At 42.0% G+C, this 101,082-nt stretch overlaps 5 protein-coding genes and 1 long non-coding RNA gene across 16 annotated transcripts; 2 read left to right on the top strand and 4 right to left on the bottom strand.

The window, feature by feature from the left end:
• Positions 1–5,086: 5,086 nt before the first annotated feature.
• Positions 5,087–15,056, bottom strand: LOC109632644 (glucoside xylosyltransferase 1-like). Its single transcript, XM_020092037.2, has 7 exons — positions 14,767–15,056; positions 13,291–13,501; positions 13,059–13,190; positions 12,416–12,667; positions 12,116–12,239; positions 11,832–12,004; positions 5,087–7,090 (listed from the first exon to the last, which is right to left on the bottom strand). The coding sequence occupies exons 1-7, from the start codon at positions 14,952–14,954 to the stop codon at positions 6,929–6,931; spliced, it is 1,242 nt and encodes a 413-aa protein (XP_019947596.2). The 5' UTR covers positions 14,955–15,056; the 3' UTR covers positions 5,087–6,928.
• A 1,274-nt stretch (positions 15,057–16,330) lies between these two features.
• Positions 16,331–17,660, top strand: LOC138406726 (uncharacterized). Its single transcript, XR_011240062.1, has 3 exons — positions 16,331–16,467; positions 17,017–17,072; positions 17,254–17,660. It is a non-coding gene; the product is annotated as an uncharacterized lncRNA (long non-coding RNA).
• A 1,832-nt stretch (positions 17,661–19,492) lies between these two features.
• On the bottom strand, positions 19,493–37,652 carry yaf2 (YY1 associated factor 2). The gene is made up of 4 exons (XM_020092461.2): positions 37,427–37,652; positions 36,979–37,101; positions 23,118–23,273; positions 19,493–22,998 (listed from the first exon to the last, which is right to left on the bottom strand). The coding sequence occupies exons 1-4, from the start codon at positions 37,450–37,452 to the stop codon at positions 22,743–22,745; spliced, it is 561 nt and encodes a 186-aa protein (XP_019948020.1). The 5' UTR covers positions 37,453–37,652; the 3' UTR covers positions 19,493–22,742.
• Positions 37,653–39,267: 1,615 nt separating this feature from the next.
• Positions 39,268–41,475, bottom strand: zcrb1 (zinc finger CCHC-type and RNA binding motif 1). The gene is made up of 8 exons (XM_020092251.2): positions 41,351–41,475; positions 41,065–41,167; positions 40,954–40,982; positions 40,719–40,830; positions 40,206–40,313; positions 39,944–40,053; positions 39,784–39,862; positions 39,268–39,556 (listed from the first exon to the last, which is right to left on the bottom strand). Exons 2-8 carry the CDS (start codon positions 41,146–41,148, stop codon positions 39,413–39,415), a joined length of 666 nt encoding a protein of 221 aa, XP_019947810.2. The 5' UTR covers positions 41,149–41,167; positions 41,351–41,475; the 3' UTR covers positions 39,268–39,412.
• On the top strand, positions 41,428–57,367 carry pphln1 (periphilin 1). Of its 10 annotated transcripts, none has more exons than XM_020092246.2 (12): positions 41,428–41,538; positions 42,111–42,149; positions 42,492–42,556; positions 42,897–43,112; positions 43,678–43,739; positions 44,662–44,778; positions 45,111–45,283; positions 45,460–45,546; positions 46,765–46,800; positions 47,550–47,605; positions 51,431–51,571; positions 56,603–57,367. In XM_020092246.2, coding segments are annotated over exons 2-12 (1,221 nt in total). In that variant the 5' UTR covers positions 41,428–41,538; positions 42,111–42,148; the 3' UTR covers positions 56,870–57,367. The 10 variants fall into 10 exon arrangements, with proteins under 10 accessions (XP_019947805.2, XP_019947802.2, XP_019947807.2 ...); XM_020092243.2 differs by having other exon boundaries at positions 45,111–45,289; XM_020092244.2 differs by having other exon boundaries at positions 41,490–41,590; positions 45,111–45,289.
• A 448-nt stretch (positions 57,368–57,815) lies between these two features.
• On the bottom strand, positions 57,816–85,664 carry LOC109632799 (prickle-like protein 1). Of its 2 annotated transcripts, none has more exons than XM_020092241.2 (8): positions 85,448–85,664; positions 65,511–65,708; positions 64,518–64,631; positions 63,310–63,447; positions 61,185–61,388; positions 60,891–61,077; positions 59,808–60,800; positions 57,816–59,711 (listed from the first exon to the last, which is right to left on the bottom strand). In XM_020092241.2, the coding sequence occupies exons 2-8, from the start codon at positions 65,694–65,696 to the stop codon at positions 58,759–58,761; spliced, it is 2,775 nt and encodes a 924-aa protein (XP_019947800.2). In that variant the 5' UTR covers positions 65,697–65,708; positions 85,448–85,664; the 3' UTR covers positions 57,816–58,758. The 2 variants fall into 2 exon arrangements, with proteins under 2 accessions (XP_019947800.2, XP_019947799.2); XM_020092240.2 differs by lacking the exon at positions 85,448–85,664 and adding an exon at positions 69,355–69,510.
• Positions 85,665–101,082: the final 15,418 nt, after the last annotated feature.

The raw sequence follows: 101,082 nt of genomic DNA, 5'->3' as shown, positions 1-101,082 counted from the left end.
TGTGTGTGTGTGTGTGTGTGTGTGTGTGTGTGTGTGTGTGTGTGTGTGTGTGTGTGTGTGTGTGTGTGTGTGTGTGTGTGTGTGTGTGTGTGTGTGTGTGTGTGTGTGTGTGTGTGTGTGGCATTTCAATGTGCAGCTTGTGTTCCCATCCAACATTCTCTGCAGAAATGTACCAGTAATATCTTAAAAATAATTCAGCAATTGATGCCGCTTATTACCTTGTTACCATTTCTGCAATGAGTTGTTACTGTTTTTATACTGGTATTAGCTTAACATGTTCCATCCACTTACATGGAGGAGGTGGGATTTATGACCTGCACAGCAGCCAGTGGCTTCACTTTTGGAGAGCTGTCATGTCAGCCAACAGTCTATGCATTTGATTAGCATCTCCTCCAAAACGCCACGTGTCATCTATCATATCTATCCAATTCATTCTAAAAAGCTAAGTGTAAAAGTTATATGCTGGATGTAGCCTAAACTGTAATTTCCCGACACATGAATGGTATTGTTTCATCTAGCTAGAAAAAGCTATGATGAGTCCAAAATTTAAAAAGCTACACCTTTCAGTTCCTGTAGAATTAGTGACCAATTAAAAATGTAAGTTTAACACATTTTTTTAAAAGGCTGCACTTTTGATAACAATTTGTATTTTGTGATAAAGCAAGTAGCAGTAGCTTCATAAATCCCAGCAAGAAAGTGCACAAATATCTTCCACAGTCTCTGTATTTGAAATAGAACTGACTATTCCCCTGTAGAGATTCATTGAGCAGCCACGTGCTTTTATATTTATCAAATCCAGCTACTCAAACCATTATAAACCCCCATGTACATCTCATTTTGTTGGCGACCTCATATGCTTGAAAAGACAGCATCTGCTTATTGTCCTTGGTTGTGTTCTTCTTACTGTAGCAGCCTTGTTTTTTGCTCATGTGCGCCTGCAGTCTCTCACAAAGGCAAGCGGCTCCTTATCCCCAAGGCTATAGCATTTCGAAGTACACACACTCACACAGGCGTTCTTGAAATGTTTGGAGGTGAGAACTTCTGCTACACAATCCGTCTTTGAAAACAGTCTGTTGCCGTTTCTTTTACAGTGGAAATAAAGGGATGCGCACGTTGGGTATTTTTGTATTCGCAGTGGGGGCTCGTCTTTGGAAGTTTGCGTGCCCTCTGACGGGTACAAGGGAAAAAAAACATCAGGAGAAAGTGGGTCACACACTGAGGTGGATTTCAAAGTTGGATTCTTGTTGAAATGTGACAAAATAGGAATTAAGAAAAAGGTATGAGGGGGTAAAATGGAATGCGATGAGGACAAAATCAAGGACGAGGACCACATTTGGCAGACGGTCTGACAATGGTGGTTTCACATTACTGAGTGCTGGCTCCGGCGGAAGCAGCGAGACTTCACAGAGAGTTGGACAGACATCCTTTGGCTTGGCTTTGTGGCATTTGCCATGTTGAATCTGACAAATACAGAAAATAAGCTGTGAAGTAAATAAACCAATCTGCTCAAATTTAATATCAACTCTGTCTCACTCTCTGTATTTGTATGTGGCATACCGAGTGAATCAGTGCAGCAAATTCAGTGTCAGTGTGAGCAAAGATGTCATAATCCATCTCACTGGGCATCAAACGCACCCTGGAGAAGCACACATGTAAATAAGAGGTGCCGAACATGACATTCTGTTTGTGGGGAACATTCAGGCCTGTGTGCCTCTCTCTTTCATCTCCTCCAGCAGTGATGTGTAGACCCTATTACAACATGTAAATGACCCCCCGCTGTGAATATGATATGACATACGTGCTCAAATGTGCAGAGCAGAAGTCATATATATGGTATTAAGAGTGTGTGTGGTGACAGTCCTCATACTTCCTCTGCTGGCTGTGGAGATGCGTTTCTTTGAGCGTGTTTTCATTATGGGGTTCACATGCTATATATGCGTTGGATTGAAGCTGTCAAAATTAGATGCTGCCTTGTCTAAACTGATCAAATCGTAATGGAAAAGTGTACTCAGTGTAAATGACAAATAAACACAAGCACAGACAAACGCAACCAGAGCCTATTTTTTGAAGAGCATGCTAAAGCGTACTTATAAAAGGTTTTTATGCCTCAGAGCAGATGACTGTCAGTGGCTGAAAGCATTGTTTTTGAGTCGTCTGTGATGGGCTGAAGGGAATTTCAGATTTGGTAGAAATATTCAGTTGGACTGAAGGATGAGCTGATTTTGGCAGTTAAAGGTTAAAGGTCAAGTTCAATGTGATGTATCAGGAACACATCATGTCATGGTGATACTTCTTGTGACCTCCAAAACTTTTTTTACATTGTGAACATGATATTTCAGGAATGCCTTCAGGGAATCCTTTCAGTTTTGGTAGAAATATTTAATAATGGATGAACTGATTAGAATATCTCAGGGAATTTCTTCATATTTGGTGCAAACGTTCACTTTGATTAAAGATTAACTGATTTGGTTTTGGTGGTCAAAGGTTGAAGGTCAATGTGACCCTCGTGTTCTTGTGAACATTGTATATCAGTATATCGATACTAATATTTTTATGTCAGCAATCGAATGGAGAACAACATGTATGTAGACAAAAACAGCACTTGGTTGGCATAGAAATACATCTGCAGGGTGGTATCTAGTTAATTTTACTAATACATAATTCAAGTTTAAAGAGTGATTTATTAATGCTTCACACTCTATTGACAAGTTGCAGAGCATCAGGAGCACAGTCCATTTTTAAAGCTGCACTGATCAATATATTTATATGAACATGAGTGCTATTACCTGAGTCTGCAGTTTCACTCAGGATATATGGATAGTTTTAGTGTCCTTAAGCTTATTTTGTTTTGGTTTTATGGAGCGCAACCTTACTGTTTTGGTTTCCTCTCACGACTCATTTACAGCCACCGCAGGTTGGTGTTAATGTACCTGTTCAGAGGCAAACAGCACACAATGCTAGTAAAAAGGTTGAGAAAACTGAAGCAATGAGCCGCTACAGAGCCAGATATAGGAGCTGTGGGAATAAACCAGATACAAGACCAAAACAGGGCTAAAAGCAGAGCACTGGTCCACAAATCCTCTGGTGGCAAAACGCATGACTTCAAATGTTGCTCCTTGTCTAAATATGTGAATGTGTTAACAGCACTGCCACCAAATTATGCAGGTTTAAGCGGAGCACTCCACACACCAAGGTCAGCTAACAGGTCTTGGAGAGTACAAGGCCTTTAGTGGCTCCTCATCTCTTCTAAAGGAGCATTCGAAAGCAGACACACTATCAGACCAGACTTTTTGTGAGCAGTCATGTTGTCCATCTTTATATACAGTAGATTTTTACAGTATAGATTTTTCTTGCTGCTCTTTAGGTTCTTCCAAAGCTTCTCTGTTGCATGTGAGTGTTTTGGTGCATCCAGCCCTTTCATATATTAATATGGACATTAGTCTTTTTATTCATCCACTGACGCACTGCATTTGATATGGTGCATATACCTGGAATATGCTTGTCTCTTTGGAAGCTTTTCTGTCCTCTTTCAGTAATGCAATTTTGAAGTCCAACTCTGTTTTCAGACTAGCAATATTGAAAAAGATGGAGCTCTGCAGCGGCAAAGTGCCCTAATTGCTATATTGGCTATGACAGCCATGTTTTCTTTCATCACTAACACACTCCAGCCTTTTCTCTGTCCTTGCACTCATCTCTCCTCTGCAACATTCTGTCCTGTTACAATGTGGAAGGAGAAGGGCCTCACCTGGATTATTTCTTTATTTGTCCTGTTGTCCTTCAAAAATACTGTCACTCACGTTGAAGTACATTTAATTATTTCTTCAATGTCCCCTATTTTCTCTCACCCTGACCCAGCTGTAAATGCTGGGGGTCACGTATTTATTTTAAATAGTTTCTCTTTGCAACAGAGATGACACAAAAGAAATAAAACCCTGGTTATTTACTACAACATAAAACATGTAGTTTCAGGAAAATGAAACCATGGTAGGATGGACGATATTGAATTTTTCAACGTGGTGCTCAATTCAAGCCATTGTCTCCCTCTCTCTCCCTGGGGACCTGCTCTGTTGCGTGTTGCATTTAAGCACACAGGTCAATAAAGGTAATTGATAAGCTCTCATAATGATATACAGTGATGAATGACGGACATTTCTGCTGCAATAAATCAAACTAGCTCCGGAACCATAAACAGATGGTTGTATCCCCCACCTAATGGGGATAAGCATAAACTCATTCCCCATAGTCAATGCCATGCAGTGTTATAGACGGACATCTATACGGCAGTGTTATTGGTCCATCACTTACACTTTATGAGCAGCTGGAGCAGGGATGGTGCGGCATCTCAGGCGGCCTGGTCATAGATTATTGGCAAGTCCATTGATCTGGCCAAGGAGCTGATAGAAACATGGCATCAATCTTCTTCAAGTTAGATCCTTGAGATTAAAATCATAAAAGATGCTTTATATCGTGGAAAAGAGAAAAAGAAAAAAATCATGTAATCATCCCCATAACTATGTCGTAAGGTAATAAAAGTGATGGCAGTAATATTAATTTCAAATTCATACATTTATTTTGCCATTACTTTCAAATGGATGTTTTATTATTTTCTGTATGTGATTAAATAGAAATATTAGTACTAAATACTCAAATCGAATGAGTATAAATCCTCTTTACTGCCACACTTGGCAGAATCTCCAACACTATAAGCACAATTTAAAGTGTCCTTGGAAATATGTTGGGCAATTTGAATCATGAATCCAACCAAAATGTATTTAATGAAATAAGACATTTATTTTTCTAAACTAAATAAATTTTCCAAAAGATTTACTTGTTTAAACAATGCTGTAATTGATAATTAGCTGTCTTTGATTTTAAATGGTGTTGTATTAATTTGCTTCTTGTCTTTGTAGCTGCTGTTTCGAAAGGTGCTATATCATTGAATGGATTATTATTATTGTTAATCTGAATTAGTTTTCTCTTGATGTTTTCCTTCTTGAGGAAAAATACTTTCCCTTCTTCAAAACAAATACTCATTTAAAAACTATGAAAAAATGCTACCCCCTGGTGGTGAAATATAACACAATGCTGTAGAAAAACAGAATAAATCTTTAATGTAAAAAAGACATTGCAATTCCAGCAGTGACGAATAAACAAAGTTAAGACACAAAGCATTTTCTCACTTTATACCAAACACCGAAAGTCATAACAGTTATTTACAACATTTAATCCCTTAGTGTACAAAATACATTCACCGGTGCAAAAAAAAGAATAACAGTAATAAAACAATAAAACTTTGGCGTCAGGAGGGAACTTGTAGCTTATTCACATGTTCAATAGTAGTTTTTCTGTATTGTGAATGTTAATGTATGGCAGCTAAACAGTCACCACGTTTACATGGAAACCAATATTAGTAGAGAATATTAATAGTCTGTATTAGATTCTGCCATGTAAACAGCTTTTTTTAAGGTCACACTCGTTAAGCAATAATCAAATTTAGACAGAATGAATATTCCAACCTTAGTGATGCAGACATGTACGTCCATTTATGAACAAACAAGTTACTTGACATGACCTTGGTGTAATCAAGAAGAAAAATAAGGAGTATAAGCTTTTGCAAAATTAGAAAGAAAACACTGAAAATGGTAAACTGTAACATCATACTACTTCAGGTGAGTGTTTTAAAATTGGCAGAATAACGGACGTGCATTGCATAGTGGACGTAATGATGGGAGTCAACATGTAAATTAGAATAATATCAGTAATATAATTGAAATAATGTCGGAAGGTCAACAGTCGGCATATTGGTGTCCATGTTAAAGTGGTCACTGTGTAGCACAATGAGTCTGGTTGACACAACAATAGTCTGAGGTGTCTAATGATTCAGCAGCAATGTTCATCATTCTTGTATAAAGCATGATGAAATGTATCTGCCTGCCATGTTAAGGTAACTTGTGTGAAATGTTTACTTGAGCAAACAGGTTTCAATAAAAGCAGAACAATTCCAGAAGGAGTGGTTTCTGAAGGTTGAAAGTGGTCCAGTGCATCTTCTCTCCAGTTCTCTTATGGTTTGTCTCTTTTAATAAGAGTGCTTCACAATGTTTAATAAATTCTCCAATATGGAAAGTCAAGAGCTGCTCTCGCACCTTCAGTCGAGAGCCAAAGGCACTGAGAGATGAGGATCTTCAGTTGTCAGTAAAATATAAAAACACATGCACACATTTGTATTAAAGTTTAGAGTGACTGCTAAATTTCGTATTTAGCTACAAACTGGCCTACACTACATTTACAGTAGATTTCAGGCATTTACATCACGCTCTTATCCAGAGGAACTTAGAGGTGAACAGTCTCAGACAGCATCAGCTACCTCTTTAGGTAGTTTCCATCCACTTTTTTTGTGGAAACAGAAAATATAAGGGGAGAAAAAACGTTCATGTTCAACTGAAACAAAGTGCATTGGAAACAAACTTTGCAGATAAATCAAGACATACATGGAGTATGTGGCTTAAACGTTCAATGATGTTTCTGCTGCACTGATGAGACAAAATATATTTGCCAGTAAACAAGAACATCAAATATTTAAGGAGACTAACATTCCTCCAATTGATTGATGAAAGAAATTACTGGAGAATTAGCGCCCCCAAGTGTTTATATGGATGAACCAACTCCTAATAATTGCATATTGGTAGATTTGTTGGAGATTTAGCTGTGGAGAAACTCTACTTGTTCCACAGAATCAAAGGTACATCCCTGATTTTTTGAACCAATGCCAGTTCAAGCTTTAGTGGTACATCATTTAAAAACCTGCTGTCTAAAGCAGGCAAGCTTCAATCAGTTTGGGAGAGTTCAACTTCCTCCCCAGGAACGTAAGGAAGGATGTTCAGCCACCATAAGACATTGTCCTTATCTTGGTGGCTGAGCTTGTTGTTTGTCATCGTCCACGTGGAGCCTTCCTGTTGGTGTTAGCCAGGCTGTGTGCCAGTCTCTTTGTGAAGAGTGCGTAGGATTTACCACAGTACGTGTGAGTCGTCTTCAGCAGTTCCTCTTCTAGAGGATCCAACAAATTTGTCACTGGGTCGGCGCCAAATGGAAACTGCAATGACAAAAACAATTCAGTGGTTAGGTAGAAGATTTGACCTTGTGTGGTGTTTTCAATAGCTGCAGTTTGTACGTTGGTTATCTTTTATAAACCTCCACATTCTAAATGCCCTTAGTTTTTTGTCGTCTTCTTTTTGCCAGATTCACAACAACCTTCTCTCTATTCTTTGGAAAGGTTCCTCATTGATATGAGCAGCCTCCAGTTTGCTGCAGTCCTTCTTTCTGGAGCTGACCGCCCACCTCTTATCAAAAGGCTTCTTTCATCTTGAAGCTCGTGCTTTTTCAGGACCTTTTTCTTTTTTGGATTGTCAGCTGTCCTCAAGTGTCTGCACAGCCTCCAGTGTTTTGGCCTCAGCCAACTCTTGCTGGGGTTTTCAAGCTTCTTCCATTTCACATTTATTGAGGCTACTCTGCTCATGGGATCACTAAAAACTTAATAAAATATAAGAAATGGTTTTATATCCTTACCCTGATTTATAGCCTGCTACAATCTTATTGCCGAGTTCTACAGAGAATTCCTTTGACTTCATGGCTTGGTTTTTGTACCGACGTGTGTGCCTTCCTAAAATCTGAGTCAATAAGTTATTTTTAACAAAACCTCAAGGACAAGTAAAGCGTAAACTGAAGGGGCCAGTACTGTAATTCCAAATAACTACATATTACTTTTACTAAAAGATACTGGACAATCCATAAAAAATTTAAAACAAAACAATCATGTAAAAGGAGATAATCTACAGTTAATGTGCTAAAAAACAGAGTTGTACTGATCTGAATATTAAAAAAAAGGACGATTTGTGTGCATCTATCTGGTCTCGTGATTCCAGGTAAGATGTGTCCTCCCCTGTCCCTTCCTGTTTCTTAGGAAAACTGGACAATATGATTGGTGGTAGCCTAAAGGTGGCAGTAGTAGTATTCTTGGAAACTTGGGGGACGCCTCTTGACCCCCTGCTGTTCTGGCAGAATCGATCAGATTCCCTGTGTAACTCAGCAAAGTGCAGCTCTGGGCAGCATTTGGCCTTGGAAGATGTCTTCCCGTGGATAAATTAAAGAATAAAACCTGCGAGGCCCGCTGGACTCGGACAGAGCTCCAAATCTAATCTGATCGGTCAGCCGGGTAAAACATAAAAAAGGCGTCCACATTGTTGTTGCAGTCAGTTTTATGCTATGGGCTTAACGTCCAGTTATAACCGGGGATTACAGGAGAAATTTGATGTCTTCCCAATAATGAAGGAGCCTTTACAATGCTCCGAGGAAATCAAAGAGGAATTACCATTTTTTTTATGCCAGCTCATTTGCTTGCAGTTTGGTCCCTGATATTGGGTCACAAAGAGAATGTTTTTATGGGAGTGGACACACACACACACGCATGCACCCGCCGGTCATAAAGTTGCATTTACAGTTGGTGTATTGATTTTGTGCGGCTGATGGGGGGCTGTTGATGTGCAGACTCCTGACTCTAGATGTACCATCGGCTGTAAAATTTAACTGCTGCTTCCCGGGCTCCGCTTTTTGCAGCGGAGGGAGGAGAAGTTACTTTTATGACGGACAGACTGCTGCGGTCTGTTTGAGACAGGCGGGCAGACAGACAGGGAGGAGCACCGCTGTTTGTGTTCCATTTCCTTTGTGTGCGGATGAAGAGCGTGGACAATGATTTCACATCAGTCTCTTAATTGAGGAGGAAATTGTCTGCTCGGCTAAATTAGCCTAATTTTGAAGCTACAATTGTATAATTTGCTTATTTACTTACTTATTGATGAACTATACATAAATGAGGCACAATAACAGCTGGTGAATTGATTTCTCATGAACTCCAGATAATGTCTGAAAAATGATGTCGTAAAAAAACAGGAAAGACTAAATACAATGATTAACTTCTTGAGATGAAACAAAATGTTGTATATCAAATTTTTGGTCACGGTGTCATCGCAGTAATCGTCATAGCAACACCTGTGCTGTTCCCAGGCCAATAACTGTCCTTTTGCCTGTGCTCTGTCACTCAGTGATGGTCACCTGACTGCACGCCTGCGCCACATCAGGATTCAGCCTCAGTAGAAATTAGCTTTCCAGGAAGTTTTCAACCATGTGCCAGATTTAGTCTTTGCTACTGCTTTTCACAAGTGCCTGATTTAAGCACACCTCCCTCCCTTCACCACTTTACTTTTGTCTGCTTTCCAAAGAAACATTTTTTAAACTTTGATATTAGACAAGCAGCAGTTTAAGAAAATTGAGCAAGAAAATCGACTTCTTTGCTCTTTAACTTCCGCTTGGCATTTAAATCCTCTTTCCCCAGCCAGTTTCTGAACTTTCCCTCTTTTACTGAGCTGCCGGAGTCTTCCCATCCTGTTCTTTATTCACTCCACAGATTCCCTGCACGCGCAAAATCTAAAACAGATGAAATTGTCCGACCCATGAGATTAAACACGCACAGAATCAATCCATACTCCTCCATCCTCCTGGCAAACCAGACTTAATCACATATCTATTAAAGTATCAACACCTACACATGCTCTTATGGGGGAAAACGTTTTCATGCATGCTATGGCCCTCTGTTGGGATTCTACGCTGATCGAGCCAGTGTTTTCAGTTCAGGTGCATGTGTGTCGAGTGTCGACTGCCATAATTGATCCTGATCGTATACAGTCTTAACTGCAGGCCATAGATAAGGTATGGATCAGCCATCGCCTTGATCTATGTCCAATATTTAGTTAATAGGAAAGCAATGAGATGGTGAACAGTGATGGCTTCATTAAGCAAATGCCACTCCTGTCGTCGATATCATTACGCTGCTGGTAAACAACACATAAACATCCTCACAGGGGAAATTAGTGCTCGCTGCGATCATCTGCCGGTGGAGGTATGAGGTAAGTGTAGGAGACTATCTGATGTCACCAGCACTTTAAAGGAGACCTGCTATGCTTGTTCAGTCTTTCCGGGTCCTCTCGTGGGTTGTATATATGTTTTGTGAACGTATACATGGCTCAAAATCCCAAAGTCTGCAGCAGAGGGACCGAAGGAGGAGCTGAATCTGGCTTTAAGTCTCCTGCTGCTGCAGCAATGAATAGAATAAAGAAACAAATGTGTTTTCTGAACATTGGAGCCTGTAAACCTTTTCAAGTAGTGCCCCCAAATTAAAAGGATGAACCCAAAAACAAGCATAATGGGTCTCCTTTAAAGTTCTTCAGGGTCAGCATCCAATCCAAAATCTCATTTCGTCCCTCGGAGGGGAAAGACAGGGAGCAGTGGAGGAGGGTAGGTGGGACGCCGGGGTCAGAAAAGGTCCTCTCCCATCAGATGTTGCTCTAAATGAAACCTCTGGCACTTTGAAAGGGCTCGACACGTCTTTTTTCACCTTCATACCTGAGAGACATTAACGGGCTGCAGGAGTTTCTTGCAGTCGCTGTTTTTAGTTGTTTTTAGAAAGAGAGGGATTGCAGGGAAAATATAAAGGAGGCCTATGCTCTTTAATCATGAGGAAAGGAATATTAAGATGCAAATAGATGTTTGGAGAGCGCATACCTCTGCCAAGGTCAACACCGTTCGTACAGAATCCAAAACTTTGATGGGTTCTTCCTTGTATCAAGTTCAGTAATTTTGTTAAACAGAGATGAAAACGAAGCTGCTCAGAGCGATCCGTTAGTTTTATCATATCACCCACATATCAGCCTTCGTTGCAGGCAGTCTTTTTGACCTGTCGTAGGCTATCGACCCTTCAAGTACAAAACTAGACCTGGTGCCATGTTTCCATCACTGCCGGTTGGAGCTGATTAAAACCAGTGTCTACTAATTTGAGGTGGGAGGGAATACAGACAAAAGCCAGATGTCAGCGAGTGTTAGTGGGTTTTTCAAACAGTGGAAAAGGGGCTATAGTTTTATGGTTGTAATAATTTTAACTTATTTTTGGGGCAAATGCAGACAAATGACTTGCATTGCAGAGCCCTGCTAATTGGTGGTGGTTCCCATTTGTTGCCATACATCAGCAAAAAGACTTCATCCCCCATCTATGATTTTTCATCAAATTATTCTCTGAGAAATCAAGGAAAATGTTAAAAAGTGCCCAAAACTGACACCAAAATTTAATGGAATCTTTAAATACTCTTTAAACACTGCATCCTTTCACTGAGTATCGTGGAAATCTGTCCGGTAGTTTTTGTGTAAACCTGCTGACAAATAAACTAGCACACACTGACCTTGGCAAAAAAAAGAGTCACATCCTCCAATCAAACAATATCCAGCTTCCTTTGCTCTTCCTCTTCAACCATCAATATCTGCCTGTGTAACTGCTGCAGGCTGTTAAAACATAAAACTCTGAGACAAAGCCTTTAAAAGCCATAAATACAGAGGAGCAGACAATAAAGACTTTTTTGTCCCCCATTAATATTTTAGATTATTGACATTTTTGGTTATTAAATTTGATCAGACGCGAGTTTCTTTATGTCTTCATTCAGTCCCAGTAATAAAAATAAATTTATCACCAAACCGCAGCGCGGACGTGCAAGAGCTATTTTTCACGAGGTGCGGATAAAATTTAGTTATTAACGGATTAATAGAAGGGTAGTTAATTTTACAACATCAAATAACATTAAAGGAGATGGATCTGCTTTTTTTTCCATCTTTCATGAGTTCTGTGTTTTACCGCTAACTTTTCTAGCACATAAATACAACAGTGTCTATTCTGTGCCTGCAGGCTTAAATATGGATCAAACGTCAATTACACAAACACGACAGGGTGTGCTCACTTTTCGTATGGCCTCGTAAACAGCTCGGAAGGCGGGCTGCTTGTGGTCGTGGTAAACCCCTCTGTTTCCGTGCAGTATGTAGATGCCATCCTCCTCTGCTGAAGCACAGTTGCTGCCATAGATGCAATGATCGGGACGATAATTCCACTGGCACGGAAACTCCAGCAACGTCTCTGCGAACGGAATGGAACACAAACATGGTAAAGGAACAGATATGATATGATAACATTAATGTGTACATCTTGGCGATATAGTTATATCTTTTTCAATTTCATGCTCCTCACCAGGGTTGTGGTGGAAAATGATATTGAGAAGGTCCTGGTCCCCCCAGGTTATGTTCAGCTTGTATTTCTGGAGCAGAGGCATCAGCAGCTCCTCCCAACGCAGCCCCACAGACGTCATGTCGTTCTGTCAACACACACGAGTCCCAACAACAGTCAAAACTTTGTAGATACTAGTGCGGAGCTTCAGTTTGCAACAGCATCAATGAATCCTTGGTGGACAAATGCAGCAGAAGGAGGACATCTAGTGGCCAATAATGGTGGTACACTAATACATTCTGGGCAAAGTTTCTCAGCCCCTACCTTAAAGAACGTGTTCCTCATCCTCGTCATGTTCATGAGCATGACCCCCGAGTTGATGCCCGTCCTGCCGTAGAAAGGGTGGCGGGCGAAGCGGTTGTACCAGGCGATGCGGGGCTCCTCGTGCTCGGGGGCCATGGCCGCCAACTGGGAGGAATTGAGGCGTGGCAGAAACGCCCACAGACGGTCTAAGGGCTGCAGGAAGAGGATGTCCGAGTCCACGTATACGATCGAGTCGATGTCCTTCAGGATCAGCTACATAAATGGAGAGTGACACAAACAGTCACTCAGAAGATGGAAATAGTGTGGATGCTCTGCAGTGTTTTGATTTGTGTATATATATATATATATATATATATATATATATATATATATATTGGTGAGTGCTGCTCAGGGGGATTTTCCTCTTATTTTATAACATTGAACTTCAGTGATTTGAAGACACCACATTTCACTATAGTGTTCCTGAATATATTAAGGAAAAGTGTAGCTTTTCATTTATTTAAAATTATAGCAAGTGTTATTCATGTCATAATTAACATTTTTGCAGGATTCACATTCTGAATCTTGATTTGTATGTTAAAAAAACCCAGAATTGAATAACTGAATCACATCAGAGATAAACTGAAGTCTATCTGAAACTCACGGGTAAGAAGAGCCTCTGAGAAGCGCAGGGTTTGAAGAGTTTCTTCCACTCGACTGCGTTGTCACTGGGGAAGCTGATGGAATAAACTGTGTATTTGAACCTGGAGCGAATGAATCCAGGCCACGACTCCAACTGTAACAAAGACAGAGGTGTTCAATGAAGACATGGTCAACACAAACTCTGGGTCACTAACTGTTTTCCAATTTAAAGACTCCAAATATCTCCCACTCACTGCTTCCATAAAGCTGGCGTGTAGCTGATCTTCAGCAAAGATGTGCAGGTGGAGAAGTCTGATGCTGAAAAGCACAGCAGACTTGATCATGGTGAGGGTCTCCTCCAGCCGCTCACCACAGGCCACCACAGCCAGGTGCATGGGGGGCTCGGGTTCACTCTGGACGCTGGTGCTGCCGGTCTCCACCTGACCCCGCTGACGAATGATGTACCTGAGTCACACAAAGATGTTGGGGATTATTATGGGTACATTTTTATTTGCTATAGAGATAATTCAAGCACAAGGCTCTTCTCTCATATAATAAGTGAAGTTTACTGACTTGCACTTTTTTTGATGGTGAATATACAAACACAGTCTTAACAAAAGGCTTCATCAGGGTGTCTGTCTATCTTATATCCCTTGAAACTAAAGGACACCATGTTAAACAATTTTTAAAAAAGCTATAGAACTTCAAAACTCCCACTCTAGTTTTCTTTTTTGGGGAGAAAAACATGAACTTAATGTCAAGCTACCAGAGGACTCTACAGAGTGCCACCTGCATTTCCCTGCACATACAGAGAAATAAAAGGATGAGACACATCCTTGAGTCTGTTAAGCACCAAAACCTAATCTAGGCTAAACATTTTATTGTGTAATTCATTTCCAGGTACATTTTCTTCTGCCTTAAATGTCTCCAATTATTGTTTGTCTGGATAACACCTTGTCATTTTTAAGAACAAATAACATCATACTCTGGTCCTATATATAACCAGTTGTTGCGTTCCTCTATCTGATGCCATGATGTCCTGACCTATTATCTAATCAAGTAATTAATTGAGATTTAAATTAGCTCCTTTCCTAAAATCCTTAAATTGAGCAGAGACATAAACAAAACAGCATAATGCATAAACACACTGATTATATAATCTCATGTCTCGTGTCTAAACGTGGCTCTAGTTTGGTCTATGGGAGACATTACTATCTTATGACGTCTGTAAACTTTAATGACATATTACTGAAGGGCTTCACAAATGATTTGTGTTGTCTGATTCTTTGTTCGGTTTATTGGTGAGTAGCATCCAACTTCAAGGTGCATCTATAACATCTACCTGCCTACACCACCCATCGTCTGCTTGTTACTGTTGTTATTATAATTATTACAAAACAGCAAAGACAACAAGCAAATCAACACAAGAACACATACAGGCAACAAATATAACACAACCTTCTAGAAAGGAAACACAGTTACAGCTAAAGAGAAATCAAGTAAAAGCCAAAGTAAGTTTGGAGAGATTTCAAAACATGACTTGTCTGCAGCCATAGAAACGTTGTGGCTGAATGACGTCACCTCGAATGCAGCCGCAGCAGCGTCACATTCCTGCACATAATCAGCACCGTGCACAGTTTACACGAGCACGTGTCTCCACTAGAATCAAGTGTGACGTAGAGGTGTAGATTTCCGCCGGAGAGCTTCACACGCAGACACACAAACTTTACCAGTGAAGGTTTCGGGGCCCAGTTTTGTCCGCGGCCCCTCGTCCGGCTCCGGGCACCGGGATGAAGCCCCTCTTCGGCCCGGTTCCTCCCGCAGACGCGCCCGTGTCCTGCAGCTTGTTGTAAACGTACAGACCCGAGAAGACGGCGAACACCGTGCACAGCGTCAGTGCGCGACCGTAGCGACGCATGATGGAGTTTAAAGACAAAACTCCGTGCGACGGTCATGACACAGACACTGAGGAGCCATAATAAACCAGCGAGCCACTTCCGGTTAGGGTTTGGAAAATAAGAGTCGTGTTCAGGATCATCAGGTGGAGAAACTACACCCTCTGGTGGTTGCGCAAGGATTATTTTTTTTAAAGGGATAGTTCACCCAAAAATGACAATTCACTTATTATCTCCTCACCACTAAGTGTCTGAGTCCAATAGAGACGTCTGGAGTTTCAGGAGTGAACACTGTTGCAGTCAAATCCAATACAACTGAAGTATCTGGAGACCACTTCTTCAAATGTAGATTATTTATAATGTGCACAACAGTTACATAGAACTGGTGATGGAAGACTTTGGTCCCTTATAGCCATGCTCACAAAATTGCAAAACCAAATAAAATAAAGTATCTTACAGAGCAGAATGAATGAATGTAAAGGAAGTGTAAATATTGCAAGGTGCTGAACGCAGCTACAGAAGAGGATAGCAGTGGACATGAATATTTGGGTGAACGAGGTGCTTGTAAAAAAATATTTTGAAGTTTTCATTTACCTGTCTTCTGTTTGTAGTCCACCTTTTTCTGTATGCTATGCTATAATGCTACCATGTTACAATTTACAGTAACAATTTAAACACAATAACATGGGGTGGTTAAAAAAAATGGAGAAAAAACACAAAACAATATTGCACTTGCATCAGATTTTCATTGTATCTGAACTTTAGTTTATTACGCATTAGTATTTACTGTTGTTGTTGTTATAGTTTTGATTCTTCACACTTTACACCGGATAGTGTAACAGGTACTTTTTCTGTCCAGAAGGAATGTACTAGTGTGAAGAGTCAGTGGCTCAAGAGCTAAAACCATTTGGGGAATTTCAGTTCAAAACCAGTAATTGAATGGGGGGAAATTATTAATTCACAGCCAACATGGTGCCACTTATTAATTTTGCAATTACAATCCAAACCTAACATTGAAATGAACTCTTCACTTTTTATAAACAACTTTGTAGCAGTCCAAAATGACCATTTGTGTCTTTGAGCACTTTTCCCTTTCTCTCCACTTTCCATGCTTTTATTCTGAAGGCCACAGCAGACTTCAGACAGTTTCACTTGACTCTCTTCATGCAGCAGAAGCAGGAGGTCGAGACCATAGACTGTATATAAAGATGGACGTAGTGTCCGTGACGTCACCCGTTGGTTTCTGAAGAGTGAAAATGAGGCTCGTAGTGGGCGTTTCACCCGGCGCCATCTTGCCGGGGCCTGACTCCTCCTAGTTCCGGGCTAACCCATAAATGGGCAAAAAGGCGGCGCGCGAGTGGACGCTAGGCGGGCCGAGTGAAGACTGACAACCGAGCCACGCCCACAGAGCTTATCGTTTCCTGGTTAGCTCAGGCTAAGGAGCTAGGCTAAATGCTACCCGCGACTGCTAACCGGCTAGCGCTGCGGTGTTGTTGCTCCGGGATGGTCGCGGTCGTAACATCGAACCGAGCAGAGGTAAGTTACCCTGAAACTTTACAACAACAAAACCTAATGATTTATTTATTATTATAATCATACCACATATACTTACAAGCCTCAAGTGGTTTTTGATGTTATTGAGGTAATTTACTGTTTATTTAACACGTCTAATGAAGTTTGAAGCAAGTTAACTAGCTTTAGTAAAGAGTTGTGTTTTGTCATTTGATTGTAATTTTAATAAGTTAATATTAATAAGCTGCATGTGATACAGACTTGTATAACCGCCATTACTATTACAACCTCTTTTTTTAGCCTGTTATGAATTCACAGTGAATTAGACTCAGTGCAGATGTGTAATTATATGACAGTTTAGATGTGATTATAATCTCCACACACCACTGTTGTAAACAGTGCTCATATTTATTATATATGTATATATATTATATATCTGTTTTAACACTGTGAGAAGTTGAGGGACTTGAAGTGGACTGTTATCAACAGCACTGTGAGAGATTATCACCCTTGAATATTACAGATGTGGTAGAAAGACATTTTATATATTTATACAATGTTTATTTCTTTTAGTACATCAATTTGGCTGAAATCTGTGGTGCTTCCACCTGCTGAACACAGAATAAACTGTAAGTACCCGTCTTGGCTGCTTAACACAGCTGATATTACATGTGTCAAAATTATTGTAATGATTGTCTTCTACAGTATCTGTAAATAATCGTGTTTCTCCTCTGTTCCTTAATATCTACAGATGTGACAATGATTTCAGCATAAAACATCCTTTAACATGACTTTTTTCATTTCATGAAGCACTGCAACACCTGATGTCCTCAGAATCAACTGTGGCAGCAGCAACATGGTGGATATCGGCAGCTTCAGGCTGGTCAACATGATAATAATATTGAGTCAATTTCTATATCCATTATGGTTGGTAAAATTAACACTATCACAACAATGTTCATCTTTTACTTTCTGATTTGATAAACCTTAGATAAAAAGTGTTGTCTTTTCTTTTTTGCCATAAGAGACAGAACACGGTCAGCACAGCTGTGTTCCTCAGGTTCCTCCGTCCCTAATAAAATGACAGGAAACATAAAAGTATGGCATTATTGCAGAGATACGTGTTACTTTCAAACAAAGTCTGTGTCCTTATATTCTGTGAATATTTAAGTATGTATCTGAATATGGTTTGGGATTAAACAGTGTACTACAATGAATGTGCAGTATGGAGTTATTTTGCATATATAATGTAATGCATCATGTGCAATAATTTGCTTTAATTGTTAGTAAGTTATGAAAACAGGTCTATACCTGGTAGGTAAACTGTTCATTCATAAATAAAGTTCAGCTTAATAAGTTTCACACTGCAGCAGCTGCACTAAATTTATTTCTGAAACAATAATCTAATAAAACATTATTACTGAAGTTACTCACAGTAACGTAGTCAAATAGGTTGGGGAGCTGAACAACTTTACATAACGTTAGATATCTAACTTGATGATATTCACTAAACACACAGTCGCCTTTAGTTTAAAAGATTTATCACCATGAACTCTAACGCTCCTCTCTCCGCTGTGTGGACGCTTCATGTCGGGTTAATAACTCCCGTCCCTCCCGTTAGCATCGCCGTTACTGCTGGTATCTTGCCTGGAGGTTAGCGGAGCTAAGCTAACCAGCCAGGTAACAATGATACCTGCTCATCACTACTGACACGTAAATCAAAGACAGTACTTTACTCACCACAGACACTGCAGCACAGACGTCTTCCACTTCTCCGTCAGGACATCAGCCGAACAACAAACGATAATGTTCATCCGACATGTGAGTGAAAACTCCTCCACAGACTCCGCTCGTGCTCTGTGACGGGGATTAGCCTGTTAGCTCAGGTGAAGCCGAGCAGACCGCAGGCTAACAGCCAGAGTGAAGAGCTAACGGTGACGTCACGTGTCAATCAAGTGATAATTATTCATAATTTCAAACCTCTATATTATCGAAACGAGCGAGTTAGAAAAAAATTCACCCCCCCCAGAGTTGTCATGGAGGAAGAACTTACTGATTGAGACTAAAACCGTTTTTTGAACCAGGCTGTAAACACGTTTAATCCTGCTCTAAAGTCGGGCTTTTTAACATGGGAGTCAATGGGAATTGACTCCCTCTTGGAGCCAGCCTCAAGTGGCCACCCAGTGAACTGCAGTTATTTGCACTTCCGTATTGGCCTCAGCGCTCAGCCCGGGATGTTGCCGCTTGGTCGAGACCCTCACGTGGGGGAAGGGTGGGAGCGATAAGCGGTGTTGACCCTCGCCCCTCCCCCCCAAACACTAACCCCCTCACCCCCCAACCTCCAGTCTGTGTCTGCAGCAGCTCTGAATTGGTTTCACCTCCTGAAAAGACCCATTCAGCCTGGCTTTAAGGGACTAGTCTTTATTGAGGAGGCTGCATTGGACAAACAGAGCTGCACGTCAATTGCATTTGCATGTAGTGTAGGAAAATGAGACTATTGACTGATGCAGTGGTTAATTAATTAGTGTGAAAACCACACCTTAACATCTCGATGCTTATATACAAGTATGCCATGAAGATCCCTGATCTAACTACTGCATGGTTAAACACGAACTTCAAATGAATCGTTTTGCACGATGAGCCCTCTCTGTTAAGTAAACTCTGAACCTGCATGTACTACTTAAGATCTGTCTGAACGTGATCCGAGGAGGCAAATGTTAAACAAGTGTATCGTCATGAAAGAATTGGAAAGATGGCAAGAATCAGGAGCTTTTGATGGTGAGGGCTGACGTCTGTGTCAACTGGCTGTAAACAAAAACAGTGGAATTTATCCGCCTGCATGCTCGACCCAGCAGTCACCCCTAATGTTTTGGTCAATGTCCTGCTGCGTTCTTCAGTTGTGAAAGAAAAATATTCAGACCCAGTTCTCCCGGACATTTCTCCCCCTGAGTTCCCGTCCGAATGGCTTTAGAGAAGTCAATTCACAAGCTGTTTTTGCGCTACTCTAATTTATTGGTAATGTTAAACAAATGATAAAATTGCAGGCTAATTAAATTGAGCAGACGATAATGATTTAATGTCTGAAAACAGCTTGTGTGTGTGAAAGAAGATGTGTGCATCAGAGGAGGACATTTTTGTTTCGACTTTTCTTATTCAGACATGTAATAAACAAGTTCACACGTTGAGCATGACAAAGCAAAACAAACAGAAAAAATATCAACAAGTGACACCAACACATTTTTAAGTGTCTTCCATTTTTGTAACAACCAAATAACAAACGTCTGTCCGAACAATTCCCACAAGTCCACCCACCTAGTCCCAGCTAGTGTAGTGAACCTACGAGAGTACATCTCTGACAATCAAAACGATACTAACGAACTAAGAGACGACCTGTCCCACAATATACCGAGACCGTAATATTATCATGCTGTGACAGTTCTCAGAATGTGTGCTAAAATTTTTAAAAGTAAAAATATTGACAATAACACTGATATGATGGATAATAAAGCCACGTCAAGACATTGTAGTACAATATTTTTTTTAGAAATATCCATTTTTATCTGTGTACTTATTCTACAGGTTTTTATAAGTTAATGTGTAGTTAGCTTGATCTATAATTGTTCTGCTTGGAGTTTAGTATACTCTATAAAGTTTCTCCACTTTGTCTCGTCAAAATGGAGGATTCAAGCAGTTTCTTGAGTCCCATCTCACCGCAGGAAAGCTCCAATACAGCTCATAAATATGTCCAGAAGTCAAAACTCCCCTGTGTCAGTCCTGCTGTGTCCAAGCTGTGTCCCGTATGGCAGCAGAACAGTGTGAGCACCCACTGGTTTTCCACTCGGACCCTGAACAGGTGCAGCAGAGATTAAAAGGAGAATACCGGCGTCATTTACAGCCAAAGTGCCTTTTGTCATCTTCCAGTTTGCTGATGATTGTTTTTTTGTTTTTACTCTTATAAACCTGGCTTTAAATTGTCTCTTGTTAAAGAAAATAAAAGCACAAATGAGATCAGTGATGCTTCAAAAATTGTTATCGTGTTTGCCTCGACACATAACTTTCTGTGGGAAGTCATGTAATTGACAGTGACCATGGTGTACCATTTAAAATTTAGGGTTGGTAACACGCTTTTAGGAAATGATATATATTCAATGTCACAGGATAAAAATATGACCTAAAAGTAATATTTGCAGGTCTCACATAGCAGCCATCTTGGCAATGCCCAAGGGCAATTATTCCAGGCTAACAAGACCAGGCCCCCTAGCTGAATGAATGAAAGACGGCCATAACTGCACTTTCAACGGACCCTGGGGCATAAAAACCTGCATGTTTAGAATATATTGACTTTGCCTGGATATAATTAAGTTTAAAGCACGTTCTGTGACGCAATCGCAAGGTTTACAATACACCAACTTGTTTTATGGGTCAATACACAGTGCCTTATATTCCACTTTTATTCTTACTCCAACCGACTGCACCTGCTGTAACATCAGTTTAAACTGTTGCAGACCCAAACTGTGGGCTGAGGATATGAGAATATGTTTCCATGCTCAGATGTAAGAAATCAGACTACCGACCTTTATGTATCTAACTGCCATATTTGCAGTTACAGACCTATTCTGGATTCTGAAGTGGTTAGTTTCTCTCTTGAACGTCACGTCTGATTGTAAAAGCTGCAGTGGGTTTGTTTTTTGACAGCTAGAGGGCAGAAAAGACATGGAACACATGGAACACAGCCCTGAGATATTATGGACTTAAGCTGTTAAGTTTTTTTTTCACCTGCTCTCATCTGTCAGACAGCTATTTACATTAGTAACACTTAAATTGGAGGTTTCTGGCTTCTACATCAACTTCAGTCCTATATTAACCTGACTCTTAGTTTGTATGTAGCGAGTTAGCAACTTTCTTTACAAGCTTCTAGCTAACTTCAAACTTATACTGTTTTATTCTAGCTAGGGAGCATAACAACAGCTTTTCTTAAATATGTTTCAGTGGTTGGTCTATGTGAGATGCAGAAAACCAAGACAAGGATTGAAAGGCTACATCACCAGAGAGTTTTCTATATTCAATGTTTCAAATTTCTTACAAAATTACAAGTATTTTCGATCTGTGTCATATCAAAATTATCACTTAGAGCTGGAGCATACTTGCTTACAGAAAAAGCCGTCTTTTACATTCAAGCCCCTGCTAAACAAGTTAACTGCAAGCTGATTAATTCTACCAGCGCCGGGTAAATCTCACAGTACACCAGAGAATGCTAGCAATGATTGGGTTTGCCCAAGATTAAGAGGCGCATAACGGTAGCTATGGAGTTGGCTACAACAAGTAGGAGTATAGCGTGAATCTATTGAGTTTCTGATAGTCTGGGTAAAAAAAGAAACTCTGAGCAAAGAATTCAGAGAAAGAAACTGTTGGTGTTTTTAGGACATACATTATGTTTGCATCATTACTCACACTGCCAGAAGGGGGAGATTTAAGTTCTGCACTGTAAGTTTAATGCAGGTTTATTTGTAGGTGTTAATATACTGAATAAAAAACTGTCAAACTGACTCGGGCACAAATTCAAAAAACTAAATAACACCGGTATTACCCTTTTGAAATCATGTGCTGTACAAGGTGCCATTACAAGGACATGTCGAGCATTACTGAACGAAACAACCTTGCTCCGAGCATTATGGAAATCAACAAACAGTTCCACAAGTGTGGCCACTATGCTGTTTCAAAAGTCACTCTTCAGCAGACGCAGTCCTGAAGTAAAAGCTCGGAGTATCAAGATCAGGAGCAAAGGTTCGCTGTCATATTGAATGTTCAGTGTAAGGACACTGAGAAAAAGTGTGAGCTAGATGGTTCAGGTTTATGACAAGGTAGGTAAAGAATCCAGGCAGTGGCTGAGAATTCCACATGGGGGAAGAATAGGTCACTCTGCCGGCCACTGAGCACAATACCAAGGTTGAGGCTGCACATTTTGTTCAGTAAAAATATTGGAAATCTTGATAGGCAGGTGCATCTGAAGGGAACCATAGAGGATCAAAACTGAAAAGGTCCAATGCATTTTTGTGACGTAAACTACTGCAACTTCCAAGTTGCGCTAAGGGTTTCTATGTTGCTTTCTAAATGTGGAGAATTTGCCAAATCTGAGGGGTTGGCACCTTGCCCTGACAAATACTGTGAGTCACAAATCCAGAAGAATGGTAACAATAAACTGTGCAGCTCTAAAGTAAAAGTAGGATTCCCTTCCAGTGACTTGCAGATGAGATGTGGCTGGGGGTGGATGAGGATTTGAGGGGGGTGGGGGGTGTGACTCAGTGGGACTCTCCGTTGACTGAGCTCCCCTCTCCCCTGGGTGAGGAGGAGCGGGAAAGCCCCTTCTCTGTGTTTTCTGAGCTGGAGCCGTTCTGGCTGTGGTGGTCGACCACCGACGACGCGGCGCTGGAGGACGTGGCTGAGGTGGACGAGGGCTTGACCTTCTCCTTAAAGTCTGTTATGATGACCGTCAGGTCCCCAACCGTCACCTCCAGGTGCTGGGCGCTGCTCCTGTCGATGTTTTTCAATCTCGGCCTAATGGTCAGGAGAAGGATTTGAGAAAGAGATGGAAAAATAAGCATCTATGAATTCTAGTGTTCATGAATGCATCCTTAAATCATCAGATTCCTGCTCCCTGGTGCCGGTTTGTTTACCTCATCTTCTTGTGACTGTTCTTCTTGAGCGCCGGCTCTCTGTCGCTCTTCTCCCTCTCTACCCTCTCCTTCTTTTCCTTTTTGGGCTGCGAGGGTAACACGAACTGCTGCGTTACCTGCTGCTGTGAGACGAGCTGAGAGACGGGACGAGGCTTCCTGATCCAGGGGGAAGAGGGGGAGATAAAGAGAGAGACATAAAGAAGGGAAGAGAGGGGGGGAGACAATGTGGGAGATTAATGAGAGGGAAAATCACAGTGAACACCTGGCTCCCTGCTAACGTACCACCATAATCAAGAGCCAATAATCACTGCCAGTGCTGGTTAGTAATGGAGCCGCTGAAGTGTTCTTAACACTGGCAGCAAGTGGCAACACACACACACACACACACACTGCGTGCATTCAGAATAAAACCCAGGATTCAGCCATCTGTGAGATATGCAGAATACCTGCACAGGCTTGTGTTGGCACCCACCCACAGGGATACACACTGACAAGATGAGATGTGTTTGGCTGAAAACAAAAGATGTGAAAGGAATTTGAAGCGTGAAAAAGACAGTTTTCAGAATGCATGTGTATGTATGGTTTTTCAGGAGGAAACTTAAAACTGCGAATGATACGATGCTGTCATGAAAAGGAGCTCAGCCATAACTGCAAGTACAAAGCCACATTTTTATTGAAGGTCACACCCAAGGTGTTTTCACCCTTTCTTCCCAAATGAAACACATTAATGTCTCTTACACTACAGTTCTTGTCTCATAACTCCAGGGGTGGGTGTTTCCCATTAATTACTTAGACTGTGGCAGCCTGCCATAGTTCCATAATGGACCAATGTCTTTTTTACACTTCTCATAATAAACATGACACATCTAACTTTGTGTTTTGTGCCGTTTTTCATATGGCAGAACTGTGAGCTGCTCTCCCTCTCCATCGGCTGCACCAGTAGAAATCCTGTGACAATGGGCCATCCATCAAGGTTTTACGTCCTCGCAAGCAGTCTTCATCATAGCTGTGTGCATGTGTTCTCAGCAGGCAGGGGGACTGCAGTCTTACTTGTCACTCAGTCTCTGTATGTGGACACTCTAAGCCCCTTGCACAGCTACTTCCACAGTTTGATCTAATTCACTGGGAATTAAGTGGGGTCTCCTGCCACTTCTTCTCCATAAGCACCAGTCTTGACTGCCTCTACAAGGCCACAATCCCTCACCAGCTTCCCACTTTCTCCACAATCAGCTGTGTAAGGGGCTTTTGTCCAAGTATAATAATGCTTTTTTTAGACTTCACAAAATGTTGAACATGGATCTGATGTCAAATAATCACACAGTGTAACATGCTTCACCAAATGTTCCTCTTCAGTCACATTTTTATCCTCTGAGTATCAGCGGTCTAAAAATTGATGCATTATGCAATTGATCTTGTAACAGTTTGCATGCATGAGGACTGATCACATTTCTCTTTGTGCATGTTGAGTGTTCTGAGTCCGTCAGTGTTGAAAATGCTGTTGCGTCTCCACATGTCTGCATCCACACACAAATAGGCACTTGTGCACATCACAGCCTGCAGATACTGAACCTAAAGTCAAATTTATGGATAAATTGAAAATGAAAGGCATGCAATCAACAGACAACACTTTTAGACCCATGACTCTACACATGAATGAATGCAAACACACACACAGAGCAGTGAGCGAACGATGTATCAGGGCATGATGAGAAGAGCAGAGGAGCACAGCATGTCGGTTTTCTGAGCTCTGTCGAGCAGTTGCGCTTGAAACAGCATCTGTTCGCACCAATTTCATATTTCACGAGCCAGTTCAAACGTTTAAGATTCCTAATATATTTACCCAAATCACCATACCCTGTGATATTTGAAAATAAACCTACTGCTCAGAAAACATAAAATATCTTCCTGAGAATTTAGAAACATTACAACTCCCACAGTCCTGGAAAGGAAACCGGCTTCACTCGAGTGTACTAACCTGAGTATGAACCCTTTGGAAAAAGTACTGAAATGACAAAAAATGCTTCAAGGTGCTGCAAGAAAAGAAATGTCCTTCTTGCCTCATGTAATACTAAGGGTGCAGAGTACAGAGTGAACCAATGTACTGGATTTGAAACAGAATCCATCCATGGAATTAGTGTGAGCACCGAGTCAAGCAGTTTCAGAGCTATGCGACACAGTTTTGCCCCCCCCACTAAAAAAAAAAACGCGCCTTTGGGGCTTTTATTTCATTTTCTACGAGGAAATGGTGAATATAAGCCGAGGCTGCTGTCGTGTTCTGTGGCAAAGCTGTTGTTTAACAGTTCTGGGATGACCTAAATTGGGGCCCAGCTTCAAAGCGTCTCTCCTTTTTATTTTTTCTGAGTTACTACTGCCCTCACAGAACATGCAGCGATGCTAGTGAGCCTTGAGTGGAAATGCAAATGGGTCTCTTGGCCAACATAACTGTCTGATAGGTAGGAGATGTAGAGATCCTCTAATATGTCTGTCTTGTCAGCACAACGTTACAGAAGTGCTGACACCTTTTTTTGGAAAATAAAAAGGCAGAAGCATCTCAAAGTCCTCTTGTTTCCAGCTCGAGCAATTCGCGGCTCTCTCCCGTTAACCCAGCGCTCCTCCTGCAGCAACAAAGGCGGTGTCTGGTGCTCTTGAATTTACTGGAGCTTGCAAACAAAGCAGCGGCTGTCACTAACACAATCGAGCGTCCTGCACCCGGGACAAATGTTAGCAGCTTCCCGAAATATAAAAAAACACAAGACTACATTTGCTTCCTTCATAACCATCTTTTTGGTTAGTTTTTTTCTGAATTCAGTTTGATTTACAACCTATTAATGCAGCAAATTAACACCTTTTAGCAGTTTTTAGGCATAAACTGTAGTGGGGTTGTGTTTTTGAGTACAACACACATATATCTTCTACGTGTATGACACCTCTACTTCATCCTGAAATACTTTTCAGTTTCCTGTTGTTGGTGTCTTAAAAAAATCAACACATTCACTCGCTCCAGTGAATATCCCTGGCATTTTCATGCTGTACACTTGGACATTTTACTTGGGGGCTGCCAGGAAATGTTACGTAAAATGTCTGGCAAAACTAACATTTGTGTTCTCACATACAGCCCCTCCAGAAAATTTCAGGAAAATGTGTGGACTTCTGAACATGTCTGAAAGCAGCTTTAGTGTTGCTCAATGAGGGGAGGAAACAGTAATCTGAGCCTAATAATCTTTTCTTAAAGACTCAAAGACTGTCTGTGCCCAAGAGCGATGAGGTGCTAGCTATAAACATGTTTTCTTTTTCTTGTTTTCCTCACGCATTACAATGAAATTGATTGTCACCAATAGAGCCAGCTCAATAACCTGGAGGTGAAAGAGGAGACAACCTCATACCACGGTGAGGCAAAGCAGCCGGCCTAAACAGAGCTGCCTCTGTTAACCCAATCAAATGGTTATTATCTTAGCACTTAGGCCTCAGAGGCTGTGTGCGCGTTTTTGTGTGAGTGTGTCTATTGATTCCAACAAGAATTTCTGGGCCTAATGTAACGGCCTATTCTTTCTGACATTAATACTGCGTGTTGGAACTGTTGTTGCAATCGATGCTCTACTCATGCTCTTCTACAGCAGCTAATGGAGTCCCACACTGGGAAATTAGGACGTTACGGAGACAGATTAAACACACAAACCCAACTGTGTTTTCCTTGAAAAGAGGAGAGTGAAGACAACAATGGACATAAGTCACAACTGTTTTGTTTTAGGCTTCTAATTCGCAAAATGTGATCAGGAGAACAGTCTATCAATGAGGATAATGAGGAGGAATTACTCTCACACTCCAAAGCCGTTTTCAGACATGCAATGACTTTGTCTTTCACGTATGAAGAATTCAGCAGGAGATTTTCCACTTCAGATGCGTTCATAACAACAGGAAAATATCTAGAACCTGGTCAAACCATGCAGAAGGCAGGACGTGGTGTATAAATTCCACCACAAAAATCATGCGCAGTTGTTGACAGACCGGCATCTGCCTTTAACACCAAAAGGTCTTACACATTTGTCGACGTCCTCGCACCTCTTTTTCATCCTGAGAAATTTATTTTCAGTTTAGCATCCGACGCTGTGAATTTTCTGGACATTTTCCTCCTGTATTCTCACACAGTCATTTGCGTTCTCACCCCGTTTTTCAGTGCATGTTTGAAATCTGCTCAACTCTCCTATTAAGTATTGAAAGCTTCGCGTGCCTGCTTTTTCTTACGCACCCTTGTAAAGATGAACTTGTCTCGTCCTGTGAGCTGGAAAGTGCAAATGCCGTCACTGTTCCCTCAGTGCTTCATGGACAGGGGGGACTGGCCGCCCCCCCTTCTCAAATATGTCATCCGCACGCATGCACCCACACGTCATCTATCATTATCGCTATCTCACTCGCCTCTGTCCTTTAGCACTTTTCTCCCTCCTCCACATGCACCCACTGACCTCACACTCCTCTAACTCTGGCCTGTGCTCGAGAACAGAGGAGAAATAAATAAAGAATAAATAATTAAAGTCCTTCATGAACCAACACAACAGGAAATTAACGCCTCTGGTTCTTATCCTGTCACAGTTGGAAAATGTTTCTACATGACCGATTCAGTGGGCGGTCACATTATGAGACGGTTATGTTTCTGCCACAGTGGACAAACAGGTCAACACCACTGCTTGTTGTGATTCAGCAATTGGAACAGATGGTGTGTTAGTGTATGAGCCAGAATCTTTTTAATAGACAAATGTGGTAATAACAGACTTTATAATAAAAATGACTTTATAAACTCCTGGTATATATTTGATTTGATCCCATTGCCAAAGTACATCTGCCGACGGTTTTATTGAGTTTTACTACATGTCGGGGTGAACAGTAAAAATAAATCTGAACACGTGCTATAATAAATCCACATCAGAGGGTGAAATGTCTGTACAAGGACATACAGGTCTTACATAAGAGGAGCACAGATGGAAAAGGTTAAGAAGTAAGATCAAGTTGGAGCAGTCTTTAGAGGAAACCTTAAAGGTTTCAGACTTAACTTTAATAATTTGAAATAAAAATATAAGAGACAAAGTGTCTGTTGACAAATTTATATGGCACCCAAAGCAGTTTTTAGGACAAGTCACATTCACCCATTCATGCAGAAATGATCACAGCATTTCTATATACAGAACATTTTCCATCACCCACCATTCATTCACTGTCAGCAGCCGTCTGGGACAATTTGGGGCTCAGTATTTTGCCCAAGGACACTTGGGAATGCAGACTAGAGGAGCCAGGGATCAAACCACTGACCTCCTGAGTCACAACCGACTTCAAGGGGGCCCTTGTTTGGGTGGGAAGACTTATCAGGTCCATTTATCAGACAACTTTGCCTCTTTTATAATATTGTGTATTGTACTGTGCTTTTCTCATTCAATATTCATTCCGTATAACAAGCCATATTGCAGTACAGTCGTTCTATTATATAATATATCTCAACACTTCACCACAACTGTATACGCTATACATATCCAATTCAATGTTACACTGGACTACGTCACATACTGTATATAATATATTGTCGATTGTTTAGTTCTGTGTCAAATTGTGTGATATAGGTCTGTTATTTTAGTTTTACTCAATTGTTGTAACACGTTTTTATTCAAACTTTGGCTGCTGTAATATTCAAATTGTTCCCAATGGCGATGAATAAAGGATTATGTTAACCCTCTTATCTTGTATTTTGAAATGCCTCTTTGAGATGGCACTACTGTACAAAGCAAAAGATAAATAAAGTGAATATTAATTCGTTCATTAGGCCGGTCTGTGTTGTTTATGTTGAAATTCAAATATTCTGCTTATATCTGTCAAACAGTGAAGAAGACAATCTGCTGTCTACTCGGCAGAATACAACCTCTCCTCTGAGCGTGCACACACACATATTCATACAGAGCATGTGGGGGTGGGTAGGTACAGGAAGATGTGAACGTTTCTCAATCATCACGCTCACATTGTTTTATAGCAGAGGTGGTAAAATATACATCCACAGCAAATCACAATTTATAAGCAAACTGAACATAATAAAGAAGCTAGTAGGACTTGAAATGAGGAGTTGGCTGATTGGTCGGCACTTACAGAAAGTTCTGGTTACATCCCAAAGGCTGCAGCACAGGACTGCAGATGTTTGGACGGCTCGCTAACATTTGTCGAGTACAGAGTGTGATGAGCAAACAGCCCACACGACAGCTGATGGACTGCAAATAAGCGTGTGTGTGTGTACTTACACAGATACTTTTGTGAGGACCATTTCGAGTCTACAACCTGCACAGTGAGGACATTTTGGAAAAGTGGGGACATTTTGGCCGGTGCTCACGTTGTGACCCACATTTAATTGGCTGTTTGAGTGTTAAGACTTGGTTTTAGGGTTGGTTCAGGCATTTAATTTTGATGGTTAAGGTTAGGTTAATGGGCAACGGAATGCATCATGCCAAAGGGTGTACTCACTAAGATAAATGTACAAGTGTGTGTGTGTGCTGCTATAAACAAATCTCTCAGTTCTGGATAATGATTGTAAGATCATTGCGAAACAGCTTATTTTATGCCTTGTTGAACAGCCTCGGCTCAGGTGGAAGAGTGTGAGTGTGTGTGTCACGTTTTCTATCAGCAGGTTGTAGGCTGCTCCTGGGAGCTCCTCCAACCTAATGATTAATGTCTCTCCCTGCCTGTACTTGCTATCACCGTGCGTGTGTGAGAGAGAGAGAGAGAGAGACAGATGGCTCTCCACGTCCTGTGGTTTATGACACCATCTACAGCCTGCTAGCCACACTCTACCACATTCTCCTCACACACACACATCCACACAGAGCAGTATGTCATGAATCAGTGTCACCATAGTAATTACAGGCTTATCGTGTAGCCATAATCTTGAGCCACAGTGACGTGATAACAGCCAGCTTCATTGTCCCTGGTGTACGCTCGGTTTTGTAGCCTGTGCGAGCGCCAGCACCAGTAAACCCACACCACTGAGCCCACTGTGTGACTTATCGAGGATGTCATAATTCAGATCAGCTTATAAAACACTGATTGGTTTGGTTTACATGCATTATACCTGTTTATGGATGCAATCTGTGTTGTTATTTTACTTCCTCTATTTAATTGGTTGCAGTAATAATGGCAGTTTATCCCCGCTGCAGATTTGATGTGGCTCATAAAAGCATTGCTACACTCTCTCTCTTTCCTCTCACTTCCTGTCTGTTATCACGGACTCAAACGTGTTGATCTCTGCCAGTGACGTGTTTTTTTGCAGGAGTGGGGAAATGAACACAGCAGCCCTATAGGGATATGTTGAGGTGGAGTGTGGTAAATAAGCTTTTCCCCTAAAGGGCTGTAACATGAGTGGAAGAGGGCAGACCGAGAAGCTAAAGCCGTTTTCAGACATGAACAGAAACTTGAATATGGCCATTTTCCGGACTTTGTCTTTCAAATATGAAGGAAGCAGCAGGAAACTGTCCACGTCAGACATGTTCACAACAAAAGGAAAATGTCCAGAACATTCAGGTGAGGGGCGGGGCCTGGGTAGATCATGTAGGAGGCAGAACATGACATAAAATCCATTGTTTTTGTTTTCAGCAAGTTGACACTGCTGTCTCCAATTTACTTTCTGACATCTTTTGTGTCTTCTATGTGTATGGTACATCTTTTTCATCCTGACATATTTGTAAACTTCCGGTTCTGCGATGTTGCGAATAATAAATTTCATCAGCACGCCCATTATGATATGTAACTAAGGGGCTGGCAGGAATATGTCCACAGCAAATGACTCGGACATTTGCGTTTCATTTTTACATTAGAATTTGCATAATCTTAAAGCAAAGGAGAAGATTTTGCGGCCTGAAGCTTTCTGGTTTCTGTTTCAAGTTTGACTAATCACATTTGAGCAGACTTTGCCTGCAGATAATCATTCCTATACACATAGACAGAAAGGCATTGTCTATTTAATCTATCTGCATTCATACAGATATATAATAATAGAAATGAGCCAAAATGTTGTCTGGAACCAAAACATCTACAAACGTGTTGCTGTTCGTCTTCTGTGTGGAGAAATGTTCGACTCTGAGGCTTATTTGTCTTCAGTGAGTCCCCTCTGTTCTCATATGCAGCCCCACCGAAGATTTCAGGAAAATGAGAGAATTCAGTACATGTCTGAGAAACGGCCTAATAATATGACAGAGATGTAAAGATGGAGTAACTGATTTGACATTTTCATTCAAGTATTCATGTTGTGTTAGTATAAACATGTACACGGGCATAATATTTAAATACAGAAAACTTGTAGTTCATACTATGAATTTCAATTTTACATATTTATCTCCAGGCAGCATTTAATGTATGCACAATTGCACATACAGCATTATACGGTGTATTACTATTCCACAGAAGAAGCACTTATTTTTCCAAATGCAGCTAATCTGAGAGAAAAGAAAAAGACAGATAATTAATTTTGTACTTTTTGCAATTGAAGTGATTCTAACCCAACTTTGAGAATCAGCTCTCCGCTTCAGTTCCGGTTTCCATTTCCCATGAATCTAGACGACTCCAGCGGGCTGATGATTATCTCTTGTTTATGATGGATATCTGCTGAAACCAATCACTGGCTGGCTTCATGAGAAAAGGCTTTGAAGCGGCAACAGTTTTATTGTTGGTATCTGCATCGGAGCGTTGTGATTCTCGTGGTGTGCTCCTTTTTTTTGATTTGTGATCACATTTCATTTTAGTTATCTCGTTTACATGCTGTGGGTAACGCTTTTATGTTGAGCTGAAATTATTCGACGAGGGACAGAAAATTGCTGTACAGCTAGATTGATAATCAGCTGATCTTTTCAATCGTGTTTCAGATGAAACTGTTCAGTATTCACTTTGGCTTTGGAATTGAGGACTGTTAAAGAGACAAAACAAGACATTCGACCTTATCCTGGTTTTAAGGAGACTATAAAAAATGTTCCTCTCCACACCTAATTTCACAAATAAATATAATTTCCCTATATATGCCCTATTTGTTCATGCATTATTATCTGGGAAATTGCTGAAATATACATTTAAACATCTCTATATCGCAATGGGAAAAAAATTGGTTACATTTTCTGGATCTTCCCCTTGATCTGGAGCCGCACCAACATTTAATGGGTTCCTAACCCTAGCATGGATATTAAGTACTTGCCAGTGCTGCTGTTCTTCCTAAGGTTTTATTCTTTGATATTAATGTTTCAATAAAATATCCTGGATTCCTGCACAGATAATTCAGACTGTCATGTTGAAAGCTGCATTTTTTAAGAGTAAGAGAACGAAGTGGACCTACGCCAAATGCACAGTAACAGGTCAATTTTGAGTGTGTGGCACTGCACATGAACTGTGAGGGTGAGCTTGTGCGGAGGATGATAAAACAACATCTAAGCAGCCAAAGGCTCGCAGCCAGCCAGAAAGCGCTTTAGCTCATTTGAGGAGGAGCCGACAAAAAACCCGCACATCAGTCAATCTGTCACCGGGAGATGCCCAAGGTTGAATTCAACTTTTGAAAGGAGCGTGGGACGGAGACGCTGCTGAGAGATGGGAGAGTTAAAGGTAGCGAGAGAGCAAACACAAACGAGAGGGAGAAGTAATACTCCAGAAACATGATCAAGCTCACTGTCCTGACCTGTAGAAATATGATGCTGCCAAACAAGTTCTTCAGCGCAGAGCGTGCACACACTGAGTGTTTTCCCTGGTGGGACTGACTAGTCAGAGCTCAGCGAACAGATTCAGAGAGTGGAGGTGAGACACGCACACACTCTGCTCTATTACACCCAGCAGTATTTGCCTAAGGATGGTGTTTAGATTTGGGTTTAACTGCCTTCTGTCAGCACCTTCACACACACACACACACCTGACATTTTCAGCTTTTGTTCAAAGCACCAGACAAATGCTTTACCTCTGAAACACGTCCCAGCCTTCATTTTGTATTTTAAACCTCAAGATGACACCCTAATCCAGAACAAATCTTCATGGTTGAAGTGGGCTGGGGGCCTTCGCTGTCTTGCTCAAGCCAAGTTCACACTTCACTACGTGCTGTCTTGTGTGTTCATACTACACATTTACACGATCTCACATGAGGAAAGAACCCTGACTAGTATGGCTGGTCCCCAATTTATGTTGAGTATGGTCAGTTTGAATGATCCTCCCCCTTCTCTGTCACATCCTGCTCACAGAACGACACATCAAGCTGGAGGATCAGAAACGCTTCAGTGCACATCACAGCTGCATCGACTACAGAGTGGCTCAGGCCATGTTTTTGTGTCCAAAGCCCGAACCAAGAGCAACTGAGCCCGACCCATACCTGACAGGCACTCATTTTGTTCTGTCCAAACCTGATGCAGTTCATATGAGCTGCAATTACTTTGTGTTACCCTGACTCTGGTCGGAGTCTGCGGCATGTCTGCAAGCCTCTGGAATCTTGTCTTTGGAAGGTTCACACACGGCAATTTGGGAATGCAGTTTAAACCCTATTAGCCCCTGACCTGGAGCTTTTGTCAGCAACGTTCAAAAGTTGTTGGTGACTGTAAAATCAGGCTAAAATTATGTTGTGTGAACGAAGCTTTATCAAGGGTTTCTCTGTCGTTATTTCCGCTGATGCAGGAAACAAACCTTTGACCTTGCACTTATCAAACAGTCTCTTTTTATGTACCACACCACTGTACCATGACTTTCATCAATCACACTGGTTTCAAAGGCTGGGACTGAGGGCCAAAGAGTCACAGCAGATAAAACGGCCATTTTCCCTCAGCAAAGTCTTGAGGTAATGAGGCTGTGTTGTGATCCGAGCTCCTTTATGATAGCTTTAATTTAATACCCTAAGCTTGCAGCTTGATGTAGAGGAGCAACACATTTTTCCATATTAATCTGCACAAAAGACAGGGGGATAGAGAATGTTTTAACACGCAATTTCTGTTTCTTGCCTCGATCCACTCCTCAAATTTGGCTTCCGAGCTGCAGAAGCCAGGTCGCTCTGTCAATCTGCCCGTCAACTTGGATCGTCAGACACATTTCAGGGGCACAATTTCTCTTAAACTTCAGAACGCATTCATCTTCATCTCCTGGCGCTATACGTGCAAACTCTCTTCCTCTTAAAATACTTCATACCTCATCTTAAAATGTTCCCCCCCTTTTTCTTTTAGAATCCATCATTTCTTACACTTGCTGAAGAGACTCAGATCCTGTCAGGAAAAGTGACATTTCATGTATTACGATAAGGCTCTCAAGCTCTGACAACTGATAAATTGATTTTGATCCACAGAATCCACTCTAGCTGTCAAACCTGTGACCTTCAGGCTATATGGGACGCTTCCTCTCACCACCGGACGCTCAGCCCCTGCCTGTGCGAAACGTGAATTCATTACATCACGGTAATAGCTCAGTCATGCTTGTTTAGTAACCGGTGAGAGAATTTGCCGTGTCCTGCATTTTATATTCCGCGTGGTGTTTTGCCCTTCAGCACCTTCAGCTTGCTCAGCGGAGCAAACCCCCACTCGTCTGCTGTGATCGGTCATTAACAGCTGCGACCACCTGTGTGGCCATTTTGCTGCAACGTTCGCCCCCGTGTTTCGAGTGCTTACGTGCGGCCTTGTGCGAGAGCGTGAACACACTACTACTGCTAAAACGCTTCTGCAGCACTGCAGAGGGGAAGACAGGGAGTTATTAACATTAAATAAGACCTTCAAACGGACGTTGGCACCGGGTTTCAGGGGTGTAATGAAGAATTCCGGGGCCTTTGTGTGCTTAGAACCTAAATCCAACAGAAACATTTCCAGATGGGGAGGACAAAGGGTGTCAAAGCTTTTGGTGGATATTCCTGGCAACACTGCAGGCTGCTTGTTTGTTACGGAAGCAAGCCACAATCTCTGAAGCATCCTCAACAATCAAAACTCGATTGCACTAAAGCTGGACCAGATGACAACAGCATGTCTGCTGCTCAGGCTCTTTGTTTGTGTGAGCGGCAACTGTGTGTTCAGTGTGTGTGTGCATCAGGAAGGTGCACTTGTGTACGAATATGTATGCAGTCATGTGTAAAATTTGCATGTTGAGTGCATCAGCGTGTGTGTGTGTGTGCGTGCGTGTGTGTGCGTCTGACAGCAGGCTGATTAAGCTGTTGCATAGTAATGAGCTATGGCTGTCTGTCTGGCAGCTGCTCTGACAACCTCTTTTCACAACTTGGCCCTCCCACTCACACATGCAGACTCACACACACAGGCGTTTATTGTGTACTTGCATGCACCAACACAAGAAACAACTCTGAACAAGTATCAGAACGAAGAACTGCACCCCATTGTTGTACTTGTTAAATCTGTGGAAAAGTAAAGTTGTGTAAATGCCGACGAGGACAATTAACAAAGCATTAAAGGAGATCACGTAACAACACACTGCTTCTTATAGACCAAGAGGAAACGGCTACAACTCCTCTCCTTCACCCTTTTGTCTCTGTTGTTTTCATCCGGATAATGACTGCCACTCAGGAATAAGTCATTTCCTGCTTCAAATCACTGATGTCAGGAGAAAATATCATCCACAGGCATAGAGAGGGGAACCGTGCATGTGCGTGTGTGTGCATTTGTATGCTTGAGTACCTGTATAGCGCCCCCACCTCCCCGCCCCCCTTACAAATATCTCCAGGGCAACGAGATTGATGTGTGCGCTTTCAAGAGAGCGCCGTCGCTGTCCCTCATTTCACCGAGGTCAGTGTCAGTGAGAGAACATGGAGACTAATGCGGCGCGTAGAGGAGGTGTGAAGAGATAGAAGTGACAAATAAACATGTTGGGTTTAAGAAAAGTCTGAGATGAGAGAAAATATGCAAAAAAACAGTGTTTATGTTTACAGACTGATTTTGTCTGTTGAGGGGAAACACTGAGAAGGCTTCAGAATCTAAGGCGACATACACACCACAACATTTGCGTTTGAAACAGTAACTCTGCTACTGAATCGCCTGGCGTCCACACTCCTCAATAGTTTTAGAGCCACTAGAACAGTTTGGAAACCCTACTGGGGTTTTGATTTGAAAGCTTTTAGTCTGGACGGGCAGAAACAGAGACATTGGTTAGAATGACGCTGACACTCTCAACTGCTAGCTGAGTGTTTTAGGTCCAGACGCAGCCTTCTTTATTTTACGATGATACATCTGCTTACATGAGCAGGAGATGAGCTATTATTCAAGCAATCTGCAACAATTCCTGTGTCCAGTGGGACCTGAGCAGGACGCATACTCCGACTGTACATGAGTGGTTGTGTTACACATACAAGGAATTTGCTGAAGTGTGTTTGTGTACTCATGAATATACAAATCTAAAAAATATAGATCTAAATGTAATATGTGTTAAATTTAAATAAACTAATTATTGTGGTAAACTGATTTCCCTGTAGGGAATCACCTCAGTCCCAAATAGAGGCGGGCCAAAATATCAATATAACAATATATGGTTGTACTGACTCAAGAATTGATCGATGTGCTGGTGGCAAATATCAATATTTATGTATGTTTTTTAAGAGTTTGGATTTTTCCTTTTATTGGTTATATGTGGCACGTGTGGACACTGACAGGTTAGATAAAGACTAAAGTGGCACTGAGATAAGACTCTTCCTCATGAGGGTCATTTTGTGTTCTTCTTCGGCAGATGTCACGATGCACTGCTATACGATTGTCTTGCAATTTATTGATAATCGCATCATCACTGTATCGTGATATTATCGTTATCGAGGGCCATGTATCATAGTCCCAAAGGACCCCCCCCCCCCCACACACACACACACACACACTCGTGCAAAAGACACCAGGGGCACATCCATCCTTACCTTGTTGAAGTCCCCTTCCTCACATCACACATCATGCACTTGAAAGCCTCGGCCGTGTTCTTGTATGTGCACACGCTGCAGTCCCAAAACCCCTCGTCGGAGGGCTTCGGTTGACGCTTCGGCCTTTAAAACAATAATAAGGAGAAAATTAAAAACCAGATGGAGGAGCAGGAGGAGCAGGAGGAGGAGGAGGAGTGAGTCCACGGACACTCTCGACAGCAAACATCGGGGTGAGCCCGTGGGATTTTAACGGGAAATCATGAGCGCGCGCTGTGATCCAACACTGTAATTGGCGATGATGTCTTTAAAACACACACACACACACACGCACACACATATGCAGTGCGCGCGACACCGTGAAGAAGGAGAAAACCCTATTTCCCCCCCCCTCCTCTCTCGATGTCCGCTCCCCCCCCTCCTCTTCGCCGTCGCACTCGGCCGCGTTTACCTTGTGGGACTCCGCTTGTCGCCCATGCCAGACCGGGGTTCCTCTGGAGGTGCTGAGACGAGCACGGCTCCGGTTCTTTCTCTCCGACGATGATTCTTTTCTCAGCGGAAGGGAGAGAAAAAAAAAACGGAAGCGATGCGCCCGTCGTGCCCGCTCCGCTTCCAGCTGTCGCGGAAACTCCGCTTTGGGAAATAGTCACGTGACGCGCCGCAGCCAATCACGCGCCGCGCTGCGTCCCGAGGCTGACATTCCTCATGGTGAGTCTGTGAGGCCTTCACGTGCCCGCTGCAAGATGGGACTTCTGTCCATCCATCGAGGGTTAATAAATGTGTTGTTATTGTTGTACTTCGACTTGACGTGCACGAGTGGGATGGTTTTAAGAACACCAGTGGTAAAACAAGAGGAAAGCACAATGCTAAAAATGACCTACAGTCTCCTACATCGTCCTACAGTAGACCTATTTGATTTAAATGTTCTCATGAAATATAAATGACACGTAATCGCTGCCCGTTTCCTTCTACGTAGAACACACAAAACCAAGCCTACGTTATTAACTATTCAAAAAGTGAAAAAAGACCATGGACTGCAGATAAATGAGAATTATATATAAAGATGTATAATTCATATTAAACAGAATTTAGGGGTTATTTATGCTCAGTACACAAAATAAAGCCCACAATGATTATTCAAAACTGAAAGACCATAGACCGTATAAATGATATGCAATTATAATGATATATATTATATACAGTCAATGCACTGGAGCGTGAAACAGAATGTAGGGCCATTAATGCTCAGTACTCAAAAACAAACATTATTACTTGGTTATAATTTTCACATGACAGTTGGATATTGATGACTATGATTATTTACTAACTTTATTTAAAACAATATTAGACAATGACATTATTCACTTCGTGCAAAATCAGCAGATAGTTTATTGAAAAAATAGTCACACCTCCTACAATATATAACGGATATAAAGGCAAGATAATCTAATTTAGTAGTAAGGAATATGTAGCATGCAATACTCAAGTGTAAGGAATAGAAAAAAATTACTTTGAAAAAACGGGGAAAGTATGTGCAGTGCGTGAAATGCAACATTACTTAATCTATACAGATGAGGACTTTAGAAAAAATATATATCTGTGACTTGCAATCATCGACAGTAGTTACCTCTTTCTCCTGGAAGTAAACCCCAACGTTTTCCCATTTCCGACAGCACCCAAATGCAGCAATAGACAGTAGCTGATGTTGCGTCTGCAGCCGCAGCGCGTGAACACGCTCCCGCTCACTGTCGCCTCACATCCCTCCATCTTTGCGTCTGCTCTCACACCGCAGACTCACCGCACAGGTTCATCACGAGCACAGACGCGTGAAAACATCGGGGAATCCCTCGCTTTGTTTTCGTGCTGACGCAAGCGAGCTCCACAGATCCCCCCAAAAACCTGGCTCATTTCAGGGATTAACAAAGTGGATCCACCGCTGTCGTCAGTAGATGGAATTCTACCGCACTGAAACCTGGATTGCAGTAATTTGACATGTTGCAATTTGTAGGATTTGCAAAGACTCACGTGCTAATTCCATTTCTGATAATCGTCTTCCCCTCTTTAGAAAATGGAGCAAGGAAAACATTTTTATTATAACAATCTTATATTCGCCTGATGCACAAAACTACTCATATATAAAAATAAAACCAATAAATTGACGTTTTGTTTACATTCAGATGTGTTTAATATCCTATTGCCATTTGCTGTATTATTTAATCTCTATTTTCTTCACTTTTCTTAATCTGATTTTGTGTAAAAGCTGGACTAACTATTAATGTATGAAGTCTGTCATTAAGAAACAACTCTTTATTGACCAACATAAAAAAAATGTACGAGAAGAAACAAAAGTATCACCACTGTAACACAAAGAAACTCAGAAAATTAAATCCATATGGACCAAACAATTTGGTGCCTATGTACTGAATGTTCATTGTTATTAGTCGCTGAGCTCCTCCTCGTCACTGAAGTATGCGCTCTTTTTAATCCTCGGTTTCCTAGAATCTGAGGATGTTGACGCTTGTGCCTCTTGAGACATACGCGTCTGCTTCCTCTGTTCCTCCTCTTCCTCAATGTGGGCTTGCTGGAGGGATGCAAGAAAGAAGAAATATGACAAATTGGTGATTGTTTGTTCAAATTCCTACAACTTCCATGTCAAACAAGGATACATATTAAGCTCCTCTTTTCAATAAGTAAACATGTTTTTTTTCTGTAGTGATGTTTGGTCACAAGGACAGAAAAATTACACAAACATTTCTAAATATAATTCAGAGTATCATAAAAAACAGAGCATCTGTTGTGCACACTTACCTGAAAAGCTATAGCCTGGCTCAGACTGTCTAAGGCCGGGTCCTCTCCCTCTTCTTCACTTTCTTCTTCTTCCTCTTCGCTACAAGAGAAAAGATATAAGAATTAGGAAAACAACAGTCAATTATACAATATCTCACAATATTAGCTAGTAAATACTTACACATGCTCAGTCTGTTGAGCCTTTTTCTTCTTTTTCTTTTCTTTCTTCTTTGGGGGCTCCCTCTCTCCCAGCATGTTTTTGGGGCACGCGTAGCTCAGATGACCTGTATCCTGTCATTTTCATTCAAAAACACAAATAAAATGACAGTCAGACATCAGACAAGCTTCTGAGATATTTTCAACACACCACATTTTATTTTTCCCCAATTCAGAAAGGACTAATAACTTGCGATTGTGATTCAACAAATATGATCTTCACTCACTCCACATTCATAACATTTGGTCTTGTCTGTGTAGTTCCGCCTCCTTATGAACTCAGTTGCTCGTCCGTTGTCGACTGCAATGCTCGCTTTCACTGTTCTGCCAAACAACTGGCACATGAAAGCATTTGTTACTCTGACAAGTGAATATCAATTAAGAAACCAACAATAGCAAGGACACTGAAAGCCTATGCTACAATACATGGACACCAATATTTCGTTATATAGAGGTGTATACGTCTTAATCTCATTATGAAGTTTACACAGCATTTCCAACATCAATATCCAACATATGCCAGTAGTAGGACATAATGTTGATGTGAGCTATAATCAGACTATGCTCTGTAACATGTAAACAGGAATATGAATGGAATATTCTATGAGCAACTCACATAAACATCATATAATGTTTAAATATCAAATAATGTCTTATTCAGAATAGGTTTAATAGTTGAAATATTGTTATAACAACATAATCAGTGGCACACGATGTGTGAAAGCACAACATGGACTCACCTGTTTGTTATTTACTGCTCTTGCACAGCTATGAGCCGACTCTCTGTCCAGGAAGAGAACAAACGCCACCCCTTTACTCTGGCGGGTGTCTTTATCTTTAACAATTGTAACCCTGAAACAGATTTAAAATGGAGAAACACATTAAGAGCATTCACCTGAACATTGTGGCCGATCTGCACCGGCTACAGATTGGTTTTCATTCATAATCACTCACGATGACAGAGCCGTGACTTACTTAACAACTTTTCCATATTTGGTGAACAGCTGAAATGACACAGAGAACATTGTCTCTATATGAGTTCACTCTTGTTTGTGATGAACAGACGTGATTATTAATATAAATTACCTTGTGTAGATCACTGTTGGTCAGAGAGAAAGGCAGGTTGGACACATACACTGTGCTTTTACTTGGTGCCAAACCTCCACTCATCCTGGACACACACAGCCACCTGACAAGACAAAAGCACTGTCATAAAATGTCTGAATAAACTGTAAACAACTCGCTACTCAGCTAGCCTTTACGCTACACTTCACTAAGTCCACCGTTCATTCTTGTCGCGTTTGTTATTATCAAGTTACTACAAACAGTTGATTGCCAATTATATATAAACTATATCAACCAAACGACTTACCGCCACCATCAGAAGATTGTAAATTCGCTTAAAATCGTAATATTTTAAGGCAGGAAGCTAATGGCTAGCAAACAGCAACAAACGCCATACTTCAACGTCGCAAGTTGATGACGTACACTCACCTCTCGTCCAATGAAAATCCTGTTATCCAACCGGGAGCGGCTAAGCTAACTATCCGCTAAAGGAAGGTGGGATTTGTTTTTTGCTATTTTCGTGGAATAAATCATCTTTTCAGTGGAGGTTAGCACACGCACGTGTATCGATAGGGCACATTGCTTCGTTGTACACATTGTAGGTGGTCTTTATGTCGCGGTAACGTTAAGCTAATCCCCGGGTGGAATGAAACGTGCGGATGTTTGCAGCATACATGGAGGCTAGCTAATTAACAATGCTAGCTGTTAGCTCTACATGGAGACACAGAAGCTAGGAGGGAATTACAGCTAAACAGGAGATGTTGCGTTTGTTTTTGTAACGTTGTTGTCTTGTTGGTGGGTCTGTTGCGTGTCAAGTAGTTGTGTGTGGGGGTTGTCGGTCAAATGGTTGTTGTGGGTCAGTGTGTTGTGCAGAAAGTGACCTCAACCTGCTCAGTGTCTGGATTCATCTCCAAATGCAAACACTGCTTCTCATGTTGTTCTCATTTCATGCAAACGGAGATCTCCCTCCTCAGTTTGTCTATGAACACCTCTTTAGAAATATAGGCACGAAACCTAATGCTCATATATGCTGTTAACACCGATTTCTCCTGTTGGTTGTTTTGCAGGTTGTGCTGATCATCTTATATAACACTCAAAGTGCAAAAGTAAGTTCTTAATCAACTCTGACAGTGCCTCAGTTTAACTGTGGGTGAGAAACAAACTAAATATGTCTGCTGTTAGGTTACATCTGATATGAACAAAACATGGTCATTTATAAGAGAATATTTCAAGTGGCACATACAAGGCTTGGGATAATATGTAGAGATTGTATGTGTTTGAAAGTGTTGCAAAAACTAGTCATCTGACTTAATGTTTTACTTTCGTTTTACTGGAATATCGCTGCTCATGAAGTTGGCTGAATGTCATTTGTAACCTTTATTTATTTATAGTTGTGTGGGATGAAATGTTCAGTGCACTCATCATCTTTCACTCTCTGCCCATTGCAGTGACATACAGGAGAGACAGGAGCATACGAGAGGTGTATGACGAACGCTTTTTAAACGAGAGACAAGTGAGTGTGAACCCAGGAGCTGCAGGATCTATTTTGTTGTCCTGGGATCCTGTATAACTTCTGCTTATCATTATTTAAAGTATACAAACACAGTGATGAATACTATGTCTTTTAAGAAGTTGGTATATGTAATTTATTGGTCAATGTTGAAAGAGAATATCACAGCTCAACTAAGAAAAATGTCTTCATGAATTTATTTTCCATATCAGCTGAAGGGGCAACATGTTGAAATAATCTGTAACAAAGCCAAACAGAAAATTCACCCAACAGCAATAAAAAAACAGAAACATAAAAGTACACGTAAATGTCAAATCCATCAAATGTACCTGTGCTGTTGTAGGGTCCGTACCCACGAGCAGGTGGACCAGTGGAGAGGAGGGGCCCCTTTGGCAGACCTGAGGATGACTACGGCCGGGGTGGGTACGACTACGAAGGAGGTCCCCGCTTTTTCCCGAATGGAGGCGGCCCCCGGAATTACCATGAAGATCAGAGAGGCTATCACGGCGACAACATTCATTTCCCTGCTGAGCGCAGAGCCGTTCCACCTTCAAGAAGGGTGAGAAACGTCACTGCATCTTTTCTGTTGTGATGTGCATATGAGCCAAGGCCTCAACTCAAAAGAACAGCATTAGACAAAATACTTACTGTCATTACACACTTTTTACACAATTTTGTACAACTTTGGACAAATGGCAGATGCATACCTCGTGAGTTAATCATGCACGCATTTAACTGGCCAGCTGAAGGCGCTACAGTAAATGGTTTACTTTAGATATTCTAAATTGCCTGTCTACCCTTACAGAGTTAAAGTTTCATGCCACAGTCAAAATCCAGTGATGAACTAACTCTGTGGCATTTTGTCTATACTTGGCATGTTCTGAAATGTTTGCAAATATTTTCAGTCACGAATCTAAGATATTCGATTACATACACTGTAGGGAAGTAACTGGAGAAGAATGGATGTTAAATGTGCTTCTTTAAGTAAAAAGACTGTTTGTTGTTTCAAGCATTATTTAATACTAAATTCCAAATCTCTACATTGGGACACATCCAAATCATGCAAAAGAAATTACATTTAGATTCAGTTTTTATTTTTATACTTTCTCAACTGTGTGTTGCAGGAGGATTTTCCTTACAGAGTACCCAGAGAGGACCCTCACACAGGACGGACTATGGAGTTTGGGTAAACTTGGCTCGCCACAGGTCTTCTGTGTTTGATTCCTCTGCTCCAGCTCAGGCAGGATCTCCTCAGGCCTCTGTTTGCAGTATTTCTCTCAAGACGAGCAATGATTGCTGAACAGTGGCAGAAATTAGTAGTAGTAGTAGTTGACCTGTGACTAGTATTGCATATGGAAAATTAGTCTTTTTATCCTGTGTGTTACGAGGTAGCAGTAACAATATTGTTATACAACTGACAGGCAGGGCTGTATGAGGTGGTGCGTTGTTGGGGAGGGGTTTCTGCAGCTCTCCCTGCCTGTTTGCAAAAGTCAATACTTTATACAGAGGCAAAATGTTACAAAAGACATTACACTTTGTATCCTTGTGTGTCTGCCAAGTGGCAACTGTACTAAGGCTTTTTTATTCCGATCAATGATTGCGAGTTGTGAAAGAGTGCAGAGGTTAGTTACGGCCTGTTGATTGGTGAGTTTGGTGCAAGTAAAGGTCAGAGGTCGGTAGAAAGGTGATGGGGAGTTTGGGAAAGGGTCACAGAGAGAGGTGTGTTTGAGGAATTTAAAGCATGAAGGGAGCACGAAGCTCTTTAGAAGCAGCTTCTCATCACCCTCTGATTCTTTAACATGAATAACATTGAGAAAAGCCTGGAGAAATGTTTCAAGTCAGGTTAAATCATGATGGAGAATGTTTTTTAAATGATCCAGGTAATGTGGAAATATATTGTGAGTAAGTCAAAACCATGTATGACTACTTTGTGTTTAATACTTCTCGAGTTTCATAAGACATTTATGCAAATTGGGGAAGGTGCACAAGCTTAAACATGAAACCAAAAGATTATTGCAATCATTGTTGGACCAGATGTTTTTATCTTATACAATATTTGTTTTGTGTATTTAATTATAACTACCTCATATTTTTTTTAATTACCTTAGTGCCCGTGCTCCACCTCCTCATAACGTGCGAAACCAGGGAATGTACCCGGCGCCCAGGTCGCTCCCAGAGAGTGGGGAGGACACACTCGTCCAGGCCATCCTCAACCTGGACAGAGGGTAATAATAATGATGATATCACGTTTTAATATAATACATTTAAATTATAATTAATCATTGATTACATTAATTGTCACAGTATCTTTGACATTCAGAATAGTTATCTAGTGTCATTGGTGTGAGTCCAGTGCAGTGGCCTTTTAACACCTCCAGATGGCAGCATTGGGCCTTGTTTGCACAGAGCAATAGTAGTTGCAGTGAAGACTCGTTCAGAACTGGTCACAAATGTCATTTAGCAAAAGATTAGAGGGAGAAGATTTTTCATTCACTGTGGAGCTAAATGTTTGAAGCATTAAAATTACAATAGGTCACATGTTCCTCTTCTGTTCCAGGGAGGACAGAGACCATTACAGGAGAAAGGCCGCCCCGTTCCCTCCCCTCAGAGAGCGCTCTCCCGTACGCCGTGAGGTGGCACGCTCCCCCCACAGTCGCTCCGGCTCCAGCGTCAGCAGCAGAGGCTACTCACCAGACAGAGCCAAGAACCTGCCATTTCCCTCACAGCAAGGCAAGAGTATGTAGAGTTCTTAGTTTCCCCGTCACCTGACGCAGCCCGGAGCTCGATCACATCAGGACAACCAATCACAAAAATTTCTTTCATTTTTTTTTTTTATTTTCTCACCTCTATTTTTTTTGTATTCACTTTCAATCCACAACTGATAATCTGGCTGACTGGCTTTGCAGGTGCAGATGGTCCAGATGGGGTCGTGGGTGTCACTGAGCACCTTTGGGGGTCGCTCTTTCCTCAACAGGGCGGACATGACACTATGGGTCTGTACATGGAGCCATGTGCACATGAGCTTGGACCTGGGTGAAGAATAAGGTCATCTGTTGTCCCTCGAATGTCTCTGCATCTTTGTCATGTCAGACAAATGCTGGCTTTGTTTATCTCTATGTTGTCTGCCACTAAATCTTGAGAAAGATGCACGGATGGAGGAAAGAATTAATTTAACATCTGTAGATAAAATCATTGACAAATTCAAGTTTAACCCAAAAGAATATAATGAAGCACCTATATTATAACCTTAAGAATCCAATTTATACAGAAAACCTCTTTGACACTGAACTTCTTTCACCCAGGTCTGAAGTAAATTGCATCTCTTTTGTTTTTTTAATTAGAATTAGAACTTAGTGGCGATTTTGGTTTAATGGGGTCTTTCATATAAAACATTTCTACCGTCTGTTTCGAAGTTGCATTAGCACTTCTACACTGTATGAACACTGATCTGCAAATATTTATGATTTGAATGTTCTGGTCTGCAGCAATAAACAAAGATTGATCAGATTCTAGACTGTACATAAAGCTGGCCGACATAACAACTCAAAGCCAAAGCGTCTCCACCGCCACCTGGTGGCTGGCTGCAGTGTAGGTCGTAAATTCATGGGAGATGGACCAAAATAAGAAGTCAAAGTAAAATTAAATCAAAAACATTTTTCTCAAAGATTATTTCTGTCACTTATCACAACAATCAATGTTCGAGTGCTGCCGCTCCATCCCCCGATCACTACTGCTCAGACTGCGGCTCTAAATTCGCAAAGATGTTCATCTCTGGCATAATTTCTTCATAGTAGGTGGAAGTGGAGATCATGTGTCGTCCATCTTTATTAACAGTCTATTGACTGGCTAACTCACAATCCTAAAACTAACATCTTGCTGACAGCAGACATGCACAGAAACTAATTTCCCTGCAGGTTAACTGAACGTAGTTGGAATCAAGTGGACTGTGAAACAGAATACAGATAGTTTCATTTAGATCTGCTCCCATCTTCAGCGCAGGCCGTTTCTCCCTTTTTTATTTGATCGGTGCTTTTTTACTCATGAAGCTTAGTTGACCATGTGACATCATCACAAAAGTAGTGCAGAACGCCATTAATCATGTTTTTGGTGGTGCATCGGAGCAGTTAGCATGCTTGCGTGTTTGCTGTAGGAGAAACAAGCATAGTTATACTGTACACAGCCAGTGACCTTACGGTTTGGTCTTCCTACAGGTTATGAAGAGACTTATTCTCAGAGCAAGACGACTGGTAAGTACAGAATAGTTGTCATAGAAATCTTAGAGAAGTTAACTGAGGAAATAGTCGATTTAAGCAGGACTCCATCTTACCGTACTTGGCAAAGTCTCTGCACCATTTCTGCCATCGCTTCTTTTTTTTGTTGTCAATATTAATTGATGAGATGACACGCAGAGGATTGGTTTTCGGAAATACTCAAAGGTTATAATCGTTAAACTTAACCTATTCTCAGTCTGTGTAACCTGAGTGAAACAGAGGGAGCGTTTCTAATGTGTCCCGCAGTCGTCCTCCCCGCTCTGTCTGCCACTTTGTCAGGCCTCATAAAGATGCCACCGGGTCGTGTGGGGATGAAGATGGAGAGGGGATAGGATGTCTGATGGATATTCCTGAAGCTGACGTTTCCACTCTGGGGCGTTTTGGTTTCATCCTTAAGTGCTTAGAGTTTTGTTCATAGGAGGTGGCGATCAAGATGGCTGGTGAATCCTCTCGCTGGAGTTTGGAGCCCGGTGGCAACCCTGTTTGTTGATTGCTCCACATGTTCTAGCCTCGGTACCTGTCTGGATCCTGAAACTAAACTTCTCCACCTGTTCCCTAAAGTCCTCAAACACACTCACTTTCTGGACTCACTAATTGTCCACTTTTCTCCATTTTAATTCCTGCTTCCTTTCTCTCATATCTTGTTCTTGACTTTACTTTCATTTGTCCCTCGCTCAAGTTTAATCCTGTCCATCTTTCTTGTTGTCTTGTTCTCATTTCTCCAGACAAAATTCCAGGCCTGTCGAGAGAAGGCTCTCCACACAGCGCAACATCGAACAAGGTGAGCTCAGGCAGATGACAACTAATTCCTGTAATAAGCTGCTTTCAGACATGCTGATAATCGACTGAAATCCTCGGATGGGGCTGTATGTGAAAACTTAAATGCACGAGTCAGTTGCTCCTGACATTGTCAAGAGATTTTCTTTGTAGCCCCTCAGTAGAAACTCCAGATAATGTCCAAATTAGCGAATGTGAGAACGAGGTAGGAGAACATGTAGTGGATTTACCTCGAGTGAGTGGGAACGATGATGTTTTTAGAAAGTGATGGATGCAAAACTTAAAAAAAAAAGACAAAGAAGATGTCAAAATGGAAAGACAATGAGATTCAAGAGCTTTTGGAGACAAAAGCATTTCATCTCTATGGTGGAAGTTATGTCACATCCTACATGCAACTCCTCGCCTTAACGTGTTCGAACGTAGAATGTCAGAATGTCATTCTTCATATGGGTGCAAACTTGAGGTCATGTATGAAGATGGCTTTCTTGTTTTTGCACTTAAATTTGACTTTTTAGTTCAGTTGGAACAAACAAGAACACAACACAACCTTCTGTTTCTTTTAATGAACATAAACCTGTTGGTCTTAAATTGATAAAAACAGCAATTAAGTCTCAAATGTACGATGTACCTCTATTTATAATAGTAATAATAATAGCTTGAATTTATATGGCTCTTTTTAAGAGACCCAAGGACGCTTATTGTCCACCATGTCCCTGTACAGCAGGATGCACCTGGAACTTCTTAAATTCCATCCTTCTAATAAACATGTAGTCCCATTGAAGTGTGTTAATGGGTTTTAAAGTGGCACTCACACAGAGCATGAAAGCCACCAGGCCTGGTCTTTGTTTACCTGTGGTGTAAGCAGACCTCAATCACCAGTACTAATGGGAGTTAGGGGAGCTCGAGTGACGACGAATAAGTAGTTCCCCTCGTTTTCAAAAGAAAATACTTTTACTGTTTTGAGTAAGGGCTGAAGGTGGATACCTCCCGCTGCCTGTTTTGAAAATAATAGCTTGTTTTGCTGATAGCTACGCAGGGGAGTGTAAATAGAATCAGATGTGATTAAGCACAGTGTGTCTGGCTGTGGCCACCCAGAAGTGAAGAGGCTAACTCAGTATCCCCACTCACAAAATTATCATTGCATCTTTGCCTCAAGTCCCTGTGGATCTCATTCGGACGCGTTTAGACTGATTTTCCTTTTTCTGCTGAAGAATACGAATGAATATGTTTGTTGGCTGTGACTGGTTCATGTCGCAGGTCTCATGCCTGTGAGGAGTAGATAAGCATTGTAAGACAGGAAATGTCTTAATGTATATATCAACAGCCCGCTTATACGACACACACATCATATGATATGGATGACAGATAAGGTGAAAAAAGAAAAAACTAACTAAAAAATGTAGTAACTAATAATTTGGTCAAAACTGAGAGAACAAAAACTCTGTGAAATAAGAGTGTTAGTTCCTAAACAATACAGGTGAAGCTTCACTTTATTCCACATTAATTAATTATTAATTATAACTTGATGTTACTACAATAGCAGTTACTGCTGTATCCGTTTTTATCTCTGATAAAATTACCTTGCGTGCATTTTTAAACCCTTTTTTTTCTTAACACTGGTTTTGTAGCAGTTGCTCTAAATGTCATTGACATTGGGTAACCACCTAATGGCCTCACAAAGTCACTTTGATCAAAAGCCTGTTAAACCTTCTCGTTAAACGCTGCTTTAATGTGGAGGGAGTGTCATTATTTATCTCATTAGCCATCTTTAGATCTTTTTAAGATCTTTCTGTAGGTCATTTGAATGTTGCCGTCATTTGTTCTAAATGGATAAATTCTTTAAGGGCACATTGATGATTTCTTTTTAGTTACAACACAGGAAAACTCCTTTCCTCTCCTAATGTCCTTTTTTTAAGGAACCACCCACTGCCACCCAATCAACTGCTGTGATCAAAGTTTTTTACTAAGTGCTCCACCCCTCCACACACATGCACACTGCAGCGTCTGCTTCTTTGTTTGATCTAGCCTGTGGTGCATTGTTGTTCTCTGTTCTGGGGGCACAAACTCATAACCTTGGCTTAGATGAAAGAGCCTGTGCTGTGCCCCCAGTAAAGCTCGCACTAATGGCCCTGGCCACTGCCTGCTGTGGGGATTCAACAAACACTCGCAGGCTCTCTGGAGCCATCCCAGACAGAAGAGACAAAAAGAGGGGGGCACCAAAAGAGCGACACCAGCTCTGGCTGTGACCCAGGGTGGTCCAATGGGTGTGGACTTTGTTCTGGCACTGCAAAGGTCACCAGAAGGTTTCATCCCAATACAAAGCTATAAATTCCTGGCAATTAAAGCGCGATGCTGTGTAATATCAGCTAAACATCTACTTAAATGGTTTGGTAAATAATTTTGAAAAAACATTCATTGTCCCAGATGATAAACGATGATGGTTATGATAATCCCCAAACTTTTCCTGTAACAGTGTTGTGAACATATGTGCAAGATGCTGCTCCTAAAAAGTCGCAGTATCTGTTATCAGTAACTAAATGACTTGAACAAACATCAGTGGGATTAGAACTACTTTAAATGACAGAACCCTCCACTGAGAATATAATATATTGAATGCATTCTTTAGATTTTTTAGATGGTCCATGTCTCATTCATTAACATAGGAGAGGCAGGGTTTATGATCTATTCTGCTAGCAGCCACAAGATGGCAGCAATGGAGACACTTAAGCCTCACTTTTGGCATGTGATCATGCCGCCCCATCTTTATATACATTCTACAAATCCAAGCTTTGTGTTCAAACATCCCTCCCAGGTTGGGTTGTACCCACTGAGCTGAAGTGAAAGACGCGGACAGGGACATTTTTCACTGACTAACAGAATTTTACATACATGCACACACAAGTGAACGCACAGCACTTAGCTTCAGGGGAGGAATCTGAGGGAGAAGTAATTGGCTGATGCTTTTATGAGCTGTGCCTTTTTATTTCAGACCACACTCAACTTTGTGATGTACCATCTCCTGTAATTTTTTCTTTCCTCTACCATCTTAGACATATGACGAACCCTGTGGCTTGTTTCCCTTAATGTATGAGTGGACTTTTAGTCATGGCTGGGCAGTTCTGCTCCCCTGCCTTCAAAAAGTAATAGTATCAGGAAATGAGTAAGAAAGAAAATGAGCAGTGATCCAAGTTGGCCTCGTTTCACCCCCTTTGCTTTTCTTTTGGCTTTCACAGTCCTACTTGTGGGTACTAGAGTTTCCAGTCTACCCATTAGATAGCCCACCATGGCTTATCTGGCTAGACTTTTGATGCTCTTAAGATATAAGAGTCAGTTTCACAGAGAAATACGCTTGGTGTTGGAGCCAAGCTCTTGTCATAATCTGCTAAGTAATAACAGTGCATGATATAAAGGGCATGTCATTTGATATAGTGCATATATTTAGGCCAATTAAGCCTTTGACCTGTTGTAGATGTAACTCTGCCTTTTTCAGCCAGAGCCGCTTCTTCAGGATATCTACATTTTATACTTTGCTTCATCAACCACATTTTTCCTGTGAAGTTAGTCAGTACAATGCTATGATCTGACCTATACTGACTTTCTGTGATGGGCCGATAAGTCGCTGACCTACATTCTGTAACATTTCCCATTCTGTGCAGTATCTTAAATATATCACTGACATTTCTGTCATCTTGGTGCATTGATTTTCTGAGTTTGACTTGGACACTAATGTGATATCAAAGCATTTTCCACTTGACTTCAAGACATTTTTAGAAGCTGTCTTTGCGCCTCAGAAAAGTAGCTCACGCTTTTCTCCCCTTGAACCTTTCAGGAGGAAACCCTTCCTCTAGAAGCTCCAGAAAAAGAGGACCCCCTGGTAGCTCCTGCGGTGGAGGAGATCCAAAAGTCCACAGAAAGTTTTCAAGAGCAACGAGCGCTGGCCATCGCAGCTAAAGCCCAGGAGATAGAGAAGGTATGTTTCCAACATGTAACATGTGAAATGCAACTCCCAACTGATAAAAAGTTTTTAAAAAACTATTGAAATAGCACATTACCTCTTGAAATCTGTAACTTTTCTGTTATATTACAGCCTCTTAAACATTTCATCTCTATTTAAACAGTCATTTATTGTCAGAGCGGATAAAAACGGACACAGCAGTTTGAATTCCATATTAGTATTAAGGAAATTACATTAAATCATATATTTTTTCAGCAGCTCTTTTATAATCCTCCCATTACAGCTTGGTAATTTGTAAGACTTTTCAAACAAATGTCAACAGTCCATGCATGAGACACACTCCACCTCCAGTTTATAATCCGATACACATGGTGACCTTGGGTTCTCTGACCTCACACATGGGTTATTTTACTGGACAGGCAGAACTGGAACAGTCACCTATTACAGGAAATGAACTTCTCTGTCCCCCAGTCACACAAGGTGGTACATCCTAAAATTCTCCTGCAACTTTCATTAGCACCATATATTTTGTGTTTAAGTGATGGATAAAGGCTCATTTATGCTCAATGTTAGATACTTGTACAGAAGCGGATGGAGCCCTCTGTGCGTATTCTGTGCTCATGTCTTCTGTATTTGTTTGGGGGGGTTGATGATGACGCATCTAATGCGCAACAGATGCAAAAATGAAAAAAACAAAGAACCATCTCCCGGCGAAAAAAAGCACTGCCAAACAAGACACTGACAAAGATGTTGAGAGTTTGTGGTGATGAGCACTGACGCCGGTGCCTGAGTGTTGTTAATAAAATCCAGTTATCGCCACAGCAGAGTTAATACGTCACTTCCTCCCTCTGGCTGCTGCTCCACCTCCCACCTGAATAATGCTGAGGATTTGTTGCTGTTGTGTACACATCTGCAGAGAACCCCTCGCTGTGTTGTGCATGTGTGAAAGGCAAAGTCTGTGTAAAGTCCAGATGCAATTCACCGGATTTTACCCGCAGGTCATGTCTAAAAACAGCTTAAGTGAATGTTACATTGCTTGAAACAGACGTGAATATTTTCATAAGTAAAGGCTAATAAATTAGCCTTAGTAATTACTGAGCAAAGTAGCAGCTTGCCAAATTTCTCTCCCCACCTGCCAAAACTGCTTGTTATACTTCACAAATACACACACACACACACCGACCTGCACGCAGTGATTTGGAGAGGACACATATCCATGAACACATAAATGAAAACAGGAACACAAGTACGGTCTAGTCAGGGTATATTGGTTTGCACGTACATTAAATCAGGAGGTGAAGCATTTAACAGAGCAAGAACCACCCAAGGCTCGAGGTTACAGCTCCGCTCAGTTATCTAATGAAGGCAATTCCTGCACCAGTGAGCGCCACCACCGCTTTACTGGGACCATTAAACCTGAGCCAGCTCTGCCCTGGGGCACACACTGTGGTCTCACGTCAAGCTGCACCACAGGGCCCACAGGCTGTTATAACACTGTTGCTGACGCTGCAGCCTCTGGCCCATTTTACTGCCTGTCTATTCCTCCACCATCTGTGACTCCTCTCGCTCCTCGTATAAGACGAGCCGTGTAACGTTTAAGCTGCGGTGCCTGAGCTTTATTTCACATGCTCAGGTATTATGAAATGTTTGAATGTTGTCATCACCTCCCCCTCACTCGCTATAATCTTGAATTCTGGAAAGAGCTAAAGTGGTCGGAACAGCATGTTCCACTTTCACAGGGATATGAAGTTTCATGTTTTCATTCCAGGATTTCAGATTCTTAGATGACTATCATTTTCTACGGACTATTCCAGCGTTTTTCCCTCCTCCTCTTGTTCCTTTCTTTGCCTTTTATGAGATTCAGTAAAGCTGCATTTCCTCGCTTGCGTGTGACTTGGCTGTCCTCACTCTGTCATGACAAGCCTGAATTGTTACCTCCACCAAAGAGGTAATGTAATCGACAGTGGCAGTTTGTCACGAAAAGATTACACAAAAACTACAGAATGGATTTCCGCATCCTTGAGGAAGGATGGGACATGGGCCAAGAAAGAGCCCGTTAAATAATGGCACAGATTCAGCTTGTTAGCAGGTTGTTGTTAAAAAATAGAGCATATTTAGGGAACCGAAAATCATTTCCTCTGTTTAATCAAAACCTGAGAAACTTTCCTTCACATCGTGCTTGGTCACCTGCCAAAGTAGCCTCACAAAATAGAACCTCGAAAAATTTATGAGCACTTGTCTGGTGGCTGCTATTAATTCCCCCATCATGCCCCAAAACATGCGGCTAATCACTGTTAACACACTTTTTAACACACACTTTCACACGTGTTCTGCCAAGTCACCGCAGCGTCTCCGTCGCAGCAGGCAGTCGTGGTTTAGCCACTTGACAAGTGTCTGCCAGATGTTTGGCACTGCACCCGATCTGGTCTTGCAGTTTCATCCACACACGACCACAAACACACTCCTGTCCAGTAGCCTGCTCGAGGAAATTTCTCACAAGCTGAATTCGGTCCGCAGAAATTCAAGTTCTTTCAAAGTTAACTTTGGCTGCTGCTGTGACTAACCGGTTATATTGAGTGACAAGGCATGGCAATAAAGGGTATTAAATTTTACTTCTTGTAACCTCATCCTCGATATAAAGGGACTTTTATTTCATTTGTGAGGAATCTATATATATTTGGCTGCAACACAAACAAGTCAGACAGTTCCAGCCTCACTGAGGGTTAATGGACGAGGATGGCGGATCTGGACTCTTTCGTTCTTCTCTTTCTCTCACTTCTGAAGTCAGGAAGCCTCATTTACTCCCAATCTCCCACCTTTACTTTACACTGTCCAGCCACTATGACATGCAGTTTTTACAGGCTGTAGAATAAATTGAGTTTAAAGAAAAATACATTTTTCGAAACTTCTTGAGCGACCCCACCCAAAAAGTCATGTCCCTTCCTTCCTAATTGGACAACAAGGGAGGGATTTCAGGAAGTGTGTTCGAATACAGGATGTATAATTTCATCACATTGTTATCTAGAAACAGCTTTTCCCAGTACCCTAGAGTTTTTTTAAGAGTGCTTGAGTGGAGACTTCTGTTGAATTAGACATTACGGGACAAACTTTATCCCGCCAACGTCCAGCGAGTGAGTGAGCGTGTTTATGACGGACGCAAAACTGGAAGAATAATATAAAAACACGAATATCTCAAGATTTAAGAAACCATACACGTAGAAAACAAAGATGTCGACTCGGAAATAAATTCTTGACGTTTTCCGTAGCTCATGTCTAAAAACAACCATTGTGTGTTTGCTTAATACAGTTTTGAAAATCTGCCAACTGTTGTCACTCGTACATTAACGCTGTCGGCCACCAGATCTTAATTCGAGATCCCCCCTCAGCTCCGAGCACCCTATCCAATCTAGGAACATTGTGGAAGTCTATAAATAAGCCAGCGAGTTAGAACGCCCTGCAGCACAGAAGCCGCTGTTGGTATCCAGTGAATGACTGATGCCCACCCTTGCCTGGCCTAATTTTACACACACGGACAAGCGCACAGGCTCATTCATAAACACACATCCGTGCACAGCCCTCGTCATTGGAAGTGCCCTTGTGCGTCCGCCTGCGGCTCTGAGACTCGATGTAGCAAGCTGCAGAGTTGGTCAGTTAAATTACATTCATTGGGTCAGAGAAGAGAGATGGGAGTTTGGACAGAATGCCGAGAGGGAAAAACACGTGTGTCATGATATAATGGAGGGACAGATGGAGAATAAATAAGTAGTGTCCCTTAGAGAGACAGAGGTTTGACTCTCTGAAGTTTACTTTTATTCCTAGAAAACACTCTGTCCAATCAGAGCTGTCTAATCCTCGTGTGTCGTGCATATTGGTAGTTATTTATATTAAATAAAGAAACAAGAGAAGAAGAGATAAGGAGAATGCAACCGTGTATGTTGCATTTCGTGTTTTCTTAACCATTAATGCACTGTAATCCTATGCATTCTGAGTTCAATTGAATTTTAGCAAGTCCTTCAGATGTTCCCCTCTCTAGCCGTGATTTCCAGTTCCTCCTTTTTTCGTTTTTTCAAAGCACTCAAAAAAATTTTTGTAATAACCAACAATTATTTTGATTATCTTGTATTTATTAAGGTATAGAAAGATATACATTTCCTAGCTCTAGCATCATAATGTGACATTTTGTATGATTTAAGAAAAGTACACTACTGGCTTTTTTAAACTGGGGGTTGATATATTTGCTATTATTGTATTTTGTAGACCAAATGACTAACTTATAAGATAACTGAGAGGTTAACTAATAATGAAAAGAATTATTAGGAGCAGTCTTACTTTAAAAATGTGATTTTTATTCCTAATAATCCCCCCTAAAGTGGTGCTTTGCAATTTTCTTTCTTATGACTAATACTGTATTTAACAGGATTAAGGTGCAGGATTTATTTAAATTCCTCAGTCTGGGAGTTTATCCACAGAATGTCAGGGTCCTTATCCCGTCTTAGAAAATGGAAACTGATACAGAAGTTTTACCCTCAGTTGAAATGTCTTATTTCATTGTGAGCTCATGTGAAGGAACAAGTTTCAATTCAAGTCTCTTTTGGTTTTTCACAAATCAAACGACTCTGTGAGGAAGCAGCAAGCTCCCTCCATTGTTTTTATGTGATATTTGAGGTTGGGTGTGAAATCCCAGCTCCCTAACAGGACTCCAGCACCTCTTCCTCATTGTCCCTCAAACACCTATTATATGCCTCCGAGCCTCCACTAAAGTGGGCTTTTATTGCATCTCGAGCTGCCCTGTCCTATATAAAGGGCCTCATTAAACTTGAGAGGATAGGTGTTTATCGTTTGACGCTACACGATGCGTGTTAACACCAGAGTGATCGGCTCAGGCCCTGAAGGATTTACACCTAGGTGACAGGTGGAACAGGAAGGAAGCAACTTTTCATCCCCTCATAACCCTCTGCCTGTCGACACTCTGTAGAACTAAATCTACATACAAATGGGTGTAAATGTGCCTGAGATCAAGTCTTGACACTGTTTGTCCATGTCCAGGTGTACCGGCAGGACTGCGAGACGTTCGGCATTGTCGTGAAGATGCTGGTGGCCAAAGACCCCAACCTGGAGAAGCAGCTGCAGGTTCCTCTCAGGGAGAACCTCGGGGAGATCCGAGAGCGCTGCCTCGAGGACCTCAAACACTTCATCAGCGAGCTGGACGAGGCCGTGCGGCAGCCGGAGCCCTCCATCTGCGACTCAACCACTCCGTCCACGTCTGGTCATAAACTCTCAAAGACGGCAGTGAATCACAGCTCCTCTTACTGACATGTCTGTGTCTTGATTGAGACTTAACATAGGATTGACTCTTGGACGTGATGGATATCTGGACATAAACTGTGGATTGCTGGACTGACGTTACTTGACAGCACAGCAACCTGAAGAATAACTCAGCATGGAGATGATGCAATTTTGCACCTGGGGGACGATCAGTGTTAGTTGTGAACAGAGCTTTTTTTTTTACATTCAATTCCTCTGTTTAAAGACATTGATTAAGTTATTTTGATGTCAAATGTTCAAATAAAAAAAAAGTTGTCTATTTAAAAATCCGCTTCTGTCACTAACCAGTGAAAATGGTTAACAAGAATTCTTTAACCTTTCTTTCTTGTGTGTGATTCCATTTGTTTTCAAAAAGAAAAGCCAGATAAGATTTCAATTTGAGTATTTTCAGCTCTGTGAATTTTTATCGTGATATTTGACTTGGTGCTGCTACAATTTACAACAACAATGTTAAACGTTATTGTATAAATTTCTACTGTTTGAAAATGCCTGTTCAGTTTCTTTTCATTGTGTTGTCTCATTTAGATTTTTCAAACTTTGTATCCCTCGTGAAAAACCTGCACAAAGCCTTTGTTCTTTTGATTACTTGAGACAAAGCTTTGCACAAACGTCTCAGTTATTTGTTTATAGTCATATATTAAAACAAGTGACAAATTTAAAATGTTTTAATTATGAGCATTGCATGTCGCCATTAGACATACAGTAAATATCAGGGATGCGTAAATTCAAGCGCACCTTTTAATGATTTTATGCTTCCAAAAGGGTTTTGTATGTTGACAAATTAATACTAGTACGTGTGAAATATCATTAAGTATAGAAAGATCTTTTTATCCACGATTTTAAAATGATGCACCACATAATCCCATAAACTATACCACATTAAAAAACACCTTTGCAATATGGGTATAACAGTATATGAAAGAATGTCAAAACATTTTTTTGAATCTTTGGAGAAGAAAATTATTTATTACAAGCATCTTTACAGCACAAAGCATTCAGGTGGTTATGTCTGAGCGAGGGTAGCTAACACTTGGTCTGAGTATGAAACAATGTGGGTGTTACTGCCATTCTCTTTATATTTTACACACCAACAGTGAGCATCGTGGAATATATGTTTAAAATAGACATTGTTACCAAGTAACATGGCACTTTACTGTGAAAAACACAGCTCATCATGTGGCACCTTCTTTGTTGTTTCTCCTAAAATATTATCGAGGTCTCTTCGTTTACCATAACAACTGCTATTTTTTGAATAAATCATTCACTTCAAAAGAAACAATTCTTAAAACACGGATATAAAAATAGCAGTATTAAAATCTTAACTTAGTATATACATCATCAGTTTGTACTATTATGCATTAAATAATTATTTGGTTAGTCTCTATTTTCTACTTTTATCAGCCTCTGTGTACAACAGTGTTGCCATTTTAATGCACACAAAGATATCGCTGCAAAACTTACATGAACGTTTTTAAAACAACTTAATGGCAATTGCTGAAATGAAAGAAAAATGTCTCCACTCCATAATTTCTGTCGGTTAAAGAAAGGCTTCCAAATGTCCATGCATCTTATTAGTGCTACAATTTAAATACACCACGTATCTAGGCCAAAATCGCACATACACAAATATTTTATAACTGTTTGTTGCACATAATTGGTCTTTTATTTGCTCAACAGTTACAGTTAAAAATGTCTTCTTTCAGTAGAGTATGACCTAAAATGATATGTCTCTTGACATGTCCTTATATCGGCACATAATACAGTTTGTGCTCATGTGTTGTTTGTAACTGCCTTTCTAAAACCTTGACCTGTGTAAACCATCTGAAAATCTGATATTACTTTGTACAGTGCAGGTCACAAAGTGATGAACTGAACTGTTAAGAGATGATACAATTTTTAGAGCGGTGGCTCTTCCTGCGACCAGTCTGTGAGCCATGAATCTGGGAGGAGAGGGCTGTAACCCTTGTGGGGAAGTCCTCAGCGTAGTAACGCCCAACCGGTCGAGGCTGAGGGATTGGTTGACCCAGGAAAAAGCCCTCCTCCTCGGAGTCTGATGATGAAGAAGAGCAAGTAGAGCACCAGTCTTCCTCATCTCTGTGGAGACCCATGAAATGTTCGACCCGTGGGTCTCCTTGCGTTGCGCCCTGAAGCATATAGTCAGATCGAGTTTGGGAGTAGGCCAGGGGCAGCCTGTGTGAGGGGTGCGGTAAGAGCATAGCACCACATGGAGGGTTTAGCAGACCCTGCTGCGGGGGCTCGTACGGCCTCTGCGCTTTGTCCAAGGGAACCATGTGAAGGGCGTTGTCCGAGCGGGCTTTGCGACTCCTGTGGTGTCTGCCTTGCCGGTGGCGGTGTTGCCTGCTGTGCCCATAGTGGCTTGTAGAGTGGCTTCTCTCTCGGCCCATCTCCTCTGGGCAGTACACCCTCCGCTGTGGCTTCTCACTCATGGGATGCTTTCTAATACTGACATCAAACCCGTCATTGTATCCATTGTCCACGGTGTCTTCTGAGAACTTAACCATTTGAGGAGGCCTGGATTGGGACTTGCTTCTCCTCAGAGCTGGGGCATGGACAAAGGAGGCAGGGAGACCTTCAGAATGTGGGGACAGTGCGAGAAGTCCTCCTGGTGCACCTCCCCTCATTGCCAGTGCTACCTCCTCCTGGTCTCCCTTCTCCATGATAAGGTTCAGTGAGTTGTTACTATGGTGATGAGATGAGTTAAAGGTTCCCATGTTGCTCATCTTCTCGCAGTCATCTGCCACCGAGGGATCCTGCATGGCAAGGGTGTAGACTACAGGTCTATCTCTGCCATCGCCGTCCACGGATGCACCTAAAAAAGTGATCAGGACAGGCACATTTTGAAATCATGTTTAAAATATAATAAAAGTACATTATGACTGAATTCATCAAACAGTATCCGCCTTACCAGTGATGTTTGAGAGTGCCAGGGAGTCCATAGAGTCTCCAACACCCTGCTCAACCTTCCTCAGCTCGTCAGCAATGCACTCAAGGGAGTCTTCATACCACTGCCTTGTGTCTGGCCAGCAGGCCTGTCTTCCTGTGCCAGATTGGTCCTGATCCAATTCCAATTCTTGGATTTTTCTGGCACTGGCAGGACCCGGATGACTCCCATAGGCAGAGTCTCCCAACCCATCCTGGGACTGGGCCCAGTACATTTCAGGCAGGTGTTTCTTGCTTATCAGACCAGGACTAATAAGGCTGTTGGCTCGGGATTGACTGGAAGTCTGGCTTTGGGTGGGACTGACAGGGGTGGGAGAGGAGGCAGCAACCCCCATTGATGTAGAATCAGGCTTTAACCATGGATCAGAGACACTTATGTGCCCATTTCTGTCGCAGCTGGGGGTGGGAGATTTTACGGGTGGCTGCTGAAGTTGGTGTAACATCCCCCGGTCACCAAACTTGAGCAGCAGTTGAGTCATGTAGTCTTCATGCTGCGCCCACTCCTCTGGGTCCTCCTCGCCACAAGCATCCTGCTCCTCCCGCTCCCTCCAGAACCTCTCCTCTAGGCTGAGATGGGCCAGCTTACGACCCATGATGTCAGCGTCGCCATCAGCATGTCCATCACCCTCACCATTCCCAATCTTATACTCAAACGTTGGGATGGTCGCAGGGGGATTAAACAGCTGTGACTGTCTCCACTGCTCAGCAGGTCTGCTGCTCTTCCCCATACGGACGCTGCGCCGTGATTCACGTGAGCGGGCTGACTGGAAGGCAGAATCTGAAGAGTCAGAGGCATGAATATCTTCTCCCTGGCTACAGGCCTTTGAGCAATAGATGCGACCTTGCTTTGGAAGGAAGGGACAGCCAAGCAAGGATGTTTTGCACTGTGCACAACAGAAGCACTGGTCTGTGGCATGCCAATGTACACCTTCATAGGTCATCTGGGCGTGATCGACACCTAAAGGATCAGTAGATGAAGATATAAGCATTATAGCAGTAGCAATAGCATTAGCAAAGATCTTTCTTGACTTTCACAAATATAACTTACCAATGTTTTCACCACAGGCCTCGCAGTACTCTGCATACAGGGACTCAAAGCAGCCACAGCAATAGGGCCGGCCATCTTTCATGATGTAGCGCTGACCACCGAGCATGATCTCGCACTCGAAACAGGCAAAGTGTTTCATGTGCCAGTGGCGACCCTCCGCTTCAGTGCACTCGTCTGAAAAGATGATCTGAGGGGAAACACACACTGTTAAGTATGTTGAGCTCTTTGTCAATGCCATGGTTCACTGTCAAACACAAAAGGATTGTGGGTACTGCTGCAATTATTGCCACCTACCTCGTCACAAGAAGAACATCTTGGTTTGAGAAGTTCAGCGTGGTGTCTTCCACAGAGAACTTTGCCGTTTTGGTGGAAATATATCAGATCCACCAGCAGCTCTTGACACGTGGCACACACAAAGCACGCTGGGTGCCAGCAGGGGCTCGGCCCTGCTCTGGAGGCAAAAATTGCCATCTCCCCTCCATTGATGCCTCCGCTGCACTAATGATCCAACACAAACAACAGATGATCCATAACATTAATGCTTCAGGCATCTTGTTGCACAAGTTGCAGTGGCCTAAAATGAACAGTGGGGATTCCAGATTCCAGATTGGCAGAGCACATTCATCACAATGTGTATAACCTTGCGTATGTTATTATTTATAAAGCTGGGTTAGGGTTACCTTGAGTGTCAGCAGATAATCTATACTACCTTGAGACAAACACACATGGGAGTGACTTTTTAAAATAGAGGTGACTCAGTTGATGCCAGTGACACATGAGGATTGCAACATAAACAAAAGAGAGATTATGGTGATAAGTATTCAAACTCGACCACGTATCTGCTCATGTTTCATCTGCACTGATGCTATAACAATGAAGGCCGAACAACAGGTGATCGTACTGTAAGCTCCAGGAACACGATCCATTCCAAACACATTAGTGAACCCCACAGTGATGAAACACAGCAACAGTTGATAACAAAGGCACAATGCAATTTTAATTTTTTTAAGGCAACGTCAGTCAAACAGATGTGTTACAAATGGTCTCTGGTCTGGGGCTGTTTCACTGTGGTGTAAAAGTGAAGTATTCATTGGGTGTTGCTGAGGAACTGGTGGGCATTTTTGTCCACTGAGAATAATCCAAAGCAGAATACACTGGCCTTGGACTTGAGTCCTGAGATCGTATGACTCCACAGAGACTATCTGATCAAAATGCATCTGAACGTGCAATCATGAGTCTTTATATAACCCTGTACAGCTATGGGATAGCATGCCCAGCTGTTAAGCATTATTACCAGGTTGGACAGAGTGGGGCCTTGGGGACATGGGGGGTGTTGCGTGTCCCTGGGATTTACAGCAGCAGGAAACTAGAGCCTGACAAAGTGAGTGAGAATGTATGTAAATATGTGCGTACGCCCTTGTATCCGTGATGTATCTTTTTGATGACCTGAGCATGTGCGTAATGTTTGCACGAGTGAACATACCTCTGAGTGTGTGTTGTAGAGTGTGTGTGTGTGTGTGTGTGTGTGTGTGGTGTCGTCGTGGCTGACCCGCTACTCTTGCTGGATTCCTGGCGGGGGATGTGGTTTTCTCGCTGGCCACGGTTGAATTTGCCGGAATCCACATAACACTACTATTTATTTTTGTTGAATCGAAAGGATGTTTTTCAAAATAAAGATCAAGGGGAGTTTGAATGGCACTGCATGCTTTGTTTGAAACAACATCACTAAATTAAAGATAGGAAACAGGGTTCAGATTTTAGAATTTTTCCGATGGTGTGTTTTGTAAACTGCTATGACTTATAGCAGGATGTCAAAATGGAGGCCAGGTGTCCAAAGATCTCCAAAATCCCAGAAATAAATGGCATGCATCTCAAAAACAAGTTCCCCTGTCCACAGAAACCTCCCAACTCTCTTCCAGCTACATCCACTGGGCTGAGCTGTCTGCAATCATACCAGCAGATGAGGATTTATCTGCCACATACTGTGACTTGTTTGGAAAAAAACAGGATTTTAGAACGCTACGCAAGAATCACTTATTAACCTGTTCGTTTCTTTTTTTCACTGTCACGCTGAGCTATTAATTGGTGGCAGGAAATTGGCCGAATTCCTCAAGAGGAACAGGGTTCTCTACACGGCTTGAGCATGAGCCTCCCCAATTTCCCCCACTTCCTCTCTCGCCCTAATGAGGACGTTTATGTCTGTGATTAAAACCGTTGCATTGGCCAATCAGGGTTGCGCCTCAGGCTTCCTCGCGTTGGGATGAGGCGGTGGGTGTTAGCTGCTTTGTGATATAAATAACTTCAGACCCACCGGTTGCTTACTTTATGGCTACATGAGTGCTACATGACGCAAGTGGTCTTCGTGTGTGTGTGTGTGTGAGTGTGTGTGCGCTCCCGGCTATCCATGTGTGGGACTTACATTTTCACAGCGGGTGTGTTGCAGAGCTCGAGGCAGGATCTTGGGTGTTCCTCTCCCCAGTGCCTCCCTCTTCCTCTGGGCACTGAACATGTGGAGCTCCCTTTTCTCCTCCTCTGACAGAGTATGACAATAACGCACCTGGTAAAAGAAAGGGGTTGACAAAAAGAAAAGAAAGAGGTCAATTTACAGATAAAAGGGGGACCAGTCAATACAGGACTTAAAATCGTGCAATCATTACTGCTGGTGGTTTTAGCTTTCATGTTTTGCATGCAACATCGGGGAAGTGTATCACGCATGTATGGCTGCAGAAGGGGTTTCATTAAAGCTAATTTTGCTCGAGGCTGCGTTGGAAAGGATGCCACAACCCCTTCATCTGTGTTTGGTGATGACTGCCTCAGATTAAAGACAGAGACTGTCCTCGCAACCAGCTCAGTTGTTCTCTAAACAACAGCAAATGATGACACAGACACAGACACACACATTATCCCTCCTAACCACTGTTATGCAAGGAATCCTGCAGCAGTTTGCTTCCTCAACCACCAGGCCTGCCGACAAACATCATAAAAACAGTGTGTGTGTTTGTATCTCTGTGTGCCCATTGTGTGTCTTCCGAGACCCCGCCCCCCGTCCTCTCCTCTGGTGATAACCCCTCCACCGTATCTCCTAATGTAAACTCTATTAACACAGATGTGAAGGGAGCAGTGCTGGTTTAAACACCATAAAGCCATTATACAGAAGAGGCAGGCATGTGCTTTACTGTCACAGGAGTTTTTTTTCTTTCTGTTTTTTGTCAAATGGTTGAGAGAATGCAGCCATTGTTTTAGTTTTACTAGAAAAGGCTGGTGAGATTGTCCAGGCTTTACTCAGCTGCTGGCTTTAGCTTAGTTGGGGCTAATTATTGTTAAAAATAAATTCTTGCCATTATGATGCGACGCTGATCCCAAAACTATACTTTCAAATACTTGTTCATTTAACACTCATTTATTTAATGCACTAACAACTTTAAGTATAGTGTGCAATATTTACTATGACTACAGGAACATTTTGGTTTAATACCAGAGACATTTTGAAAGAAACAAACCCCCTAAGGAATCCTGAATAAAGTTTTTTCACATCTGGATTTTTTATCCACCGATCCCTGTCTGACTCTTCCCTGCAGACCCCCTTCTCACAACACCCTGTCACCGCTTCGACCTCATTATCTCTACCTCATTGTCATGCGGCGGCAGCTGGTAGAGGAGCTGTCGAATCCTGTGCTTCTCTCCGGGGCTGTTGACGTACGGCACCCTGTCCTCCGGCAGACAGGAAAAATACATTTGGACCTGCAGATGGAGAAAAGTACGAATGAACTTCGGTAGACAGTGAAATGAATGCTAAAGAGGACGTCTCTTATGGTACAGAAAAGGAAGAAACAAGTATTTGTCCCAACTCTCATGATAGTTTAATATGACTGTAGAATTAGATTTTCTTATGTCGTATGTTCAGTTAGACCTAAGTCACCAAAATTAGCAGGTATGCGCAGGATTTATAAGCAGGAAACACAACAAAACAATGCACCTTGGTGACCTGTGACAATGATACAAACAGAACGATTTAAGATTACTTAAACGCTGTTCTGGAAAAGGTGCATTGGAACCCAGAAATGATGAATACTTGTCATTTGACCCCGGTTGCATCCATTCCCATTACAGACAAAAGCCAGATATTGGCAGGTGTTAGTGGGTTTTTTGACGGGTGGAAAAAGGGCTTAAGTGAGACATGTTGTGACCAACAGTGTTGTCAGTAAAGCTGGAGGAGGGGGAAAGACCAAAGAGAAGAGGAGAGTCTGTCCTCATGTGACACTGTGGGCCAAACATATCAATCTCCATTCAGTCACAGGCGCCTGAGTGTGAAATCTCTGCACACACAAGAGACAGGCACGAGTCTGGAAATGTCAATATTTGCCAAGGCTGATTTCCCCTGACAGCGGAAACAGAAACATGGAAGAAATAAATGTTTTGTCATGTGTATCTAATTTTTTTTTAAAGCGGGGAAAGTATGCCCAACAGTCGATGTTGGAGGAAGCTGTCTCTCATGTTTCCTTTTGATGTTTTAACTAACTTAACTTTTAAATAACTTAAACAACAGAATGTCTGCAGACTTAAAATACCGTATTTTATATGTATAATTCCTATTTATAGAGAAACATTTAAGGTCCTGACCTGCTCAGGCCGGAGGCCCGGTGGCACCCATGCATACTCCTCCAGCGCACACCCGGAGTCGTCATCAGAGGTGGAGCTCCTCTGGAAGCCCACAGATATCTTCCCCATCTTTCCACCAGCACGGGCCTCCATATCCAGGCCTCGAGGAGGAGGACGCTCCCCTCTCTCACTGCGCTCCAGATTCATCACACGCGAACGCTGTAAATATAAAAGACAGAGAATTTTAGGAATCACGGTCACAGAGCCCAACTTTTTGATCTCTGCATTTCTCCACAACATAATTGTTTTTGTCCCAGCAAAGTCTTTGAGTTTGAAGGAACGTGAAAAAAGGGAAGAAAAAGACAAGCTTGTCCCACCGCTCCCGTCCTTTCACAACTCCAACCTACTGAGTCACATTCAAGAATAACTAGTATGATTTTCCATCCCATGTATGGCTCTGTGTTATACTTTCCTTGTTTATCCATTATCATGCTTGATAAAGAGCCCAAAAACAGTGTTTGTCCATCTTCAAAGGGGATGTCACACAAACTCGGATGATATATACTGGAAAACCATACAAGGCATTTTCCAGCATGATGCACATAATAGAGGCGGCCAGGCTGTGGCAGACTTGAATGTACTGATCGTGTGTTTTATGAATCACATTTCTATTAAGATCCTATTATTTAAAGTAGGCTACAAATGAGTCATATGAAAGAAGGCACATCAAGTATATTTAGGCAGAAAGTCTAAATTGCATTCATCCTCTCAGACCAGAGCCTGTCATCAGCATTTCAAACTTTTACAAGCTGATAACAGTTGAACTGTTACATGAACAGGGATTAACTTGTCTGGTTGCGGAGCGTCTCTCCCGCCTTCAGCAGTAGCCCTCTTATCTCAGCGGCCATGTTCTCCTGAGCCCCCTTGGCCTGATAACGGCGCTCTGGCCCCAAGGTGTTGAAAAAGCAGCTTGTATTTTGCCTCCGGGTCTTTTGACGTGTTAATTTGCACCAGAATGGAATTTGTTTGGGTGAAAACAGTCAGGAACTTCACACATGGGTCATTTCAAACTGTGTAGGTTTGAAAAGCAGAACTATCAGGAACATTAAGGTCTTAATTACGTCTATTGACTCATCATTATGTCTTTGAATCGAGAGCGGTCAGTTAAGTTCATTTAAAACATGTTGCCTGTTCCAGGTGATAATCAGTTATTTAGGGTCTGTGTGAAAATGACAGAAGTGGGGAGGGGGGCTGAAATGTATGTTTCAGCAGTTATTAATAGGTTATTAATAATTGGTTTAAACCCTCCCCCGAAATGTCTTATGTCAACCCTGATTTTTGGGTCATTTTTACATTATAACACAACTGGATGACTATTTATTCTAGTTCTAGTTCTTTATTCTAGTAAAGAATTCCTGGATCCTCCCACTGATCTGGCTCAGAATCAAAATTTGATGTGTTCTCTCGTGACCCACAATGCATCATTCGCTCCAGTTTCATGGTTAAAAAAAAGCTCCCAATGAAAAAAGGAAGTCCACGGTTTGTGTACAGAAGCACTTTGACACTTCTTTAAGTCATAAATTGGCGTCATAGTTTACTGTACTTTGTGCTCGTCATTCTTTTTCCTCTCTGAAAAAAACTGATGATGTATCTAAACCCTGAAGTCGTGGTTTTCTTGAGGGTCAAAGGTCAGCTGCAACTGAACTCGCAACCTAAACGCTGCGGGAGTGAAACCCCATCCTCCCAGATATGTCAACTCCTGTCTGCTCTGCTCGCCCTCCGGGCTTCTCACACCTCGCCACATAGTCAAACCGCAGTAACAAGAAAGGGGAAAATATTAGCATTCGGATTAGCATACAGTTGAATGGAGCCCAGGGCTTCACAACACTGAATCTCACAGATTAGAAATGCTGTTAAAAGTCAAACACCAAAGCTCTTATCATGGGACAAAAGGGTATTTGACTGTTGCTTTGTTCTTCCATGACTAATCTATCAGGTTTTATGGTGGGACAGATAATGTTATCACTCTGAGGCTTTTCTTTACCTGTTCTGCTTTATCTCACCTAACCTAGTTCAGACCAGTAAGTGGTGCAATTAATTGATTTTTCTATTTTATTTAATGTTTTATTCTTTCTGTATATTGGTGGCTGGCTATGAACATCACGGTGCATTACCACCATCTACTGTGGGTTCTTCTTTTTCTTCTCTCATCAATTTTGTATTTATTATTTTGTTTCCCCTTCTTCTTCGTTCGGTTTATTAGTGAGTGGCAACCAACGTCAAGGTGCATTACTGCCATCTACTGCTTCTCTCTCCTTTTTCATTCCATAAAAGTGTTTGTTTATAAGACATTCCTGTGCAGCTTGGCATAGGAGTAGGCAGCCATTTATGTTTCCTTTGGTTTACAGCTAAATTTACACATGACATATGTTAATGGACATGTGGGCTGGTGCCAGGGTTCCAATATGTGACATCTGAAGCATTGGGCCACACAGCTTCATCAAAAGCATGAATATAATTACCCACATCACCTTTTACAAGATGGCAAGAACCAGACTGGTTGTAATAACATGGTGATAATTCCTTGTCCATTTCAACATGTTTGAAACTTTGAATCGGGCTGAGTTACTGAAATAACTCCTTATTTTCCATTATCAATTAATCTGGCAATTATTTCCTTCAATCAACTAATATAATATGTATTGTAAAGACCAACAATCCAAAACCACCATGATATTCAGGTTACTCGTGCAGATGGTAAAATAAAGGCAGCAAATCCTCCCTTTAGAGAAGCTAAAATGACCACACACCATTAGTCAATATATTAATTGAGTAATCAAGTCAGGTGGTGTCATGCATTTGAGGATTTCTGTCCACCACCCTTCCGTCCGCCCTTCCCTCACATCTCCTGCCTCTCATCCCACAAGTAATGGGGAAGTGGTGACTACAGATTCCTGAGCCAACACACACAGCAACTCACATTTCACCATGTCACCTCCTGGCAATAACACAAAGGCGTTCTTTGTGGAAAAACAAAAACAAAATGTCCACCCATTCCTGCTCTGAACTTAACACACGGCGGAGATGTGACAGGTTGAGGCCGGAGGGGTTAAAAAGAGCTTTTTTGGGGGGGAAACAGGCGTTTAACCGTCTGTGTCCTTCCCTGTTTTACTGACACTTTCTAAGCGGCTCTCTGTCACAGAGGGATTAGTCAAGCACATATTATATTCAAGTGAATACAACCTCAGGCAAACTAAAGGAATACTTCCTAATTTAAAGACTGTGCTCAAGTGTATCATATTCTCTGTATAGGCAGATATTTATTAAAACTGGTGCATTGGTTTCAGCTTTACCAGATGTTGCAGATATGGAGATACTGAGAGCTTATCAGAACTAATAATGGTTAAAATGTCTATTTTTCTTCAACATTGTGGGATTTACTTTAGAAAAACCTTTAAATTGTGGAGTTCAAAGGCCGAGGTCATTGCTCTTTGACTAGTTGAGTGTTATTTTAAGGCCAAATGGGTGTCAGGGACTGCACGGGGGGGATTTAACACAGCTGGCATGGGACCACCTGCACACACACACAGTCACTTCACTGCTGTCCATGCACAAAAACACAAGATGGAAGACATACACCCATGCATGTTGCACTAATAGAGCAATATACACACAAACAGGATCAACTCTCATCTAAGCTCAAGCCTCTTCAGCTGTTTCAATAAATTCAACCAAGACAATCTCCCACATTGCACTTCATAACCAGCTCACACAAGTATTTTCCATAGTCGAGCCACAAACATTCAACAAAACCCTTTCTGCATTTATACGTTTCCAGAAGTATACACATCTGTGTCCCTCTTACCTCAAGGTAAAGCATCTCTGTTTCCACCTCTATAGAAAGCTCTCATTCACTAGCACAATGTCCTGGTCCCGCGGAGCTTACATGTCTGCAGCATCAAGCTCTAATCAGATCCAGGTCCTGCTCAGTCTGGACAGATCCACACCCCCCTAATGTCTCAGGCTTTTTGAAAGTCAGTTGTGGTGAAGGGGGGGGTTTGGTCTCTCTCAACAACTCATTTAGCCGTCCAAAACTTTTAAGTTCCAAAGAGCAAGGAGGGAGGGCGGCGAGGTGACGTCTCTATCTGGAGTGTCTCTGATCCCTGTGAGTGTGTGGGAGAGTGAGTGGATGAGTGTGTGTGCAGCTCTTGGGGCAGCCAAGCTGTCGGCCCCTCCCTCATTCCTCCCCCTCCAGAGCAAATCGCCCTGCACTTCAGTCATACACACACAGTGTTAACACCCCCCCTCCGTCTCTATCTCACCCCTTCCTCCACCAGATTGACACCTAGCCCCTCTACCACCACACCCTCCGCCCCCCAACTTGGCTGCAGGACCCCTGAAAGCCAGATGACATGTCCACTCGCCTCTCACGCTCTTTTCTCTTTGTTTTTCTTTCATTACATCTCTCTTTCTTCCTCCAGATTTTCTTGTACTACAAGCCAGACCACTGTTTCTACCACGACACTTTCAATTCACTTTGCTTTCTACCTGCAGGAAAAAAGAGAAGAAGAGTTGGCATTCCACTTTTTTAGGCAGCGTTAAAAAGAAAGAGGCAGTTTTATTCTGGTCAGCTCCACTATGCTCTTTATCTGCCTCCAAGACAAACTTCTATTTATAAAACAAGTGACAGCACACTCCAACACATTCTCTCTGTCGTTAAATGGATCCTGGGGTCATCCGGTCTCATGCAGCTCATGTCATTTTGCGACTGATGTCGAAATAAATTTGTATTGGCTGCAAATTCGATCATCTAAAATGTTTTTAGCCTGGCAGCACACAAATGAGGTTGTGCACACAATTGAGCAGAGTAAGGTTGTATCTTGATGAAACATCATTTTATAAAATGATGACCAGAGGTATGTCTAACCTGATATGGATGATATAGCTGCTTTCAAACATTCACCTGAATCTTCTGGATTCTTCTGTTGTTATTAACCCATCTGACAGAGGCAATGTCCCGCTGCATTCTTCATGTGCAAGAGACAAACCCCTGACGATGTACGGTCCCAATTTTCCAGGCATTTTTCTTTAAATGTTTGGTGGTTTCATGTTTTCTCTTCAGCTTTAAAAACAACCCTTTCCAAAACCAATCAGAGAATGTTGGAATGCATCATTCACCATAGTACCAAAAACTGACATTTCCGTGGCCTTTCCTGGTTCAACAGTGAGCCTGGTGAGTGTGATCGAAATGCAGTCAACAATATATTTTGCAGCAACAACAAAATTTTCTGGATAGAGTTCATGTGTGAAAACTGCTGCATCCCCACTTTAGTTAAGTTATCTTTTTATTCTTCATGTTTCTTGCCTCGTCTCGTTTTATTTTGAAACTCACATATTGTTTCAGGTTTTTTCACTTCCTGATCCTCCTGATTATTATGTGTCACACCTGTGTCTTGTTGTCTCTGCTCCTTTTTCTGCTGTTTCCTCTCAGAGTCTCAGTTCGACTCAACGCCTGAGGAGTTCAGAGCTCCTGCACTTTGTTAGTTATGCTTCCTACATATATGACCCCACAGTGTTGTTGTCGTCAGTCTGTCTTTTGTTGGCACCTTTGCTTTCTCTTGCACTGACTCTCATGTAGCAAACATTTAAGATTGTTTGTTGAGTCTGAACGAGCTTCAATAAAGCCTCTGCCAGTGTGATACACAGACACTTGGCACTTGAAGGCAGCAAAAAGAAGCTTTACTCAACCCTGACATGTTATCACCCTTTAAGTTAATGTCCCTAACTCCAAGTCCCTCGATTAGATACAGAGTGACATCATTAATATGCAATATTTGATTCCTCAGTTTTTTTTCTCTGGAAACAGTAGCTTGCTGAACATTTCTGAAGATGCAACAAAGCGCTGTAAAGTTGAGCTAAGGGACTGCATGGGGCTGATGATCTATTATTTGCATATGAGCATTCATGTGATCCATTGTTAAAACAAAAATACTGATGAGTGCAGAATTAAGTCTTTGTTTTTCCGACATATCAAAACTTACGAAAATGGATCCACAGTGTTGGAAGCACGAGATAATTTAAAAGCAGCTAATGATTTATCTTTCCTAAACTGAACTCCTTGTGTCTCGCTGGGTGTTTTTCTGGTTAAATATTGACCGTGCTTCCTCCTGAGTCAACCTCATCCATCTCAGGAAATTTCTCAGGCAGGAGACATGTTTTCTCACTGATTCCGACATCCAACACCCCCCACCCCTTCCTATTTTGGGAGATCTGAATGAGCATGCGGGGGGGCAGGTCATTGTCATGCGTTTTTTGTGAGCACTTCACATCAGGAAACTCATGACAATGCAGCAAGACTAAAAATCAGAAGTTTTGAGACATATCCCCTATGTTAAAAAAAGCTGACACCTGAATTTTTTATTACAAAATGTAAAAAAAAAACTATACAATAAAAACCAGTGAATAGACATAAAAACTACAAATTCACTGGGTATTAGAGGAAGTCTGATGTGATTGATTCGGAGAAGTTGCACATCATCCGTCACTATGAAAAGGCTGAAAAGCAGCAATGGCTTCATTTAAAAGGGTCTAAAATGACAAATGAGTTTGCTCAATTGTCCGGCAGACAAAGACGCCCTCTCCCCTGACAACCCCACAAAGTGACTTGCAGCGAGGGGCAACGGGGCTGCTTGTCACACGCCAAATTACCTGTTACGAATGAGACACGACTCAGTCGGCTAACTAGCACAGAGAAGAGGAGTGAGATGGAGTGAAAGATTCCCAGTGTGCAGATAGATGAGATAGTCTTATGTGCTTTGCCAACGCTGCCTTCCTTTCCTGGCAAGCCGACGCATATTTGAAATTGAGAGAGACAGGATTGGCAGTCCAGTCGGTGGGTAAACCTTTCAGAAAAGCACTCAAGTTTTCCAGGGGTCTTGGCGCCGCTCTGCAAAAGCCACTTTGCGTTTCACCCCTCCGAAAGATGTGCATTGAGTTTCCTGAGATATTTATCTCGATATACATTTCAAAAGCTCTGGAGATCCTATTTTAAGAGGACGGATTTCAAGCGACAGACAAGAACTTAATTCAAATAACAATGAGTGGGTGAGGAATGCTCTTGTGTGAATAGAGGACATGTCCGAGGATGAGTGGCTTTACCCACAGACAATAGGCAGATATCGGCCCTTCAGACCGGGCCTGGGCCTGTGGCCAAAGACCAACAGCTTGTTGGAAAACACAAGAGAACGGCTGACCTCGCTGTCTCTTCTGCTTCCTCTCAGAAATAAAAGGGAGAGGGTGCGCACGGAGCAAATTCTTTTGGGGTTTTGTTATTAGGTGTCAGTTAGTATTTATTAAAGCAAAAGAACATAATGATGCCAGACCTTCCTGCCACAAAACCATAAAAAAAACAATCATATGGATTTCTGTATGACATCAAGCTGTGATGTGGTTAGCCTGCAGCTTCCTCATTTCACAATAAAAGCAACTGCTTCAATGGATGTTGGCTATAATGCGGCAAAAACATGATATATCAGACCCCTGACAAGCTATCAGACGTGCTGAATGAATGATATTGTGGTCTCATTCACATGTCTGAGGCTGATGAGCAGGAACTAACTAATGGCAGGTTTATGCAGTGACCTTTAATCCCCTCGTCCTTACAAACACATGATGCGCACAAATGCACAGTTTCATTAACGGCTAGAATTGTGATAAATATGTCATTTTTCAAAAAGTAATCCAGAAAGGAATCTATCCCTACACTCAGTAAAGTCAGATGTTATTTGGACTGAAACCTTAAGGTCACAAGTTTTTTCCATGGAAGCAAAAAGTGTTGGACTGAGATCTAGTAGCCTTTACGAAACACACATGCACTTGGCACAAGTCCTCACTTCTTCTGGCTGCACAATTCCTTTATCTTTTGGAACAGAACTCAACTGGTATTTGGGGCTTTTCTTCACCTTCATTGTGCTGAGGAAACATGCTCTTATCCACCAGTGACGTGCTTCATTTTCATTTCTTGAAGTCATTCACACCTGACATGACGACTGACACTGTTTCATCCCCAGGAGGCAAGAAGGGGGTTTAACTGATTCTTTAGAATGCAAATATCAGGGAGAGACGTCCTTCTGGTTGTTTAAAATGGAAATCAACAAGGACACTGACATGTCTAAACTTGTTGCAGGACAGTTTGTCATAAAAAGCCAAACTCAAACAGAAGACAATTCCTTGTGTGGGAGTAACATTAAGTCTAAATTAATGATGAGATATGTAATATTGTGAATATAACTATCCTAACCAACATAGGCTTTGTGAGCAGGTCCTGGGTGTGGAGATTATTGTTGCAACACCTAATGACAAGTGGCTGCATTTGAAAGTCACAAAAGCTGTCAGAAGCATACCTCACCAATTCTGCCACCGAGAAGGTGTCAGGGAACGGGTTTTAAAGCAAGATATCTTTCTGCTCACTGACTGAAAAGAATGATTGCGACGAGAATAATCCTGAAAAAAGTTCTGAACACGAGTAGAAGAACCAAAGCTGACGAGCTCACACAAAGAAATCATCCATGGGAAATTTCAAACTCTTAAAGTGAAACTTCTAGACTTTCCTCTGTAACTACATACAGTATGATTTAAGATTATTTTAGATTTTTAGCATGGCCTAGTTCATAGGAACTGGTGAAGTAGCCTTGATAAATAAAGACATGTCACGACTTGTCTTTAATCAGCTACGTTCCACTAACACAGGACAAACTGACTCACACACAGTTGCTTCACAAAAAGTCCTCAGATCCACATCTCAATTCACATCCATTATGATTCCACCATTCAGCCCCTTTCACGCTGACAGACGCCTCTCAGCAGCTTTTCACACCAGGAAATGGATCTTTAGCCATCGCTAACAAGGCCCACCAGTTCGACCGGCTGCTGCATATCAGATCCATGGAGGTCCTGTTCTGTGGCCTCACCAGCTCAGTGTTAATATTCCCTGACACTCCCAAGTGGAGTGTGATTTAAGTTTCTGGTCATAAAACCCTCGGCTGAGATTTGCTAACCACCGCTGGGTGTTAGCTGCACACCTCTGGGACAATAGGACCGACAATAAAAGTGCTATAAAATTCAGGAAATTGTCAGGTAACCGGGGATGGGAGTTTTAGTAGCGGTTGGTTCTACTTCCACCATTTTCAAGTATCATAAAGAGTGGGTAGTGAATTTTTAATTACGACTTTTGAGGACAGAAATCTAGTCCGTGACTTTGGTCCAGACTTTAGGACGCCTTTTCACCTATAGCACCACAAGCAGGTCAAATGTTTAATATCTCAACATCTACTAGACAGGGCTGTCGATTTGTCCAAAAGACATCATCTTAAATTGTAATTTGATCGCATGTATGTGCATGTTTACATTTTTTATTCTAAGTATGTTTGCACACTGGTAGCTGTTTCTGCTAAAACAAACCCTAACAGAGCTGCTAGGTTGACTATAGACCCGTAATCTTGTTTATTTATTTTATTAGCAGAGAGAAGTGCTCTCCTTGACGAGGAGGGAAACTTTTGCACATGGAGCTCGTATTTGTAGTTGCTGTCTGTGCTCGCTGGACTTTCATCTTCTACTCATTCTCTTCCAGGTTAATAGCTGCTTCACTGCTGCTACTGTTAAACTGTACATATGTATCTGTCAATCTTTATTACGCTTCTTTTCTTGACTGTATCCCAGCACATGTAGTCAATTATTCTGACATTTAGGAGGATTTTATTTAAATCCCTTCACTGCTCAAAGGCTGATTAGAGTCTGTTGAGTAATTATGCTGTTTCAGGACTAAATGGGGTTGTCAAGAACATCATAGATCCTTCCCTCCTACTTTCTAGAGGTTAAGTTCCTCATTATTATCATGATTATTTTTCATGATTTGGTCGACCCCGCTTTGGCTGCTTACATGTCATTACCTGAATCTGACTTCATACGAGGCCTCAATGTCCCCGTAGGCTGTAATGCTTTGCCAAGCCAAAGTATCTGCTTGCATACAAACTGTTTCATTAAACTATTGAGTGGTTACACAGCTTCTGTGGACAGCCATCTGATAGAAGAGGAAATGTTGAAATATCATTCTGCATTTCAAAATAATGGTAACTAAGATTATTTTATTTATTGGAAAAAACAAACTCCTTAGATCCTTTTCATGATTATCCCTTCCTGTTAGGACCAAATAAAATTATTCTTTTTATTTTGTTAGAATATGCAATGCTCATATGTTGGAGAATCATTTCTTAGCTCCACCAGGAAGATACAATTTTCAGTCTTGTACATTTGATTGTTGAACAAGGTTATGCAAGAGCTAATAAATAAATTTCCTCAAACCTTGATGTCTTGAAGGGAAATCAGTGAAGAAAGAACCCATTAAATGTTGATGCAGCTCTGGACAAAGGGGAAGATCCAGTGAGGGTTTGTTTTGACATTTTCAAAACAAACATTTTCACAAATTTTCCATTGAATCATGATTTAAAAAATCTGACATTTTTAGGGGACTGATTTATGAGTTTCTGCAATTTCATGCTGCTTGGTTGAATTTTACGGGACAGTTGGGCCTTGGCAGAAGTTTTCGCTCGACTGAGTGCCAATTCTAGTTTTATTTATTATTAATGTAACAGATGACATGTCAAGTCTCACATTCTCCTTCAGACCAGACTTTCTCCAGAATGTTGGCGTTAATAAACAACACAACACCTTGTGGGCAGCATCTACTGTGCACACTGTTCTTCCTGCTGTTTTAGATTTCTGTCCAGCACATACAGGCCGTAGATGTGCAAATGTATTCATGATTTTTATTTTTAGTCATGTTTTGCCAGGCGACGTAGGTGAGCCTCCAGTGTCTTTGCTTTCAATGATGAGTGAACTGACAGTCTCAACTCTCAACAGTGTGTCAGTGCTTTGCAGCTGCAGGAATTTGCATGAGATAAGACTATACCTTCTCACACTCTTACCACTTCACCAAAGAAGTGGAATATAAGTGAGAAACACTGCTATAAAACTGTAATAGCTATTAGGGAACAATAGAAACCCTTTGTCGTGTGTGTTTGTGTGTGTGTGTGTGTGTGTGCGTGTGTGTGTGTGTGTGTGTGTGTGTGAGAGAGAAGTCTTGTGCGTCCCATCCAACATTAATTTGATATTGTTAAGTGATGCATTCCTTCTTTAATAAAAGCCAGAGGTCACTGTAACCACCGCTGTGAAAGCTGTGTGTGTGTTTGTTTGAAGAGTCGTAATAAGAACCCAGCCTGCTGTGATCACCTTGTCACAGTGTGTGGTTCAAGATGATCCTCTATAGAAGAGAAAGAGGCAGATATTTATGAGTGAAACAGGAAAAATACCAAGAACCAGACGGTCTTGTTATTGTTGAAGAAAAGGAATGCATCATTGCAGTTTTTGCTTCACTTGAATAGTAATATAAACACAAGGGTCATGATTGGGAAACTGCTGTGATTCCAATAAAGTATGATAACTGAAATTAAAGATGAAAAGTGAAATGTCATAGTTGCTTGTTAAAGGAAAAGTCACTCATACTTATTGTGAGGCCACGCGTGTTCCCAAAAGATGAGAAACCAGTTTCTCTTGTTCTTGTTAAGCAGCACTGAAGCTGCTCCCATTCAAAATTAACATGTTTTTTATTTCTTGCAGCATTGTCAATGACCCTCTAATAATCTATGTGTCCATGTTGCTGTTTTATTGTGTGCCACAAATTTCAGGCCAAGAGAAACAGAAGGGTTGTGTCAGTCTAACTACATTTGAGCATCTCTTATGAAAAAACCAGTGCATGCAAACAAATTGGAAAAAAAGCCAAATATGACGACATAATGAGGCAAGATGAGCAGGAAGGTTGCATCACAATATACATGGGAAATTGTGTGTGTGTTTGTGTGTGTGTGAATCCCCCCATGAATTTTGTATAGGAGATAAATGTAGGCCAGGGATTGGGGTTGTATACACAGAGGCTTAATGACAGGATCCTGGAGGGATGGCACATCAGTCAAGCGGAACAGACAAGACAAGCACACACACACACACCTGCTGTGTATTACACAACCAGAACCCTCACTTTCCATCACTTTCCCATAATCTAGCACTGAAAACACAAGAGCTGGGAACAGAGCATCAGACCACGTTTGCAGCCTTGGGCACTTGTCACACTCGGGCTGCGGGTTGGCCTACATGGGCCGGCACAGTTCATAGGAGGGTGTGTGTGTGTGTGTATGTGTGTGTGTGAAACCATATTGTTAGTTCCACAGCACATTCCCAAGGCGCTTTTTATTTGTTTGGCTTCATATGGGTTACTGAGCCAGCGATTGAGAGAGATTTCGAGTAAAGAGAGATAAGAAAACAGCTGAGTGATATCAGCTGAGCTCAGCATGGCCGCAGAAGCATTTTGGTGGTGGGTTTGGATGCCACAAGGGCGCCAGATATCGAGGCTATGTGTCATATGAAAGCCGCTTTGAGTTCAGTCCTTAAATAAACTCCCTATCACAGGGAAAGTGGACTGACTGGCCATTTTTGCGGGGTGTTTGTCCTCCTCCTCTCCCACAGACCTGTGGTTGAATTTGGCCACGCAGCCACTGTTGGCATTCCACACTGACCCTCGAGTAGCGGGCCTGAGGTTCACGGGTAAACAGACAAACTGTTTGGTATGCTGGGCTGCCTGAGAGGCCCGTCTTACCCTCTTGCTGTCCTACTCCCGTCCCTCACCTTTGTTTTCAGCCGTATCCTCAGTTGGCCTCTCTGTTAATTCAGACCTACCTGACAGTGCTGACTAAAACCTTCTGGGTTTACTATCAGTCCTGCTCGGCGACAAGCTCAGCTCTCTAAACACACACCGAACGCTAATCTGCAACAGATGGGAGACGGACCCGGGGAGGAAGTAGTATAAAAAAGGATATACGGCGTATTTATACCCTTCTGAACCAAACGATAGGGTTTCAGAGAAGTTCCAAGCAAAGCTGGAGGAGGGTTGTAATGATGTGCATGGCGGCGGCTCTTGAGGGGCTTAACTGGACATATTACTCTGCGATGTAAGCTGGCCGTCCACAACCAGATGTCTGAGCATCCCTGAGGGGGATTCCTGAGAGTTTTCTTCTCTGATGGGAGGGCACTCCCATTCACACACTCCTAAAAGACGTATGCGAAGTATTGAATAAACAAAAACATGTGCGATTCCATACAAACACACAAACATACCCCCGCACATGATGGATTTCATGGGTGGCTGGTTAGAGATAATGAACGCTTAAGCCCCCCCGGTTTACTGTCTGGTTTTCGAGGTCATTAGTGTAAACACAAAAGACATTTATTTACTAGCTCATTAATGCAAGTGGCAGTTTAAGCTCACTTTCACAGGCAAGGAAAAAAACAGGAATGGATGGATCTCACAGCACTGAAACCCATACAACAGTCAAATCACTGTTTGTATTGGTTTTGCAAAGATTACTCGGGAAGCCCCGAGCTTTCATCAGCTAATCACTGTGGTGCATATCTGTTACATCCTCCCTCTCATAGAGATGAAGTCGTCCCGGCTGAAGGATACGCTGCTGCCTGATTACTCGCCACAAGTCGGAAGCTTGTTTAAGATTATTAAAAGATGGTTTTACTTTGAAGGAGCATTTACTATCAAGGAACGTCTGTTACGAACATGAACAAAATCAATTTATACCTTGAATAACCACTGACATAGTATTACCTTTTCAAACTGATATTACAAATATGTTAGCCTCCATTTGCCTATTTATAAATCAAACACATAGAACACAACATTCACACAACAGAGTTTTCTGGCCAAATGGGAAATATTAGCTACCTCTGCCCAGGAGGTTATGTGTTCGCCCCTATCCGTTAGTTTGTTTGAGAACAAGGTTGCATAAAAACCACCACATGGATTTCTATGAAACTTGGATGGGACAAGGGCCATGAAAGAACATATTAATTGTTGCATAAGCCACACAAAGACCAGCAAAAAGATGCTAAAACTCACCATGCTCTTTCACATTACATTACATTAGTCATTTCATCTACTGTTACTCTAAAAATATTGATTATTGCAACTTCAATGAGAAATTTCTATCAAGAACACGACTCCTGAGTTCTCAAGCACAAATGAATGTGTAACCTTTAGCGAATTTGGTGAAAATCCTGTAATTTCCCCCACCTCCACTTATACACTGTTTATCATAACAGGCAATTTCCTGACTCCAGTTGGCATCAGATTGGCTGGAGCCATTTCCCCCTCTGAATGGATTAAGAGGCTGGTGTTCCTCTGGGACAACACGCAGATACAGTGACAGATAGGGCATGTCCCTCAGAGACCTCTGCAGAGACAGACGACCACCCAGCAGCCAAGGTTTATTGGAAAGTTTAAATATATGTTCCATTGTAGATGTTTCCTTTTCAAGTGCAACCTATATTTTCACAAAGTTAAAAAAAGAATCTCTGCCTCATCTGCTTCTGTTATAATAAGCAGACTGACAGTGATTAGTCAATGGAAAAACTGAAGACAGATTCATGAGAGCATCCTGTGCCATGTGAGGTGAAACGGCAATAAGACCCTTCATACAACCTGTTCAAAGCTGTAATGTCGTTAGTCTGCCTCGCCGTTGTGTATAAAAACCAGTACAACCAGTGAATAGATGTCGCATTGTTCCAGTTCTACGCCGGCAGCAGAGGTAGTCGACATAAAAGAGAGAGCTTGGCAGATCAGATGCCGACAATTTTGTGTTAGACATCACGCCTCTGATTCTAGAAAGCCGACACACTATCTAAAATCACCAGCATTATTCCAGCTTTGCTGCAGTGTGAACAAGCAAAGCCGACATAATGAGAGGTCTCCTTAACGGCAACAAGAAAGGAGCTGGGCTACGGAGGGAAAGGAAGAGAAAGGAGCAGACTGTCTCTGATTAGAGTTGAGACATTCAGCTCAGGAGTTGGTCTCAGCATCAGGAACACAATGTCCAACACATGAGACCACATGAGACCAATTTAAGACGGGAGGACTGAAGCCAAGTCATGTTTTCCTGAGGCATGCATCAAAAATCCTGATTCCAGACTCGCACATAAAAAAGTTCCCCCTATATATTTTCACTTCGGAGTATTTATGAACAATTGCAGTTTTATCGCTTTTTAAATAAAGCTGTATTTTCCCCCATGATGGCTCAATAACTGCTTTCTGTCAAAATGAGTAAACGTTGCTTACATTTTAAAGGGACATTTTTCAAAATGTTTATATGATGCAAACGGCTGCAAGTTAAACTGTTTTCATGGAACAAGGCTTTGTTTTGATCAAACTCACGATTGCTTGCCATAAAAATGTCAGCTTTTCACTATCAACAGAAAGATTTCTTTTTTTTTGGTACTTATGCAAAGGATGCATTATAATATTCTCTGATCGGTTTAGAAGAAAACACGAGCCCACCAAACTTTAAAAAACATTTTCAGACATGGAAAATGTCCGGAACGTTCAGGCGAGGGGTTGCGCCTGCTAGAGCGGGCAGGAGGCCGGACATGACCGCAGAAATCACGTTTTTGTTTGCAGCACACAGATTCTGGCATCGGCCCTTGTTGCCTAAAGCTATCTTGAATGATGTCATCTTCCCAAGTTGACATCTCTGTCAGCATCCTCCACAAGCATTACACTTATTTTTCATCCTGAAATGTTTGTATTCCTTTTGGGGGGTTGTCAGTGTTAGGAAACGTGATCAACACGCCCACTTGCTCGCAATTTCTTCCTGCTGTATTCTCACTCTGACATTTCTGGACATTTTACTTTGGGGGGGGGCGCCTGGCAGGAAAGGTTGACACTCTCGTTCTGGAAAACGTCCAGACATCAGTGCATGTCTGAAAGCAGCTAAACTGTGAAACACAATCAGGAGAAGTGGATGTAGGAGGTTTTCACATCAATAACCTGAGTGATGTAGAACCGGAGAAAAACCCCAAATCTGTTATGGAGACCTTTTATGTTTTACCCAATCAAAAACAAAACTGAAGGCTATCATTTGTGTTGTGCCTCAGGGTGGTCATTTGACTGGGAGTAATTATGTGGTTGTTCCTGTCTTCCTATACGAGACTGCTGTGTTCTATCTATACTGTTTACCTTTACTTGAGCTTTAAAGCCTTTTAATTATTATCATCTAATAATCGTCGCCTTTAATGTCTCCATAGCTACCGTAGCTGGCGACTGGCAGTGTCTGGGCAGATGTGTGTGTGGCTTTATTCATCATCAAATAGAGCTGTGTGTATGGGTAATTAAGTTGGTGCCAAATGTACTCTCACTTGGAGGCACGAGTCAGGAACTTTCAACAACACCTCGCTCTTCGCATCGGTTAGCAAAGTGCTGCGGGCGACTTGATTTCAGCAGCAAGTTTTGACACAGAAACAGGAGTGCAGCTCCCTCCCAGAGTCCATTACTCAGTGTCTGATAGTCTGCCTAAGCCCTGTATTACTTTTCCTCCCCACAAGCTGACCATAATACCAGGCTTGTGGAGCCAGTGCGGCCTGCAGGCTTCGCTCTGAAACCACTCAATGAGCTCAAGGATCACGATTAGCGTTCGCACATCAAGGATCTGCCGCCCCCCCCCACACACACACATTCACACACTGCACCCTTCACCCCCCTCGGCACAGCGATGGTTTGTGGTTACTGTGAGCCAACACACATTTATAAGCAATATAAGCTTCTCTTTCACCATTTATAGAGCAATATTTCCTTCAAAAATAAATCACACAATCAAAAAAATTCACTTTACCTTGACACGTATTGAAAATAATTACACATAATTAATCTCTTGATTAATTACTCTGTTTATAAAGTTTATTTTGTCTGTAACGTTGTTTTTGATTTCTTCACAATTTGATTTTATACAGTATATGTATATGTGTGTGTATATATGGGGGAAAGAAAAAACAAAGGTCTGCTCCTGTATTTCTGTATACACATTTGCATCCTAACTAAAAAAACTAATGAGTAAGGATAAGTGATCATGCACCTGATAGCCTGTAGAACTGGGTGGTTCCAGTCTAAAACTCAAGAGTATTCCAGCAAGACTTATTGTATTTCGGTTCTTCCAAGAAATGTTCTGTTTTTCATTGTGCACTGATTCTTCTGTTCAGCGACTGGCACTTCACTGTTTGGCCCCTCACACACACACACAACTACAGGGGATGGTTGCTTGGCAAGCAAATGTGTGTGCATGTATTCATGTGTGTGTGAGAGTGTGTTTATGTGTGTGGCCGGGTTTGTTTTCTATGGTTTGGAACGACTCGCACAACCCCACACTCGATTTATTCCAGTATGACAGCACAAACTTGCCTGTGTGTGCACATGCTGCTCTGAGCTGTACAGACATAACACTGTTGACTTGGATGGAGGCCTTTGCTTTCTGTTCTTTACACACACACGTCACATTAATGTTTATGTTTCTTATTATTATATTGAGCTGCCAAATCTTTGCTCCAACTCAAACACAAGATATCTGCAAATACTGCAGCACCCCCACTGATCCAGAATCAGCCAGCAGCAAACAATCCAACATGTATACACCATTAGTTTGTGTTTATAATATTATGAACTGTAAATTTGTGAAAGTGCTCTTAGACATTGTAAATCAGTGGCAGATGTTTGATTTTTCTATGTCAGGGGCCATAAAAGGGCCGCAGTTTATACAGGGGCTAATTATATGTCCAACATCCATGCACACTTTCAGATTCAGTAAGGTTCACATTTAAGTCATTCCTTGTTTGCTCTATAGCTTTGATTCAACGCCACACATCTAAACGTCAAAAATAAATATTCTTAACAAATTGTTGGAATTGTTAGTGACAATTTTAGAGATTAATGAGGGGACTGGCTCACTTCAGGAGTTAATCAGATTTCAGTCAGGGCCAGTGCCCCCTGGCCTCATCCCTAGAGACGCCCCTGCTGTGTATTAATTATTGAGGGGGCCAGAGCCATTAAATCTAGCAAACCAGGATTTAAGCTTTACATTAAAACATGGCAAAATTTACCTTAATACTATTTTGAATCCTGTTAATCTCCTTTTTGGATTTTCAACAACAGTTTGACTGTACTGATCAGATGAGGTGTTTAAGTGGCCAGGCCAGCGGCTCTAAATCTAGAGCACTGTTGGTCCTGGTTTTCCAGGAGAGAGTCCAACAATATCAAAACAATCTCCAGGCTGGATTTCCTCTCTGGCACTCAAACCCTGCTGGAGAATGAGAATCTGGGCTGCACATGAGAAAATGAAGAAGTGTAATCGAAAGATGAAAAAATGTGTCTGTCGGTTTTGAAATCAACCATAAACAAAAAAGAGGGAAAAAAGGAAAGATATGAAGCAAGTCCAGAAATCTGAAAGGTTGTCTCTTCAAGATCTGCATCATCAGCTAAAGCATTTTCACTCTAACATGTTTAAAACAGAAAATCAACCTTCACAACCTGTTTCATATTTCTTCTGCCAGTAAACCTCTGAAAATCCTGAACACGTAGACGTCAAACACACCGATCACTTCAGCTACTGCCTGACTTGACTCTCCCATGTGGTCCAAATGGCTGACCAATTAACAGCAGCTTAACTCCTGAGCCCAAACACCTATAACACACACACACACACACACACACACACACAAACGAATTCATGACCACAAGCAGAGTCAGAAATGCAGACCCACTAAAGAACACACATGTGTGCTCGCACGCAAAGTAACATAAGCACTTGCACTCAGTACCACACACAGACACACAGATACGTACTCATTAACAAAGGCTTAGCATTGCAGCATGTATACCCCCAGCACAGTCTGGCCTCCCACAGAGGTGGAACACACCTCATGTCACCTGATCCTTGGTTGCACTGATCCTGGATCAGCAAAAACTGCCCAGCAGTCTCTGATTGCGCAGCACAGTGTGATTTAAGACATCCTCAGCATAGATATGTTAAGTTTGAGTTACAGTTTAGATTGAATAAAATGTTGTAAACAAAGTTGAAGACTTTATTTTAAATAACTCTCACCTAGGATGCTTTTGAGTATTTGCAAAAACGAAAAACTCATGAGAAGAAACAAACACATCACCAATGCAAAAACATAACAAGATCCCAAAGACTGCAACTCTCACTCACTGCAGCATCTTCACCAACCTCCACAACCGCTAGGTGCCCCCACTGGCTTCAGTACAGATCATACTGCACTGTACAACACGTCATTATGTACAGGGCTCATGATCGGTGCTCAAACATTCTTCTTGGGTCTTTTTTAAACTCGATTCCAAACTACTTGTGCACAAAGAGGCTACTGAAGAAAAACACTTGAAACTATTTGAAAATAAAAATAAGTTACACCTGTATTAAATGTGGATTTAAATCTGCAGTATGATTTGAATATGAGAGAACGCTTTACTTCTGTGTGGCTGAATGGATGTAATGTTTTCTGTGGATCTGGGGCTGTGGTCTGTCAACGCTGATGTGATTCTGAGGAGTTCAAGAGGAGCTCGTAAAAGAGAGAGAGAGGGGGGGGACCACCTGAGTGACAAGCAACAGCTGAGTCCACACATCTGGAGACCAAAATGCAACCCCCCCATTAAGTGCGTCTTTACGCACAGGAGCGCACACACACATTCCCCCGGACGCAGCCACAGATTCCCTTTTTTTCACTCTTCTCCTTCGGGGAAAACGTGTCATCGAGTCTCAACCAACTCTCTTCTTCTTGTTTTCCTGTGTCTGCCCTTCAACTAATGGAGAGACGAACTATTTCCCTCTGCTGACGCACGAGTATTCCAAAAAAGATTAAGGCAAACAAGCCTTTAAGTCTAGTTTCTTTTCTATATCACAAATGTATTTACACACGAACAACTTCGTGCAGTTTAAATGCAAGGTTGCAACATTTCTACAGTAAAAAACAAGAGGAGCAGCCCTGTGCCAAACCCGAGCACTCACCTCTCAGAGGACACAACTTGTTCCAGGAGTCGGATCGAATAATTCCTTTTGTCCAAAAATATAATCACGACTGTAGCTGTGGTGGTGGAGGAAGAGACATCCGGGCAGACAGGCAACCAGCAAACACACCACCTCACTGGACGTACAGGAGAGATTTCAGTGCATGATCGCGGACACACACATGCAGCGATGAGACGCACACCAGGGCTGAGCGCTGCGCAGCTCTGGCACCAAGTTAAAGCATCGTAGAAATGACATTAGCGCTGCTGTGCGCCTATTGGCTTAAACTCAAAGTCGCCCCCCTCCCTCCCCTACACACACACACACACACACACACACACACACACACACACACACACACACACGCCTCCCCCTCTGCTCACTTAGTGGAGTGTATTTTATATACATCCACCCCATGAGTTTTATGGCGGCATGACTAAAAAGCAGTGGCTGATCTAGGATCTTTCTAAATTAGGGGTCATAAAGGGGCCCACAATTTACACATGGGGCCAAATCCAACATCCATGCACAATTCCTGATTCAGCAAGGTGCATATTTAAGTCATTCCTTATTTACTGTTTTATAGAGCGCATCAGTGGGCGCCCACTCTGAGAATGTCTCTTGTTCCAGAAGTAAGCTTCCCATTTTCTTAAATCCTTAACCATAAAAGAGCTTTAAGCTTGGAATGAGGGCGACCAGCAACAAGATTCTCATTTAATTTGGGTAAAAAAAAAAGGCAAAGGTGCAAGACATACATAATTATTAAGAGTGAAGGAACTAAACATCCCATAACCCATTGTGAATGGTCCCTATGTGAATGGGCCGTTTCATCTGAAATATGAAGTTGTTGGGTGAACGCAGTTTCCCTTCCTTTTTGTGACATGTGTGACATGCATGTATGCAGGCGTGCACCACAGACAGTAGCCTTCCGAGCTGAAACTCAACACTTGACACTTGGTCAGGATGTGTGGAGGTGTTATTTACTGCAGTGTGTTATTCCAAGCGTTGCCTGACACATGAACCTGTGTAGCTATGTCCAGTATTTCAATAATCCAGAGCGGCTTCCTTTCTACACGCAGACTCAATGGGTCATTAATCAGCTTGCAATTGAGCAAGTGTCAGACTCGCCTGTTGCTTTCTTGGAAAGTGAATGACAGAGGTTTGTTTTCAACAACAAGCTTCTGATGTTAAACGCTTCCCCCACCCACTATTGATGGCTGATAAAAATTTTGTAGTTTTACAATACAATCATTTTTTTCTGCTTCCTAAAGAAGGGTATGAGAGGAAGAGGCTAAAGAGTCATCTTCATCACATCCACCGTCTTTGTAAGGGCATCAGTATAAATGGTTTCCTGAAATGAAACGAGATTCAAGAGCTTTTGGTGATGCTAGTCTGCTATGCTTTCCACATCGGAATTTATAGCACTTGTCCTGCCCCATGCATGATCTGTCCAAGCGCCACTCCTTGGCTGAATGTTTCAGAAATGTTCCTGTTGTTTGTGAGCGCGCGCGACCCGAACAATGTCCTGCTGCATTCTTCACATGTGAAAGGCGAACTCCAGCCCATCAGGAGCAAGCACGTGACCTATCACAAAGTAGGTGTCATAGTTTAAAAGAAGACCCCCCCTGGCAGCGGGCAATGTTTAACTCTTTTCGACACAGACATGGATTTGTGTCCAGAAATATAAGGTTTCAAATTGAAGCGAGTCCCTGATTTGTGGGGCAGAGTGCTCGGATTTAATTTTCAGCCTCGGCTGTAAAGTCAGGGGAGGGAAGAGAGCCCGTTTGAATGTCCGTGAACCTGGCAGTGGGACAGATCGAGCAGGTCAAACAGTATGGCTTATTGTCCCTGCCAGCCAGCCAGCCCACACAGCGAGGGACCCACGGACGCCCTCGTTCACCCTGCTGGCTGCTTCTCTGACAGCTTGATTTACAACCTGCATTACACACTCTCGTCTTTGCAGCTTTGCTCTTATCCAGAGGCCTTCACGCTGTTAGTCAGCAGAAGAGTACGCTTCAGTTCATATACAGGATATCTTCAAATAATAAACTTTATCACTACACACCGCTGTTTCCAGTTCCCTCTGAATATCCTCCTCAGCAAAAATACTCATCGGGGCCTGGATTTCATCGTTGGTTAATCCATCATAGGCTTTCTTCTGTGGCTCCAAAATGTTGATATGTCAAAGAACGATAGAAAAAACATTGCATACGCAGCTGCACGTTTTTAAAAATGGCAGCTGAAATACAATGCTAACACTAATAAAAAGGTTCTGATACTTTTGTAAAGTTATACTCACTGAGCAGGGACTTTTTTGGAGTGAAACATTTTTTTTAGGCAGAAATTAAATGCACAACACATATCTTTGGCCACTAGGGGTATCTCAATCAATACAATAACAAAAGACTTAGTATGATGATGTCGAGAAGCCGCATTGTATCATGGGAGTTGTATTTACCATCATTGCCGATGAAAAATGTTCACGGATGATGTAATGAAAGTGTCATTCGTGTCACGCAGCAAATAGCAAAGAATAATCACGATTCATTACGAGTAACAAACAGCGGAAGGAAAAATTGCCCCTGAAGTTATAGCAGAGACAAATCCACCATCGAACATTCCGTTATCTTGAATAAAATTGGGCATTTCTGTTTTGAACATTGTTGGAAACATTTTGGATAATGGAATTACACATTAAAAATGTGTAATAGTATGGTTTCTACAGTTTTTTTTTCATTTGTGCTAAGGAAAAACTCTCGCCTGTTTGATTAAGTGGCTTTTTTCTCCCCTTTTTACAGTCACATTCATATGCATAAACCCACCTGAATAACACACATAGCTGCTGAACCTTCTAACGGGAAATCTGATCATCCTCAGTGTCCCGATCGCTCTCTTTCCACCTGTTCCCTTTGCCTCGACGCAAAATAGAGTCAGCCTTTGTGCTTCGCCCCGGCTCTTTGTGCTCGCACACAGACATCAGTAACATTGAGCCTATTTACAGCAGACACAGTGAGCGGGTATAAAAAGGTAAACCTATAGGCCTACACATGCAGCCAGGGAGGAAGCAAGGATCAGCGCAGCGTAGAGAGCACAAAAGAGGAGGGGGGGGGGCCTCTGGGTCGGTAAATCCTGGCCCCTGTCACCTTCTGGTCCGTGGAAATGCAGCACGGTGGATGAAAAGTGTCGGAGCTAGGGCGCAGCACGTTGTTCGTCTCTGATCCTGTCCTTTATCTCTGCCCTTTCTCCTCCTCTTCTCCCTTTCTTTATGGAACACTGCTTTGAAAACAATCCAGATTGATGTGGGACTACACGCTTTGTAACGGCAGTTTGAATAGCATGAGCAAAGAATGGCTTAGAGCGCTATCTCCCTATCAGCGAATCTGGTTGTTGGAAAAAGCATCTCACCTGAACTCAAGGCTCAGCTGTCCTGAAGCGGCCTGGTTAGCAATCCCAGGTATTTATTGGAATGGAAATAAAAGTTTTGATTTTTTTTCTTCTTTGCATGTTTGGTGATTAACTTTAATGTGGAAACATCAACTGGGTCCGGGATATAATATATTTGACAGCAGTGAGAGGAGACAAAAAAAATGGCTGATGATTTCAGGCCTGAAAGTTGATATCCAGTCACTGGATAACCTCAGAGCGTGTCGTAATCGTGACGAATGAATTTTGCATTTAAGTGACATTTAACCCTGTGAAACTGTCGGACGGAGGAGATAAGTTGAGCTCGACTGACAAATGGCGTCAAATCCAGATATTTGGTCTAAAAGCCTGGGATACCATTTACAATTCAGCTCAATGGTAAAATAGTTTGATTTCTTTTAGCAATATGCAAGAAAAAAATCAGTTTCATTACCCATCAGGCCCCTCCTCACTTTGACCCGGTATAACCCATCTCTAAAGCCTCCAACCCCCTCTAAGAATGAGGTAAGTGGTTCCAGATTTTGGCCTTAAGGAAAACTGTCAATCACGGTGTGGGAGTCGAGTCTGGGCTGCGTTTCGTAATGGTCCGCTTGTCCACAAAACATCATCTGGAAGAGACAGTGAACTGAATCCTCCTCTTCATCTGTCTCACTAAAAACAAAACATCTTTTCTCCTAAGACAAAAGCAAAATGTTTTTTTAATAAATCCAGATAAGAGGATTTCACAACAGCTCCATGCACGTCTGGTCACCCACTGTCACTCATCACGTTTATCTACCTGTAATCTATGTTGTCTTTCTCCCCCCCATCATTTGTCTATCTACCTGTGTCATCTCTGTTGTAACCACAGGCTGAACGGGATGGGGTGATCATGGGGAGGGGTGCATTGTTATCACTACACTGTCATCAGATGCAGTTCACCCGAGTCAGGGGAGGTTTGGTTACACTTACTGGAAGGATCTCCCTTGGCTAAACAAGGACATTTTTCAAATTCTATTGTGACCACATACTATACAAGGCTGAAATGTCTTGTTCTTGTTGGAAAGACTTTTTTTTCTGGAATGGAGAAAATACTATGTACTTAGAAGTCACTTTAAATCGTGGATTCAATCATCACTTAAAACAAATGTAGGAAATCTTCTATTTCTAAAAGTGTAATCGGTCGTTCACTGTGTGAATTGATGCAAAGACACATGGTTGTGTTCATAGACTAAATACATAGATGGACAAAGTGACAGCTCCCCAAAAGTGAAGCCAAAGAGTGTCCGTCACTTCCTAGATCAATGGGGCATGAGCCAAACAAAAAAGTCAAAATATATTTCAAGTCATTTTTTGCTTAAAGATAGATTCTGTCATTTAAGGTAATTCGACACTCACTCCGCCCCTCGCTGGCTAATGCACGGACTACAAATGCCGCCATTACCACAAGATGGCGGCTTTCGTATCCGGGATATTTTGGCTTCATTTCTGAATAGTGGAAGGAAGTGGAGATTCGTCGTCCATCTTTACTATGGTTGTGTCGTTAATTTGCGCGTTGTCAAAGTAAAGGACATGTATTCTTAATTTTCAGGTGTTGTGTAGATGTCTATGCATTTCCTTCAGTTGCAGTGTGTTGAGCTCTTAAAATGCTAATCCCAATGTATGTGGCTAATCTTTCCGCTACCTTTATGGTATATAATGTGTTTATTAGAAGTGGTGGTAGCTGTTATAGACAAACAGTGGTATCAATCTGCTCATTTGACTCTATAGCAAAAAAACAAATGTTAAAAGTAACAATAAAAAGTCTTATTCTAAAAGAACATTTTTACAAACAATATTTCCTGTATAAAGCCCAGTGTCCTGTCCAGGTGTCACTAAGCCCAGCACATAAAACCTGCCTGCATGTCCAAAATAAGTCATTTTAAGCAGGCGGACATAACTCAATATGAAAAGTGGACTTTCCAGGGTGAGACGAGGTATGACACGAGAGAGGCTTAGCCGACTAATTAAACTAATTCAGGTATTTTTATGAGAGGGACGGCTGGAACACAGTTTTTCCTCATATCTGGAATTCCTGCCACCTCTGAGTGGTAATTGTTGAACAGTTGGTTCCCCCCTACAGGGACACACATACGCACATGCACACACAGAAACTAACAGCTTCCTGACTCACTGGTGTTTTTGCAGACAGGTGTGTGACAGCAAGTGAGCGCACTGGTTAAATGTTAATCCCACAGAGTGGATGTGCTGTTTATTGCTCCGAGCACACCTAGTCCTCACACACACACACACACACACACACACACTACCACCCCGCACAGGACCTCCAGCAGTTCAGTTACCATACCTGGCATACCTGAGCACTTCATCAGAGACTTGAACCCCTGAGAGCTCGGTGCTTTAACTCTCGAGTGTTTGACCATATTAGGTCAGGTGGTCGTTGAGCTCAGCTTGAATAGATGGAAGTCACCATGTCGCTGACTGCTGCCCACCGCTGCATCCCCACTCCTGAACACAATTACTGAACGTGTCAGTCACCGCCAGGCCAAGACACCCACACTTGACATACACAAGGGATTTAACCAACCAACCAACACCCGAGCAAACCACCCAACCAACCATCCAACCACAAAACCCACCAACCAACACACGAGCAAACCAAACACACAAACGAGCACAAAAACCAACTCACACAAACCAACCAAGCACATCCATAATGTAAGACCTTGTTAGTGGAGTGCAGTTTCCCCCTCAGGACTGTACTGCGAGTCAGTGAAATCCCAAACTCCACATCAGCATTGGTCGTCCTGTAACTCAAGATTTGGTCTTTGGATCCTCACAGTGTGTGTGACTGTCCAGTGGATGCTGAAGAATCAGCCGTGTCAGTAAACTTTAAGGGTGATTGGAATTGGGCATTATTCATAAACAAAGATAATACACAATAATTACTCTGTATGATATTTTACCTCCACACAGCACCTGTTAAGTTAAAGTGTCAATACATGAACTTTAAATATGAGAAAGTACATTGAATATTTGGCTTAAAGTCACTTTCCTTATCTCACATGGCCTCTACCTACAGTATATTTAAAGCTCTTTGTTGGGCTGTACAATGGTGTGGCTTCGTTATCATTCTGCAATGGGAGGAAAAAACTTTTGTCCCTATTTCTTCAAACCAATCACAATCAGCTTAGGCGGAACTAAGCCAAGGATGCGGCAACATGGTGCCCCTGTAACATAGTGTTGGGGGGAGGGAACTTGTCTTGATGGAACATCTGCACATGGGGAGGTGATCTCTGCCATTCACACAACTGAGTCTTCATAAAGCAGTAAAAGATGTATGTCAACCATGTGATCACATGATCTAAACCTTCGTCAAAACTTGCATTGTGTCAGTTGCTTGCTCGGAGGTTGTTGTTGATTCCGCAGTGGAGGGTATTTTGAAAACAGGAAGCAGGGGGAGAGGAAAATGCCACCTGATATCAGCACCAAAGGGCAGGCTCATATCTGCCATCTACCTCCGATGAGTCATGCTTCTGCCTGGGTCAAACCTGTGACCATATATAGGTCCAGCCATTTACTTCTCTGGATATAGATCTTAAAGCGAGTACCTCATTCTCTGAGTTAATGCTCAACCTGTCTTATACGACACTGTGTAATCTTTAAGCCTTTGTTGACCCAAAGACCACCAAACATGATCAACTCCAAAGCTGTAAAACAAAGGAGTGCATTTAAAAAGGATGGAACACTGGTTTCATTAAAAGCTGTAACCTCTAACTCTAATTATAATCTGACATCATGTAATTAAGTGACTTGGTCATTTGGGCTTTTCCAAAACTAAACTTTAGGTAGATTGTATGTGAAGCATGTTTGCCATGAGGAGTGAGTGAGTGAATGATAGTCGTTTCAAATACAAACTCACTTCTGTGTCATTTATTTGTTTCGACGCAGTTTACGAGAAGGAGCTCATATGATCCCAAACAGGACTCTGTGTGTCTGCGAGTGTGTGGGGGTTAAACAAATGAGCCTTTTGGCTGAGACCTTACTGAGGCAAGCTTAAAAGCAAACATCGGGCATTTAGGCAACACACACTCACACACACACACACACACACACACACGTAGATAGAACGACATGGGGTGGAGGTTGGGGGCCTTAATGGTATGTTTCAGTCTAATAAAGAAAGCTGCCGGACATCATCAACATTCATCAACTATACAAGCTCACCAGAAGTTCTTGTTGAACTTTACGTCTTCTGCATGAACAAAGGTTTCACCTACACCCGTCCAACTTTTTGTGCATTTTTTGAAAATATTTGAAATAGCAAGCAAACTCCCTCCTCCTCCTCCTCCTCCTCCTCCTCCTCGGGGTTTCGGCCTCAGGGAGGAAGTGTGTGACAACACGGAGCTCCTGGACCATACTGAGGAATTTCTCTCAAACTTACACACACATACACACGTAGGGACACACACATACACATAAAATCCAGGGGGTTTGTCAACCAAGAGCAGGAGTGGAGTTCAGGGGGAGGGTGAAAGCAAAGAAGGAGAGGAGAATGAAGGATCAAGGAAAGGAAAGGAAAGGAAAGACCTCGGCCTGCACTCTCGCCTTGGGAGGCCACAGAGAACAAATGTCTTTGACAGTCCAGAAATGAATTTTCCTGCCGCTGTTACATGCGGAGCCAAAAAACGTCAAAGCCTCCCTTCAGACTCCAGACCACATCTTGTCAAAGACAGATAAAATATTGGGAAAATACTCTCTGAAAAATATTATCTTGAAGGTTCCTCAACTGAGATGTCCCAGAAGACTCAGGGTCTTCCTCTTGCATATTGTTTGATTATAAACCACTATATAAAACAATTTGTCTTCTGCTTGGAGTCAATCTATCATTTTATCCAAGTTGCAAATTTGACCTTATTTGTATTCATTTTAATGATATGAGTCATGGCTCAATAGTAGCTGTGTTTTAGAATGGCTCACCTGAAATTAATGAAAGTTAAAATTTGGGAAAATACAGCTGTTTCTACACCCGAGGGCTTTTTACAGCACGTCAACACTGATGTCAGCCCTTAAAACCAAAAGCTCTTTAATCCTGTTGCTTTACCAAGTTGAGATGGATTTGACACTTCTCTTTCTTGCTGAAATATATTCTTCAACTCTTGCGTTCATTGCACGTTCGAAACAACTAGAAGCATCATCGCTCCAATTCACCTGCTGTTAATCTTCCTGCTGTATTCTACACGTTTCACTCAGACAGTTTCTTGACTGTTTATGAGGGGGCTTTTAGATTAGGTAGCAAATGACTTGGACGTTTGCGTCCTCATGTTTGCCGCCCTTCGAAAAATATTCACTACTACTAAGTGTATCTCACAAAATGTTCCACAAGGTCAAAAAACGGGTTCTCCTCCCACACCCCTGTTTGCTGTCATTCATTCAGGTATGTGGTCCAAACCATTGCACTTCTCCACTTCGCATCGAGCGGCCCCTGCAACACGAGAAGATCTATTTCTCAAATTTGTCTCACATCTCCCTTTGTGCATAAGCCCGGCGGCTTTAGAGGTGAGAACCTGGCTCGGATTGGCAATCGAAACTCAATCGAAATCCAACGAGAAACACATGTCAGGCACACGAACATTCTCTCCGAGGTAAGAATCAGTGCTCTCACCAGCTGAAACTCCTCGCTGTGTTTGGTTTCAGATGATAAATGCATGAAACATATATACACAGTGATCCGGCCCTCATAACATGTAGGTTATGATAAATACAGTGGTGATGTAATGCTGTGTTTTATGGCTTCCTATCAAGTACACCCAGGGAAATGTGCATCATGGGCTCCTCATCCTGCAGAAACTCAGGCTCCCACGAGCTCGAGACAGAAAACAAGGGCAGCTCTGGCCTGATAATACGGCCATTATTTTTCTTCGAGAAGAAACAAAACACTTTCTGGCAACGAAAATGTGTGTCTGGCAATTTCACGGAGTCCTGCACCGAATCATATTGATTTAATTCGTAGAGTTCACTGAGTTAGTTTGACGCATCCTTCTCTGCTTTATGTCTTTTACTCAGCAGATTCAATTACTCAAGAGACTGCCATCCATTCCAAATCTGTTTAAAACATATTTGCATATCCAATATCAGCTGCTCTATAGGACAGCGAACGTATTCAAAGTCCAGGCCTCTTCCACAGGCCGTGTGGTGTTCAAAGCAATGGTTTCGACGTCTAGTGCTCGGAATCTGCCGGTATTTACTGCCAGAGAAAGCATAGTTACAAGACATAATCCAGATAGAGAAGAAAAAACATCAACGAGTACTATTTCTTCATCTGCATAATCATCTTTACACATGGGGTCCTCCACTCTCCAAGTTCCATTAATCACGAAAAATCAAGAAGGTAGAAATAAGCTCAAAACCAGATGATGGTGTTAGCGTTCATTACCTGGCTTCATTATGGACGCTTCCATTGGTGAAACCGATTTTTTTACTGGTGATCATTGAAAGGAGACATATTATGCTTTTCCAGTTTTCCTTTCCTCTAGTGTGTTTTTTGTAAAAGCTCTGCAGAGTTAGAAAAGCCCAAAGTCAGGTCTAATTTCACATTTTATATCAGTGGTGTCCATCCAAATTTAATTCTCAGCGAAAGAGCATCTATCCATCCATTATCAATACCACTTATAAGATAAGATAAAACTTTATTGATCCACACACTGGGGAAATTCAGTTGTTACAGCAGCAGACAGGTCAGAATGAGGTAGACAAGAGAATAAAAGAATATATAAAAGAAAATTAAATAAATAAAGCTGAGTATGTACATTATAAACACCTTTTCACTTGAGTGGTTTGTATGAAATGTCACAAAGTGCAGTGGCACAGAATGATTGAACAAGCAAGTAAAAGATTTTTGTACAAAAGAAAAAACGCTTGTAAATAAGAAGAACTTGTTTGTACATTAAGACAAATGTGCAAAAACGAATTTTCTGTTAAAAAAGTACAAATAGTAGAATGACATGACATTCTTTGAGGGTCAGCAGGAGCCAATCCCAGCTGACATTGGGTGAGAGAGGTTGGGTACACCCAAGACAGGTGTGTTGCAGGGCACAGAGACAAACAACCTTTCACATTCAAACCTATGGTCCTTTCAGAGTCTCTAATTAACCTAACCTCCAATCTGCATGTCTGTTGGACTGGACTGTGGGAGGAAGCCGGAGGAAACCCATGCAGACACAGGAAGAACAAGCAGACTCCAAATGGGATGGAACACTTGTATGTGTCACTACCTCCAGGGAAAATGGGATGTGAAAGAAACTCATGAAGGAATCTTTCTGCATTACATGTTGACTGGCTACTGACTTCACTATATGTTCCATCAATGGCTCCTCAGCCCAGGTCGGTCTGGGTATGTTGAATGAATCCATTCAACATGTGTCCTGTGTCTGTGCACGGCTGACAATGTGTGTGTGTGTGTGTGTGTTGGTGTGTGTCTAGAGGCTCTGGAGGTTCGTCTGCGCAACACGTGCCCGGGAAGTTCTGTCGTCACCTCTGTGAATTTGCTGAGCAGAGAGGGAGTAGAGCGGCGAGAAGGAAAGAGAGAGCGGAGACAGATGGAGGAATATCAGGGGAGGGGGAGAGATATAAAAAGAGAAGGAAAAATGGGGGGATATGAGGAATAGGGGAGATACAAGCGGGACGTACAGGGTCGTGAGGAGGGGCTGGAGCTCTCCAGAGGAGGATCTGAGCCCTCCCTGTTGCCCCAGCAGACAGAGCTCTTGGCTCACGTCCACTGAATATGCCTCCTCTGTGCCTGGTCCATCTATCATTCTGTCTCCCCCCCTTCATCGTCTCTCATCCATCTCTCCGAAGTATTGAAAGCAGCGCTGACTGAGCCAAGTCCGGACACCCTCATAATCTGGCTCTGAATCACTTCACTTGTACGTGTCATAAATGGACAAGGAATTGTTTTGCATTCAAGACCAATGGAGGGACAGATCAACAAATAACGGATTAAAGCAAGCAAACGATGGACCACTTGGCAGAGAGTCATCAGGATGGTGCAAAAATATATGACATAGAATACTATACATTTAGTTTATGTATTTTAAAATATATATTTAAATACACATTCAAATTTAAACACTGTTTTCATTTATTCAGCAGCTTGTAGATACTTATACACTATACTGAGGAGGACTATCAGTACTTTATATCCTCTGGTCATTTGAACACAGGTACAGTGGCCCTGAAGTGCAAATTAGAACAACAAGTCATGCAAACCAACAAATCACAAAACTAAAGACGAAAAGGAAAACAACCTAGAAATCACAACAAAGTGGTGGTGGTGGGGGGGTATATCTATTTGCATTTGTTAGTTCCTGTTGTACTTTGCAGCTTCTTTCCTTGTGTTTCTCTTGCAGAGTTTTCCTCCTGCTCCTGTGATCGCCTGCTCCCTCCTCATGTGTTGCACCTGAGTTCAATTATCCAGCCTCCCTCTGTGTATATATAGTCTCTGTTCTCTTCACTCTCTTCTGTTTGTCTGTGAACATACCTGAGTTTCTTCCTGCTACACTTTTGCTGTTTGATTTGTTTTTGGACTTCTGTTTTGTTTGCCTGCACCTGCCAACTTTATTAAACCCTACACACTGTACCTACCTTGCTCTTTGTTTGTGCCAAAAACACAAAGTCTGAAAGATACTGGTTGTTTTGTACCAAGAACTCAACAAGTCTTTGCAGTTTTGTCCAATATAGACGCATTGATTGTGAGAGGGTATAATTCATTGCAGATCTAAATTAAAATCTGGATCTAGATAATTTTAATATTGTTCCATAAGGGGACTGTTGCAGTTCTAGTTGAAAGAGGTTTTTACGTGAAATATGAGAAACGTGGCTTTTCTGCATGATTCTCTTTGAGACCAGTTCATGCGATATTTTAATACATTGCAATCTCAATCTTTAATATCAACTCTCTCCTTTGATTCCTTTAGGATACTTTGTTAAGGATGTATCATGAAATGTTTAAGTTAAAATCAGATCTACAACACGCGGATGCACCGTCGTCTTTTCTCTGGTTTGCCCAACAGAAAACACTTAGCACAGTTTCACAAATCAACAACAACGGCAGCTCAACTTTCAGTGAGGGAACAGCACCTCAGCAGAACTTCTCCAACAGTGATTAGTGGGTAGAGCGGCGCCGGTTTACTCTAATGAGCTGTGGCTAATGGTAAAGTGTGTCAGTGATGTAACGCTATACCTGCCCAAGCTCTCCTGGGGCTGCTGCTGCTAGGGATAGAATAACATACTCATCGGTGGGCTCAGGTGTGTGTATGTGTGTGTGTGTGTGTGTGTGTGTGCGCACAAGAAAAAGAGTGAGAGAACTGGAGAGACAGAGAGGTAACAAACTGTTAGAAAATACCGTTTTCATTCACCCACAGTCCCACAGAGCATCCCCAGACAAATTATCTGTAAGTGAAGATGCCCCCCCTGGGAACCCTCAGGTTGTTTACGACCTTGTCTCTGCAGCACAAGGAACATAAAAACATCAAATACGTGATATTATGACTCTGCATGTTGGTGGATTCATTTCACTCAGTCGGAATCTACAATTGTGGACACTGGAATAATACAAATATGTCAGGATAAAAGGAAGTGTGTGTCATGTACTGCTCTGCATGAAATTTGCTTTTGCCATTTGTATTTGTCAAAACATAGACCACTGTGAAGGATAGTTTCCCTATTGAGCGTCATGTGGTCAGGGATTAGGCCGTGGAACAGACACTTGTCTGATGTTTTAGCTTTTTGTGGAGTCTTACATATGCTTCCTCTGGTACCAGGGTTGCAGACATGTTGGGGTGGACAAGCTGGAGTAACCGGAGATGTGGGTGGAGTTTAGTTTCAGGGATTGATGAGATAGCGAACATTTCAATCGTTTCGCCTCAGATGGGACAAAGATAAAAATGACCTATTTGCTGTGGAAGGCCTGTTTTGAATGTGAAATAACATTGTTAAATTTCTAGGGTTCATGGTGGAACCACTTTTTTATGCAGGGGGGTGTGACTACCCGCTACATGCAGGAGCCTGATGGGAGGAGCTTGGTCATCAGGGAGATTCCCCTCACCTGGCCTGGCTGCAGTATAAAAGCTGGTGACATTCAGCCAGTGTGTCCTGTGGCTTCTGCAGTGTTTGGTTTTGGTTGTATATTGATTTCTACATGTACATTTCCTGTTCATTTCCTTGTCCAGCTTTGAGCCAGGTTGTGACAATCAATATCACAACATTAAAGCAAATTAAGCAAAGTCTGCAACTTAATCTATAAAGTGATTGCATTGATTCCAGGTGAAAATGGCTTATCTGATTTGCAGAAGTTCTTCATTTGCGATAAGTCCACCTGCTCTATATGTGAATGGTGCTGCAGCTCATTATGCTACATTAGAGTCCAATGAGGCATTTAGCCACCAGAGTCGTGTTGTGCTCTGCTTAACCACAGCTTGCATTGTACAGGCTGCCAGAGCACTGGAGAACAATCATCAATTATTCCATCTTATCATGTCTGTAGATCATTAATAGGGGCTTTTAATGCAATCTATGAATGCTGACGTGTGCATTCTACGTGTGACGCACACCACCATGGATTTCTGCAACCAAGCATAAAGCATCTTCATCTTTAAGTAATCAACGCGATCACAAAGATTCTTAATGGCGTCCTCTGCCAAGGTTGTTTGTTTTCACTGGGTTTGGATTCATGGAAGAAAATGAAGAAGAAATGAATACGCACAGAGAGAAAGAGGGAATGTACAAACCCATGAAAAGAAACAGGGCAAACTCATCCCTTCTGATTCTAACTTGAATTATGTGAAACTTCTGCATCTGCCCCGCACCTGGTTTCATCCTTTGCCCGGAACCCCTGTGGCGTGTGTGCGTACATGCATACGTGTGTGTTGTTAATGACTGGGTGCCATGGCTCCTTGCTGTGTTCTTGCGAGCTATGACTCACAGTCACTGCTGCACCAGGCTGCTGCCTTGGCATCGCGTGTATCGAGCCAACACGGCAGCCAACTCCCACGGAGTCTGTGTGTGTCGCGATGGAAAGGGAAAGAAAAAAAAAAGTATTTACATAACTGAAGAATATATTTTTACCTCAGCTCAAATCTTCCTCTCTGATAAAGGTGCTTTTTTAAGGAGCACAACCATCTGCATGGAGCAGCAGGGAGCAGCAGGAATTGAGATAAAACCTGCTGCTGAGATCAATGAGTCCCAGAGGACTGAAGCCATCAGAAGATCCCCCTCTGGATATGCTCTCTAAACGCGAGTCAATCCCCTATTATGTCTAATTTTGTTTTTTTTCCTTGAGAGTGCAAAATGACTGAAAAATACAGTAAAATCAGGGCAGTACTATTGTTGACTACATCCATACTAATACGTTTTAGTTTGAAAGTTGCATTTTTGTCATGTAATCGGACCCTGATGAATCAGCACAGGCTACGTTGTGACCAAGAAGACCAAATCACCAAGCAGTTGTGATTGTCTATGTTTCCAAACATCTCTTCCTGCACATCCAGACTAAAATGCAGCCCTGGAGTTTCTTCCAAACTTCTCTGTTTTAGTAGATCTGAAACTCCAGATTGGAGTGGACGCCAGGCCTTAATAGTCTGAGTGATAATTTCAGACAAAAATGGATTAAAAATACATTAAGTCAGACAAAATGGTATATAAAAATAATCGTCCAATATGTCCATATCTCTGTTTTAAACTTAAACACAGGCTTCAGTATTATGCAAAAGAAGCAGCTTGAAGCACAGCTTGAAAAAAAAGGAGGCCAGTGATGGTTCAATGCAGCAACAGGACTTAATGATTAATTTATCAACAGATGACAAACCTACAGGATACAGCTACACACGTTACATAAGGTTACAGATCCCACTGTCTACACACACACACCCAGAGAGACTGGCAGTGTTAATGATGAACTGCTGTTGTCTGTAGTTATTTGGCTGCTTTGCATTGGCGCTGTGAAATGTTTATGAGATGTGGAACAAAAGTAATTCATGTAAATATATAGCATGAACTGTAAGACTCTGTACTTCCCCAGGCTACATCTAAAGTCTTGGAAAATCATCGACCTGCTGCATAAAGTGTTGTGTATCTAGTACACACTGCAAGCATGTAACCATAAATCAGTTGACAGCAGCTTGAGTCTATAATAAAAGTTAAATACTGGTACATGGTACATGCTTTGTAAACGGCAA

This window comes from Paralichthys olivaceus, chromosome 23 (genome assembly GCF_024713975.1).
Source record: "Paralichthys olivaceus isolate ysfri-2021 chromosome 23, ASM2471397v2, whole genome shotgun sequence".
Taxonomy (NCBI): Eukaryota; Metazoa; Chordata; class Actinopteri; order Pleuronectiformes; family Paralichthyidae; genus Paralichthys; species Paralichthys olivaceus.
Note: the sequence above shows the minus strand (reverse complement) of the source record. Positions and strands in the feature narration are given on the sequence as shown.

Coding starts and splice junctions, on each gene's coding strand:
- zcrb1 (XM_020092251.2), bottom strand. CDS start 41,148: ATGAGTGGAGGTTTGGCACCAAGTAAAAGCACAGTGTATGTGTCCAAC. Junction 39,863..39,943: donor GCTCAACAGACTGAGCATGT/GTAAGTATTTAC, acceptor TTTCTCTTGTAG/CGAAGAGGAAGAAGAAGAAA. Junction 39,557..39,783: donor GCCAGGCTATAGCTTTTCAG/GTAAGTGTGCAC, acceptor GCATCCCTCCAG/CAAGCCCACATTGAGGAAGA.
- LOC109632799 (XM_020092240.2), bottom strand. Junction 64,632..65,510: donor CGGGCCTCCGGCCTGAGCAG/GTCAGGACCTTA, acceptor CTCCATCTGCAG/GTCCAAATGTATTTTTCCTG. Junction 60,801..60,890: donor GGCCTGTGGTGAAAACATTG/GTAAGTTATATT, acceptor CTGATCCTTTAG/GTGTCGATCACGCCCAGATG.
- pphln1 (XM_020092243.2), top strand. Junction 45,290..45,459: donor TCCCTCACAGCAAGGCAAGA/GTATGTAGAGTT, acceptor CTGGCTTTGCAG/GTGCAGATGGTCCAGATGGG. Junction 45,547..46,764: donor GGGCGGACATGACACTATGG/GTCTGTACATGG, acceptor GTCTTCCTACAG/GTTATGAAGAGACTTATTCT.
- LOC109632644 (XM_020092037.2), bottom strand. CDS start 14,954: ATGCGTCGCTACGGTCGCGCACTGACGCTGTGCACGGTGTTCGCCGTC. Junction 13,502..14,766: donor GGGCCCCGAAACCTTCACTG/GTAAAGTTTGTG, acceptor TGTGTGACTCAG/GTACATCATTCGTCAGCGGG. Junction 12,240..12,415: donor TGAGGAACACGTTCTTTAAG/GTAGGGGCTGAG, acceptor GTGTGTTGACAG/AACGACATGACGTCTGTGGG.
- yaf2 (XM_020092461.2), bottom strand. CDS start 37,452: ATGGGCGACAAGCGGAGTCCCACAAG. Junction 37,102..37,426: donor GACAAGCGGAGTCCCACAAG/GTAAACGCGGCC, acceptor ATTGTTTTAAAG/GCCGAAGCGTCAACCGAAGC. Junction 23,274..36,978: donor AGGAAGGGGACTTCAACAAG/GTAAGGATGGAT, acceptor CCCCTGGATCAG/GAAGCCTCGTCCCGTCTCTC.